The 137,717-nt window shown below is 40.6% G+C and overlaps 1 long non-coding RNA gene and 1 pseudogene across 1 annotated transcript; both read left to right on the plus strand.

Annotated features, from left to right (window-relative positions):
- The first annotated feature begins 788 nt into the window (after nucleotides 1-788).
- Nucleotides 789-73,258, plus strand: LOC131278380 (uncharacterized). The gene is made up of 3 exons (XR_009185697.2): nucleotides 789-1,209; nucleotides 1,324-1,393; nucleotides 73,200-73,258. It is a non-coding gene; the product is annotated as an uncharacterized lncRNA (long non-coding RNA).
- Nucleotides 73,259-121,375: 48,117 nt separating this feature from the next.
- Nucleotides 121,376-122,817, plus strand: LOC101422794 (RNA exonuclease 1 homolog pseudogene; annotated as a pseudogene).
- Nucleotides 122,818-137,717: the final 14,900 nt, after the last annotated feature.

Below are 137,717 nucleotides of genomic sequence, written 5' to 3' on the forward strand. Positions count from 1 at the left end.
GTGTCATGATACCATCAGTGAACAGTCTGGTTCTGAAATCCAGGACCTCTCCTGAATCCAACAATGGCAGGATCACTGTAATGATGTCGGGCTTATAATTTGTCCCTTCATTTCCTTCTCTGCATTTCCTCACCCACATTTCTAAAACAATACTTGCTCTATGATTTAATCATGGGCAAGTGTTCTGAGTTTTCAGGTGACAAGTGAGTGCCAGGAATATTTTATTTCTCTTGGAAAGATACGAATTCCTGGGTCTCTGCAGATTCTACAGGCTCTCAGAGAGCAAGGGCATGCTGCTTTCCTTAAGAAAGGCCACCAATGGGAGTGCTTTCTGGTGATGCAATGCTGATATTTGAGTGCTGTTCTGGAGAAGGGAAGAGGTGGGGTTTCTCTGGAGCCAGATGAACCCATAATTAGTTCTCACCCAGGCTGCTTAAGCAATTACGGTGAAACCAAATCGCATTACTTTTTCTCCTGCTCCCAATAAAAGCTTCAACCCCACTCCTTCTGCCCCATAGGGCACTTGGCTGGCCATTATTCCCAATACCACAGACACCATTCTTCGCTTCTGTTTGCCAGCTACAACTGTCAACTGTGTAATAGAAGAAGTGTGGGGAAATGAAGTACACCTCTCGGTCTCCGTACTTCAGAGGCCCTTAGCAACGCTGTCTCCAGGCAGGCAGCATGCATCTCACCGGCAGTTTACTGCCCACTCACGGCAGAGGCGGCATGCTTTCTGCAAATAGCTTACGTCTTTGCCGGTGCCAGCTTGGCGGTGGGGTGGTGGTGTCATTTGGTGTCCTCGGAGACGTTTGGTTCTTGTTCTGGGAAGACCTAGGGCAAAGCAATGACTGTTTTCCCAAAGATGTTTATGGAATCAGAAATTAGGTCAGGAAGCTGAATTCTGTGCTTGGGATGCATGGTCTAAAATCAAAAAGGTATAGTTGACAACCTTTGTTTTTTCCAGTTTTCGACACATTTGTGAACCTTCCAGAATGTTCTGGAACATTGAAAAGCCTGTTTCCCAGGCATGTCTATGCCACTGGCAACCTTCCTGGCCATTTTGCTCCATTTTGCTCCTCTACCACTTGACAATGTTATGTGTTGGCTATTTGCATGGTTACCACCTTCTACTTCCAAAGTGGCAGTCGAACTGAAAAGAGCCTTACACAGATTTACCAATCAGCCCACACGGACTTTCCATTTCAGGTTAGTGTACCACGGGACATTATGTGAGGATGTTGAGACTCGTCATGTGATTTCTGTACGTAGGAGGTTGTTAGAGATTCTTTGTTTCCTAAGTACTTTTTTTTTTTTTTTTAGGTGTTGGCTTGGGGGTATTAAACCTGGGACCTCCCATGTGGGAAGCTGCAGCCATATCTGCTTCCCTTAGGTACGTGTATTTGATTTACATTTTAAGCCTCTTCCAGAATAAAATCTTTGGAGAATGGAAGTTGCTTCTTTGGGAGGGAAATAGAACTTTTCCTCTGTAGTGAATTATCAAAGAAAGAAAGGACTCAGGTTCTTAGGAATGTAAAGCTTGTTTGGGAAACTGTAAGTGCTGTTGTATACAGTGAGTGATCCCCAGTATAGCAGGAAAGGAAAAGGTGAATTCCAATAGCTTTTCACTCATTCACTGATTCACTCAACACTCAATTACTTCAGTCTTACCATGTGCCAAGCCCTCTGCAAGGAGCAAGGGAGATAAATATGAATGAGAAATTTTATTGACAAGCTTATAGTCTAGGGGATAATCTAGTGAAAGCAACAATTAGGAACAATGTCAGATTTGTTGTAATACAAGTATGAACAAAGTACCTGGTAGCTCAGAGATAGGAGAGCACTCTAGGGAAATGGGGAGGGGGGATGGTTTATCTCATTTAATTTTTACTAAGAGTCATGCTTAACTGGCTCACAAAATTTAACACTTGGCTTTTATGCGCTGATGTGAACTCCTCCAGCACACCATCGGATCAAGGTAAAATTGGGAAGTGTTGGGAGGCCATGTGGAGTTTGGAGTCTCTCCATATGGTAGGATAATTTGAAATATTAATTAGCATTTTTGTTTTTCTTGTTTCTTATATTTTTGTTTTCTCCCACCAATTAAGGTATCTAACTTTTTCCTTGTCTCAGGGGATTTTGTGTTGCTGGGCTGAAATAAAACATTTCTAAAGATCCAGGCTTGGCATTTCCTACCTTCACAGGGTACAGGGGTGTTATCAATGGACTGAGATCGGAGAACCCATTCTTGAATATTCTGTATGAGATCTTTGTAAATTTTGGAAGATGCTTGGTAGGAGGAAGCCTCCAACAAGACAGAAATTAAGTTTCCTACTGGCCTGAAAAGGCAGAGCTCAGCACAGTTAAAGTAGTTTAGAGAAATTAAGATAAGTAATGTTTCTTGTACTCCAGTATTGTAGTTCTCCAGTACTGTAATACTCCAGTATTGTAGAGTAAAATTGATACCATTACAGCTATAGGTCATACGTGTTTTTAAAACAGAAATTTGGGGAAGGGGACTCAACTGATAGAGTGTCTGTCTACCATATGGAGGGTCCCGGGTTTGATCCCCAGGGCCTCCTGACCCATGTGGTAAGCTGGCCCACGCGCAGTGCTGCCACGTGCAAGGAGTTCCCTGCCATGCAGGGGCGCCCCCGTGTAGGAGTGCCCCATGTGCAAGGAGTGCACCTTGCAAGGAGAGCCACCCTGCATGAAAAAAGTGCAGCTTGCACAGGAGTGGTGCCATCCACATGGAGAGCTGACACAGCTCTTGAGAGATGACACAACAAAAAAGAGACACAGTTTCCCAGTGTGCCGCATAATGCAAGTGGACACAAAAGAACATACAGCAAATGGAAATGGAGAGCAGACAATGGGGTGGGGGGTGGGGCAAGGGGGGAGAAATAAAAAAAAAATAAATCTTTAATAAAGATAAACAAACAAAAACAGAAATATGACCTGACTGCCTCTAAAATTTAGAAGGATAACTCTGTCACCTTTGTGGAGGATGACTTGAAAAGGGAAGAACCTCAACGAAAATGAGATGTGATGATTACAAGGGGAAGTTTCTGGGAATAAAGAGGAAGAAGAGATCAATTCTGTAATATTTCAGAGGATAAAGTGCAAAGGATGTAAATACAGGTTTGAGGATTTAAAATATGAGCTGCTATGGTTTGGAGGCAAATGGGAAACCCATGATGCCCAGCACATGACAAATGTTAAATAATAACTATTTTTGAGTTTTAGTTAACCACAATGTACAAATTTTACTAGCAGGTTTGCTTTCAGAGTATGTGTCATCATCTGGGAAGTGGATGTGGGTCAAGCACTTGGGCTCCCATCTACCATATAGGAGGTCCAGGGTTCGATACCCAGGGCCTCCTGGTGAAGGCAAGCTGGCCCATGTGGCGAGGTGGCCCACACAGAGTGCTGCCCCGTGCGGGAGTGCTGCCCTGCGAAGGAGTGCTGCCCCATGTAGGAGTACCAGCCCACTTGGAGAGCTGACGCAGCAAGATGGCACAACAAAAAGAGACACAGAGGAGACACAATAGGAGACGCGGTAGACCAGGGAGCCGAGGTGGTGCAAGAGAATGATTGCCTCTCTCCCAGTCTAGAAGAACCCAGGATTGGTTCCTGGAGTCACCTAATGAGAATACAAGCAGACAAAGGAGAACCCACCACTAATGGACACAGAGAGCAGGCAATGGAGGGAGGAGGAAGAAATTAAAAAAAAAAGTGTCATCGTCTTCTGATTAGACAATACCAGGTGCCTTCCAATTAGACTCACTGATTCTATTCTTGCCCCTCTGGTCTTTTTCTTTTTTTAAAAGATTTATTATTTTTTATTTATTTCTCTCCTTTCCCCTCTCTCCACCCTTGCCCAGTTGTCTGCTCTCTGGGTCCATTTGCTGTATGTTCTTCTGTGTCCACTTGTATTCTTGTCAGTGGCACTGGGAAACTGCATCTCTTTTTTGTTGTGTCATCTTGCTGTGTCAGCTATCCATGTGCGTGGCGCCACTCCTGGGCAGGCTGCACTTTTTCATGCAGGGCAGCTCTCCTTACAGGGCATACTCCTTGTGCATGGGGCTCCCCTATGCAGGGGACACCCCTGCGTGGCAGGGCACTCCTTGCATGCATTGGCACTGCGTGTGAGCCAGCTCACCACATGGGCCGGGAGGCCCTGGGTTTGAACCCTGGACCTCCCATGTGGTAGGTGGGCGCTCTATCCATTGAGTCAAATCCACTTCCCTCTGGTCTTTTCTTAAATCAGATTTTGCCCTCCTTCTACCCAAAACCCTCATTGACTTTCAAGGGTGCAGAGTAAAATCCCAAATCAGCAAGATGCTGCTGAGCTGGCCTGCCTAGGTCACTCCACCTCATTTCTGCTGTTCACCTTGCAGTTCCTCATAAGGGCCCTTGTTTTCCCCACCCAGAGCCCTTTCCCATGCTGTATCTGTTTAAATACCCTTTCCTTACATTGACCTCCCTCACTCTAATCTCTGATCACACCTATAAATATTCTATTGAAGAACCTACTGTAGGGGACTGGATGCAGTTCAAGTGAATGAGTGCCTTCTTCCCATGTTTGTGGTTGTGGGTTTGATCCCCAGTACCTCCTAAAAAAAAAACAAATGAAAAAACCACTCTCATTGGTGAGTAGATGTAGCTCAGTGGTTGACTGCCTGCTTCCCATGTATGAGGTTCTGGGTTCAATCCCTAGTACTTATTATAATCTGTAATGAGGTATATATTTGTATATCCTTTATTTAATGCCTATCTGTTTTTACTAGACCTGCTCTGTATAGTACAGTAGCCACTAGCCACAAGTGACTCCTGAGCACTTGAAATATAGCTAGTCTGGATTGAGATGTGACAAAACATGCATCAAATTTGGGGTGAAACATCTCATTAATAATTTGATCTCATTAATAATTTTATATTGATTACATGTTGAAATAATATTTTGGTTTAAATATTTGGGGGTTTAAAGAAAATAGATTATAAATGTAAAATGTTAATAATAGAATATATTGACATTAATTTCTCTTTTTTAATGGATTATAAGGAAATGTACAGTTCCATTGGCATTTGCATTCTGGTTCTGTTGGACAGCACCGTGAGACCATGAGGCCTGCAAGTCTCAGGCATTGTGCTTCTGTGTGCCTTCTGTGTGCCTGGCACAGTGCCTGACCCTTAGCTGGTGCTCGTTAAATGCACATTAAATGAGTGAAAGAGTGAATAAATGATTAAGACCAATGTACAAGCAATTATGCATGTTTTTCATTACCTGATGAATGGGTCTGGGAGTTAGCGTGAGGATGCTTGACTCAGCACTTAGTTGGCAGTTATGGAAGCCAGGGCTTTTGTAACTGAGGGTTGAGAATTAACAAATAATTATGATTACTAAGTCATTATATAGATACATTTATATTATAAAATAGCAAAAGGTTAATGCTTGAAATTACTGAAACTAGCTAGAGTGCTCTCACCCCTGTTTATGGTTACTCTAGACTTAACCTCACACTTGTGTGTGCTAACCTTTGTAATGTTAATTCTGGATTGAATTTACCCATGTTCTTGAATTAGCCTCATCCTTGTGTATGCTTACTAATAGGATGTAACCACTCCACCTTCCTCTGTTTAATATCCATAATGGATGACCTTGTGACTGACCTCTACTCTGCACTTTCCTGTCCCAGAACCTTGATCTCTGATAATGACTATAACATTGTGACTTCCCCTAGTGTGAGGTCCACCCATCTTATTCAGCCCCTTAGTGTTTATTAATGAAGGAGACTGTGTCCAGCTCCACCCCAATTATCCATGAGCACCCTAATGTTATAAAATATTATAATTTCTGCAGATCAGTGGGGCAGTTTTGGGCCACGAGGCCACTGTACTCTATTGCTGTGCAATGAAATAAACTCTTTCTCTCTTTGAAATTCTGGTATCTCAGGAATTGGCTTTAAAGATTGGGAGGAGAGAAACTGCTTTTGCTTGGTGTAACTTTCCTAAATTACCTGATGATGATATTCTTATCAGTAAGACTTCACTGGTATAAAGATCAATAGGCACATCGATGAAGACAAATGCCCATTGGTGGGAGAAAGTTTAGATACATAGAATCCTTATGGAGTATGAGTTGAAGAATCAAGTAAAAGAATATGAACCATCTGGTGGTAGGTTGAATCATTTAGCCTGTAGCAGTTTAATATAGTTAAGAATTCCAAAAAGAAATATTGGATTATGTTTGTAAACTGATCTTTTCCTCTGGGCATATTAGATTATATTGGATTCAGAGGTTTACTTGATTAAGTAATCAGGTAAACCTCTTGTGCCAGTAGGGCACTGAGTCCCCATACCTTGGTGGGTGTGGACTCACAGATAAAAGGCATGGCAAAGGACAGAGTTGAGGGTTTTTATATTGGAGTTTTGATGTTAGAGTTTGGTGCTGAAGCCTTAAGCTGGAGCCCCAGGAAGTAAGCTCACAGAGGAAGAAGTAAGCCTTGGGAAGAGAGGAACCCTGAACCCAGAAGGAAACAAGACCCTAGAAGGGAGGAACCAAGGAAGCCTGAACCTTTGCAGCCGTTGGCACCCATGTTGCTCCAACACATGAAAATAGACTTTGGTGAGAGAAGCAATTTATACTTTATGGCCTGGTATCTGTAAGCTCCTACCCCAAATAAATACCCATTATAAAAATCAACAAATTTCTGGTATTTTGCATCAGCACCCCTTTGACCGACTAATACATACCCCAACGAAAGACATGTTCTTAATCTTTATTTGAGTCCCTGTGGGTGTGAACTCATTTATAAATGGGACCTTTTGAAGATGTTATTATTAGTTAAGGTGTGGCCAAATTGAAGCAGGGTGGGTCTCAAACCCTATTACTGGAAGCTTATAAAGAGAGGAAATGTAGATATGGTCAGTCAGCAGAAATCAGCCTAAGCCAGAAGACATAGACACTAGAAGTTAGAGAAAGCCACAGGAGGAGATCATGTGATGGAGGTAGAGATTCAAACCAAGAAACTCCATGGAGGTGTAAGCCAGCACCAGAATACTACTGACTCTGAGAGAAAGCATGGCTTGCAGTGACCTTGATTTTGGACTTCTAGCCTTCCAAACAGTGAGCCAATAAATTCTTGTTGTTTAACCCATTTGTCATAGCAGCCCTGGCAAACTAAGACAGCTCAAGACAGTTTACTATTCCACAAATGCCAGGTTAATTTTGGAAACCATCAGAACCCTCTAGTGGTTAGAGAGGGTATGGAGGCTTAATATTTTCAACACCACATTACTACCAGCAAAAGCACATTACAGATCATATCACTCTAAGTATACAAACATTTGCTGACAAAATAATCAACAACCCATGTGTTATGGGATTTTGTTTAGGTTCTTTGACTAAGCTGGAGAAATGAATTTCAAGAGCATGTCAGGTGAGTTAGGCCAGTAATTTATTGAGGTAGGAAGGGAAGAGAAATGGGAGAAAATAACAGAGCAGGGGTCCCAGGTAAAGAGGACAGGGCTGAAAAGTGATAAAGAGGACTGATTTACAGGCTACAATTTCCCATTATAGATTATAAATGCCCGGGTTTTACTTGTGTGGTGATCCAAGTGGGGGAGACGCAGCTGGAGCCCAGGTCCAGAGGCAAGAGAGCATGAGAGAGTGAGCTCAGGCCTGGTGCTGCTTTTTAAACTGCTAATTATTCCACCCCTTTGCTAATGGCAGGGGAGGAGTTCCAGCTGTTCACTGCTTTGATCGTTTATTTCCCCCATCAATCTCCCAGGAGGGCCCAATGATAAAGTCCTTGGGGGAATATCCAGGGCTACTCCTGGTTCTGGAGGAAGTCTCCTTCTGAGTGGCAGAATTTTGGGGGAGGGTCTTCCAATAGCCATCTTGGGGTTGCTGATGTCCACATGGACTTCTTGCTAGTTTCCAGATCCATCAATTGATTCCCTATCTTAATAGACTGCTTCACATGTATGCTTGGAAGTATTTTTACTCTCAACCCTTGACACAATTAGAAGCACCTTCATGAAAGGCTGTCTTCAACATGGAGACAATGGCAGGAGGATCAGGGCTTTCAGTCTGATCAGATGCCAGGATTGTCCATAAAGGGGAGGGATGCAGGGCCAATGGGAACTTGGACCTGGAAGCCTCCGCTTTGGCATGAACTACTGGTCCAGAGAGGTTTTTCCAATTTGCCCCTGCAAAAGTGGGGGTGCTCAACTTCTAACAATCACATGACTTAAAAGCCACTAATTTCTCCAAGTTGACATTCTTTCCAACATGCCAAATGATAAGCCTTCAGATGCTGACTTTGCTAAAAAATACTTTTGAATCCCAGCTGGCCAATTCTTAGGGTGTTAATTCTATTAAGCCACTTCATATACTAATTGATCCATAGGGGATAGATCAGAGTTAATTTGTGCCCAGGAGATCCCAATGTTTACATACCATATTGTGTATATTGCAAAGCAAATTAACACCAGACAATAAAACCAAAAGGAATATCAGGAAAATGATTTTTTAAAAGTTCCACCATCAGAATGAAATGGTAACTCTGCTTCATGTTGTACTAGTGATTATGACCACCTAATAACTGCAAACTCTAATTGTACATGTTATCAATTATTGTGTTGGAGGGATTGAGTGCAAGTGGGACTTTATAGCATTTAAACAAATCAGTTTAATTCAAATTACTGTGTATGGAGAGGATGTATCTCAGTCATTGAGTGCCTGCTTCCCATGTACGAAGTCTTAGGTTCAATCTCTGGTATCTCCTAAAAAAAGTACCATCATCCTATTTTTCTAAGATTCCCCTTTAACAAAATGCAACTTTACTTATGGTTTTATTTTATGGGACTTTTTTTTTTTTTTTTTTTTAAGTAACAAGAAGAGTCATGAGCACTGTGGATGGCTGGGGAGAGGAGAGCAGAAAAATATTCCCAAGGGAAGTTGTTATGTACAATGTGGCAGGAGAGCAGGTGTTCACAGGGTGGAATGTGCCATCCAGAAAAAGAGGAAGGATTTAATCTTGAAGCTGTTCTTTCTGTCAGTGTCGGGAACTAAAGCTCTCATGAATCTCTGCATTGAGATTATTCTCAGTGATAGCAGAGGTAGGTGGTATACTAGGTATACTATATTAGCTGTGGGGCTAATAATATATAGCTCATAGGATTTTTATGGAGATTAAAATAGGTAAAATATAAAAAACACCTACTATATGTTAATATATAAAATATTATATATAAAACCCTGAAAATATTAATAACAACAACAATCTTTACATTTATTTTCTCATATAATCCCCATTAGGGCCCTCTGAGGAAGGTAGAGTAATTACTCTCTTTTTACGGATGAGAAAATGAGGCACAGAGAAGTTGTATTGTTCAAGGTCACACAGTAAGTGGTAGAGCTGGGACTCAAATGCATGGTTGTCTGACTCTAGGGCCCATCCTCTTAACTTCTCTGCTGGCTTGCACTAGTTGGTGATCAATAACTGGTAATAATTGGAAAAGCTAGTCTGATGGTGGAACAGTAATAGGAGTTTCAATTGCCATGAGATACTTATGGCAGAATGTCATTACATTTTTTTTTTTTCATAAATTTATTTTTCCTAAAGCACCCAGAGGAAAGAGTCATCCTATAGAATGTCAACCATTTCATTCCATCTTCCCTCCAGGACTTGTCTCAATGCAGAGCTCCCATCTGTCTCATCCAATACATTGAAACCTATTGGTCATTCCCCATCTAGTCTTAGTCCTCATACAGAGCTCTAAGAAAACCAGGAATCTTTCCTTTTTTCCCTTTTTTCCTTTTTCCTTTTCCTTCCTTTCTTCCTCTCTCTCCCTTCTCTTTCCTGAAAGAGAAACTAATTTGGAGCTTCCTGACAGTGCTATTTTAATTTCCTCATTGTTAAAGCAAATACCATGCAATGGATTGGCTTAAACAATGGGAATTTGTTGGTTCAGAGATTTGAGGCTAGGAAAAATTCAAATTGAGGCGTCATCAGGGTTATGCTTTCTTCACAATGACAGGCGTTCTGGGGCTGGTTGACAATGATCCTGGTCCTGGGCTCACATGGCAATGCGCATGGTGGCCTCACCTGACCTTTCCCTTCTCTTCTGAGTTCCATTGACTTTCAGTTTCTAGCTACTCCCACTGTGGCTTTTTTCTCTGTCTGTGACCTTCCCTATAAGACCTCCAATAATAAGATTAAGACCCATCCTGGGCCACACCTTAACTGAAGTAATTTCACCAAAAGGTCCTATTTACAAGTTCACACTCACAGGAATGGATTGAGCTTAAGGACATGCTTTTCTGGGGTACAGAGCTCCAAACCACCACACATATCTTCCCAAATGTTTTAAGATCATATAGTGGCTGACACACCATTGCTTTATTCAAATCTGTGTCAGCTTTTCCTCTTGACATCTCAGATCATATAGTGGCTGACACACCATTGCTTTATTCAAATCTGTGTCAGCTTTTCCTCTTGACATCTCTGTTCTTGGCATTCTGTGGCTGTGTCTCTTTCACAATAGTTAAGCACCAGGTGTAGAATGAAAACTCATTGTCTAAAATGGCACAGGTCCCCTTTGGAATTGGCTCTGAGGACTAAGTCTCAGGAAATTTAACCCAGATCCTTGCTTTACTTTGTGTTCTGTGCTTGTCTGCCTTTCCCCCATGTTCTGTCTACCATGTGTCTTCCTCGGAGCTTATACAACACTTTGTTCCTATCTAGATGCAAGCTCTTACAAGACTTCATCACTATTAATTTTTTGTATGTCTAGTTACCACCCCCCATCCCCAGTTAAATTATGAATTGACAGGCACTGAGATTATGCTATGAATTACCTCTCTGTACTCTCAGGGTATACCACAATTCCTAGTTCAAGGAAGGCACAGATTCATGTTTGACTTCTTAATGGATATATTTTTAATCTAATTCTTTCTTTACTCTGGTAAAAAGACTTTTGTAAAATAGAATCAAGAGGAATAAATTTTTTTTTTTTAAAGATTTATTTATTTATTTAATTCCCCCCCCTCCCCTGGTTGTCTCTTCTTGGTGTCTATTTGCTGCGTCTTGTTTCTTTGTCCGCTTCTGTTGTCGTCAGCGGCACGGGAAGTGTGGGCGGCGCCATTCCTCAGCAGGCTGCTCTTTCTTTTCACGCTGGGCGGCTTTCCTCACAGGCGTACTCCTTGCGCGTGGGGCTCCCCCACGCGGGGGACACCCTTGCGTGGCATGGCACTCCTTGCGCGCATCAGCACTGCGCATGGCCAGCTCCACACGGGTCAAGGAGGCCCGGGGTTTGAACCGCGGACCTCCCATATGGTAGACGGACGCCCTAACCACTGGGCCAAAGTCCGTTTCCCAAGAGGAATAAATTTTAAGCATATTAAATATGGTATGCTTTGAGCCGTGACCAATATTATTTAAAAGGGATGGATTCATCTTTATTTTAAATGCTCTAATCAGAGATTCTGAAAAGCCTGAATCTCCTCCTACAAAGGGAAATCCAAGCATAGCTGGGGTTGAGTTGTCCAGCAAAAACAGTCATCATGGCCTCAAGGATCTTACTGCTCACTTCATACCCAAGATAGAGCCAGCACCCTGGGAAGGGGGAGAGGACTTCTTTGGGGAGGTGGGGAGAGAAAGGACATTGAAGAGGGAAGGTACTCCCAGGTGCCCACACAAGGCAAACTCTGTAAGGACTGTAGGGCAACTTATTTGAAAACTCATGTCTCGCCTCATCTTCTGGACTCCTTGTGTGTCTGGTCTAATTAATAGTGGGATCACTTCTTTTCATAAAGAACTGTACCTGATTGTCCTTGGATTTTATGGGCAGAACAGAGGAGGATATATTTAGATTGTTATGAAATGTGTCCAGCTGGACATGTTGAGTTGTGGAAAGACTACCTCTCATACCAGGGCAATGGAGGGTGGCTGGTCTATCAGGAAATCTGGTTTGAAACAAAGTACAGTCTTCTGCTCTTCACTTAGCTGCCCCAGAGAGACAGTCCAAGGAAGGTCAATTTGTCCTGAAAGGTTTAGTAAAAAAGCTCAGTTATGTGTGCTTGCTATTTTTAGACAATAGTAGGTGATAGATGAAGCATGATATATAACTATCAACACATACTCTTGCACTGCTTGGAATGCAGTCCTCCTTCTGGAGTTCACTGTTCATAAGACAATTGCCGATACACCATATATTGGTGTCAGCAACACCAAAGAGGCAGAATCAATCGTTTGTGAAGAAGCAGAGCAATCCTCCATTAGACGTGGTATACTGCTGAAAATGAGCAGATGTGAATGTCCCCCTAGGTCTCACATTGTCATTCAGAGAGCAAAGGGGAAAGGAAATGGAGGAAAGTAAGGAAAGAAAAAGGACCATCTGGAGTTCAGGAACACTAAATAGTGACAGAAGTTATTTCTGTCTTTGATGTCAAACATCCACATGGTCACCAAAGTCATTTAACTTAGTGGGATTGGATTCTTTCTGATGCCTAGAATAATATAAGTGCCATCAACTGTTTGATGGCATCTGGATAGTTTGAAGGCTGTTTGTTGTGGGTAGGGAAGTTAATACCACAAAAAGCACTAAAATCCTACATCTTGCCAGCTTAGAATGAGTCACAGCAAACAGTCACAATGGGGGTTAAATGGTGCTTTTCTGCTCTTAAAAAAGGATTACTTAAAAGTGTATACATAAAACACAAGGCATTTGCACTGTTTACCAGCCGGAGGAAGCTAAATAACATTGAGACAGATATTTATTTTAGGATATACTTTGAGAAAAGAAAAAAGAAACACAATTATTTCTGAACACTCCCCTTGCCACCCAATTATTTTGTTAATTTGAACAGTTTTGAAATTTGTCATAAAGGAGAAGAAAGGGCCTTTCATGTGATATTTAAGGAAGGTCTGTTGAAGAAAATTAGCTCTTACAGGAGTTGGATTTATAATGTGACATATACCCACTTTGCTCTAAATTTAACATCTTCCTACATTTTTAGCATGCCAGTGCCGTCTAGTTACTATAGTGATCATACCTTGCAGTTCAACATTTAATTTCTATGTAACAGACAACAATTGTACATACTGGGGTGTGCATAGGTAAAAATCTACTTTATCTCTGGCCCTATTAAATATTATCTGTACTTACCGCTTGAAAAGCCTCTCTTAAGCATATTTTTAGGGTAGGCTACATCTAATAAGGAAACTGAAATACAATTTGTAGAAGAAGAATCAAGAAGCATGTGTAAGTCCTAATTTTGTGTGTAAGAACCTTGATATGATATCACAGCATTGCTAGGGAAACCAGAGTTAAAGCTTCTAAAATAAGTACTATTCAGCTAGAGCTGATATAGAAGTTGCTCTTTTTTAAAATATTTTTTATTATCTCTTTTTTTAAAGATACATAGATCACACACAATGTTATATTAAAAAATATAAGAGGTTCCCATACACCCCACTCCCCACCCCCCATCCCCCACTCCTCCCACATCAACAAGCTCTTTCATCAGTTTGGTACATTCATTGCATTTGATGAATACATTTTGGAGCACTGCTACACAGCACGGATTATAGTTTACATTGTAGTTTACATTCTCTCCCAGTCCATTCAGTGGATTATAGCAGGATATATTGTGCCCTACATCTGTCCCTGCAATGTCATTCAGGACAACTCCAAGTCCCGAAAATGCTCCCATATCATACCTCTTCTTTCTCCCTGCCCTCAACAACTCCCATGGCTACTGTCTTCACATCAGTGATACAATTTCTTCCGTTGCTAGAGTCACAATATTTCTATAGTGGAATACCAGTCTTTTCTTAAACCAGCTTTGTTGAGATATAATTCACGTATCATACAAATCACTCATTTAATGTATACAATTCAGTAGTTTTGGTATATCCACAGATAGGTGCAAACATTGCCACAGTCAAGTTAGAACATCTTCATCACCTCAGAAAGAAACTCTATAATGTCCTCCAGGTTGAGTGAAGCAAGCCAGACACTAAAGGACAAGCCCTGTATGATTGTGCTTTTCTGAACTAAATATATTGTGTAAACTCATGGAGTTAAATGTTAGAATATAGATCACCAGAAAATAAAAGGAGGGCAGAGAATGGAAAGCTGAGGTTTAATCTGTGCAGAATTGGGAAAAAGACTGTACATCTTTGGAAATGAATAGAAATGGTTAAAGCATATCATGGTGTTCGTAACTAGCAGTGCTACTGTATGGGTATGACAGTGGTTGAAAGGGAAAGTCTAAGGTCATTTGTATTACTAGAAGGAAAGCTCAAAACTAACATGGGGGAAGCAGACTTGGCCCAGTGGTTAGGGCGTCCGTCTACCACATGGGAGGTCCGCAGTTCAAACCCCGGGCCTCCTTGACCCGTGTGGAGCTGGCCATGTGCAGTGCTGATGCGTGCAAGGAGTGCCCTGCCATGCTGGGGTGTCCCCCGTGTAGGGGAGCCCCATGAGCAGGGAGTGCGCCCCGTAAAGAGAGCCGCCCAGCACGAAAGAAAGTGCAGCCTGCCCAAGAATGGCACTGCACACATGGAGAGATGACACAACAAAAAGAAACACAGATTCCCAGTGCCACTGATAAGGATAGAAGCGGTCACAGAAGAACATAGAGTGAATGGACAGAGAGCAGACAACTGGGGGTAGGGGGGAAGGGGAGAGAAATAAAAAAATAAATCTTACAAAAAAAATAACATGGTACTGTATGTGACAGTAAAACCTCATATAAAACACAAATATAGGTGATATTGCATTGCATATATGACTGTTTTTACAAAATATAAATACAAATATACTAGCGAGAAGGAAAAAGAATAGCAGCTATGTACAGCAGCGGAAGCATAGAGAGATTGAGAAATTGTTTTATGTTGCATGTTGTATTTTGAATGCATAAATATGTGACTACAGCGAATACCATTGATTGTACACTTTGGATTTATGCTTTATGAATATGTACCAATAAAACTGATTTGTTTTTTTTAAAAAAGAAACTTTATATGGTTTAGTTTAATATACTCCATATGCTCCATTCCCTACTGCCTCCCTGCCCTTAAGCAACCACTACTCTGTTTTCTGTCTTTATGGATTTCTCTTTTCTGGACTTTCATATGAATGAAATCACATAGTATGTGACCTCTTATGACTATTTTCTTTCACTTCACATAATGTTTCCAAGGTTTATCTCCATCCATCTTGTAGCATGTGTCAGTAAGCATCCCATTTTATGGCTAATAGTCCATTGTGTGTATATATATACTAGGTTTTGTTCATCCATTCATCCATTGATGGGTGTTTTGGTTGTTTCTACCTTTTGGCTATTATGAATAATGCTGCTATAAACATCCATGTGTAAGTTTACAGGGACATATGTTTTCATTTTTCTTGGGTACATATCTAGGAGTGAAATTGCTGGGTTGTATGATCACTCTATGTTTAATTGTTTGAGGAACTGCCAGACTCTTTTCCACATGGGTGCACCATTTTACAATCCCACCGACAATGTGTGAGGGTTCTGACTTCTCCACGTTCTTATTAACACTTGTTCTCTGACTTTGTGATTCTAACCATCCTAGTGGCTGTTAAGTGGTTAATCATTGTAGTTTTGATTTTCGTTTCTCTGATGACTAATGATGTTAAGCATCTCTTCATGTGCTTATTGGCAATTTGTATATCTTCTTTGGAGAAATAGCTATTCAGATCCTTTGCCCATTTTTTATTTGGGTTTAGAAAGTCACTCTTGAGGCTTGATGAAGTTGTGGTCAAAGAAATACCCTCAATAGTTGGAATATCTATCCCATCAATAATATCCCGCCCTATCCCGTGCTTATTCTTTTACACAGATAAAATGGACAGATACATCATAGGGGAGTTTTTCCTCAAAGAAACAACTTGCATTAGAAGTGCATTTAGAAACTTCTAGATAAATGCAAATGAATCTCTTAAGCATTGGAAAAAAAGAGCAAGTACCACATAATTATATAAATAATTATATTGCTCTTCATAATTTCTAAGCATCTTTCAGGAGAGCTCTGTTTCAGCTCTGCAGTAAAAAGGATGTTCAAGGAGATACATTTCAATAGCATAAAAATATTCTACTATTTACATTTCTAGGTATTGGCCCCATAATGCAGTCTTCCTGTGTTCGAAATAGCAATACTTCAATTCAGAAGCAGAGTTCTGAAATAAGAACCCACACCTCTAAATTTAGCTTTCCCATTGCCACATAGTAAGCAAAAGCAAAAACAAATAAACAGAAATTTAATGAAACAGACCAAAAATATACTAGAAAAGTAAGGGGTGGAGTAATGAAAGGAAGGAAGGAAAGTTAAGAAGCCACAGTGTTAGACTGTGTTTCAGAAACCTGAAAGTAATACTGATCCTAAAATTTATTAAATTCTTCCTCTGTGCCTGGCCCTATGATAGGCACCTGATCTGCATTATTGAAACTTAGTCTCATGCCAGCTATATGAAGCTGCCATTATTAATATCTCCATTTACAGATAAGGAATTGAAGCTAAGAGCCTTAAATAACTTGCCCAGGGAATCTCAGTTATGTTAATAAGTGGTGGAACCTGTATTTTTCTTTTTAAAGCCCAAGCAGTCTGGACTCCAGAATCTAAACTCTCAGTGTGTAAGTATTCTGGAGAAAGAAGAGAGTTTAAACATAAAAAAGAGAAAACATGCAACAAAAGAGAAATTAAGGTGCTATATCCAGAGGAAATGACATAGTAGTTGATGTCAAAATGCCAAAATATAAGCTAGGGGATCCTTGTGTCTTGCACTATAGCCTAAACCAAAGAATTCACAAACTTCAGTAGCCAGAATAGGTACCCAAAGCTCCCTTTCCAAGGAGGAAACCCAAAACTTGGATATAGATTTGACTTGCACAAAGCCTTTTCATTCTTCCATCTAGAGGAATTTTCATGCCCTTTGAAAAAAGTATTTATGTGAAGGTATATATCCACATCCTCCAATTGGAATACAGAGTCAGAAGAAGGTCTTTCTTAAGATCTGATATGCAAGAATATAATAATTTTAGACCTTAAGTTTTTTTTTTTTCCTACAAAATGTCCTATGGACCAAAAAAAGAGGGTATCCTCCTTTATAACTGTTCTTGGGAATTCAGAGTGGTGTCAAACCTCATAATCTTATTTCATTATAGCCCGTAATTTTAGCAGTTCAATCCACTAGTTCCAGCATGTATTGTGGATTGTTGTTCCATATGAATTAATCACGGATGAAATGTAAGAGAGAGTGGTCTCTTGTAAAGTGAGTGACATAAAATTTAATGGTCTATACCAAACTTCCAAATCAGTAAATGAGCACAGAACTGCAGTAAAGTAGCTGAAACACACCACAAGAGGGCGAGCTGGTACTTTTAAATCTCAATAGCTTGGCAGGGAAAGGGAGCACAATAAAAACAAAGTACATATTTCGTGTAGAAGATAGTTACTTTTATGCAATCACTGAATATCAAATTTGAAAGATTTTCTTTGATAATTTTTGTGGGATTTGACAAAAGCAAATGGGTTTTAAGGAATACTGATTCTTGTTTTAATAGAAAGAATGAAGTTATTCTCTAAGAAGTTATTTTCCTGGGTTAGTATTTATTAGATACATACTGCAATACATACCATCACCAATGATCAAGATGTTTGGGAAAAATTAAAAGAAAAAATGTTTCCCTTTGAAGTCAGTGTTGTAAGGTACAATTTGGTGGAACTGGGATTCCTTTTAGCAGATAGGAGACAGGTTGAGAGAATTTGTTATGAGATTCAAATAATCTTCCCCATACTCTTTTCCCCTCACACATGTGGGTGATAAATTATATATTAAAGAATGGCTTTTATTAACATGACTGTCCATCATTTTTAGGCCCTAATATTGCTTCTATTTAATGAACAGTGAAATCTGAATATTGGGTTCAACAAAGAATGTGTGTCCTAAAGCTAAGGAAAAAAAAAAAAGTAAAGAAAACGAGGTGAATGGAAAAATCATTACAACATATGCAGTTTGGGATAATCCTGGAACTATGTGAGGTATTTCTCTATTGGAGGAAAATTTATAAATATTTTCATTGGAAATGATCTTTTACTCTAGGGATTGGCAAACTAGTAAATATTTCCTGCTCTGTGGGCCCTATAGACTCTTTCTACTTCTGGCTACTCAGTTTTGCCATTGTAATGTGAAAGCAGCCATAGACAAGTAAATGAATAGACGTGGTTGTGTTCCAATAAAACTTTCTTTACAAAAACAAGTGCCAGACTGGATTTAGCCCAAGGGTCAGAATTCACTGAACTTTGCTTTCCATGTATGGCCTCCTTCACATGGGAGGGGTAAGTGAAAAGTAGAAATGCAATTTGGAGATCTGGACATGGAAATACAAAGAACCTCTGTATTATTCAGCCAAAGAGGTGGTATAAAGTACCAGAAATCTGTTGACTTCTATAAAGAGTATTTATTTGGGGTAAATCTTACAGTGACAAGGCCCTAAAGTCCAACTCAAGGTTACTTCCTTACCAAACTTTGTTGCCACATGTTGAAGCAAGATGGCGGGGGATGTCTGCAAGGGTTCAGCCTTCCTTTTCCCTCCTAAGGTTCCATAGGTCCAGCTTCTTCTGGATGTCAGCTGTAGGCTGGCATAAGGCTTGTCTCTCTTCCCTGGCCTTATTTCTTTCTGGGCCCAGCTACTTTGTTCTCTTCACAGAGTCAATTGTAAACCATCAGGCTCCTCTTTCTTCCCCAGGCATCAGGATCCTCTGTGTATCTACTTCTGTGTATCTACTTCTGTGTTCTTGATTGAGTATCTATTTATGTAGCTCACCAAGGGGGTAGGGACTCAACCTTGCATGCCCTAATGAATCAAAGCCCTAATCTTAACATAATTTAATCAAAGGCATCTTAATGAATCTAATACAATCAAAGGGTATCATGTCCAGAGGAACAGACCAGTTTGCAAACATATTATCATTTTGGAATTCATAAATAATATGATAATGACACAACCTATAAATGGAGAGCATATGTATATAAAAAGCTCTACCTCAGACCCCAAGAGATGTTCAACAGAGTCCCAGGCAAGAAGTGAAAATGAAAACTGTCTAAGGAAAAAGCATATTTTAGAAAATTGGTTGAAACACATGTATAGCCTAATGCCTAAAATATTTAAAGCCCTGAAGGAGTGATAAATCTAAAAATGTCTATGAGATGATGAGTTTGTCCTGAGTATAATAGCCCTGGCTATTCTGAGCCACAAAGAAGTGAGAAAAATGTTGAATAGTGCAGCATACTACAGAGTTTTGTAGCAAGACGACTGTGGATGATAAATTAGCCCCAAGAATCCACCCTTGGATGTAATGAAATAGCCCCTAAATCCCAACTCAAGGACATTTTTTAAAAGAATGCTGGAACTTTATATGTATATGTATGTGGCATGGTATTATTATTTTAAAATAATTTTAATTTTTAAGAGCAATTTTAGGTTTACATAAAAATTGTGCAGAAAGTATAGAGTTCCCATATTCCCTTTTGCCACCCAAATTCCCTCTCCCTCCCCACACCCAGTTTCACTAATATTAGCACCTTGCATTAGTGTAGTACATTTCTTACAATTGATAGACCAATATTTGTTTATTATTACTAAAGCCTATAGTTTATATTAGGGCTCACTCTTTGTGTATACAATTCTGTGGGTATGGACAAATGTTATATATAATGTCATATATCCACCATTACTGTATTAAATAGAATATTTTCACTGCCTAAAATTGTCCTGTGCTCCTTATAGTCACCCAACTTTAAATACATTAAAAAATATTTTCTGGTTCACAGAAAGATCAGATGATAGATGCATTATACTTTGATTTGCGAGATGAGCAAAGATTTTCATGAAATCAGTTAACCAATTGTCAAAAAACCTCTTGGAAGAACATATACTGCAATTGTTTCCAAATCTGGCTGCAGAAAAATCTTAAGGAGATTTTTAAAAATGATACTTTTCCAGGTCTCATTCCAGATCCATTAGATTAGATTTTCTGGAGCTTGTAGTCCAGCTTGATTGTGGTAGCATAAATATGCAACATATTATTTCCCATTTTAACCACTTTAAGTACACAATGAAGTGTAATTATTTTCACAGTGTTGTGCTCCCATTACCACAGTCCATTACCAAAACTTTTCCATGACCATAAACAAAAACTCTGTACCCATTAAGCATTACCTCCCCATTCCCTATAGTCCAGGCATTTTTGCACAGCTGCCCAGGTGGGACTTAGCCACTAGCAGTCAGTCTAGTACCAACCCATGGATTGGCGTTTTGGTACCATTGGACAAGTCACAAACCTGGGGTTTTGAAATTTGACAAGGCAGGGTTCAAAGCCCAGGGACTGAAATCAGTTAAAGCGACTCTGCAACAGTTGCTTTTAGCTCTTTCGCATCTCCTCTTCCCTCTCTTCCTGGAAGCATTATTATTGGATTTACTCCACTCATCAGTACACAAAATTTTACTGAAAATGAGAGCATTTTAAAGAAAGATGCTTAAGTTTGGCTTTGCCCTGTAGAAGCATTTCTTCTTGAATTTCCCAAAAAATTCAAGGTTCAGGTCACTTTAGCGGGTCTGGAATGGTGAAGCGTTGGGGCTAACATGCCGCACCATCTCTATTCCTAAACAGGAGTTTGGGAGAAGCCAAAGAAGCAATACTGTCAAGTCCTCAGATGACCCTTCAAGACTTAACACGTGCTAACTTTCTTTGTAACTTGGCTCAAGGCAATTCCAAACCCTTATTGCTTGCAGTTTGGCTTTCAATTCCAAATTCCTATCGTAGTTGAGCTTTGTTTTTACATGTAGGTAGAGGAGGTTTTCTGCTTCTCTGCCAGAAGTTCAGGCTTCAGTGAATTAGACCACACCTGCTACTCTTTTTCATCCCCCTCTTCTTCTGTCTGGTTTATTTAAAAGGATAAACTCCCTCGGAATCCAGAGGGTGAGTGGAAAATCACAGGGCTGTTTAACCAATTGTTATTTGGCAGCGAACGTGATACTGGGTAGGGAGCTGGCAACTTTCTTCCTCAGGCCAGGAGCTTTCTTTTTACTTGTAAGCAATGATTCATCTGCTCTTTGAGACGAGAGGTTGTTCCTCCAAACACACATGTCTGTAGCAAATTCACGAAGGAGGAAGATAATTTCACAATGCATTTTATTAAAGCTCGCTCCACAATAGTTAAGTATTTTGGAACAGAAGAAAAGGGAAGTTTGGCAATCATTCCCATTATTTCATTCAAAGAAGAAAGCCAGGAAGAACAAAATTCCAGTTAAAATGATTTGATTATGGTGGACAGATCCATCTTGGCTTCTCTACTGATTGTGGCTGGCAGGTCTAGAAGCCAAATTCACGTTTCAGGAGGTTATAGACTCAGCATGAGTGTCAAGTTTCTTTACACATAAAACCTGAGAGTTTTGTTAATGCTCTAATTTAGAGTAGGGTTTTAGCCAAACTAGAACTGAAGAATCCTAAATCAGCAGGTTTACTGCTTAATTTCATGATTAGTTCCACTTAGCAACTTGAAGCAGAGTAAAGGAGGCAGCTATAACCTTTCAAGGAATCAAGATGTGACAATTGGATAGCATTTGAATTTCAAAGTGCTTTTTTGGGCAATAGCTCTATAAATTGAATGACAACTCTAAGGTCCAAAAGTAAATCTAAATTTTAAGTGGTTCCTTTAAATCTATGCACAGCTCTCAGAAACCCAGGAAAAATAAACATTCCAAAAACACAACACAACTTTATATTGTTTTTACAAAAAAAAACCCAACCCTCCTTCCAAGCCAAATACTAATTATTAAACAGTGCACATTGGTTCACATTAGTAAGAATTGAAATTGTTAAATAAAACTGAAATACTCATGTGGGAAAAAGGGGCCACAAAAAGATTAGTGGTCTGCCATTAATTAAAAAAAAATTTCAGATTAGCAGTTCTGAATGGAAGAAGAATCTTACCTCTAAGATTAACTCTGAAAGTTTTATTTTTCTAAAATAACATTTCAAGGGATTGCTTTGGAGTCACAATAATAGCATTTCTTTTGGTGGTTGAAAATGATTCCTTTGTACTTTTCTCAGCGCTTTTGATAATTTTGGTGGAGAAAATTGGTTCAAGCCAGGTGAAAGGCTTTCAATGCTGCAATACTTACAGTGCAATTTACAGTTGGGCTGTGACACAAAGTGACATCAGTTAATAATGGTGCAAAGGAAACTTTTAGTAGGATTAAAAATTAGGTAACAAGTGATATAGAAGCAAAATAGTGATCCAGCTAAAATATCGCTTTTTAAAACTAGACTCATTGGCGTCATCTTCGCTTTCTTCTCTCTCCCACAGCACCCTTTGCCTCTCACCTTGGAAAAAAGTTCCCAGTCCCTGCCTCTCCCATTTCTCTGCCACTGGTCTTCCATATGTCTCAGTCTCACTTATCACCCCAGCCCAAACTACTACAACAGCTTTCTCCATCTTTCCTTGCAACTTTTTCTACCTCTTGTAATCCATTCTCCTGAAACATAGGCCTGATTATGTCATTCCCCTGCCAAAAACCATTGCTTGACCCAACTCTGATGATTCTGGTGAGGATCAATAGCTCTGGGATTCCTTCTGCTTTGGAATAAGACTTTTTCTAACAGTCAGGATCCAGCTCCACAGGGAATGGAGTGTCCAGGTTAGGCAGTTGGTCAAGTCCCAAACCAAGTAACTTAGGGTTCTCCCAGAAGCTGCAAGCCTAGGGGGAAACTGGATTGCCGATTAGGACACTGAGACTGGCTATGTGCACTGGGCACATGTGGGAGAAGCCTGGAGACCCAGTGGGCATTTGGGTGCCAACACATTGGAATATGGATTTTAACAGCAAAACTAAATCCACAGGGGTAACCAATCTACTTCCTGCTCTATTCAAGAACTCTCCAAGGCTGAACCTACCAGTTTTAGATATTGATAACCCTGGTGGAGCAAGACTAAAAAAGGTATAGTGTGCTATTCTCGAAGCAGGAGTTCTTAACCTCTTTTGTTCCATGGACTCCTTTGCCAGTCAGGTGAAAACCACACTATACTATGTATTATTTATAAATACATTACACCCGCACCAACACATCCCCACAAAAATAATGTTGTTTTTTTTTTTTTTAATTTCAATTCAGGTTCATCGACCCCTTGCTAAGAATCCCTGCTATACAGCCATGTTTCCCAGTACAGGCTGATTACCTGAATGTCTTGGGAATGTTCCAGGGACCCACTGCAAGTCATTTGAATCAGATTTTCCAGGTGATTCTTTTGCAGCCAGCCAAGCAGAGATGTGTTGAATCAGTAAATGTGAGGGGAAAACCCCCCAGCATTCCTTACCATGACATGCATGGCTCCCTACTATCGGGCTCCTATCATTTTGTAGCCATTTGCTTTTGTGGTCTTTTTCCTTTTTCTCTCCCGTTGTTTTTGCTGATTCCAATCACTTCTGTACACTTGCTTATATTTTTCTTTTTCCTTTAAATGCTATTCCCTATCTTCTCCAGTTGGAAAAATCCTACAGTGACATGAAGATCCAACTGACTCATCTGTTGTGAAGTTTAACCTGATCCTATCAGCACATTTAATTGCTTTTTATTCTCCCAAGGACTTTTGTTGATACAGTTGGTAACACAGTTATGTTACAAAAAAACAAAAAACAAACAAAAAATTTATAGTTACAAGGCCAAGAAATTCTGAACAAACCAGAACACATGATCTAGCAAACCAGATTACTTATGAGACATATGGGTAGGCTTGGCAATTGGAATCATCTCAGATAATCTAAGATATTTGCTTACCACAATTACAGTTGGCATGTGTTTTCCCTGATAAAAATATAATCTCTTGGAGGCCAGAAATAGCCCAGAATTCACCAGTGTAACCCATACAGCCCTTAAAACAGTACAAGACATACAGAAGGTGCCTCAAAAATGTTGAATTATGAACATGTATGAGCATATCATCACTGTTGTTACTGGAGTTTGTCTAGGTTCTTGGCTAAGCTGCAAGAAATGAATTTCAAGAGCAAAACACGTTGATGAGGCCAGTAATTTATTAAGGCAGAGAAGGAAGAGAAATGGGAGAAAATAACAGATCATGGGTCCTGGGTAGAGAGGTAAGGACTGAAAAATGATTTACAGATTATAAATCCCCAGGTTTACTTGCATATTGGTCAGGTGGGGGTGAAGAAGGCCAGAGTAGGGGTTTTTGCTTTTGCACTTACTTTTTAAACCATTAATTATTCCGCTCCTTTGCTAATGGCACAGGAGGAGTCCCAGCTGTTTGCTGATATGATTGATTACCCCACCCCTCAATCCCCCAGGGGGGCCCAATGATAAGGCCCCTGGGAATATCTGGGGCTTCTCCTGGCTTCCAGAGGAAATCTTGTTCTGAATGGGATTTCTTCCAGCAGCCATCTTGGGGGCACTGAAGGACTGTGTTAATGGCAGTTGTTTTTCTGCCTGGCTCCAGATCTGTTTATTGATTCCCTACCTAGTCTGCTTCACTACCGTGAGAAAAATTAGGGTAATGGGTATTGGTGACGGTAGCACAGTATTGTGAATGTAATAAGTGTTTCAGAATTGTATACTGAAAGTAGTTAAAATGGAAAAAAAGAGTTGTATATTTGTTACTACAGTAAAAAGTTTAAAATAGTGGTAAGTACTATGAAGAAAATAAAAACCGTAATGTGTCTGAGCAGGTCTGCTGGTTTGGAATTGTGGGGCAGGATTAGACTGGGTGATTGAGAAGGGCTTTCAAAGATGATTTTGTGGTAAGAGGTTAATATGAAGAAGGAGACAGCCTTGCGAAGAGGTGGCAGGAAGTAGAAACCTCAAGTAGCAAAAATGATGAGATATAAATAAACTTGAGGGTTGGAGGAAAAGAAAGAGGCACCATGTGGCTAGGATCCAGTAAGAGGGGCAGAGCTGATGGAGGGCAGAACGTGTGGGGCTTTAGAATATTCTTTTTATGGCCAAGTGGAGAGCAATTTGAGCATTTTAAGGAGGGAGTGTTGTGATCTCATCATCAGACCCACAATTCAGAGAAATATGTAAGAGGTCTAATTATCATAATTAGGTGATTTAAAAAGTATATTTTTAAGAAAGAGTGCTGAAGGAGTTCAAACTTCAAAGGTGGCTCAGGTTTTTGGCTTAGCTAATTGGGTGAAAGTTGATACTATAGAAGGAGAAAGTTTTGTATGGGAGGTGATGTTTTATTTTTATTTTAGACATGTTGAATATGAAGTTCCCTTGGGGAATCCAGGTGAAAATGTTGAGGAAGAAATTAGATATATGAGCCTGAAGCTTGGCGAAGAAGTCCCAGTGATAGACTAGGAACTCATCATCCTATAGGTAGTTATTATAACCCCTAGAGTGGTTGAAGTTACACAGGGAGCATGCAGTATAAATGGGCTGAGAATGAGCCCAGGAACAACAGTATTTTAAGAGTAGATGAGATAGTACCAGCAGGACTTGGGAAGAAATAAAAGAAACTGTTTTTATAATAAAAACTTAAATGTATTCATTAGATATGATAGTGTATAGGTCATTGATGACACTGGGAAGGCAAGTTGAAATGGAAAGTAAGCTTTGCTCTTTGAGAAACTTAATAGAGAATGGAAGGATTGTAGACAGTGGTACAAAGTCAGCAGTAAACTTTTATGGAGTTAAAGATTTGAGGTTATTCACAAGCAAAAGAGAAGAAACCAATCAGAAGGAAGAAGTGTTGGTGGAATGAAAATTTAGAAGAAAGAATAGAGGGATTTGGAGATGTGAACTTTAAATGAGAAGGACACCTCATTCTCTTAGGATGAAATGATGTAAGTGAAGTGTGGATGTCTACACATTTGCATGTGAGGTGATGGGATTTAAAACTGAGGGAATTTATAGTGGATGGTCCCACTTGTTTTATTTAATATAATCACGCAGTAAGGGGTTGCTAAAACAGGAGCTCTGTTTCTATTTTTGAGACCCAAGTCAGCAGAATAGATTACAGGAACAAGCCTGGAGAGTGGAAGGAAGGAGACTCTAATTCCCCAGTTGGAAGTGAGGAATGGCAGGTTTAGAACAAGGGACTGGGTATCAGCATAATAACCAGTCAGAAACAAGGAAAGGGAATCAGGTAGAAGCCCATACCTGGATCAAAGTATTTGGTAGGAAACAAATCCAAGTCAAGTGTTTATTTAGTAGCAAGACTTGAATCCAAGTCAAGTGTTTATTTAGTAGCAAGGTAATTGTGGGGTTCAGTCATTCTTAGGTGGACACCAGGTCCTGTCCTATGGGTTACAGCTAATTCTGATGGGAGGCTATTGTTATGTAACCTCCTTTATTGACCATGGAAGAGGGTCAGGCAAGAACTTGCAGTGCGAGATCATCATCAGAGAACTTGGCTGCAGGGACCCCAGGGATAGGGGCTCAGAATTAAGCCTTGTTACTTTTCTCCTGCCTTATCTCATCCTTTTCTACCTGCCCCTTCATCCTCCTTCTTTCTCCCCTTTCCTTTCCTCTCTTAGTCTTTGTCACTCTCTCCTCCTTCTTCTGGTATTACCCCTCTTCAGTCTTCATGGGCATTGTATACAGGAAATAAGTGGAGAGTAGCTAGATTATTTTTTTTGTTACAGTCTTGTTATCTCTGCACTCTCAGCTCTCTATAGGACTCCCCAACACAGGGAAGCTGAGTTGAGGAGTTTCAACAAGGTGGAGTTTTCAAGGGCAGCTCTGCTACTTCTGACTACAGAATCCCTGGTCACTTGATCCTCTCCCAAGAAAAGGCCTATATTATCTCTAAGGCAAGTGTGAGCATCAGTGAATTTCTTCCTCTCTTCTCCCTCCCACTTTACATCTAAAGAGACTAGAGAGAGGATGGTCTGCATTGCCCCAGGCACCTATAAAGAGAATGAGAAAGAAGGTAGAAGTGCAGCCCAACTGCCAGGATTGCCTTCCTACTCACCAATTCAACTCAAGAACCTTACCACTTTCTTAATTGACTTGGTGACCTTGAACTCTTCTTATCAGAGCAGGGATCAATGTCTTAAGTTATTACTCCTTTCTGTCCTCTCCAACACACCTGAGAGTCCCACTTTAGTGAGCTCACAGGTGCCATCGCACAGTAGCTTGGATTCAGTGGCAAGTACTAGCAATGGAGATACCACATTCACTTTCCCTATCTAGGAAAAGACCTCATGTGCTGTGGTGTATACTAGCCACCCTGTATGCTAGGCACGCTTGGCGCTAAGTTTCCTGGCTGTTAGCATCAATTCATTCTCCAATTCATGGACCATTTGGGCAGTGGCATGTAAATTGAATATTTATTCATGCATTTGCATGTTCTTCTATTTTACTTTTTTGTTGTTGTTAAAGTTCTTTTTTAGAAATATCCATCTGTCTTTACTTTGACCAGAGGAAGGAGAAGAAGGAGTTTTTGGTTCATGCCTAGCTAGGCCTGCAGAGGGGAACCATGTAGCATAGAAATACAGTTCAGGCAGTTGCTAGTAAGAGGAGCTCAGGCAAGAGGCAAGAATTCAGAGGGAGAGAGAGGTTGTGGCCAGAGACCCCTTAACCAGTTCTCCCTGCTCAGCCAGAGCTGTTTATTCCACAAGTTCTTTTGTGTGTTCCTTAGAGGATTTTTTTTGATTTGGCTTACAGTTGTGAAAATATTTCGTGTTAATTGCATAGCAGGTGGGGTAGGGATTGGACTAGGAGGAGAAGGGAGAGGAGTCTCTGATTTGGTTACCAGGTCTATATATTCCAGGACTCCCAAGAGGGAACACTATATAGAGTTTTATACAGTAATAATCTATCGGTACAGTCCCATTTCATGAATTTGGCTACAATAGGTAGATTACCTTGGAACCACTCAGCACCATCCATGCATTTTTTAAAAAATTTATTGAAATATATCACTCATACATAAACATACATAAACGGTAAGTGTATAATAGTTGTGAACTTACAAACCAAACTTATATAACATCAAAAAACATATATAACATCTCACCCTACCACCAATAACTTGCATTGTTTTTAAACTTTTTTTAACTAATGATTAAAGAGCATTGTCAAAATATTACTACTAGGGAAGTGGATTTGGCCCAATGGATAGGGCGTCTGCTTACCACATGGGAGGTCCAAGGTTCAAACCCAGGGCCTCCTGACCCATGTGATGAGCTGGCCCATGGGCAGTGCTGATGCACGCAAGGAGTGCCCTGCCATGCCGGGGTGTCCCCCGCATAGGGGAACCCCACATGCAAGGAGTGCACCCCGTAAGGGGAGCCGCCCAGCGCAAAAAAAGCACAGCTTGCCCAGGAATGGCGCCGCACACATGGAGAGCTGATGCAGCAAGATGACGCTACAAAAAGAGACACGGATTCCAGGTCCCGCTGACAGGAATACAGGCAGACACAGAAGAACACACAGAGAATGGACACAGAGAGTAGACAACTAGGGAGGGTGAGGGAAGGGGAGAGAAATAAATAAAAAAAGTAAATCTTAAAAAAAAATTACTACTAAAAACTACTAGGGGAAAGTAGTTTTCCCCTAACCAATCTGATTGTTATTATCTTAATATCATTTATATATGAACATACATAAACAATTAAGTGTATAGTAAAAGTTGTGAACTTACAAAGCAAACATGCATAACATCATACAGGGGTCCCATACATCAACCCTTCACCAACACCTTGCATTGTCGTGAGGCATTTGTTACAAACTATGAAAGAACACTGTCAGAATCTTACTACTAATCATAGTTCTTATCTTATATTTGGTGTGTTTTTTCCCCAACCGCCCTATTATTATTTTTAAAATATTTTTTTTATGACAGAAGTTGTAAACTTATAAAACAATCATACACAGGTGCAGAATTCTCAAACAACACCCCTCCATCAACACACCACAATGTGGTGTGTCATTTGCTACAGATAAAATAATATCATCTGATTGTTACCATGTCCATAGTGTACATTTAGCTCACATTTTACCTACTGCCTCAGTATCAACGCAGCACATCTTTTGCATAGATGCAAGAATATTATATTATTACTACTAACCACAGTCCATAGGTCACTCCAGCTGTATTTTTTCCATGCTTCTCCACATTCCCATCACCCTGCAGTAGTGATATACATTTGTTCTAGCTAACAAAGGACACTCTTGCATCTGTACCATCAATCACAATTCTCACCCACCTCTTGGTTTACTGTGCTATCCAGTTCCTAGATTATTCTCAAGCATTCTGTCAACTGGCTTTTACATAACTAGACTACCATTTTCAGTCACATCCCTATTTATAAACTTGCTGTTACTCACTGTGTGTCACCATCCACTCTATACATTTCCACAATTTTACAGTAAAGCTAATTAAAACTTCTACATACATTAAACATCAGTAGTCCATGCAGTCCTTCTCTTATCTCCTTTAAGAATCCACCATCTGGTGGCGGACTTGGCCCAGGGCTAGGGCATCCGTCTACCGCATGGGAGGTCCAAAGTTCAAACCCTGGGCCTCCTTGACCCGTGTGGAGCTGGCCCACGCGCAGTGCTGATGCGCGCAAGGAGTGCCCTGCCAAACAGGGTTGTCCCCGTGTAGGGGAGCCCCACGTACAAGGAGTGTGCCCTGTAAGGAGAGCCACCCAGCACGAAAGAAAGTGCAGCCTGCCCAGGAATGGTGCTGCACACACGGAGAGCTGACACAACAAGTTAACGCAACAAAAAGAAACAGATTCCTGTGCCGCTGACAACAACAGAAGTGGACAAAGATGATGCAGCAAATAGACACAGAGAACAGACAAACTGGGGTGGGGGGAGGGGAGAGAAATAAATAAATAAATAAATCTTAAAAAAAAAAAAGAACCCACCACCTAATACCAGATCTTGAAGATATTTTCCAATAATTTCTTCTGGAAGTTTTATGCTTCTTGCTTTTATTTTTAGTTTTTTTGATCCATTTTGAGTTAATTTTTGGAAAAAGTGTGAGATAGGGGTCCTCTTTCCTTCTTTCAGCTATGGATTCTAAGTTTTTCAGCACCATTTGTTGAATGCATTGTTCTGCCTGAGCTGTGTGAGTTTGACAGGCTAGTCAAAAATCACTTGACCATATCTGTGAGGGTCTGTTTCTGAACCATAAATTTGGTTCCATTAGTCTATTGTGTCTGTCTTTAGGCCAGTACCATGTTGTTTTTACCACTCTAGGTAGGTATTATGATTTAAAGTCTGGAGATGAGGGTTCACTTTTCCTTTTTATGATGTTTGTGGCTATTCAGGACACCTTGCCCTTCCAAATAAATTCAATGATCATGTTTTCAATTTTTTCTTTAATGCTGGTGCTATTTTTATCAGGATTGTATTAAATCTGTATATCAATTTGAGTAGAATTGACATCTTAATGATATGTAGTCTTCCAATCCATGAGCATGGAATGTTCTTCCAGTTATTTAGGACTTTTTAAATTTGTTTTAACTTGGAGTTGCAGTTTTCTGAATACAAGTGCTTTACATCGTTTGTTAAGTTTATTCCTGATTATTTGAGTTTTATCTGTCCTATTTTATTTTCACCACTCTTTTGACACTTTTAGATATTTTTATTGATATAATCTTCATTTCTAGACTCTCTTCCAGGCCTCTCTCTCCTGTCTTTTCTTTTCAGGCTCTAGCACACCCTTTAGTATTTCCTGAAATTCTGGTCTCTTGCTTAGAAATTCTCTCAGTTTCTGTTTATCTGTGAATATTCTAATCTTATCCTCATTTTTGAAAGACAGCCTTGCCAGATATAAGATTCTTGGCTGGACGTTTTTCTCTTGTAGTATCTTAAATATATCATACCGCTGTCTTCTTGCCTCCATGGTTTCTGGTGAGAAATCAGCATTTAAACTTATTGGGTATCCCTTATATGTTATGCATCGCTTTTCTCTTGCTGCTTTCAGAATTCTCTCTTTGTCTTTGGCCTTTGACATTCTGATGAGTATGTGTCTTGGAGTTGGTCTATTTGGATTTTTTTTGGATGGGAGTACATTGTGCTTCTTGGACATGGATATCTATGTCCTTCAATAGGGTTGGGAACTTTTCTACCATTATTTCTTCAAATATTCCTTCTGCCCCTTTTCCCTTCTCTTCTCCTTCTGGGACACCCATGACCTGTATGTTTGCATGTCTTTTGCTGTCATTTAGCTCCCTGAGACCTTGTTCAATTTTTTCCATTCTTTTCTTCATCTGTTCTTTTATATGTTCACTTTCAGAGGTCATTTCTTCAAGCTCACCAACCCTTTCTTCTGCCTCCTCAAATCTGCTTTTATATGATTCCAATGTTTTTAAAATTTCATTTATTGCACCTTTCATTCCCATAAGATCTGCTATTTTTCTATGTATGCTTTCAAATTCTTCTTTGTGCTCATCCAATGTCTTCTTAATATCCTTAATCTCTTCAGCCATCTCATTGACTTTATTAAGGATATTTGTTTGAACATCTATAATTAGTTGTCTCAACTCCTTTATATCATCTGGAGGCTTATCTTGTTCCTTTATCTGGACCATAGCTTCCTGTTTCTTGGTGTGGGTTGTAATTTTTTGTTGGTGTCTTTGCATCTGGCCTACTTGAGTATTTATTCTGGTACAGTTTTTCTCTTTAGTTTAGGGCTTCCTATCATTTCTCCCTTGCTGGTTGTGCAGTAGGAGCCAAGCATGTATTTGGTGCTGTAAACTGTGGAGGCTCAAGCTGCCCTCATTGCACCAGGGACCAATGAAGCTTATTCCAGCTTTCTCCTTTGCCAGGGGTAGGGACAGAGTCACAGCTATATGTAATAACCCAAGTGTAGGCCTAGACTGTAGTTGCCCGGAGAGACTGATGAAGCTTCACATTCCTTTCTCCCCTGCCTGGGGCATGGATGGAGCTGCAGGTGTGGGCAGCAATCTATGCAGTATAGGTCCAAGGTGACCGCAGTTGCCCTGGTAGACTTCTGATTTTAATTCTATGGCAGCCAAAGTTCCCTGCAGTTACCTGTATAGGCTGGTGCAGGGCTCCTCAGCCTTCTCCCTGCCAGAGGTGGGGCCGAAACCTAGGCAGGCTGTAGGCTGATCTGTGTGAAAGAAATTGGTTCCTGCCGACACTGAGAGTTTCAGTCAACCTGGCTTCCCGTCAGGCTGGGGGCAGAGTAAAAATGGTGGCTACTGGCCTCTTTTTGACTTGGGCTGGTTCACACGCCCCTATTCCCAGGGTTATGTGTTAACCAGCCAAGTCTATCAATCAGTAGCCAAAATCACAGCCAACCATTTCCTCCTCCCTTGTTTCTGGGAAATGGAACTTCCAATTCCCATCACAGAACAGCTCCTGGGGTGGCTTGTGCTGCCAGAATAGGATAATCACCAGCCTCCGCAGCTTGGCTGGTAATTTCCCAGAGAGGCTGGCACAGGTCCCCATAGCTTCCTCCCTGCTGGAGGTGGCACTGGGCCTAGCCTAGACCTGCAATATGATCTGGATGGGAAGAAGCTGGTCTCACCAGCACTGGGATTTTCAGTTTGCCCCACTTCCCTCGTGCCAGGCATGGAGTTAAGATGGCAACTCCTGGCCTCTTTCTGACGTGGACAGGCTCAAGCTTTAGCTGTTCTCAGGATATACTGTAGCCCACTGAATTTCCTCATCATAGCTGAAATTGGTGCCCAACTGTCTCTTCCTCGCATTTTGGGGAAGTGGAGCTTTCAATTCCAGCCGCAGAACAGCTCCTGAGGTGGCTTGTGCCTCCAGTGGAGGATGGGCACCGGCCTCCGTGGCATGGAGCACTTTACTTATGAATCTTCTCTGTAGATGGGCAGTCTCCTCCTTCTACTCTTTCAATGATGTTGAAGGATGCTCTTCTGGTCTCCTGGAGCCCCCAAACAGGTGCTTCAGCTAGCTCCAGAGAGCTCTGGTTGTTTGCTAACTGCCCTGTAGCAGGACCTGACTCTAGGAGCTCCTTACTTTGCCGCCACCTTTGCTGGTTGTCCATCCATGCATTTTGTCTAAGAAGATATGGTTTCAAGTACTAGACAATTGAACTAGGTGTGAAATTTTGGAATACCTGTCATTTGAAATGATCTGTATGTTGTTATTGCTTGCCCTACAGTGGATCCTATTAATTAATAGTCTGGCTCAAGGCCGGAAGACTCTTTAGGTCTAGTCCAAGGAAATTCTTCTACACAAGCTTTGGAGGAGGAAAGCTATTGTGGAAGAATCCAAACCCAGAGACATCTAATAAAGACACACAATGCCATCTTCATTCCCAGGCAGACCATCCTAGTCAGTTTTTTACCCCACTGGGCTCAAGGCCCAGTTATACTGAGGCTGACTGACTACAGAACAGCACTGTTGATGAGCCTATTGCACAATTTGATCTTTGATACCTGACTGACCAAAGAGGTAGCCTGGCCCATGATAAATGAGGATGACCTCTAGAATCTTACAGGGAATTGATACTGATGTTTACATCCTAGGAAGTGCTCAGAGAGTTTATCTCACTTCCTTTCTTAAAAAGTGATGACTGAATTAGAGGAATCGTCAGGAGACTTCTGGGCAGATAATCAGGTAACACACACCAATCTCATACATAAAGGAAGCATTCTCTGTCCCTTGAAGAAGTGGTAATACTCCCATACAGCAACTTTCTCAATGCTCTCTATTATATCATTTTGTTTCTTTTGAATCTTTATTTTCTCATCTCTCAGATAGTTAAAGGCATACTTGGGATTTCATAGACTGTTATTGATAACACAGGTAGAAAGCCATATTTCCTAGGGCACAGTGTTTGGGAGGGATAAAATCAAGAGTGTTTATTCTAATAATAGCCAAATCTGGTAATTGCTCAGTTTCTAATCCAAATTTCATACCACTTATTGACATTCCTTCTTGGATGTTGGAAAGACATCCCCAGCAATAATTCCAAAATCAAAACTTTGTTCCTTCCCCTAAAACTATACTTCAAACCTTCCATCTAGTTCAACCATTCATTCATTCAACAGATACTGATTGAGCCCCTCTAGGCATCATTGTTGGTGATGTAAATATAATAGCTTCAAAACCAAAAATGAAAATAAAATAACAACAAAAGACAAAGAAAAAATGAAAAAACCAGCAAAAAAAAAAAAAATTAAAAAACCAGTGACATCACAACATGGTGAGGTAAGACTTCCCCTCAGATAAACCTCCCAGAGACTCAGCAAATAAAATGACAAATCCCACTTGCTTAGAACTTTGGAGGGTGGTAAAGACTTGAGAAGGACTTCACAAATGCTGAATAGAAAAAATAAAATTATCAGGTAGGAAACTTGCACCCAGACCCACTAGTTCACTCCCTTTCCTCCACTCAATTCCATGCAACTTGGGAGGTGCTTGGAGAGAGTGGCCTAGATTCCTCCCACCTTCCACTGGGGACACAGACTATGGAGCCCACAGCAGTAAATTAGAACCCCATGTGTATCCAGGCACAGGTCCTCAAGTCCTTAGAGACCCAGGGTAGAACATAAGCCACTGAGAAGTGCTGCATACAAAAGGTCTCCACCCCAGAAGGAAAGAAAAGAGAGAGACTGCAGTAAAACTATGGCTGGAAATTGCTGTGCTCACCCAGTCCATTTTCTGTTGATGGAAACACTGACATGCAAAATAGACTTTTGTGGAGTGATCCTCTTTTCTGGATTGACCCCGTGTGGCTCTCCAGGATAGGATATCCTAAAAGGGAAGAAACAAAAAAGGGGGTGGGTGGGCTAAACTGAACTTCTGTAAGATAAGAGAGTCCCAGAACTGAAAGGAGTAAGGAGAATGGGACAGTGAGTGAGGGAGAGAATTTGAACCACAGGAGCTGAGGAAAAGATTCTGCACAAACAAAAACAGAACAGATCTCTGTCCCAGAGAAGGAACAGAAGAAAGAAAGCTTTCTCCTAGAGGTGAAACAATTACACACAAAAAATGCCCTCTTAAAAATTGTACTGCATATCTAAAGCAAAAATCATATGAAGAAGAGGTGAAAAGATTTGATGAGTTAAACATGTGCTAAAGATCTAGAATAAGTTGAACCAAACATCAAAGAAGAGTCTTAGCACAAAGACAAAAAACAATAAAACTCTTGGCAAGAGAGAGAAACTGATTTTCAAAGTAAACTCATCAAGATAATCAGATGCCTAGGTATCAGCGAAAACTTACAAATCATATTAAGAAACAAAAAGATATGGCTAAGGGAACAAATCAAAACTTCAGAAGAGACACAGAATTTGGAAAAACTAATCAAAGACTTTCAAACTAAACCTCTAAATCAATTCAAATAGATGAAGGAAAATATGACTGAAGTGATAAAGGATATTAAGAAACTGTGAGCAAAAGAAAAATTCAAAAATATGAAAAGAAACATAACACAAATGATGGGAAGAAAGACACAATAGAAGAGATTAAAAATACACCAGAGGCGGCAGACTTGGCCCAGTGGTTAGGGCATCCATCTACCACATGGGAGGTCCATGGTTCAAACCCCGGGCCTCCTTGACCTGTGTGGAGCTGGCCCATGTGCAGAGCTGATGTGTGCAAGGAGTGCCGTGCCACGCAGGGGTGTCCCTGGCGTAGGAGAGCCCCATGCGCAAGGAGTGTGCCCCGTAAGGAGAGCCATCCAGTGTGAAAGAAAGTGCAGCCTGCCCAGGAATGGCACCACACACACACAGAGCTGACACAACAAGATGATGCAACAAAAGAAACACAGATTCCTGTGCCGCTGACAACAACAGAAGCAGACAAAGAAGAAGATGCAAATAGACACAGAAAACAGACAACTGGGGTGAGGAGAGAGGGGAAATAAATAAATAAATAAATAAATAAATAAATAAGTAAATAAATCTTTAAAAAAAAATACACCAGAGACATACAACAGCATATTTGAGCAGGCAGAAGAAAGAATCAGCAAACTGGAATATAGGACAATTGAAATCATACAGACAGAAGGAGAGATTGATGAAAGAATGGAAGAACAGAGCAGGGTCTCTGGGATTTGAATGATAGCATGAAGCATACAGACATAAAAATCATGGGTGTCCCAGAAGGAAAAGAGAAGGGAAAAGGGACAGAAAACATATTTAAGGAAATAATGGCAGTAAATTTCCCAACTATTATGAAAGACATAAATACTAATGGGCCCACTCAAAGTCACATATAAATCAAAATGTCAAATGCCAAAGATAAAGAGAGAATTCTGAAACCAGTAAGAGAAAAGTGATTCATTGGCATAGAAGGAATCCACAATAAGACTTAATGCCAATTTCTCACCAGAAACCATGAAGGCAATAAGGCAGTGGTATGATATATTTAAGGTACTGTAAGAGAAAAAATGCCCACCCAAAATCTTTATCTGGCAAAAATTTCCTTTAAAAATGAGGGAGAGGTTACAATAATCACAAATAAACAGAAACTGAGAGAATTTATCAACAAAAGATCTGCCCTATAAGAATTACTAAAGGATGTTGTGCAGTGTGAAAGGAAAAGACAGGAGAGAGTGACTTGGAATAGTGTGAAGAAATGAAGATTATCAGTAAGGGTGATAAAAGATTAAATGCAAAACCCAATAGTACTGTTTCCTTAATATACAATTCTTTAATTCCTATAAGACTCAGATATAGTTGAAGAAGAAAAAGACACAATTCCTGGTAATGGACAAGCAAAATATAAAGTGGAAAAGTGGGACAAAAACAACATGAGATATGAGAGCAGATAGATAGTGTAAGCTATTGAGGCTAAGTTGTTATCTTTTTTTTTTTTAAAGATTTATTTATTTATTTAATCCCGTCCCCCCCCCCCCCCCCCCGTTGTCTGTTCTCTGTGTCTGTTTGCTGCGTTTTGTTTCTTTGTCCACTTCTGTTGTCGTCAGCAGCATGGGAAGTGTGGGCGGTGCCATTCCTGGGCAGGCTGCACTTTCTTTCGCGCTGGGCGGCTCTCCTTATGGGTGCACTCCTTGTGCGTGGGGCTCCCCTACGCGGGGGACACCCCTGCGTGGCGTGGCACTCCTTGCGCGCATCAGCACTGTGCATGGGCCAGCTCCGAAGAACAATAAGGAAACAGAGAACTTGAATAATATGTTAAATGAACTAGATCTAACAGACATATACAGAACATTGTACCCCAAAACAGCAAGATATACATTCCTTTCAAGTGCACATGCATCATTCTCCAGGATAGATCACATGTGAGGTCACAATACTATTAATAGTCTCAGTAAATAAAAAAAAGATTGAAATTATACAAAGCGCTTTCTCTGATGGTAATGAAATGAAGGTGGAAATCAATAAAAGTCAGAGAACTGGAAAATCCACAATTATATGGAAGTTAAATAATACATTCTTAAATAATCAGTGGGTCAAAGGAGAAATTGCAAGGGAAATCAGTAAATATCTTGAGAAGAATGAAAACAAGAAAACATATCAAAAACTTATGGGGTGCAGCAAACGCAGTGGTGAGAGGGAAACTTATATCCCTACATGCTTATGTTAAAAAAGAAGAAAGAAGTAAAATCAAAGATCTATTTACATGTGGAGAGGTGCAGGCCCCCATGTGGTGAAGGGACACACCAAAAAAAGAAAAAAAAAAGACGACCCAACCAGATTAAAAATAAATAAATAAAGACCTATTTGCATACATGGAGGAACTAGAAAAAGAACAGCAAACAAATCCCAAAGCAAACAGATGGAAAGGGCTAACAAAGACTAGAGCAGAAATAAATGAAACTGAGAACAACAACAACAAAAATAGAGTGAATTAAAGAACCAAATTTTGTTCACTATCGCCAAAAGTTGGAATCAATCCAAATGCCCATCAACAGATGAATGGATAAACAAAATGTGGTATATACATACAATGGAATACTACTCGGCTTTAAGAACAAATACACTATAAACACACGCGATAACATGGATGAATCTTGAGAACCTTATGTTGAGTGAAGCAACCCAGGCATTGAAGGACAAATACTACATGACCTCAATGATATGAAATAAGAAAACCAAGCTGCCTCAGAGATCTAGAGACTGGATGATAGGCTTACAGAAAATCAGGGGGTAGAAGAAGGACTTAAGCTGACATCTACATGGGTGAAATCTATGATAAGCTGGAGGTAAGAATGTGTACATGGGAGGGATAAAATGGGGGCATAGGGTTACCTTTGGGTGGGGCTTTGTGGGCTTGAGGGGGGCAAGGGATGGGAGGATGGGTAATATTGCCCAAGAAATTGGGGGGAGGGTGGGGCAACATACAAACATAGGAGATTGTTAGGTGTTTGTTGAGAGTATAATGCTGAGAAAACCTTTTCAAAAATACAATAAGGGAAGTTACCTGTTTAAGATACTTAAAGGGGATAATCTGACACAGGACAGACTCCTAGGGAATATGTGAATGCTCATTTTGCCAGAGTGGGTTATATCATTGGGTAGAGACCCATATAATGAGAGTGAAGGTATACCCACATCCTGGGGAGGACTGAGGCCATCAAATAGAGGGAACTGTATCTCTCAAGAGTAATGGTGGCTCCCAGGGCATTAGGGCAGTTCAGCATGTCAAGCCCTCAGCACTGTTGCAAGTATCTCTGAACATGGCTCTTCAAGAAATGAAGATTGACTGTCACTGTGGGCCCTAAGGGGAGGGGGAAATAAGTATTGAATAGATGGAACCAATGTAACTGTGTGGGCAATAGAAGTGTTTCACAAGAGTATGCAAGGATGGATATAAGACATGTAAAATTACACCAAAAATATATAGGGGCCAATAGGCTAAAATGTAAATCATAGTGTAAAACATAAGATAAAAAATTTAGAAAATTGTATAGTCTAAAATATAAACCACAATGTAAACACAAATGTTATGTTGTTTGAAAGCTGTTGTCTCAATATCTATACATCAGTTTCAGTAAATATGGTATGAATATGTTAAAAGATTATTGCTGTGGAAGGGAAAAGGTTTTATGTTGGATATGTGGGAGTACTGTATATTGTATATATGAATTACTGTGATCTAAGACTCTTGTGAAGATAAGCTTAATAATTAGAAAAAAGAAAAGAAAATGATAGGATGTAGAATTTTTCCAAATTAATATGTATTCTATATCTAACCTTTAAACTCATTGCTATATTCCATTTTACTATTAAGGGAACCTGGCAATATATTGGGCTTCATTTTTCAGGAAGTTTTGGATCACAGAGAGATTCAACAAGGGCAGTGGAGGAATACTAGTGTGGGATGTTATTGACAGAGGACACATGGTTGGCAGGGAGTTCTACAGGGCATATATCCAGGGTACATAAAAATGTTTGGATATTTTCATAATGGAAACAATTAAAAACAACAACTGAGGGAGTGCTGAGATTCTAGCCAGGGGATCTCTATCACAGTCCCTAAAGGAACAGCAACAATCCCCCAAGTGCAATGGCAAAGACCAAAGAAGAATAAAGGTCCAACAATGAGCCCCTGATAATAATGGCTATGCTTGTGAGCCTGTGCACCTGAAATAAGAACAAGGCCTAGAGCAGCAGTGTGCCTAAGAGTTACCTCCTGAGAGCCTCCGTGTTGCTCAAATGTGGCCAGTCTCGAAGCCAAACTCAGCATGTAAATTCGTTGCCTTCCCCCCAGCGTGGGACATGACTCCCGGGGATGAGCCTCCCTGGCGCCGAAGGATCAATACCAAGTACCAGCTGATGATGTAACTAGAAAATGACCTTGAATTAAAGGTTCAACTCGGATCAGCAGAATATCTCTGTCTACATATAATAACAGTGGTTAAAAATGCTTTTTGACCTAAATCAAGGGGGAAAGGGAAAGGACAAATGAGTTTATATGGCTATGAGTCTCTAAAAAAGAGCCGGGAGGTTATCAGAGGGGTTGCCCTTATGTACACCTGAGCAGAGTCCCAGAGACAGATAAAGTAGATTCAACCCCGGGTATTGGTTCTTCTGAGGCCTACAGAGACCCACAGGTTCTATGGTCATGGCAGATGGAGTTCACTGCCATGTCAGTTGTCCTTTCTTTGGAGTTGGTGTTTCTGTGTTATGGAGCTGGACTCGGGTGTGATCTCTTTTCACAAGCCTTTCCTGTTACTTTACCAGAATTGTAGTTGTTGCTGGGGTTTAAGATATACCCAGGGGATCTGAATCTCTGGACTGACCATATGATAGCCGGGTCCTGAGCCTCAACAGACTTCAGCTCCTACACTCTGGTTTATTGGACTTACCCCACTCAGCTAACATGGAGTTGAAGAACGTAAACCACCACACCATGGAACCAAGAGTGCCTACAACTGAAAGCAGGAGGATTGCATCCAGCATCCATGTGAAATTTAAGCCCCCTCTTGACATAGATGTGGAATAGACACAACCAATCCAGGGTCCACAGGGTGGAGGAATAGAATATGGATTAGAGTGGACTTACTGATATTCTATTCATGAACTATTGTGGTTAGTAATCAAAGAAAATGTGGCATTGGTGTAGAAAAAGTGGCCATGGTGGCGGCTGGGTGTGGGGAATGGCAGGAAGAGATGAGATGTGGAGGCATTTTTGGGACTTGGAGTTGTCCTGGGCGGTGCTGCAGGGACAATTACCGGACATTGTAGGTCCTCCCATGGCCCGCTGGATGGAACATGGGAGAGTGTGGGCTATGATGTGGACCATTGACCATGAGGTGCAGCGATGCTCAGAGATGTATTCACCAAATGCAATGAATGTGTCATGATGATGGAGGAGAATGTTGCTATGAGGGGAGTAGTGGGGTGAGGGGGGTGGGGGATACATGGGGACCTCATATTTTTTGAATGTGATATTTTTAAAAAATGAATTAAAAAATTTTAAAAAAAGGAACCAAGTTTGGTTCTTTGAAAAGATCAATAAAATTGACCATCCCTTATTGTGATAGTTTGAGGCTTTTATGGACCCCAGAAAAGATCTTGTAGATAATCCATTCCTGTTGGATTATCTACACCACTATTGCAGGTGGGGCATGTTGATTAGATAACTTCAGTTAAGGGCCTTTGATTAGATTACTTCAGGAGGGCATGACTCAGGGTGGATCAAAATCCTCTTACTGGAGTCTTTTATAAATGGGATGAATATAAGGAGAGGGAACCATATAAACAGAGAGAAGTCCTCAGAACCTGAGAGAGAACATTCTAGAAGCCAGAAGCTGGATCAATGGAACTTGGGAGAGGGAGAGCCACATGAGCAGAGAGAAAGATGGAGGAAGCCAGACCTTAAACAATGAGACCCAGAGGAGGAGCAGATGCTGCCACTGTACCATACCTTGTGACAGGAGTCTAGGATTGCTAGCAGTCATGTCTTTGGGGGGAGAGCTTTGCCTGATGCCTTGATTTGGACATTTTTCTCTCCCTCAGAACTGTAAGTTTATAAGTTAATAAATTCCCATTGTAAAAGTCAACCCATTTCTGGTATATTGCTGTGGGAGCCTTTAGCCAACTAAAACACCTGAGCCAGACTAGACAAAAAAAGAGATAAGGTGCAAATAAAATAAAAAATGAGAGAAGGAATATTCTGCTGAGCCCTCAGAAATAAAATAAAAAGGATTATAAGAGGAGACTAATGCCAACAAATTAGACAACAGAGATGAAATGGACAGATTCCTAAAATCACACAAACAACCTACACTGAATCTAGAAGAAATAGAAGACCTCAAAAGACCAATTACAAGTAAAGAGATTGAATCAGTCATCAAAAACCTACTGAAAAAGAAAAGCCTGGGAAGCAGTTGTGGCTCAACTGATAGAGCATCTGCCTACCATATGAAGGGTCCAGGGTTCAATACCCAGGGTCTCCTGGCCCATGCGGTGAGCTGGCCCATGCATAGTGCTGCCACGTGCAAGGAGTGCCATGCCATGCAGGGCTGTCCCCCATGAAGGGGTGCCCCATGCGCAAGGAGTGTATGCTGCAAGGCCAGCTGCCCTGCGCGAAAAAAGTGCAGCCTGCCCAGGAGTGGTGCCGTGCACATGGAGAGCTGACACAGCAAGATGATGCAACAACAACAAAAAGTTGCAGTTTCCCAGTGCCTCTGACAAGAACGCAAGCAGACACAGAAGAACACACAGCGAATGGGCACAGAGCGAAGACAGCTGGGGGGGCGGGGAGAAGAGAGAAATAAATAAAATCTTAAAAAAAAAAAAAGCCCAAGACCAGATGGCTTCAAAGGGGAATTCTACCAATCATTCCAAGAAGCATTAATACCAATCCTGCTCTGGGCGGCGGACTTGGCCCAGTGTAGGGCATCCGTCTACCACATAGGAGGTCCACGTTTCAAACCCCAGGCCTCCTTGAGCCGTGTGGAGCTGGCCCATGTGCAGCGCTGATGCATGCAAGGAGTGCCCTGCCATGCAGGGGTGTCCCCCACATAGGGGAGCCCCACGCGCAAGGAGTGCGCCCCGTAAGGAGAGCCGCCCAGCACGAAAGAAAGTGTGCAGCCTATCCAGGAATGGTGCTACACACACAGAGAGCAGACACAACAAGATGATGCAACAAAAAGAAACATAGTTTCCCGTGCTGCTGACAAGAACAGAAGCAGACAAAGAAGATGCAGCAAATAGACACAGAGAACAGACAACCGGGGTGGGGGGAGGAAGGGGAGAGAAATAAATAAATAAATAAATCTTTGAAAAAAAAAAAAAGAAAATAAACAGCTAAGAAAAAAAAATACCAATCCTGTTCAAACTTTTCCAAAAAATTGAAGAAGAGGGAACACTACTTAACTCATTCTGTGAGGCCAATATTACCCTAATACCAAAGGCAGATAAAGATACTACAAGAAAAAAGTTATAGACAAATTTCTCTTAGGAATACATATGCAAAAGTCTCCACCAAAACACTTGCAAGTTGAATCCAACAGTACATTAAAAGAATTACACACCATGATCAAGTTGGTTTTTTCCCAGGTATGTAAGGGTGGTTCAACATAAGAAAACCAATTACTGTAATACACCATATTAACAACATGAAGGGGAAAAACTACATGACTGTCTCAATGCAGAAAAGGCATTTGACAGAATCCAGCATCCTTTCTTGATAAAAAACACTTCGAAAAATAGGAATAGAAGGAAATTTTCTCTACATGATAAAGGCTGTATGTGGAAAGCCTACAACTAACATCACACTCAATAGTGAAAGACTAAAAGCTTTCCTTCTAAGGTCAGAAACAGAAAAGGATGCCCACTGTCACCACTGTTATTCAACATTCAACACTGAAGTTCTAGCCAGAACAGTTAGTCAAGAAAAGCAAAAGCAAAAACAAAAGGCATCTAGATTGGAAAGGAAGAAATAAAACTTTTACTGTTTCCAGATGACATGATTCTATATATGGCAAGTTCTAAAAAAAATCAACAAACCTAGTAGAGCTAATAATTGAATTCAGCAAAGTGACAGGGTACCAGATCAACACGCAAATATCAGTAGTGTTTCTATACACCAGTAATGAGCAATCTGAGTAGGAAATGAAAACAAAAATTCCATTTATAATAGCAACTAAAAGAATCAGATACCTAGGAATAAATTTAACCAAGAATATAAAGGACTTCTACACAGAAATCTACAAAATTTTGTCAAAAAAAAATCAAAGAAGACCCAAATTATTGGAAGAATGTTCTATGTTCATGGCTTAGAAGACTATATATCATTAAGATGTCAATTCTGGGGAGCAGATGTGGCTCAAGTGATTGAGCTCCTGCCTTCCACATGGGAGGTCCCATGTTCAGGTTCCGGTGCTCCTAGAGAGGACAAGCAAGATGGAGAGCTGATATGACAGACTGGCATGGCAAGCTGATGCAACAAGGTGATGCAACAAGAGATACAAGGTGGAAAACATAATGAGAGACACAACAATGCAGGGAGTGGAGGTGGCTTAAGTAATTAGGTACCTCCCTCCCATATGGGAAGTCCCGGGTTATGTTCCCAGTGCCTACTAAAAGGAAGATGAGCACACAACGAACAGACACAGCAAGTGCAAACAATGAGAGGGTGGGGAGAAATAAATAAACAAAATCCTTTTTTAAAAAAAGTCAATTCTACCCAAACTGATTTACAAATTTAACATAATTCCAATAAAACTCCCAAAAGCTTTCTTTGAAGAAATGGAAAGGCCAATTATAACATTTGTTTGGAAAGATAAGGGCCCCGAGTAGTCAAAAACATCTTGAAAAAGAAGAACAAAGTTGATGAACTCATACTTCCTGACTTTAAAGCATATTACAAAGTTACATTGGTCAAAACAACATGGTATTGGCACAGGAATAGACATATTGACCAATGTAATTAAATTGAAAGTTCAGAAATAAACCCTCATGTCTACTGCCAATTGATTTTTGACAAGGCTGCCAAGGCCACCCAATTGGGAAAGAAGAGTCTTTTCAACAAATGGTGCTAGAAGAATTGGCTATCCAAATACAAAAGAATGAAAGAGGATCCCTGTCTCCCACCATATACAAAACATAACACAAAATAGATCAAAGACCTAAGTATGAGAATCAGGACTATGAAACTCCAAGGGGAAAATGTAGGAAAGCACCTTTGGGATCTTGTGTCAGGCAATGGTTTCTTGGACTTTGTACCCAAAGCACTGAATTATAAAGGTGAATGTGGTTAAAATGGTAAACTTTAGGTCATATATGTTACTAGAACAACAATTAAAGGATAAAACAGAACTGTATAACACAGCAAATCCTATTGCAGATGATAGAGTATAGTTAATAGTATAACTTAAAACTATATATAAGAATATTTTTTCATGAGTTTTAACAAATGTATGACACTAATACAAAGTGTTAATAATAGGTAGGTATATGGAAAAATATACCTAATGTAAACTATCAATGATAGTAAATAGTACTACTCTGATAATTTTTCATCAAATGTAACAAAGGTTAGTACTGTTAAATTAAAAAAAAGAACAATTACAAAAAAGTGCTATCATCAATTGTAACAAATGCTCCACACGAATGCAAGATAGTGGTGGTGGGGTTGTGTATGGAAATCCTATATTTTATGCATGATTGGGCTGTAAACCCACATATCTCTAATAAATTAAAAACAACAACAACAAAGACCCTGGAAATCATTTGTACAAGTCAAAAAGCATTATAAACTTTATCACCTCCCTTCCAAAATTCAACCCATCATCATGTCTTGTTGACTGTCTCCTGAATATTTTTCAGCTCCATCTGTTGCTTTCCAGTTTCATTTCCATCTCCATCTCCAACCCCCAAACTCCCATATTCTCTTGTATGGAACATTGTGATAGCCTTCCAAATTGCAAGTCACATTTAGTTCTTCTCCTGTCCAATAAGTTTTCAAATTGTAGTTAGACTATCCCCCCACCATCTACTTCATTGACTTCTCAACACTTCTAGAATAAAGGTCTGCCCGGCCTCGGATTACACCATGTTCCATGCCTCATTTTCTTAGTTCCAGCCACACTGTTTTGTTAGTTTCTAAAATCTTAAAATGTATACAAATCACTTGGGATTCTTAAAAATGCAGACTCCACTTCTGTAGGTCTGGGATGGGACACGAGATTTTGCATTTCTAACAACCCAGGTAATGCCAATATTGCTGGTCCAGGAATCGGCTTTGAATCCCAAGACTTTCCTGTTTCCCTTTGCATGTGCTTTTGTACATGCTGTTCCAAGCTTTGCTCAATATTCTTTCCTCCTCTTTGCACTTGAACACATTATTCAGAACTCAATTCATTATCACTTCATGGGGAGGAACTCCCAATACCAAAGTAAAGTCTCACAAAACCATGTGCCTTTCCTTCTTAGCATTTAGCAGAGTTGAGTCTATGTTTCCTGTGGACATTATTTGATTAAATATTTGCCTAGTCCACAAGACTCCAGGCTCCATGATGGAAGGAATGTCTGTGTCTGATTACTATTGTTTTTGTTCAGCCCGCACAGTATGTGGCTCTCAGGGTAGACACTCAATATATATTTGTTAAATGAATGAAAGAGTGGTACCCAAATCCCAAAAATCTCATGCACCACTAGCAGGGTAAAGGTAAAAAGCTTAATCATGGTACTGAATGGCTATTTAGGGCCTTAGAAGAAAATGGCTTTGTCCTTCCTTTGTTATCACTGAGATTCTGCTGCTTCTATTCTGCAGTGCTCCTGATGCTGTCAATGACTTTTGCACATGGTCTGGGTTTGTTTCTGCCTTGTGGCTGCTCAGCTTAGATGGTGACCTGGGGTTAATAAGCTCATGTCCTTGCAAGCAATAGAAATTTTCTTGAAATAAGAGGGGCTTGATTGTAAGGATGTATGTGAAAACAAGGAAAATATGGAACTCATCTGGATAGACAGTCCACTCAGCAGAGCCCTACAAGGTTGCCCCAGGTTAAATATAGCTCTCGCAGCCACTATCAGTGATACAGAGAGTTGATTGCTTTCTGCTCTGTGGCTCCACTGCCAAGACAGCTCAGCTACTCTTCCGGTCTCTGTATCACTCACAGTATCTCTCAATTTCTGCTCTTGCCACTGCTTGGTTCCTTCTTACTACCTCATTCATAGTTTCCACCATTTCCTGTGTCTTCTGGTTGCCTTCTTAGCTTTTACTTTGCTGCTCATATTCTCTATGTTGCTTGCATTCAAATTCAGTCAAAGGAGGTTTTGTTTGCTTCATTTAATCACTTTTGTTTTTTTTCCATTTCTGATTCTCAGGCCAGAAAAAGCCTATGACTGACGGGTCTAGATTTTATCTGCTGCTTGCGAGGTTGATAGTCACTCCTAATCAAAGCTGCTTTGAGCAGGATGGTGTGCTCACAGGCAGTGGTATGCTGCATGTGGCTCCTACTGGCTTCCAAGAGCTGCGTATGAAATATTTAGGAATTTTGATGAGCCCGGTGGTTTAAGAGTTTGCAGCTTGAAATCAGCCAAGGTAGGACTATTTACATCACAGTAATCAACAAAGACCATAGAACAAGATGCTTTTTGTTCCAGAGAGATAGTTTGCCAGCACACACTGAATGGAATAACGCACAAAGGCTCTGTACCCTGAGGAAGCATCCAGAGCCATTTTCCTTTTTGCAGAGCTTCTCACCTCAGGTTTCCCTGATGGGGACAGTGTAACCGGCATGACTGGTAAAACCTAACCTGGTTCCTCTCAGGGCTTCTAATGTAGGCACAAACTCTTTTCATCATTGTTGCCACCACCCAATTGCTACTATACCTATAATTTAGGTTGAGTTTCCTGGGAAACAAACTCTGAGATGGAGATTTGTATGCAAAAATTTACGAGGGATTGTCCTTGGTTTTAATACCTGTGTGTGAGAGAAGGCGAGAGGATTGCACAGAAGGAGGAATTGCGTTGTGATGTAGTCATCAAAAAGGTGTCAGCCTAACCCATGGAAAAGACCAATTAGATTGGGACTGCTCATGGCGAGAGGGAATGACGTTGGGCAAAGTGACTCTCTTCAGGATGGGGTTCCTTCCAGAAGGTGCTCAGCTGAGAACCATCAGCCACCAACTCTCTCAGCAGCTGGGGAAAGGAGTAAGTACCTACATCCTAAAGGGGAAGCTGGGTGGCACACACTCTTCTGCTACATGTAGAAGGGAAAAAAGTGTGTAAGAGTTGTTAAAGTGTTCCCAAAGCATTCTTAAATTGTACTGTTAAATTCTCAAGTAGAAAAGCGTTGACCATTTTTTTACATATCTCTGAGGATTGTAACTCTATTACAGTCATTCCATTTTTCAAAGCTCTCATCTCCTGAAAAGAATGTGACTCCAGTTTCCTCAACAGTGTGGTTAGAGAACCATGTGATTGACATTTTATAGTGTCACATTTAAAAATCATGTGTGCTCAGCACTTCTTGTCCTCTTTCCACTCAGAGGGGCTCTTGTTTCCAGCATTGATGTAACAAGCCAAGGATGCGCTGCAACCTTTTTTCTCTTCACGTCCACACACCTCCATCCTGGCATTAGTTTCATTGTTTCCCATCCCTCTTTCTTGGCAGGCCTCTTGTACTCTTTTCTAAGTAGCCTATATTGGCTTGCCTAATTACAGATATGGGCACCTCAGGATAGTGTTACCTTGGGAGAATCTTGCCAGATGTGCCAGATAAAAGATGGCTACAAGTTCTTTGCCTCTCCTCCCATCAGGAAGTTGGGGGACTGCTTTGACTGATAAGAAACAATGGAAATGATATTGTACCATTGCATGGCCCATCTTAAAAAAATGGGGAGGTTTTATCTCCTGGTTTTTTAAAAAACATTTTCTAGGAGCACTGAGCCATATAGGAAGTCCAAAAACTGAGACCACCATGATGGAAAGGCCAGCAAAGGTGCTTTTAGCCCAGTGGTTCCAGTTGAGTCCAGAAACCTTTCTGTCATCCCTGCCTGGGTGCCACATATGTGTGTGAAGTCACATTGGACCCTCCAACAGCCTATCTGCCAGCTGAATACCCTGAGCAATTTTAGTCAGTACCCTGTGGAGCAGAAGAATCATCCAGCCAAGACTTGCCTGAATTCCTTGTACACACAATCTTAAGATAATAAAATGAGGATTACTTTTAGGTGCTTCAGTTTGGGTTGATCTGTTACATAGCAATAATTCACTGCAACATCAGGTATGTGGTATTCTAAGACATTGGCCAGGACAGTGATATTCTTCGTAATTATTTCATATATGTTGCAATTAAATATTCTAAAATATATAAGAAACAAAGTGATTTTCAAGCTTCATAAAATCTGAGTTCAAGACCTCTTTCTTTTATCTGCCTAAATATGTATATGCATGTATGTTTAGAGTTCAAGTCCTTTTTCTATTAGATGAGTAAATATGGGGAGTGCTATGCCTTCGTCTTGTGTTTTCTCCCTTTCCCCTCTTTCCCTGTGGATTAGTAGTTCTTTTGCTTTAACTTATAACCTGGGTAGAAAGGAATTTGAAGATGTCAGACAAAAGAGGGTTAACAGCTGTGATGTTTGGGGCCATCTTTCCCCCTTAAGAATGGAATGGAATCTTAGGATCTATACCGTTTACCATTTGGGGAATGTATCACCACACAACAACAAAGAGGTGGATTCTCAATTCTTGGAACCAATAAATTTATCCATTTGAAGCAAAATTAAAAAGTCTGACCTTGCTGAGAAGATGCTTTTATCTACACTCTTGCCACTGGGGAGAAACTGGTTTTTCATTGAAAAATTTCACTTGGATTAAAAATGAAAGAGAAGAGAATTTTCACTGAACTTTGATGAAATGTGGACCACATGGAAGGAAATATGATTGGGAAAATGTTCCTAAATCAAAGCAGATTATGTAAGAGGAGAATGTAACTTTCATATACTGATTTGTCCCTATGAGTCTTGCTACTGTAAAATCTCATGTGGTCAGAGAAACTCAGATAACTAGAGAAACCTCCTGAGAATTCTTTGTAATTTGATTTATAACTTTGCATTCCCTGCCCTTCCCTGGTGTGTTCTTGGAAAAGTGTAGCAAGAACAGATGAGCAGGCCAAGGAAATAGAAGAGAATCATTAGCTGCTATGTGCACAGGACCAAAAGAATCCTATCTTCTTTGGTGTGTTGCAATTAAAGAGATGAAGAGAGGTATCATGCCAATTCCCTCTGTGGTGGACTGAAGCTGTATGTACCCCAGAAAAACAAGTTTAACTTTTTTTTTAAAAAGAAGCTTTATATTACACAAATATTATATAAAAAATATAGGGCATTCCCACCCTCTGCACTTGCACACTTTCCCACATTAACAACATCTTTCATTAGTATGGTACATTTGTTACAATTGATGAACACATATTGAAGGATGCTACTAACCATGGATCTTAGTTTACATTTTGGTTTCCACTTTGCACTGCACAATTTTATAGGTTTTGACAAAATGCATAATGTCCTGTATCTATCACTGCAATATCATGCAGGATAATTCCAATGTCTCCAAAATGTCCTCACGTTAGACTTATTCTTCCCTCTCCCTCCCCTCAGAACCTCTGGTGGCCACTGCTTGTGTATCAGTGATACATGTTCTTTCATTGGTAGAATGATAATAAGTATACTTTAGTTCAGCATTGCGTTTTCCCCTTTTGTTTGTTCATTCCTCAATCTTGAGGAATTGGGGATGGTGATGCCCACTGTTTTTGACGGAGAGGGGGCTTAGATCCCATGGCGCAGATGGATGGAACTGTGTTGCATGCAGTTGTAGATACTGTTTTTTGGAACAGGCATTGCCCGTCATCATCCTTTTGTTAGTTGTACTGGATGAGTCCAATGAACTGGAGAGCAGGTGCTGCAACTCCACTGAGATACAGGGCCCAACCTGCATATGAACAGACTGAAGATTTAAGTCTCTTGGACATATATTTAATGAGTATAGTGCTAATTATAGGTTCAAATAAAAGTGGCAGAAGAGCCATGCAAAGTCAAATTATAAATGAGTCTAACTCTGTTACATTGGGGAGCATAAATTCCAAAGTAAGACCCACTAACAGGGTTCTCTATTCCTGGGATTGTCTGCCCTGCCTATAGTGTTTAGATGTCTCTAGAGCCCTCAGGAGCCCTGCTATTTGAGGCACTGTTTACTGTGGGAGTCAGTGAGATCCTGCTGAGATGTACATAAACATAACCTCTAGAATGACCTCCTGGCTCATTTTGAAATATCTTAGCCATAAAAACTCATTTGTATATAATAGTTCCCTCTTTTAGTCAGTCTTTTTCCAGATGCATTGCTAGTCAGTACTTGGTAATAATCCCTTGGTGCCAGGAAGGCTCAACCCTGGGAGTCATGTTCCAGGTGGGGTGGAAGGTAGTGTGTTTATATGCTGAGTTTGGCATAGAGAGAGGCCACATTGAGCAACAAGGAGGCTTTCAGGAGGTAACTTTTAGGCAATATATAATCCTAGGCTAAGTTTCAATTTGACAAGGAAAGAGTCATAGTTAAATATGTTCTTCTTCACTAGGCACTGCCCATGTTCTTGGGGGATTCTTACCACTCTATTAGAGAATGTAGTAGGACATCCCAAGATGGGGATTCAATAACTGAATTCTTTCCATTATTGTGTGGGTCTCCACTCACCAAAACAACATCCATGACCACTCGAACATATTCATATGCCATAGAGGCATGCCCTAGGTGCAATCCTCCCCACACATGCCCCCATCACCAGCACCCCAACCAGTGATCCTCCTCTACCACAGTTGTGACCCTTCTGCCATCCAAAACTTTCCCTAAAACAGTCAATAAAATAAACAAATAAAAATAATAACAAAATAACATAATAAATAAAAAATAAAATACAAAAAAATTAAAAATTTTTTCAGTGTGTCTTTTAGCATCATAGTATCTGTTATTTTTTTGTACAGTGACAGTTTCTTCCATTTTTCTCCCAGTGTCTTTTATTTTTATTTTTTTGCTTTATCATCAAAGAAGCTTTAGGTTACAGAAAAGTCACATAGAAAATATAGGGATTCCCATGTAACAACACTCTCCGCCTCTCCCACTTTCCCCAAATAATAACATTTTTTGCATGGTGTGTGATATATTTGTTACAATTGATGTACAAATATTGGTGTATTGCTACTAACCATGGTAAATGGTTTACGTCATACACTTTTTATGCTTTGATGACATTTAAAATAGCCTGCATCCATCACTGCAAGATTATGAAGAACAATTCCAATGTCCTAAAAATGCCCAATATTCCATCTATTCTATTTTCCCCTCCCCCTTCCCTCAGAACCTATGGTAACCACCAGGTTTCAATTTTTGAAGAATAATATATAATAATAGTTACATGCAATAAAATTAAGGGCTTGACATATTTGTCTGTTTTCTTTTATTAGGCACTGCCTATGTTCTTGAGAGATTCTTGTCCCTCTAATTGAGAACATAGCAGGACTCTCCACGATGGGAATTTGATATTTTCTTGTCTATTGTGTGGGATTCCCCCTACTGAAATAACACACTATGATAAGATGAACACTTTCACATTCCATAGGGGCATGCCCCAAGTGTGCCCTATCTCACATATTCCCCCTCCCCAATGCCCTACACCAGTAACTCTCCCTTGCCATTTTGCCCAAAAAACATTCCTGCCATTGTAGTTGAAACTACAGACTTGTAAATCCCCAGAGTTCATCTACTTCTTCCTCCAACCCCACCCTTAGTTCCATGGATAGTCCTACCCAAGCCCCCCATTTACTACCCCTCACATTCTGCACCATTGAATCCAATCATATCATTGTACCACTCTCACCTCCATCCACTGCCCAACCACCCCCTTCCACCTTATCATAGATTTTGCCCATATCGAGCATCAGCTTTCTACCCTCGACTCTCTTTCTGTCTCCTGTGTACCTAGCTTCTAGACTCTAACTCTGTGAGTTTGCTCACTTTGCTTAAGTTGTCTCAGTGAGGTCATGTAATAATTGTCCTTTAGTGACTGGTTTACTTCATTCAACATAAGGTCTTCAAGATTTATCCATGCTATCCCATGTGTTAATACTGCATTCCTTCTTACAGCTGAGTAATAGTCCATTGTATGTATATACCACAATTGCGTATCCATTCATCTGTTAATGGACACTTGGGTTGCTTCCAACTTTTGGCAGTAGTGAATAATGCTGCTATGAACCCTGGTGTGCATTTGCCTGTTCATTTCCTTGCTCTCAGTTCTTCTGGGTACATACCCAGAAGTAGGATTACTGGATCATATGGCAGTTCTATAGTTAGCTTTCTGAGGAACCACCAAACACAATGGCTACACCATTCCACATTCCCACCAGCAGTGGATGAGGGTTCCCATTTCTCCACATCCTCTCCTTGTAGTCCTTTGTTTTTTTAATAGCCACCAGTCTGATAGGTGTAAGATGACATCTCATTGTAGTTTTGATTTGCATTTCCGTAATAGCTAGTGATGTTGAGCATCTTTTCATGTGCTTTTTCGTCATTTGTATTTCTTCTCTGGAAGTGTTTATTCAAATCTCTCACCCACTTTGTTTTTTAAACAAATAAATTTTATTGATACATACTAATAAAGCATACAACTTATCCAAAGTGTACAATCAATGGTATTTGGTATAATCACATAGTTGGACATTCATCACTTTAATCATTATTAAAGGATTTTCATTATTTCAATAATAATAAATAAAAAACAGACACACAAACAAGAAAATTCGTCACCTCTCAACCTTTCTGTTTCCCCTGTTGTGCATAGCAGCTATTTCTGGCTATTCTTACACAATTATGTATTTGTTTATTATTCTTGCCGACTTTTAAAATGGGTTGTTTGCCTTTTAATTTTTGAGATGTAGGATTTCTTTATATATGCCAGATATTAGACCCTTATTGGATAGATGGTTATCAAATGTTTTTTCCTATTGAGTAGGCTGCCTTTTCATTTTCTTGACAAATTGCTTTGAAGGGCAAATGATTTTAATTTTGAGGAGATATTATTTGTCTAATTTTTCTTTCATTGCTCATGCTTTGGATATAAAGTTTATGAAATCATTTTCTACCACAAGATCTTGTACATGCTTCCCTACATTATCTTCTAGGAGCTTTATGATCTTGCCTCTTATGTTTAGGTCTTTGATCCATCTTAAGTTAATTTTTGTATAGGGCATGAGATAGTGTTCCTCTCTCATTCTTTTGGATATTGATATCCAGTTCTCTAAGCACCACTTGTTGAAGAGGCCATTCTGTCCTAGTTTAGTGGGCTTGGTGGCCCTGTTGAATATTAGTTGACCATATATGCGAGGATCTATATCAGAACTCTCAATTCTGTTCCATTGGTCAGTATGTCTATCCTTGTGCCAATACCATGCAGTTTTGACTACTGTAGCTTTGTAGTATGTTTTAAAATCAGGTAGCGTGATTCCTCCAATTTCAGAAAAAACAGTCTTAAAACTAATCCATTCTTGTGGGTGTGAATCCATTGTAAGTAGCACCTTTTGATGTGGTTCCTTAGTTAAGGTGCAGCCCACCTTCATCGGGATGGGTCTTAATCCTTTTACTGGAGTCCTTTATAATAGAATGAAATTTGGACAGACAGGGAGAATGAAAAAGCCACAGAGAGAGCAGCCAGAAGCTGGACAACAACAGAACCTGGAAGAGAAGGGAAAACAGGAGATGCTACCATGTGCTTTGCCATGTGACAAGCTAAGGACAAAGGATTGTCAGCAGCCAGCCCAATAATGCCTGTCTTAGGGAAGAAAACATTGCCTTGATGATGCCTTGATTTGGGCTTTATTTTAGCCTGAAAAATTTTGAGCTAAGGGGAGCAAGTGTAGCTCAGTGGTTGAGCATCTGCTTCCCATGTATGAGTCCTAGGTTCAATTCCCAGTACAGCCTAAAAGAAATCATGAGCTAATAAATTTCCATTGTTTATACCCCATTTCATGGTATTTGCTTGAGCAGAAACCAAAACACCCTTTTACACATGAGGAAAAGGGATCCTGGGACATTTTAATGACTTGTCCAGTATAGGATAGCCTGCTGCTGGCAAGGTGGGACTAGAAAACTAGCCATTGTTGCATTATGACATTAACTCCTGCTTTAATATGTATATTCATTCTTTCCAAAATATTTCTTGGCATCTACTTCATGCCAGCTAAAGAGCCAGGTGCTGGTAAGACAGGTATCAGTAAGACAGGTGGTCTTGGCCTCATGGAACTTACTCAAAGCAATCAGGTGTGGCTGAATAAAAAATGGCACCATTAGAAAAAATATGGCATTAATAGGATGGCAATCAAATTGAACTTTCCTGGCATGCATACTCTTACTTATTGAACCAATATTAGTGTAGTATAGTGTATTAGTCAGCCAAAGGGGGTGCTGATGTGAAGTACAAGAAATCTGTTGGCTTTTACAAAGTGTATTTATTTGGGGTAGAAGCTTATAGTCACAAGTCCACCAAGAGTAAGTTACTTCCCTTACCAAAGTCTGTTGCGGTGTATTGGAGCAAGATGGCTGCTGGTCTCTGTGAGGGTTCAGCCTTCCTCTTCCTCTTAAGTCTCCATCTTCCCATCTTCTTCTGATCTCAGCTGTAGGCTGGCATAAGGCTCATCTCTCTCCCTAGGGCCTCTGTCTATGGAGCTGTCTCTGTTCCTCTGAGTTCTTCTCCGATGTGTCTACTTCCTTGTTAGAGTTTGTTTTTTCCCCACCTATGGGGTGGGGACTCAACCCAGCATGCCCTAATGACATGGCTGAATCAAAGCCCTAATCTTGATTTAATAAAGTACAAGTGAAACCTCTGAATTTAATACAATCAAAGAGGTATCATGCCCAGAGGAAAAGAGCAGTTTACAAACATAATCATTATTTCCTTTTTGGAATTCGTAAGTGGTATCAAACTGCCACAGTTTCCTTAGAATATTTTGATACTCAGAGAACTCAAAGGGGACAAACTTTGTTCTTCTTTTGGCTTATATTAAAGAAGGATTATAGATTAAGTTTGTAAGCTTTGTTTCTGTTATTTTGCTTTCAGGTTTCTGCTTGTTCTTACAGAAACCTGGCAGCTGGCTAATCAATCTCAAGTTCTCCCTGCTAAGATTGATAGATCTGTAAAAGTTTTATTATTCTGTTTTTGTTGTCATGGAGTCATTTATTTACTCCATTTCTCCTAGTTTACATTCTTTATCAAGCAGAACTGATTTCTGGTATGAAACAAATAGAAAGACAGGTAAGTTGAAGTTTCCAGAAGAATATCAAGCCCAGATACAGTTAGACTTTTTGTATAAACATGTGATCAGCAACAATTGAATAAAAACACACCTACAGACAAGATCCGATGAGACTACATTAAGCTGAGCCATATGATTGCCTATATTCAACCATTTTTGACTACAAAAATGACAATGTCCTATTAATTCAACCAAATATTTTGCGATGTCTGTATCAAAACTAGTTTCATTATTTTTGAGCAAATTCCCTAATAAGTGCCTGGGCAATTTTTCCTCTGCATGATGAAATTTCCTTATTTGAGAGGGGATAAGGATAGATTTCATTTATTTTTGTATTTTTTATTTATTTTTTAGCTCCTTGACTTACATAGTCCTTTTTTGCAGAGTCTCTAAGTCACAGATTGAAATTACTCTGTTCAAAGCCTCCTGCATCTCACCTTATTGGTTCCAGCATATTTACATTGAGTTTATTATCTCTGGGCTCTTTCTTTTAGATCAGTGGTTGCACATTCACTGGTAAGCTTTAACAACCTACTACTGCTTGGAAGCTGCTCCTAGAGATTCTGATTTCATTGGTCTGTGGGGATGCCTGGACATCAGTATTTTTTTTTTTTTAAAGGATCCTTGAATTATTCTAATATACAGCCTGGGTTGGGAATCAAAGTACCCTGAAAAATCGCTCCATGCTCACCTGTCTTGATAAGTTTTTCTCTTCTTCCCTCGTGTGATTAAGCTGAGGACTTATACCTTTTGTATAGTTTTTGCATTCTGCTAGACCTTTGCATCTCATTCCCTATCTTTTTGCATCAGTCAATTATTAGTGAAGACAAGGTCCTTTCCACAGGAAAGCCTGGAGAAAGGGTGGGGAGGAGAGGTGCACGGAACAGGGCAGTTAACACTGGAGAAACAAGAGGAGTTGGGGAGGGAGGTATCCAGCTGCTGCTGCTGGGATTCTCCTTTTACCAGCACACTTGTATACAGCAGTTGGGGACCCTGGTCTATATCATCCTTGTACCAACTCCAACTCACTCATCTGGTCTCTGGGTGCAAATTTCAAGTTCTGGAACACAAGCCACATTACTATTATCAATATCTCATTAAAAAAACAACCTCTTGCACTCTGTTTTGCAATGTCTTTTTCAACCAGGGTTTATGGATTCTATTTTGTGTACGAATGACTTTCTGAATTTTATAAGTAAGATAAGTGGTGACAAAAAACTTTCCATGCAATTTAGCATCTCACAGCTTTACCGAATGATTCATGAATCAGGCAGCATCCCATTCAGAAAGTATTAATAGAAGGAAGCTCCACGTACAGTGTGTGTGACAGTTTGAGATTATTTAGGAATCCCAAAAAGAGAAAGATGATGTTTATAAACTAATCTGTTCCTCTGGGTGCAAGACCCTTTGATTGTATTAGATTCATCTGAGATATTTTGATTAAATTACCTGTTAAGATTAAGGCTTTGATTTGACCACATCAGTAAGGTGTGATTCAGGTTGATTTCCCTGCCCCTTTGGTATGCCTATATAAACAGACACTCACTCAAGAAGACACACAAGAAGAGAGGGAGAGATCTGTCATGTTTGATACCAGGGTCTGGGGAGAGATGATCCCTTCCCCTGATAGTTTGCAGCTGAAGAGAGCAGAGCAGTTGAACAGCTAAGAAGGTCCAGAAAGAAATGAGTCCTATGCCAGACACTGATAGAGGAAGTCCTGAGAGACCAGGCAGAGATCAGCAACGATCTTACTTCAACACGTGGCAACTGACTTTCATGAGAAAGCAACTTTGAACTCTACTCTTTAGGGTCTTATAACTCTAAGCTTTTGTCCCAAATAAATACCCTTTATAAAAGCCAAAAGATTTCTGGTACTTTGCATTAGCACCCCTTTGGCAGACTAATACAGGGTGGAACGGAGAAGTCCATCTATAGCAAATTAGGAAGTGAAGAAATGTTCTGATTGGCTGGCAATAGGTTTCCAGCCAATATCAGGCTTAGGCATTGGGAGAGGTCTTACAGAGTGGGGAGTAGGTGGTTGTTTAGGAATGAGGAAGTTAGTTGGCATAGGACTAGAATGTTAGCTGAGGATGTAAAGATCTGGCGGTATTTAAATCTGGTCTTCTGGGCAAGTGGGGCATTTACAGGAAATAGAAACTCGCTCAGTTTTTTTTTTTTTTTTGCTGATGTGGGGCTTAGCATAGATACTTCTACATTGGGCCTATTGAATTTTATTTATAAGAATTGCTATTAGCTAATTTCAGATTTTAATACCTCTTTCAGAAGCAACAGGGGGATTAATGAGAGCATGTTAGCAGGCATATTAAAGCCACTCAATTTTGTTCATATTCATATTTCTGATTCATTCCTTGGTACTAAAAAAGGGTCATGAATTTTTTTTTAACCCACACACAACTGTGCAGGATTAAGATTATAGTGAACACAAATAGATATTTCCCTAAAAGAATGAGCAGATGACAAACAGGACTATTAAGCTTCTATATATAAATCCTTTCCTTTATTTTATTCTATGTTTTGTCCATACGTTAGATAAGAATTTTTTTTTTTTACAGATGCATATGCCAGTCTGTCTGTTTAATTTAAACCACTGAAATAGACTAAAACCTTACATTGTTAGTAGTCATATGCTTTACTGACTACTGAGAGTGATATGCCCAAGCAAACAATAAGCCACAGCTTCTTGTTATCTTATCCCTGGGACAACTCATTCCCTGTAGGAAGAAACCCATGAACCAAAATTCATGGACTAAGGGTAAGAGAGGAGCCATCCATCATCACAAGCCCATCCATCGTGCTCTTGCCCCATGTTGTGCTGGGAGTTTACCTGCCATCAATTTCATCATTGGCTGTATTTCAGAAGTTGAGCCTGGTGATCAGACAGGGTCACCCTGAAATCTCATCTGGAGAGTGAAGCATCACATGGTTGCATGTCTTTCCTAGATTGATAGCATTTCCCAGCATCTGTAGATTTTAAAGACTGTGGAAAGCAGCTTAGAAATGGATAAGGGAACAGCTTGCAGACACGAAAGTAAACACAAATAATGGAAATTGGAGGTGGAATAGGGGAGATGGTCTAGAAGGAAGGAAAAGGAGAGAACAGAAAAAGCAAGGAATAAGGCATGCAAAGAAGGAAAAATATAAGGAATGAGGGGGAAGGAAATGTCAGAATGACATGTAGAATTGAGGACAAAAGGAAAAGAAAGAAAGCATAGAGGAAATCAGAAAGATTTTATACTCACTGAGATGATAGGTTTTAGGACAAACCCTCCATAAAATTCCCATTGTCAAGTCTCTATGTACAAGGGTGGTAGACTTGGCCCAGTGGTTAGGGCATCCATCTACCACATGGGAGGTCCATGGTTCAAACCCCGGGCCTCCTTGACCCGTGTGGAGCTGGCCCACGCGCAGTGCTGTTGTGCACAAGGAGTGCCCTGCCATGCAGGGGTGTCCCCTGAGTAGGGAAGCCCCATGAGTAAGGAATGCGCCCCGTAAGGAGAGCCGCCCAGCGCAAAAGAAAGTGCAGCCTGCCCAGGAATGGTGCCGCACACACGGAGAACTGACACAAGATAACGCGACAAAAAGAAACAGAGATTCCTGTGCCACTGACAACAACAGAAGCGGACAAAGAAGATGCAGCAAATAGACATAGAGAACAGACAACCGGGGTCAGGGGGGAAAGGGAGAGAAATAAATAAATAAATAAATAAATCTTTTTAAAAAAGTCTCTATGTACATACTTTTCTGCCTTTCATTTTAAAAAGTGGTTAAACTTCAGGGCAGAGAGAAGCCCCCCCCCCCCCCCCCACGCACACACTGTGGCTCTGGCAGGGGCTCTGCAATGTGACTACTTAGTCACATGTTTTTGTAAACCTTTTTTGTCTTTATTTATTTTTTTAATGTTACATTAAAAAAATGAGGTCCCCATATAGCCCCCACCCCCCTCACCCCATTCCTCCCACGTCAACAACCTCTTTCATCAATGTGGCACATTCATTGCATTTAGTGAATACACTTTGGAGTACTGCTATACCACATGGATAGTGGTTTACATTGTAGTTTTCACTCTCCCCCAGTCCACCCAGTGGGCCATGGCAGGACATACAATGTCCAGCATCTGTCCCTGCAGTACCATCCAGGACAACTCCAAGTCCTGAAAATGCCCCCACATCATATCTCTTTTTCCCTTTCCCTATCCTCAGCAACTACCATGGCCACTTTCTCCACATCATTGCTACATTTTCTTCCATTACTAATCACAATAGTTCCAGAATAGAATATCAGTAAGTCCACTCTAATCCATACTCTATTCCTCCATCCTGTGGACCCTGGGGTATTTATGACCACTCCACCTCTATATTGAGAGGGGCCTTAGGTTCCACATGGATGATGGAAGCTATTCTCCTGCTTGCAGTTGTAGACACTCTTGGCTCCCTGGTGTGGTGGCTGACCTTGTTCACCTCCCTGTTAGTTGGCTGGAGTAAGTCCAATAAACCAGAGGGTAGGAGTTGCAGGTCTGTTAAGGCTCAGAGTCTGGCTATCACATGGACAGTCTAGAGATTCAGGTCCCCTTAGCATACACCAAACCCCAGTAAAAGTAACAGGAGAGGCTTGTGAACAAAGATCACATCTGAGTTCAACTCCATCACACTCAGGAACACAAACTCCAAAGTAGGGCCAACTGACATGGAACTGAACTCCATCTGCCATGACCATAGAACCTACGGATCTCTGTAGCCCTCAAAAGAACCACTACCTGGGCTTGTATCTACTTTGGCTGTCTCTTGGACCCTGCTGAGGCATGTGTAAAAGTGACCCCTTTGATGACCCCCCAACTCTTTTTTGGAGACTCATAGTCATATAAACTCATTTGTCATTTCCATTTCTCCCTTTTACTCAAGGTCAAAAAGCACTTTTGACACCTGATATTACATGTAGGCTGAGAAAATCTGCTGGTCTGAGTTGACCCTTTTATTCAAGGTCATTTTCTAGTTCCATCATCAGCTGGTACTTGGTAGTAATCCCTTGGTGCCAGAGAGGCTCATTCCTAGGAGTCATGTCCCATGCTGGGAGGAAGATAATGCATTTACATGATTTACATGCTGAGTTTGGCTTTGAGACTGGCCACAAAAATTAACCAAAGGAACCAGTCTTCAGATTGCTGTCTCTTTTCTTTCTGAATACCCTTCCACCAAACTTCACCTCATATTGGGTGACACTGGAGCATTACTGTCACCTGGCTAAAGGGGCAGTTGAGTTGGGGAATGCATTTAGATGGGACCTTGTGGAAGTTATTTAGAGGCTTCTTGGTTACATCACATATCTTAGTCATCCAAATGGGTGCTGATACAAAGTACCAGAAATCTGTTGATTTTTATAAATGGTATTTATTTGGGGTAAATGCTTACAGTTACAAGGCTGCTAAAGAGTCCCACTTAAGGTATCATAAGAGGTATTTTCTCACCAAAGTCTGTTGCTGCCCTACTGATGTGGTCAAATCAAAGCCCTAATCAAGACATAATTTAATCAAAGCCATCTCAGCTGAATCTAATACAATGAAAAGGGGACCACACCAGTTTACTAGCAGACCAGTTTACTAACATAATCTCTCTTTTTAGAATTCATAAGTAATCTCAAACTGCCATATCATGTGTGGTTAAGCTATTGCTGGCTGATCCAGGTTTGTACTAGCCTCTCAGATGTGTCCTATAATATGTGGTTCTATGAGCAGTAGAAAAGAAAGAAGTTTGAAAGAAATGGTGGAAAATGCTTTCATCATTGGATGTGTAAAATTGTAAGTCATGTATTCAGTTGTCATTGAAGCCTAGTCAAAGCAGAGATTCTCTCTTGTCAGGAGTATATTCAATAATGTGGCAGAAATACTTATATGTATATCAAATTTTCTTCTATTTTTATGGAAATTGCACAAAATAGAACTTAGTGTGTTTGTAAGGCAAAAATCATTAGCAGTAATACAGCAAATACATCTGAGTGTGAATTTGCATCTTTCTATAATAGGAAAACAAATTCTAGCTAACCCTGCTAGAAAAAAAGTTAATTTTCTTTTCTCTCTCTTAAGAAAATGACCTACAACATTGTCATCATATGAAGAATTTATCAAAGATTATACAGCCAAAAAATGCAGGGAGAAAAAGGATTATAGAGATAATGTCAGGCAACATGAAAATATCTTATTTTTCAGGATTTTATGATATTTGTGGTATTTTTCAGCTTTTTGAAAATTTTAATTCTTAAGATCTCATTTCTCACAATAAATAAGCATTCATTTTCATACTTAATTTTGGATTAGTAATTGTGTGTTTTTGTCAAAGAGAACCCATAAATGATATAATCTTTAGGTTTACCAAATAAGGATTTTATCCTGGACCTAAAACGAAGGTCAGAAAAATAGTTTTACCAAGGTCACATGGTAATTTGCAAAATAGGCCACAGAACACAGACCAGCTGTGTCCTATTCGGCCTCTATCTGGTACTTCAGTCTTTTTTTCTAGCTTTAAATGTTAGATGGTTCTACTTTGGATACACATTCCAGAAAGCATACACACTTTCAAATTGATGCCACATATAAACATCAGAAGGATGTGCTCCAGAAGGAAATTACTAAAAAGTTAATATTATTTTGCATTAAATTTAGTTTCAAAAAGAATATTAAAAGATAAAACAAAAAATTAACTGGATTATTATTTATATTTTCCTTTTATGTATAGATGAATACAGTATAAGTGTATATTCAGCAGGCAATAGGAATAGCACCAAACTTGAAACCAGTAGAACTTGATTAAAGTCCATTAAACTTCTAAGGAACTTGGTGTTATTTCAGAATTGGTTAATTGTCCCTCAGAATTTCCACATTTTACAGCTTAGCCGATACCCTAATCAATACAGTGAATTATGGGCAAATCACTACATCTCAAACCTTCCTTTTCTTCATGTGTAAAATGGCGACAAAAATACCAAGCCTGCCAACTCATGCAGTTGCTCTGAGTATTAAATTAAATAATGTAGATTGGAGATGAACACATTATGTAATGTAAAATATTGTTTAAATTTTGGTATTACCAGTCTCTTAGTTTCCTAGCTGCTAAAGCAACTAAAATATAGTGGTTAGCTTAAACACCTGGAATTTATTGACTCATGGCTCTGAGGCTAGGAGAAGTCCAAAACTGAGGTGTCAGCAAGGCAGTGCTTTCTCCCTGAAGACTGTGGCAATCTGGGGCCAGTTGCTGCGGACCCTTGGTCACCTTGGCTTTTCTGTTACATGGCGATGCACATGACGATGCCTTCTCTTTTCTCTTCCAGTATCTCTTGACTTCCTGCTTCTTTCTGTGCCTTCCCTTCTGTTCCAATTTCCTTGGCTTATTAGTACTTCAGCCATATTGGATTAAGGTCCACCCTTATTCACTGGGCACCCCTGAACTAACAGCATCTTTAAAAGACCTATTTACAAAACAAGTTTATACCCATAGAACTAGGGGTTGGTACCTGAGCATGCCTTTTGTGGGGGACGTGATTCAATCTCCAACAATCTGTATGAGTGGGGAAAAGATGAAGTTGTTGTTTTTTAAATAACCTTTTAAATTTTGGAATAAGTTTAGATTTACTTTAAAAAAAAAGTTGTGGGGGAGTAGGTGTAGCTCAGTGGTTTGAATGCCTGCTTCTCTGGTACGAGGGCCTGGATTCAATCCCTGGTAATACCTTAAAAAAATCTCCTATTTTGGGGGAGCAGATGTAGCTCAAGTGGTTGAGACCGTGCTTCCTATATACAAGGTCCTGGGCTCAAGCTCTGGTAGCTCCTTAAAAAAAATTGTAAGGTAAATGCAGAGTTCCTGTGTACCCCTCAGCCAGTTTTCCCTAATATTATATTTATTTTTCTTTTTTTTCTCATCAATATTAACAACTTGAATTACTGTGACACATCCATCAAAACTAAGGAACCAACATTTGTACATTGCCAAAAGTCCAGGCTTCACTAATATTTCACTAGTTTTTCCATTAATGTCTCTTCTAGGATCCAATCAAGGAGACCAGATTGCAGTTAGTTGCCAGGGAGCTTGGTTTCTCTCTTTTTTTTTACATTCAAATGTTTATTTAGTTTATCACCTATACAACACAGAAAGTAAAAAGGAAAACGTTTGGAAATTGATCTGAAAGCTCAGGACATATTGATGTAACAGAAGTTTAAACATTAAACCCAAAGAAGACAAAGATGTCAATAAGTAATATTTGAGTACAATTCTCCTAATTGATCTACTTAATTTATGTACATGGCTCATGAAATGTTCCATATTTTTCTTGTGTAACTTTGTGCCATGTACATAACAAGCAGAAAAGATTTTAGCTACGAGGATAAAGTAACTAATTTTCTTTTTTTTTTTTTTAAGATTTACTTATTTCTCCCCCCGCCCCCGCACCCCGTTGTTTGCTCTCTGTGTCCATTCGCTGCGTGTTCTTCTGTGTCTGCTTGTTTTCTCTTTAGGTGGCCTGGAAACTGATCCTGTGACCTTCTGGAGTAGGAGAGAGGTGCTCAACCTCTTGTGCCAACTCAGCTTCCTGGCCTGCTGCATCTCTTATTGTCTCTCCTCTGGGTCTCTTTTTGTTGTGTCATCATGCTGTACCAGCTCTCTGTTTGGGTCAGCACTCTACTTGGGCCAGCTCGCTGCATGGGCCAGCTCTTTATGCAGGCCATCTCGACGTGTGGGCCAGCTCGCCTTCACCAGGAGGCCCTGGGAATCGAACCCTGGACCTCCCATACAGTAGATGGGAGCCCAATTGCTTGAGCCACATCCTCTTCCCTAATTAATTTTCTATAAATAGTTTGTGGTCAAAGGTTTATTTGTCTTACTCAGGGTAATGTGGAGGAGTGGCAGTATCTAGATTCATCACAGGTCAATTCCCAGGAAGCCTTGAACATCATTAACTGTATTTGTAGGAGTGAAAAATGGTCATGGTGACTCTGTAGCAGAAATTGTAGTGAATGTAAAGATATGGGATCTATCTCTAACGTCACAAAAGGAAGTGTTTCCAATATCCACATCCAGGAAAACCCCTACGAGGTGTAACTGAGGGTTCACCAGGAGAGGAGTCAAAGGCATAGTGCTGGCTGAGTACATTTCTCAAACCCGCAGTCCAGAAGCTATGTTCTGAAGACAGTATAATTTCTCTTGCCCATTAACAGATTCTCTGCAAATACCCAGATCCTATTCTTTACTTGTTCCCACATCCACCATTCAGTAATAGCCTAGGACACAAACTGAGTGGAATCTCTCAGCACATTCTTCCCAGTCCTGTTTTAAGTATCCATATTTGATACTCATCAGGTCATTCATAAATGATGAGGTGGTTATTGGCTGTGCCAGCATTCCACTTGGAACTTCAGCATCCTTGGGTTCATATGTAGGATGGGGCTCCAGTTCTTTGGTCTTAGAAACCAGATTGCCCAGCTTTCTCTTGGGCCCGATGTCATTATTCTGAGAAGCCAGAGAACAGACATGGCATAACAAAACTCCCTTGTAGGGTTCCTTCTTAGTGAATTGATGCAGTGCAGGCAGCAGATGTATCTACATTTCAGGGACATGGGTTTTTCAAGATAAGCCAAGCAGTGGGACAGGTACTTGCTTGTTTAAAATGCTCAGCCACCGTCAGTGTCTCTCCTCCTCTAGGCTCTCTCTCCCCTGGCCTCCAGCTGTGTCCACTGACAGCTTAGTTCTGGCATTGAGATCCATTGACAAGGGATTTTGTATACAGGATCCCTCCTCCCACCCCATTCACATCCTGCTTCTCCTCTTTAATTCAATCACATTTTGATTTAATTTGGCAGAAATGAGTATTTTACTAATGACATAGAAAGGTTTGGACAAAGGAGAATATTTTATTCTGAGAATGTTTTTTCCCTTAGTATGGACAAAATCTTATATTATCATTGTAGATGACATCTAAATGTTATATATATCCATGATAACATTTGGGATTAGGACAGCAACTTTTAAACCATTTGGCATCATTATTAATTCTTATGAAATGGATGGAACTAATTTCAAATACTTTTTGCTCACAAAGTAAAACTTCCTCATATTTAGATTAAAAAATAATTAATTCTACTCACAAGAACTATTTCACTTCCTCAAAAAGGCTTTTTTTCCCTTTATTGCCAAGATCCACTTTATGATATTTGGTAAATAAAATCCCAGACTATTTCCCCACAGTCAAACAACCTGTCAAGTTCCTCTTTATGTTAGTCAATTATAGCAGTAGAAATAATTCTTTTTTATATAGTCTTACTATTTACCTTGCATGTTATAAAAATGACACACACTTCTCTGTTTAAACAAATCATTTTTGTTGTCTTCAAAATAAATACTCATGGTTTTAGATGACTTACAGGTGATCAGGGTTTGAGGCATGAGAATGAAAAACTGGGAAATATGGGGAAGGGTGAGTGTGGGAAATTATTAATAGATTACATTTAGAAGATTAAATTAAATTGTCTTTTATTCCCATGGTCATCATTTGCTGGGTTTTGCTGCATACTCTCTTCCTTTCAAATCCAAAGCACAGGCACATCTCAAATAATGTTTTCTCATTAAGGCAAACTGGCAACTGCACTACTCTTCACTGACCACACGTAGTTAGTTGTACTGTGAGCTGCTTGTCCTGAGCTGAGCCTCCTCCAAGTGTGTTCAAGGTCATCCGACACCCTGCTTTGGTCTTCTGCTCAGACATTTTCTCAGTCTTTCTTTGTTTTTCATAGCCTAGACAGTTTTGAGGAATACTGGCCAGGTGTTTTGTAGAAGTCGTCTCAATGTGGGTTTGTTTGATGTTGCTTTCATGATTTTGCTAGGGTTATGGTTTAGGGAATTTCTATTTTTAATGAAAAGAGTAAAGCAGGGTAAAAAGTGATAAGGGGCAGAAAAAGGGTATTTCAATTCAATTGAAACAGAATGCCCCATCAGCTCTGATTGCTATCCTAATCAGTGTGCTACTGTGGAAGAACAGAATTTTTCACTCTAGCTCCATGAAGTACCTATGAGAATAGCAAGAATGCATTCAACCTCCTTTCTTTCTCATTATACTTCTGAATGGGCCTAATTTGCCCTTTAACTGTCCATATTATTCATCCAGAAAAGATGAATGGTATGTCTAAATAACACTAGGTTATGAATCCAGAATTTGAAAAGATAGGCCTGTGTCCAGGAGAGTGTGCATCTAGTCTAGATGAAAAGCTAAAGATCTATATAAAAATGATTAGCTGATCATTGTGCACCATGCCACAACGAATTAATCATACAAGGTTTGCTGAAGGCAAACCTTCAGCGCATTTGAGAAGGCATTTTTGTTTTGTTTTCTGAGAGAGGGAGAGAGAATATCTCCATGTTATTTAAGACAGTAGTAGGGAAACTTTTTCCTGAAAGGAACAGAAAGTAAATAATTTAGTTAGATTTGCAGGTCAAGAGGCAAAATTGAGGATTCTAAATAGGTACTTATGTAACTATTTAAAATGGAATTATTTTAAAAAGTTAAAACTATTCTTAGCTCTGCCACCATAGAAAAACAAGGGTCCGGCTGGATTTGGCCCATGGACCATAGTTTGCAGACCCCTGCTTTAACATATAGGAAAAAAAGGTAACTTAAACAGACTTTAAGATAAATACCCCAATACTTAAAATAAGAATTTCAATTGGTATTTAAATACTGTTGCAAAACTTTAAAAAAGTCAAGGAATGTTCAGTGGAAAGTTCCATGGAATGTAACAAAGGCAAATGCAAATTATAGGTAAGAAAAAAGGTGTTAGTAAATTTAGATGTCCAGAAAAAGTTTTAATGAAGAGGAAAGTTAAATTTTTTCCTTAGATATTGACCTATATTCCAACTTTGCAATCACAATAAGGGGAAAACAATAATCTGATTGGGACAGGAATTAACCTACATATTTCTTCCTGTGTTTACATGTCACATTGAGCAAGTCCTTGGCTAGAACCTGCTAGGCAATTTTGTTTTTATTATTTCCAGTAGAGGTATCTGTCTTGAACATCATTAGAATCATAAAAAATATTTAGTATGTAAATTCTTTTGTGACTATCCAAAGTCTAGATGATATACAATCCCCATGAACACCTCCCCCCACTATATTAAAGAAAAATTCCAAAGAGAGAAAATTCTATGATTGGGAAGAGCCTAACTCTGATTAAATTCCAGGGTTATATTAGGGTCCATTCTTTCAAGAGCTCTTTAAGCTAAGCGGTCAAATCCAACCTACAAATAGCTCTTAGCTGCTGTCTTCCTTCTCAGGTCCAGCCCTGGGAATCTGTCTGTCATAAAGGTAGCATCTCAGAAGCTACTTAGTGGTTACCCTTGATATTTGTCAGCATCCCCTTTCTCTCTGTGTACCTGCCTTCCCTTTGACCATTTCTCTCCTTGTCGACCACAGGTATTCTTGATCTCCATTCCCTCCCCTGCCTAACTCCTCCTCCAACCTTACAACTCAATCTTGACCACATTCTGATGAGTCTGCTTCTCAAACGCATCTCACTTCTATCCATTTTCCATTTTCTACTGTCAGGAGCCTGCTCCAAGCCATTACCATGTTTCTTTGCAGGAGATTCATAGTCTCCACTGCAGTTACAGTGATATGGTTCTCCTCATATTAGTTCCTTACGCTTTAAGCTTTCAGTGACTTCATTTTTTCCTGAGGACAAATTCTAAATTCCTTGAAAATGCTAATTATTGATCTAGTCCTTTTAGATTGGTCCCTGCTTATTTCCCTAGCTGGTCTTCTTTTTGGCATGTCTACCTTGTTGTCCTCCTTATTCACCATTTCTCCTCCTGCTTTTCCTCCTTGTCTCTCCCATCTCTTTCCTCATTGATATATTCAGCCTTTATTTATTTGTTTATTTATTTTCTTCCTTTCTTTCTAAACATTTTATTTTGAAATAACTTCAAACACAGGAAAGTTGCAAAAATAATATAAAACCAATATGTAGAAATCCAATATACCCCCTTACCTAGATACCCAGTTTACCAACTTTTAGCCTTTTGTGGTCTTTCTACCTACCTACATATTATCTAAATATTTGAGAGTAGTTTGCATATGCCATGCTTCTGTAACACTTAATATTTCCAGTACATTTCTTGAAAACAAGGACACTGACTTTGTAACCATTGTAATTATAGCTTTCAAGTTCAAGAAATTTAAAATTGACATAGAGAATATAGTCCGTATTCCATTTTTTCCAGTTATACCAATGTATTAGTCAGCTACAGGGGGTGTTGATGCAAAGTATCAGAAATCTGTTGACTTTTACAAAGGATATTTATTTGGGGTAAAAGCTTGCATTTATAAGACCCTAAAGAGTCCAACTCACAGTACTATAAGAGGTACTTTCTCACCAAAGTCAGCTGCCACATGTTAAAGCAAGATCCTAGGCGATTTCTGTCTGTTCTCTCCTTCCTTCTTCCCCTTAAGGCTCTGTGGTCCCACCTTCTTCCAGTCACAACTGTAGGCTGACATAGGGCTCACTTTCCAGGTCTTTTTAGCTGCTCAGCTGCTCGGTTCTCCTCAACTGCCAATGATGAGGCAAATGGCTTATCTCTCCCTGGGGCAAGATCAAAATGGACAAGTTCTCTCCTCTGGCATCTATGGAGCTCTCTCTCTTCCTGTGTGTCTTCCTGAGTAAGTGTCCATTTATATCAGCCCACCAAGGGGCCAGAAATTCAACCCTGAGTCATGCCCTACTGACATGGTTGAATCACAGCCTTAATCTTTTATTAGGTAAACTTACAACTTTTGAATTTAATACAATCAAAGGGTATTACATCTAGAGGAACAGATCAGTTTACAAACATGCTTTCTCTCTTTTTTGGGTATTCCTAAATAATATCAAACTGCTACAACCAATAATACACTTTCTTTTTTTTTCTTGGTTGGAAGTATTTTTAAAATATTTTAGTAACTTATATAAAACCTGAAATTTCTTCATTTAACCATATTCAGGTATATAATTGTATTCACAATGTTGTGCTACTATCACCACCATCCTTTACCAAAACTTTTCCATCATATCCAACAGAAATTCTGAACCAATTAAGTTGCAACTCCCCATTCCCTACCCCTTGCCCAGCTCATGGTAATCAATATTCTAGTTTCTCTATTTATGAACTTGCTTATTCTAATTATTTCATATCAGTGAGATCATACAATATTTGTCCTTTTGTGTCTGGCTTATTTCACTCAACATGATATCTTTAAGTTTCATCCATGTTGTCTCATGTGTCAAAACTTCATTCATTTCTGTCCATGGCTGCATAATTTTCTGTTGCATGTATTTACCACATTTTACTTATCCATTCATCTGTTGATGGACACTTGAGTTGCTTCTACCCTTTGGCAATTGTGAAAAATGCCACAATGAACATTGGTGTGAAAATATCTGTTTGAACAACCAATCCAATGTCCACATAGAAAAGGTGGCATTGGATTGGGAAAAGTGGACATGGTGACTGATGGGTATGGGGAAAGGCAGGAAGAGATGAGAGGTGGAGGCGTCTTTGGGACATGGAGCTGCCCTGGATGGTGCTTCAGAGGCAATCACCAGACATTGTAAATCCTCACAGGGCCCACTGGATGGAATGGGGGAGAGTATGGGCCATGATGTGGACCATTGACCATGAGGTGCAGAGGTGCCCAAAGATGTACTTACCAAATCCAATGGATGTGTCATGATGATGGGAATGAGTGTTGCTGGGGGGGGGGGGGAGAGGTGAGGTGGGGGTGGTGGGGTTGAATGGGACCTCATATATATATATTTTTAATGTAATATTATTACAAAGTCAATTAAAAAAAAAATCTGTTTGAGTCAATTATTTTGAGTATGTACCCAGAAGTAAGATTGCTAGGTCATATAGTAATTCTATACTTAAGTTTCTAAGGAACCACCAAACTGTTTTCCACAGTGGCTGCATCATGTTACATTCCCACCAACAATGAATGAGTGTTCCTGTTTCTGTACATCTTCTCAAACACTTGTTATTTTTTGTGGTTTCTCATTGTGGTTTTGGTTTGCATTTCCCTAGTGGACAGCCACTTCTTTAGGTCCTTAGAACATGGCCTGCTCTTGCTTTCTCTTCCCTAGGCCTTCACTCAACACAGCACTGGCATCTCCCAGTCATTCTTCAGGTTTCAACTTAAAGGCCATGCTCTACCCCTCTCCCACAAAAATCTCCCTGACCTTCCTCTTCCACTAGTTTAGTTTGGGTGTCTTTACTATGTTTTCAAAGACCCCCTTAATTTCCCTTTAAAGATTCACCCTATTTGAGATTTTTATGAATACATCAAATAAATGTTGGAGGGAAACTGATATTTGGAGTTAATTCTTACCACAGAAATTTTCTTTTACTGTACAAATATTGATAACTAGGCTACACTGCATTCTAAATTAGCCACAACTATGGGAAAATTTAATAATTTTTCCCTGAAAGTTAGCTCAGAATTAAATTTTCCCTAGTCCCTATTCCTATCCCAAGTGTAGGGCCACAGTGTGGGGAACCAAGTGATGCAACCTAATGAGTTAAGCTTTTATGTAGGAAGTTAGGCATGCTTGGGATTACCAAAAAAAAAAAAAATCATTGGTTGTAAAATATAACCTTGGTTTGTTACATGTCTGCATATATAGCTATATTATTAATCTATTATTCGAATACAGTGGGGCATGAGTTGCATGCTTGCAGAAGGTTGGAACATATCATGAAGCAAAGAGTATAATTGTGGATTGTAGGTAGCAATTCCAAAGAGATTCAGAATCACTGATCTATCTCTTCTTTTTTTAGATTATCTTGTAAACACTCCTGAGTTCAAGCTTCCATCATGTCCACACTTAACATTTATACTTTCCCCCTCATTTTTGTGAATGTTGGTATTTTTTTTTTTTAATCATGATTGTCTTCCCTTTCAAAACACTATATACTTTTCTTTGGTTATTTCATAGCGGTCAGTTTTAAGTTATAAAAAAAACTTTAATTTAATCCTGAAAAATTTGTTTTGGTAGCTAGAAATTTAGAAGTTGTTCCCTAGAAGCTATTGAACACAACTCACAAATTTCTGTCATCTATATCTACCCACATTTAGAGATGAAGTGCATTTACATCTATTTATAGTATTATGTCACTGGAGAGCCTATATTTTATTACAACTGAGCATAGTGGATTATGGAAAAACATGTAAGAATGTCTCAGTGTTTTCATTATGACTGTGATTGACTTGCTGTGACATTCCATCTCCCTAATGAATGTAAAAGCATTGCTGAAATATCCTCATTCAGCAGAAATTCATAAACAAGGAAGGGAAGTCATTTAATTTTAGCTTATACTAAACTTTGACTTGGTGGTTCCAGTTTTGGATGGTAGCCACAAAAAGTCAGACAAATCCTATGATGTCAGACCACAGGGCAGTTTCTGGTAACAGCAAGCTATTGTACCTTTCTTCTTGGCAAAACCCCACAGTATGTTTTTCCTAACAAGTATTTAAGGTCAATTAGAAGTCCATTCTGAAGTTTATAACCCTCCACACTAAAAACATGCCTATGTATAGCTCCCCTTCTGTGGCTGTCGTGGAGTTCCCTCCCTGAACTCACATTGGGGAATTCATTGTTTTGTTGATCTGGTTGACTCAAACCTGTGTCTGCACACACGTGGTGCTTCACATGCCTGCCTCCTGCCCCTTTTCAAGCTTCACTGCCAGCATTCACCCTCTTGTCACACCTCTCTTCAAGATTCCAGAACAGAGCTCAATTTCATAACTCTGGGAAATATGCTTGGCACAGTCCAAACTGGAACTCTAAATGTGTTTCTCTTTGGGAATTCATGTGGCAGACAACCTTGTTCACTTTCTTGATTAATTGGGTTTTGTACACTAGCTAGGAACCTAATCATCACATAATAATGGTGGTGTGGAAAGTGTGTTAAACAACTGCTTTTGGGGAGGAGGTGTTTGTAAAACAAACAAACAAAAAATTGGAGTTGCCTGGCTTCAGCACTAGTTAGTCATACTAATTACATACATTTAGTAACAAAATGAATTGTGATTTTAAGAAAGATACCAATTAAAACATATATTTTTTCTATCTTTCTCCCCACCTCTCCCCCCACCTCACTGACTGAGAGGGCTTCCTTGTCTGTTTTCTCATTATTTTTGCTCATTGTTTTTAGCTCGTTTTCTGTTTTGTTTTTTCTTTAGGAAGCACTGGAACCTGAACCCAGGACCTCCCATGTGGGAGGTCGGTGCCCAACAGCTTAAGCCACATCCATTACCTGATGGTCTTGCTTTTTGTTTTGTTTTGTTTTTGCTCACTGTCTGCTCGTTGTTTGCTTGTTGTCTTGCTCATAGTTTTTGCTCAATGTCTGCTCATTATCTGTTCATTGTTTGTCTTCTTTAGGAAGCATCGGAAACTGAACCTGGGACCTCCCATGTGGGAGATAGAACTGCTTGAGCCACATCCATTCCGAAAGGTACCAATTTTGAAGCAATTGAAATAGTCAATTATTTATATGTGTAGTATAGCAAGCAAGTCAAAAGTAAACAAGTCTCAATACACAAGTCTCTGAGGATGGCCTTCATCCATATTTACAAAGTGTTGTAATTCTAAAATGTAGCCAAAGGATAACTATGTGAAATATGTGAAATCAAGATGACTTAGAATAATTTTGAGTTTGACTCTTCTCTTTTACCTCTCCTACCCCTAAGACACTTAAAAGACAAATTTAGTAGTACATGGTGTTTTATTACGTTATTTGGTGAGAAGGAAATGTTATCATTTGAGCCTTAATCATTGTGCCCTTTGGGAATGTATTGAGAAATCATTGGGTGAGAAAGAAAAGAAATGCTTGTATTGGTGAAAAAGAATGTAGAGGTGGAAAGATCTTTGTATCTGCAGGAATGAGGATAGAGTTCATTCATTAAAACAAAAACCTCAGACCGAAAACACATGGGAAATAAATCCTCAGAGGAAAAAAATGGAGAGCAGCTTCTAAGATATGAATTAAATGATTAAGTGGCCAAAAATTATCTGCGGGTTTAATTGTATAACCATATCATATAATCATATGAATGTTTCCTTTGAGGAATGAAAAACAGGTAGTTTGGGGGCAAAAACGAGGTAAGAATGGGGAGAATAAGCTATTTATAGGAAAGATTTTGATTCTGCAGCCAAAGTCTTCCTATTGATAATTTATCCTTTCTAAAGGATGATGGGAATTAGTTTTCTTTAAGAGATGAGGTTTTTAGTTTATGCCCTTAGGCTTTTACTATTCAACTTTACACTGTAAATTTCATGGCCTTCTAAAAGCAACTTTGTGGAAAGATATCTCCAGAAGTATGAGAGTGGAGTTGTGAATAGCAAGAGTAAGGGGAAAACTGAGAAGGGCTAGGAAAGATTGCTGAGCTAGAGGAGCTGAAAGTGCAGAAAAGAAATCTCATCTTGGCTCAGAAACATCTGTTCATGGGGGGAGAAGGGAGGCACTACACTTACAGAAAGGAAAACCAAAGTCAAAATTTCATGCTAAACTAGAGGAGACTAGGACCAGAGCCCAGGAAACTAGGTCTCAATTTAATGTCCAAAGATGCAGGCCCATATCAAGGGCTAAAGAGACCCATGGGAGTTATGGTCATGGCCGATGGGGTTAACTACCAGGGCAGATGGCCCCTCTTTGGAAATGGTGTTTATGTGTGATGAATCTGGACTCAGATGGGATCTCCCTTCATAAGACTTTCATGCTAATGTGCTGGAGGTGCAGTTAAAGTTGGGGTTTAAGATATATTTAGGGGATTTGAATCTCTGGACTGACAATGTGATAGCCAGATCCTGAGCCTCAACAGACTCCAGCACCTACAATCTGATTTATTGGACTTACCACACTCAGCTAAGATGGAGGTGAAGAAGGACAACCACCACACCATGGAGCCTAGAGTGATTACAACTGAAAATGGGAGGATTGCATCCAGCATCCAGGTGGAATCTGAGCCTCCTCTTGACATAAAGGTGCAATGGACACAACCAATCCAGTGTCCACATAGAAGAGGTGGCATTGGATTGGGAAAAGTGGACATAATGGACAAAGGGTATGGGGAAAGGCAGGAAGAGATGAGAGGTGGAGGCGTCTTCGGGACATGGAGCTGCCCTGGATGGTGCTTCAGAGATAATCACCGGACATTGTAAATCCTCACAGGGCCTACATGATGGAATAGAGGAGAGTATGGGCCATGATGTGAACCAATGTATATGAGGTGCAGAGGTGCCCAAAGATGTACTTACCAAATCCAATGGATGTGTCATGATGATGGGAACGAGTGTTGTTGGGGGGGGGAGAGGGGGGGGTGGGGGGGTGGGGTTGAATGGGACCTCACATATATATTTTTAATGTAATATTATTACAAAGTCAATAAAAAATAAAAAAATAAAAAATAAAAAATAAAAAAAATAAAGAAGGAAAAAAAAAAAAAAAGAGACTAGTGGAAGAGAAAGATCAGAATTCCAGGTCAGCAGAACTCAGTTCAAATCATTAAGCACGTGAAAAATCCACCATGTGCCAGGAATATTGCTGGGTGCAGAAGGCACAGTCAGAGATATAAGCCGGGGTTGGTGGGTGTCCAGGGGCTTAAGTGATAGGAAGTACAAACAGGATGAGGACTCTGGGAATGGAAGACTGGAAAAAGTACCTCCCATCCTGCTGTAGATGGGAGTATAGCTAGAAAATGACTCAGGGTAAGTCCCCAGATGTGGGAAGTTAGCCCTTTTCCTTTAGATCAGGGGTTCTTAGCCTTTTTTGTTCCATGGACCGCTTTGCCAGTCAGGTGAAAACCATGGACCCCTTGCTAAGTCCACACTACACTGTGGATTTTTAATAAATATATCACACCCATACCAACATGTCCCCAAGAGAATAATGTTTTTTTTAAAATTTAGATTCAAGCTCATAGATCCCTTGTTAAGAACCCCTGCTTTAGATTAAATCCCCTCCTTGATGTGTGTAGGCAACTGCAGGCAAAGGTATGAATGGACTTCTAAGTTATAATAAAAGAAAGAATAGATCCTGTAAGTATTACACAAAAGCCTGGTAATAAAGAAGGTAAAATTGGGTTTTTCCATCATGTTACTGAGAAATATTTTTGATGATTCCAGGGTACAGAAAACAGGAATCTGAACAAATGTTGTTGAGGTTATCAGATGTGTTCATGAGATCATTGAAGAAAGGGACTTTTCCTAGTCAAAGTTAGATTTTTAAATATAGAATCTGGGACTGTGTTGTGACTCAATAACATGTTGACTTTTTTCATAGGATCCTTTAAAATTCTATGTTAGGAACTTTGGTGGTATAGCTTTTATCTTCCCAGCTACAGATGTGAATAATTTGAAACAGATTCTGGCTATGCTGGGGCTGTAGAGTTGCAAAGTGGCAGCTAAATTCAGCTTACAGCCTCATGATGTATATATATATTTTCTGTTCTAATCACCTCAGAATTGTAAATGTTATTGAATTTGGATGCCTTTGGGAGAGACATACACTCCCCATTTTGCCAGTTACCAGCTTTCCTTCTTACATGACAAGCTAGTTTTTTCCAGCCCCCTACCCGAAGGCCTTTGAGTTTGACCCTTTTACCAATACCTGGGAAATAAAGAACCATAGCCAGCAGAGTGAGCTGATGTAAAAAACAAAAATTAGACAAAATGCACATAGGATGTTTTCAAATTTTTCATCACTGTAGCAAGTGACTTCCAAAACAAGGGGCAGAGGGCCTAATCCTGTTTGTTCATTTGGGCTCTTCAATAACCAATTGAAGTCTAGAACCTTCTTTGTAAGGCACTGCCCAATTGTTCTCTCACTCTGGACTGGTTGGCCATATTCGCAAATACCAGAATTTCCAAACACCGTCAGAGACTGATGGGACAGTTAGCTTATGAAGTGCTCTTGGTGTATACTCGCAGGCTTCGTCCTTCCTTTCCAAAGACAAATCCTGAGGCCAGATTATAGGCCTTGTCAGAACTTCTAACATCAGCTGCACACTGTTCAAGCCAGTGCTAGCCCATCCCTCAAAGACCAGTTGCAGTTCCTTCATAGACCCAGGTCCCCAGCCTACACTGGCCTTCCCCTCCACACTGAGGACTACACTGGCTGATCCTGACTGGGTCCCTAACTTCAAGGCTCTGGGAGCATAGTTGGACTATTGGTACCTTCTCTCTCAGAAGGCTCTGGCGTCTTTATGTAAATAGATTCATTTCCTCCCTAGAAAGAGCTTTGCTTATCTCGTGTTTCCTTGCTGAAATACCAAAAACAGTTTTTTCACCACCTTGAGTCCATTTTTTTAAAAGATTTATTTATTTTATTTATTTATCTCCCCTTCCCCCTGCCCCAGTTGTCTGCTCTGTGTCTATTTGCTGCGTGTTCTTCTTTTTGTCCACTTTCTGCTGTTGTCAGCAGCACGGGAATCTGTGTCTCTTTTTGTTGCATCATCTTGCTGCATCAGCTCTCTCTGTGTGTGGTGCCGGTGCCATTCTTGGGCAGGCTGAACTTCTTTCGCGCTGGGGTGCACTCCTTGCGCATGGGGCTCCCCAACGTAGGGACACCCCTGTGTGGCCGGGCACTCCTTGCGCACATCAGCACTGCACATGGGCCAGCTCCACACGGGTCAAGGAGGCCGGGGGTTTGAACCGCGGACCTCCCATGTGGTAGACGGACACCCTAACCACTGGGCCAAGTCTGCTTCCCCCCTTGAATCCTGTATCTACCCCATGTTGGCCTACTCTCACCCTACATTACTTAACTAAGGGAGATTGCTCAAAAGCTTCTTTTTATAACAGGAGTTTGCTTCTAGTTGACTTTCTCTAATTTCTTTTCATTTGTAGTAAAATATGCATAACATAAACATCATTTTAACCATTTTAAGTGGACATTTCTTTTACTTTAAATGCATCAACAATACTGTGTACCTTTCACCATTATATATTTCTAGACTATTTTCATCATCCTAAACCAAAACTCATACTCATTTAGCAGTTACCTCCCCATTTCCTCCACTTCCCTCTGTAACCACTATAATTGGTGGTAACCACTATTCTGTTGCTTTCTGTCTCCATGACTTTGCTTATTCTAAGTATTTCGTATAAGAGAAATCATACAATTTTTGTCCTTTCGTGTCTGGCTTACTTCATTTGACGTGATATCTTTCACGTTTCATGCATGTTGCAGCATGTACAGCATTTCACTTCTTTTTACTGCTGAATAATATTCCATCATATGCTTATACCACATTTTGTTTATCTATTCATCTGTTGATGGACACTGGGGTTGCTTCCACCTTTTGGCTATTGTGAATAATCCTGCAATGAACATTGGTGTGGGGGTCCAGCCTCCTCCCCATGTCCTAAGCATGTAGCTGCCTGTGTGACCTAGGCATAAGTTAAAGGTTAACGACCCTCCCCAGAGGGAAGAGAATGTATAGATGCTATCATAAACTAAAATCTTCCCAAAGCAGTAAACATTCTTGGTAAATGTCCTTCCTATAAGCATAGTGAAAACATCCCCATATCCCATGTGTCCTCTTCATGTGACCCCACCCTAGCAGGAACTCTGTTCTCACACCCTATGGAATTTATCAGCCCTCATTTTCTCATCTCTTTGTGGAGTGCTATCTTCATTCTCTGAACTGCTTTCTTTAGAGATTTTCTCCTGTCCGTATGTTCCAATAAATCTTATGCCTAACTAAATGCCAGGTGTGTTCTTTGGTCTCACAGCCTCACCACGTCATGCCCTTCAAGAGCTGAGTTGTAACAATTGGTGTACAAGTATCTGTCCAAGTCCCAACTACCAGTTCTGGTAAATACCTAGGAGTGGAATTTTGGGATCATATGGTAATTCCATATTTAACTTTTTGAGGAACGACCAAACTGTTTTTAACAGTGACTGCACCATTTTACAATCCCATCAATAATGTACAAGGGTTCCTACTTCTCCACGTCCTTGCCAAAATTTGTTACTTTCATTAAAAAAAAAAAAATAGCCATCCTAGTGGGTATAAGTGGTATCTCATTGTCATTCTAATTTTCATTTCTCTAATGACTAATGATGCTGAACATCTTTTCATATACTTATTGGCCATTTGAATATCTCTAATTTTTTTCTTGAACTTTTCATTTTGAAGTAATTTCAAACTTGCAGGACAGTTGCAAAAAAATAAATAAATAAACCCTTTACAGAGAACTCCAGAATGCCCTTCCTTCTCCCAGATACCCAGATCTACCAATTTTAGCTTTTTACCACATTTGCTGTATCATTCTATCTACCTATCTTTCTATCAATTTATTAATCTATCATCATCTATCACTTTACAGTATGATTTTTTAATTGTAATTTTTAAAATCAGAGAAGTTGTAGGTTTACATAAAATTTATGTGAAAAATACAACATTCCCACATAACCCCTTACTGTTTGTACTTAGCATTGGTGTGGTACCTTTGTTACAATTGACGAAAGAATATTAAAATATTATTGCTAACTATAGTCCATAGTTATTTTTTCCCATATGAAACCCTATTAAAAGCTAGTAATAGTGACATACATTCATTATAGTTCATGAAAGAACCTTCTGTTTATACTATCTAATTCATTTATTTATTCTTTAAATTTGCCATTTTTACCTTTTTTTTAAAGATTTGTTTTTGTTTACTTATTTCTTCCCTCCCCCCCACCCGCATCGTTTGTGCTTGCTATCTACTCATTGTGTGCTCCTCTTCTTTTTAGGAGGCCCTGGAACTGAACTCAGGACGTCCCATGTGGGAGGGGGGCACCCAATTGCTTGAGTCACATCTGCTCCTTGCTTTTGTTATTGTATTTCTTCATTGTGTGTCCTTGTTGCCTCATCTTTTTGAATCATCTTGTTGAGTCATCTTGTTGCATCAGCTCACTGCGCCGGCCTGTGGTCAGCCTGATGTCTTGCTCATCTTCTTTAGGAGGCAACAGGAACCAAACCTGGGACCTCCCATGTGGTAGGTGGGTGCCCAACTGCTTGGCCACTTCCAGATCTTATTTATTTATTTATTTATTTATTTATTTATTATTTATTTATCTATTTATTTTTAATTCTTTTTAGGTTCTGTTTTATTTTTTATTTTCTTCCCTTCCCCTCCCTGCTGTTTATGCTGTCTGTGTCCATTCGCTGTGTGATCTTTTGTATCTGTTGTTCTTTTTATCTTCTCTTTTTGTTTTTCTCCTCTATGATTCACTGGGATTCAATCCTGGTAACCTCTGATGTGGAGAGAGGTTCCCTGTCAATTGCACCACTTCAGTTCCTGGTCTCAGCTGTGCTTCACCTTGACCTTCCCCTTCATCTCTCTTTTGTTGAGTCATCATCTTGCTGCATAACTCACTTGAGCAGGCACTGGCTCACTGCACGAGCATTCGGCTGTAGCACTGGGCTTGCCATGAGGGCACTGGCTTACCATGCGGGCACTCATGCAGGCACTTGGCTCACCACACAAGTACTGGCTCACTGCGCAGGCACACTTTCTCTTCTTCTTTGTCACCATGAGGCCCCAGGGATCAAACCTGGGTCCTCCCATATGGTAGGTGGAGGCCTTATCATGTGAGCCACATCCACTTCCCTCTAATTTATTTTTAAACTACACCAAGCATCCTGCTTACTCCTTGTTTTGGCATCTTATTATATTAACATTTTTCACTTGAAACTTTGGTGGTTTGCACTCCAGAAAACCATGTTCTTAAAGCTAATCCATTCCTGCGGGTATACACCTATTGATGAGATTACTTCAGTTAAGGTGTGGCCCAGGGTGGGTCTTGATTCTGTTACTGGAGTCCTTTATAAGAGAATGAAATTCAGACAAAGAGAAAGAAAGCCGTGGAAGCAAGAAGCTGAAGACAATGAACCCAGAAGAGAAAGAAGAGACCAGTAGACACTACCATGAGCCTTGTCCATGTAGTAGAGAAACCATTGGCAGCTGGTCTTGGGGAATAAAGCAAAGTCTTTTTTTTTAAAGATTTATTTTTTATTTATTTCTCTCCCTTCCCCTCCCTCTCCCTCCCATTGTCTGCTCTCTGTGTCCATCCACTGTGTGTTCCTCTGTGACTGCTTCTATCCTTATCAGTGGTACTGGGAATCTGTGTTTCACCTTGTTGCATCATCCTGTTGTGTCAGCTCTCCATGTGTGTGGCACCATTCTTCGGCAGGCTATACTTTCTTTTGCACTGGGCAGCTCTCTTTATGGGGCACACTCCTTGCACGTGGGGCTCCCCTACACGGGGGACACCCCTGCACGGCAGGGCACTCCTTGTGCGCATCAGCACTGTGCATGGGCCAGCTCCACATGGGTCAAGGAAGCCTGGGGTTTGAACCGAGGACCACCCATGTGGTAGGCAGATGCTCTATCCATTGGGCCAATGTCTGCTATCCAGCAAAGTCTTAATGATGTCTTGATTTGGGTATTTTTCTCACCCTCAAAACTGTAAGCTAATAGATTCCCATTCTTTTTTTTTAAAGATTTATTTTATTTATTTATTTCTCCCACCCCTTCATTGTTTGTACTTGCTGTGTCTATTTATCTCCCTTGTTTTTTTTTGTTTTTTTTTTCTTTAGGAGACACCAGGAACTGAACCTGGGACCTCTGATGTGGGAGGGAAGTACCTAATTGCTTGAGCCACCTCCATTCCTGGCTTTGTTGTGTTTCTCTCCCTTTTTTAAAAAATTCTTGTGCCTTTTGTTGTGTCATCATGTTGTGTCAGCTTGCCATACCTGCCTGATTTGTCAGCCCGCTGTCTTACTCATCTTCTTTAGGAGGCACTGGGAACCTCTGCTCCCTGCTTTGTTGTGTCTCTCATGTTTTTTTCTCCTTGTCTCTTGTATTGTCTTGTTGCATCAGCTTGCTGTACCTGCCTGTTGTGCCAGCTCACTGTCTTCTTTAGGAGGTACCAAGGACTGAACCAGGGACCTCCCATGTGGTAGATGGGAGCTCAATTGCTTGAGCCACATCAGCTTTCCAGATTCCTATTCTTTAAAGCCAACCCATTTCATTGTATCTGCTTTTTGCAGTCTGGGAAATGAAAACAGGAGCTTGCATCAATTTTTATTGATTGATAGATCATGCAGAAAGAGGATCAGATCTATTAATATAGATAACTATAAAATTATGAATTACAAATTATGTGAAAGAAGTTGTGGGAAATTAGTTTCTGGAAGGCTTCTTTTTTTTTTAACCAGATGTAATAATTTAGGTCAATGGCCAAATTTTGTAGGTGCTGAACTTCTTTCTGACAGACTCTCAGTTACGTTCTTTATTTGAAGCATAACTTTAAAATCTCAAAGAAGTTACACCAGGAAGACTCTAGAGTTGTTCAAGAACTACTCTAAATAGGAGTGTCCAAATCCTTGTCAATTGAAAAGAATTATTTGTTCTACCAATGTGATTCCATCTGGTTAAATTGAGAGTGTAATTTATCACATTTGGTAAAAGTCCAGACCTTTTACTAATTATAGATATTTTAACTAAATGGAAATGCCATCTAAAATATATGCCAGCTCTCTTCCTGATATGCTGCAAGTCTAAGCCTCTCGGAGAAATATTTTCAATAAAAGTACTTTAGTCACAGGACTTCTACTCCAGCCATTTTGAATGATCAGGTCTAGAAATGTTTTTCACCAGGCATTTATGGTTTATATTCATTTTTATTCAGCTTTGACTCCAAAGTTGATTTAATTTTGGGCTAAGTTTCATGTGCTCTGAAGAGACATCTGTTTTTAAAATTTTTAATTGTTAATTTAAAAATAGTATTTGTTTTAGTTTCCTGCTAAAACAAATACCATACAATGGGTTGGCTTAACAACAGTTTACTGACTCACTGTTTCAGAGTCTAGAAGGCTGCCTTCCTCCTGGAGTCAGTATCCTCTGGCTGTCCACAATCTCTGGGGTTTCTTAACTTTTCTGTCTCAAGGTGACACAGATGGTTATGTCTTTTCCTTTCTCCTCTGGGTTGACTTCCAGCTTCTGGCTGCTTCCCATGGCATTTCTCTCTGTCTGATTTCACTGTTTATAGAGAACTCCGGGAATACAGATTAATGCTCAACTTTGTTCACTTGGACCACAACTTAACTGAAGTAGTACCTTGAAGAGATCTCATTTACAATGGGTCCACACCCACCAGAATGCAGCCAAGATCAAGAACATGCCCAAATTGGGACACACAATTCAATCCACCACAGTAATGGATTCACTTGGTTAAAAATAAGTATTAAAAATATATAATGAGATGTCTCCCTCTCATCCCTGTCATGCATTATCCCAGTTGACAACCTCCTTCCAATAAGTTAACTACATTTGTTTCTTAATCTTTTTCTCTTTGTTTAAAACTAGGGGAGTGGATGTGGCTCAAGTGGTTGAGTGCCTGCATCTCATATGGGAGGTCCTGGGTTCAATTCCCAGTGCCTCCTGAAAAAAAAACAACAACCAAAATCAACAAGAAAAACAAACAAAAAACCAATTCAGGGAAGTGATGTGACTCAGTGGTTGAGTGCTGGCTTTCTACATACATGGTCCTGGGTTCAATCCCTGGCCCTGGTACCTCAAAAACAAACAAACAAAAAACACACAAAAAAACTGTATGTGTATATATTGGGAGGGAGAAATAGAATATTAACTTTATTAATATATAAACAAACACCAATATTATTTTTCTGCTCTTTTTACACAGATGACATCATTCTATGCACATGGTCCTACATTTAAAAAAATTTAATAATGTGTTTTGGAGATAATTACATCACCATATCTGGTAGATTGAATTATATACATGTTCTTAATCCAATCCCTATTCCTATGGGTGTGAAACCATTTAAATTTGTTAAGGTAAGTCAAAGTGTACACTTATTTGTGAATAGGGTGTTCTAAGACCCTATGTAGGTTGGGTGAAATCTATGATAAAATGGAGGTAAGTAGTTATACAGGGAAGGTATAAGACGGGGGCCTACGGATACTATTGGGTAGGGCTTTGCAGGCTTGGGGGGAGGGGCTAGAGTTGGGAGGATGAGTCAGATGGTCCGAGGAATTGGGGGGAGGGTTAGGGGGAACAGATGAACATGGGAGATTGTTGGGTATGTGGTTGAAACTATAATGTTGAGAAAACTCTTTAGAAAATATAATAAGAAAGGGTTACTAGTTTAAGGTGCTTAATGGGAGCATCTGCCACAGGGACAGGCTTCTAGGGAGTGTATGGGTGCTCATCCTGTCATAATGTGTTATATCATTGGTTGGAGGCCCATACAATGAGTGTGATGGTGTACCCCCATCCTGGGGAGGCCTGATGTTCTCAAACATAAGGAATTGTATCTCTCAAGAGAATTGGTGGCTCCCAATGGGGGAGAACAGTCTAGTGTGTCAAGCCCTCAGCATTGTTGCAAGTATCTGTGAATCTGGTCTTTCATGCAGTGAAGCTTGGTTGACACTGTGGGTCATGAGGGGAATGGGAGAGAGAAATAGAATAGATGGAAGCAGGGTAACTGGGGGGCAATGGAAGTGTTCCACAAGATCATGCAATGATGGATATAGGACTTGCTGAATTTCACCAAAAATTTATAAAAGTGTGTAGGCTAAAATGTAAACCATAATGTAAACCATAATGTAACTAAAAATTTAGAAAATTTTACAGTCTAAAATATAAACCATAATGTAAACCAAAATGGAACCATGTTTGGTAGCTATGTTTCAATATCTGTATATCAGCTGCAGCAAATATAATATGAACATGTAAAAAGATCCTTGCTGGGAAAAGGGGAAAAGGGTTTGATATTGGATATATGGAAGTCCTTATATTGTATAAGTGACTTTTCTGTGATCTAAAACTTTTTTGAAGACAAAATTAAATATTAAAAAAAAAAAGAATATAGACATTGAGAAAGGAATGAAAGAAATTGCCTTGCCACTGTCCATACAGGGCAACACCTATTACAGTGATGAAAGGCAAAACATCAAAAACAAAGATTTTATGGTATTTTCCATTTTTTAATACCTCAATTTTTTACTTTATTTTAGTTTTTCTAAATTAGTACGTATTCTGTTTCTAATCTTTAAACCTATCATTACTATGACATTTTCCTACTAATTGAATTTGGCAATATATTAGGCTTCATTTTTGAAGAAGTTTTGGACCATAGAGGGGTTCAACTATGGCAGAGGAGGAATGCTGGTGTAGGCTGCTACTGATGGGGGACACACAGTTGGAAGGGAGTTCTCCAGGTCATGTATATAGGGTATATAAAAATGTTCAGATATTCCTTGGGTATTTTCATAGTAGTTATAGTTACAAATGACAACTGAGGGAGTGCTGAGTTCCTAGCCAAGGGAGCTCTGACACATTCCCCAATGGAACAGCAACAATCCCCCAAGTACAAGGGCAAAGACCAGTGAAGAAGGATTGCCCAATGATGAACCCTTGATGCTGATGTCTATGCTTATGAGCCTGTGTGCCTGAAATTTCACTAGGCCTAGAGCTGCAGTGTGCCTAAGAGTTACCTCCTGAGAACCTCCATGTTGCTCAAATGTGGCCACTCTCTAAGCCAAACTCAGCATGTAAATACATTACCTTTCCCCCAGCATGGGACACGACTTCTAGGGATGAACTTCCCTGGCACTGAAGGATTACTACCAATCATTAGCTGGTGATGCAACTAGAAAAAGACCAGCGGTGCTCAGAGATGTGTTCACCAAATGCAATGAATGTCTCATGATGATGGAGGAGATTGTTGTTATGGGGGGAGGAGTGGAGTGAGGGGGGTGGAGGGTATATGGGGACCTCATATTTTTTGAATGTAATATTAAAAAATAAATAAAGACAAAAAAAAAAAAAGAGAAAAATACCTTGAATTAAAGGCAGAAATGGTAAAGACAAATGAGTTTATATGACTAAGAGTCTTCAAAAAAGAGTTGGGAGATCATCAGAGGAGTTGTGCTTATGCACATCTCAGCAGAATCCCAGAGACAGCCAAAGTAGATACAACCCCAGGTACTGATGCTTCTGAGGGCTATGGAGACACACAGGTTCTACGATCATGGCAGATAGCTCTGGAGTTTAGTGCCTTGTGGGTGGGCCCTACTTTGGAATTAGTGTTCCTGAGTGTGATGGAGTTGGAGTCAGCTGTGACCTTTTTACACATGCCTCTTCTATCACTTTTACAGAACCTGTGGTTGGTGCTGGGGTTGATGTAGACTTAGGAGACTTGAATCTCTGGACTAGCCATGTGCCAGGTGGGCCCTGAGCCTCAGTACAGTTGCAACCCCTACTCTCTGGTTTGTTGGACTTACCCAGGTCAGTTAACAGGGAGGAGAAGATGGTTAATCACCACACCAGGGAACCGGGAGTGCCTATAACTGCAAGTTGGAGAATCCCATCCATTAACCTTGTGGAATCTAAGGTCCCTCTCGATTTAGAGGTGAAGTGGACATCACCATCCCAGGGTCCACAGGATGGAGGAATAAAATATGAGTTAGAGTGGACTTACTGGTATTCTACTATAGAACTATTGTGACTAGCAATGGAAGAAATTGTAGCATTGATGTGGAGACAGTGGCCATGGTAGTTGCTGAGGGCAGGGAGAGGGAGGATGGGATGTGATGCCGGGGCATTTTTGGGACTTGGTGTTGTCCTAAATGATATTGCAGGGACAGATGCTGAACATTATATATCCTGCCATAACCTACTGAATGTACTGGGGGAGAGTGTAAACTACAATGTAAACTATAATCCATGCGGTGCATCAGTGCTCCAAAATGTAGTCACCAAATGCAATGAAGGAAAGAGAGAGCTTGTGACAGGATGCAGGCATGCAAGCCAAGGGACTCCAAGGATTGCAACATGCCAACATCAGAACACTACAGCTCTGGAGTTGAAGAACGGCCTTGCAAAGCCTTGATATTTGATTTCTAGCCTTCAAAACCTTGAACCAGTAAATGCTTGTTTAAGCCAACCTACTGTGTGTTGTTTATCATAGCAGTCTGGCAATCTAAGACAAGTATATAAATAGCTTCCTCCTTCTTTTATAGCTTTACAATATTTTTGTTGTGTGACTGTACTGTAAATTATTTAACCAGTTCTGGGCATTTGGTTTGTTTCCAATTTTATACTATTACAAAATGCTTCAGTGAATAATTGTGTATATATACCATTTTACATATGTGCAAGTATTTCTGTAGAATAGAATTTTAAAATGATTTGCTGGTTCTAAGAATATATTATGAATTTTATAATTCTGGTAGGTATTACCCAATGTATACCATTAGAGGTTGTGCCTAGTCACACCCCTACCAGCAATGTGTGAGGGTTCACTTTCTCCACAACTGAATCATAATAGTGTATTAATGAACTTTTGACTTTTATCCATCTAACAGGGAAAAATGGTAATTCAATGTAGTTAGAAAGTTTCCTTTTTAGAATAATTGTAGGTATCATGCAGGGTTTCTCTTTTTTTGGAGTGGTGGTCAGATTCTAGATGACACATATATGTGTGTGTGTTTTATTAGAACAGTTGAAGGTTTATAGAAACATCATGCAGGATGTACAAAAATCACCTCCTCTCACATACACTTTTCCCTATTATTAAGATTTTGCATTTGTGTGGTATCTTTGTTATATTTCATAAAACAATATTATTATAAATATGCTATTATTTTTAGTGCATTGTTTACATTGTGTTGTATAGTTCTATGGGTTTTGTGTGTGGTAACTTATATACAACATAAAATTTCCCCCTTTTTCCTTTTTGAACATATAATTCAGTGGTGTCAATTGCATACACAAAGTTGTACTTCCATCTCCATCATCCATTGCCAAAACTTTCCAACACTCCAAACAAAATTCCATACCAATTAAACATTAGCTCCCCATTCCCCTCCCTCTTCTTAGCCCTGGAAACCTGCATTCTGGTTTCTGACTTCATGAATATGTTCATTTTGCTTATGTCATATAAGTGAGATTATACAATATTCATTCCTTTGTGAATGGCTTATTTCACTCAACATGATGTCTTCAAGGTTCATCCATGTTGTAGTATGCTTCAGAACATCATTCCTTTTTATGGCCTAATAACATTTTATTGTGTGCATTGTGTATGGGTTGTTTCCAGTTTTTGGCAATTGTGAATAATGCCACTATGAACATCAGTGTGTAAATGTCTGTTCAAGTCTCTGCTTTCAATTCTTTTGGTTATTTACCTAAAAGTGGGATTGCTGGGTCATATGGTAATTCTAAACTTCACTTTCTGAATAATCACTATACTGTTTTTCACAGTGGCTATACCATTTTACATTCCCACCAACAATGTACAAGTGACCCTATTTCTCCACATCCTCTCCAGCATGTTTTCCATTATTTATTTATTTATTTATTTATTTATTATTTTTAGATTTTATTTATTTCTCCCCCTTCCCTCCATTTTCTGCTCTCTGTGTCCATTTGCTGTGTGTTCTTCTATGTCTGCTTGTATTCTCATTAGGCAGCTCTGGAAACTGATCCTGGGACCTTCTGGAGTGGGAGGGAGATGGTCATTCTCTTGCATCATCTCAGCTCCCTGGTCTTCTGCATCTCTTATTGTCTCTTCTCTGTGTCTCTCTTTTTTGCGTGTGTGTCATCTTGCTGCTCTAGCTCTCTGTGTGGGCCAGCATTCCTGTGCAGGGCAGCATTCCTGTGTGGGCCAGCACTCCACGCAGGCCAGCACTCCATGTGGGCCAGCTCATCACATGGGCCAGCTTGCCTTCACCAGGAGGCCCTGGATATTGAATCCTGCATCTCCTATATGGTAGACAGGAGCCCAATTGCTTGAGCCACATCCGCTTCCTGCTTTAGCCATATCCACTTCCCTCCATTTTTTAAATAGTAGCCATTCTGGTGGATAGATGATATCTCATTGTAGTTTTGATTTACATTTCCCTGGTAGCTAATGACTTAGTGCATCTTTTCATGAACTTATTGACCATTTGTATATCTTCTTTGGAGAAATGTTTATTCAAGTCTTTCTCCCATTTAAAAAACAAAAAGATTTATTTATTTATTTTTTATTTATTTCTCTCCCCTTCCCCCCCACCCCCAGTTGTCTGTTCTCTGTGTCTATTTGCTGCATGTTCTTCTTTGTCTGCTTCCGTTGTTGTCAGTGGCATGGGAATCTGTGTTTCTTTTTGTTGTGTCATCTAGTTGTGTCAGCTCTCCGTGCGTGCGGTGCCATTCCTGGGCAGGCTACACTTTCTTTCGCCCTGGGCGGCTCTCCTTACAGGACACACTCCTTGCACGTGGGGTTCCCCTACACGGGGACACCCCTGTGTGGCACAGCACTCCTTGCACACATCAGCAATGTGCGTGGACCAGCTCCACACGGGTCAAGGAGGCCCGGGGTTTGAACCGCAGAACTCCCATGTGGTAGATGGATACCCTAGCCACTGGACCAAGTCTGCTTCCCTCTTTCCCCCATTTTTAAATTGAGGTCCTGTGTGTTTTTGTTGTTGAGCTGTAGGAGTTCTTCATAAATTCTGGTTATTAAACCCTTTTCAGATATATGGATTCCAAATATTTTCTCCCATTCTGTAAATTGTCTTTTTACTTTCCATGTAGTTTTAACTTGTATTTAATTGTATAAATATTTAAGAGCTATTTATAGTCCATTTTCTGTGAATTATTCATTCATATCTTTTACCCATTTTTACTGTTTTTTCCCCTTGTTTGTTGAAATTCAAACTTTATTTTATATATTTATATATTATAAATTTCAAATATACTTATTTGTTTGTAATTTGTCTTCTGATTTTGCTTAAATAGTTTTGTGTTCTGTAGTTTGGTTTGGTTTGTTACACAGAAGTTTTGATTTTAAACAGTCTGGTTTTTCCCTGCTGAACTGAGATGCTATCTGTGGCATAATGACTTTGCATTCCCCCTCCAACCCTTCTAGTTCTTTTCCCTTCCAGTCCCAGAAGTTTCTTTTTACATAGTTAAAGGCAAGCCTTGGGGAAATGATTATTTGCTAACTCATGACTAAGTAAATCTTGTAACATTACATTCTTTAGAAGTCCTGTAACCCCTCACATGCCTTTCCCATCTGCACTTAGGCATGCATTATAAAAGACTCTTCTTGTTGACAATGGAACTGGAAAAATGCTGTCTCTCTTCCTGCTGCTGAGGGTGAGGATCACACGTAAGCCCCCTAAATAAATGCTTATAACTCTCCAAGCTGTACTTGTCTAGGTCTTTCTTTGGTCTGAACATATTCACCTCATTTGGTGGGAAGCTGTCATTTTACACAACTCCTTGGCATACTCAGGAAGCTACCCTTAATATATACTAAGTTCTTTTATGTCTCTTGGCCTGTCTCTAGGCTTTATAGTCTGTGCTTTGGTTTGTTTGTTCATTATGTGCCAGACCACACTATTTTAAGTGTTAAAGCTTTGTAATATAGTTTGACACTTAGACAGGCTAATCCTCCTGCATTGCTCTTCATTGTTATAGTTTCCCTGACTTTTTGACTTTTACAAATGAACTTTAGTAAAAAACAAACAAACACCTATTAGTTTGTTCAGATTGTGTTAAAAGGATAAACCAACTGAGGAAAAGTTGTTATTTTTATAGTGTGGAGCTTTTCCCATTCTAGGACAAAATATGTCTTTCCTTTTGTTCAATTTTCCTTTTATATCCTTTAAAGAATTTTTTGTTTTCTACCTTTTGTTATTGTACATTTTTAAAAAGAGTTCCTCTGTATTCTATAATTTTTGTTGCTATTGTAAATGGGATGGTTCCTGGTCACTAATCTGAATAGATGCTGCTCTTTAATAAATAATACAGGGAAGCAGATGTTGATCAATTGATAGAGCATCTGCCTACCATATAGGAGGTCCAGGGTTCGGTACCCAGGGCCTCCTGGCCCATGTGGAGAGCGGGCCCATGTGCAGTGCTGCCGTGCGCAAGAAGTGCCGTGCCATTCAGGGGTGCCCCATGCACAAGGAGTGCACCCCACAGGGAGAGCTACCCAGCACGAAAAACGTAGCCCACCCAGGAGTGGCACTGCACACATGGAGAGCTGATGCAGCAAGATGATGCAACAGAAAAAAGAGACACAGATTTATGGTGCCACCTGACAAGAATGCAAGCGGACACAGAAGAACACACAGCAAAGGGACAGAGAGAGCAGATGGAGAGGAGGGAGAGAAATAAAATAAATAAATAATACAGCAGTGAGAATAACTTTTTCCTGGATCAGATACTATTACAAGTAGAATAAAATAGATAAGTTTTGACAAAACTTTTTCACCCAACATACCTTTTAAACTTTGGTTCTGATGAAGGGATCAATTTTAGATAATTTGGAAATCTCCCATTCTCTATAGAGAATTATGCTAGGGTAAATACTTTTCTTTGTGCAGATGTCATGATTGTATTGTCTTAAATAAGAACATATTAGACAACTAGATCTACTATTTAAATACTGCCAGTGGAAAAAACTTGCTGATGCCTAACAAATAATCACATTTCCTTAGAGATAGAATCCTGCTGTTTTTTTTTCGTTTGTTTGTTTGTTTTGAGGTAGTTGTACATCCAGCTAAAAAGGAATTTTTCTTCTCTTTGTGATGCTAGATGCATCTGTTTGACCAAGTGTGGGTTAATGAGATGTATAGGGAAATATTTATGTGAAGTTTCCAAAAATGGTCACTAAAGGAAATGTCCTCAGTGGGAGTTGCACCCCCTTTCTTCCTTCCTCTTCATACTGGTGACCTTGGATGTGTTGGCAAAAGCTGCAGCCACCATCTGGGATTATGTGGTTGACCTTGAGCATGGAAACAACCCTAGAGTGACCAGGATTGTAAAGAAAAAGATAAGAGGAAGCAGGGTCCCTGATGACTGTGGAGCAGCCACAGCAGCCCTTAATTGCCTAGCATTACACTTTTATGTGTGAGAGAACTAAAATGCTATCTTGTTTCAGCCACTGTTATTTTGAGTTTTTTGTTAAACAAGGCTGAAACTTATCCTGATATGCTGCCAGAAAGAATAACTTAAGAAAAATATAGCCAAATCAGCTTTCTTATTTGAGTATCCTCTAACATTTAACTGTTTTTTTCCCCTTCTTACACACATGTACTGCAAGTTAACTGTTTTAGTGATCAAGGCATAGATTTTTGTAACTCGCTTATTTTGGGACCTTTATCATGAAGTCAGTTGCCTAAATATAAATGTTCTTTGGCTGCTTTTGTAACTTTATAAAATGACTAAGATGGGCTTTTTTTTCCTGTTCATTCTTTTTTTTTAAGAACATATTTTTATTACAGAAGTTGTGGACTTGAAAACAAATCATGCACATGGGTAGAATTCCCACACGACACCCTACATCAACATACCTCACTGTTGTGGAACACTTGTTACAGATTATGAGATAATATCATCAGACTATTACCACTATGGTCCATAGCATACATTTGGCATGTATTTTCCATACCCCCTAAGTACATCTTTGGCATTGATGCAAGACAATTACAGTTTTGCTGTTAACTATAGTCCATAGATTACATTAATTGTATTTTCCCATGCTTCTCCACATTTCTACCACCTTGCAATAGTGACATACATCTGTTCTAGATCAGAGAAGGACATCATTCGTGCATTTATACTATTAAGCACAGTTCTCATCCACCTCTGGGTTCACTGTGTTATTTACTCCCTGTATTATTCTCTGGCTTTCTTTCAGTTGGCATTTACATCCCTAAACTATCTTTGTTAGCCACAATCCCATTTATAAACCAGCTGCTACTCACTATAATTTGTTACCATCAACTCTATCCATTTCTACACTTTTACAGTCAAATTAATTGAAACTTCTACATACATTAAGCATCAGTACTCCTTCACTGTCCTCCTCTAATAACCTATATTTGAGGGTTTATTTTTTTCTTAAAGATTTATTTTATTTATTTCTGCCCCCCCCCCCCAATTGTCTGCTTTCTGAGTCCGTTTGCTGTGTGTTCTTCTGTGTCTGCTTGCATTCTTGCCAGGCAGCACTGGGAATCTGTGTCTCTTTTTGTTGTGTCATCTTGCTACATGAGCTCTCCGTGTGTGCAACTCCACTCCTGGGCAGGCTGCGCTTTTTTCACATGGGTAGCTCTCCTTGCAGGGTGCACTCCTTGCATGTGGGGCACCCCTATGCGGGGGACACCCCTGTGTGGCATGGCACTCCTTGCGTGTGGCAGCACTGCATATGGGCCATCTCACCACACGGGTCAGGAGGCCCTGGGTATTGAACACTTGACCCTCCATATGGTAGACGGATGCTCTATCAGTTGAGCCACGTCCACTTCCCTATACTCTAGGTTTTACCTCCATGCATTTATTCTTGGTATTTAGTTCATATTAGTGAGACCATGAACTATTTTATCCTTTTGTGTCTAGCTTATTTCACTTAGCATAATGTCTTCAAGATTCAACCATGCTATCTGTAGCAGTTTGATATTGTTCATGAATTCCAAAAATGGTTATTGGATTATGTTTGTAAACTGCCTCAGGGCATATTAGACTATATTGGATTCAGAGATTTCACTTTTACTTGATTAATAATAATTGAGACTTTGTGCCACATTGGTAGGATGTTGCATCTTTGTCCCCTTGTGGGTGGGGACACACAGAGAAACCACACCACAGAGAAGGAAGTTTGAAGTTTTTAGCTGCAGCCTGGGATGTCAACATACCAAGGAACAGAACAGGTGAGCCCAGGAAGAGCAGAGCAACTGAGCCCACAGAAAATTGAGCTTTGGGGAAAGAGACAGAGCCAGTCGTCTGATAGTCTACAGCTGGCATTGTGGAGAGAGCAGGGCAGCTAGCCCAGAGAGAATCAAGCCCTGGGAAGAGAGGAACCCAGGAAGCCTGAACTCTTGGTAGCCATCTTGCTCCAACAGACTTTGATCAGGGAAGTAACTTTTGCTTTATGGCCTGGTAACTGTAAGCTTCTACCCCAAATAAATACCCTTTATAAAAGCCAACAGATTTCTGGTATTTTGCATCAGCACCCCTTATCTGACTAATATATTATCATATGTGTTCCAATTTCATTCTTCTTACTGCAGCATAGTACTTCATCCTATGTATATACCACATTTTGTTTATCCATTCGTTGGTTGATGGACACTTGTGTTTGCATCTTTTGGCAATTATGAATAACACCTCTATGAATATCAGTGGGCAAATGTCTGTTCACGTCCCAGTTTTCAGTTCTTCTGGATATATTCTTAGTAGAGGAATTGCTGTATCATATGGCAGTTCTATATTTAGCTTCTTGAGGAACTGCCAAACTGTCTTCCACAGAGGCTGCACCATTTTACAAGCCCACCAACAGCATAGGGGTGTTCCTATTTTTCCACATCCTCTCTAGCATTTATTGTCTTCTGTTTCTCTAATAATGACCATTCTATGCTTTGTGAGATAATAACTCATTGTCATTTTCATTTTCATTTCCCTAATAGAAAGTGATAGCATTTTTTTCATGTGCTTTTTTGGCTATTTGTATTTCCTCTTTGGAGAAATGTCTAAGGCTTTTGCCCATTTTTAAATTGGATTGTGTGCTCTTTTATTGTTTAGTTGTCTGAGCTTTTCATATAGAATGGAAATCAAACCCTTATCAGATATGTGGTTTCCAAATATTTTCTCTCGTTGAGTGGGCTCCTTTTTACCTTCTTCTTTTTTTAAATTAATTAATTAATTAATTGATTTCTCTTCCCTTCCCTCCCATTCCGATTGGCTGTTCTCTGTGTGCTGCGTCTTCCTTGTCCGCTTTTGTTGTCGTCAGCGGCATGGGAATCTGTGTTTCTTTTTGTTGTGTCATCTTGTTGTGTAGGCTCTCTGTGTGTGCGGCACCATTCCTGGGCAGGCTACACTTTCTTTCGCACTGGGCGGCTCTCCTTACAGGGCGCACTCCTTGCACGTGGGGCTCCCCTACGTGGGGGACACCCCTGCTTGGCAGGGCACTCCTTGCGTGCATCAGCACTGCGTGTGGACCAGCTCCACACGGGTCAAGGAGACCCGGGGTTTGAACCGTGGACCTCCCATGTGGTATATGGATGCCTGAACCACTGGACCAAGTCTGCCGCCCCTTTTTACCTTCTCGATGAAGTCCTTTGAATCACAAAAGTGTTTAAGTTTGAGGAGGTCCCATTTATTCATGTTTTCTTTCATTGCCCGTGCTTTTGGTAGAAGGTTAAAAAATCTACCACTAAGAGAAAAAAGAAAACAAACAAAGAAAATACCACCAGAAAACACATTTTAAAGAAATGAAAGAATGAAACAAAGAGACAAACAAAAAAGAATCTACCATTTATCACCAGATCATTAAGATGTTTTCCTACATTTTCTTCTATGAGTTTTGTGGTTCTAGCTTTTATATTTAGGTCTTTGATCCATTTTGAGTTAATTTTTGTATAAGGTGTGAGATCAGGGTCCTCTTTCTTTCTTTCAGATATGGATATCCAGTTCTCCCAACACCATCTGTTGGTCTGCCCCAGGTGGGTGGGTATGACAGGCTTGTCAAAAATCACTTGACCAGTGATGTGAAGGCCTGTTTCTGCACCATCAGTTCAGTTCCATTGGTCTAACTGTATCTGTCTTTATGCTAGTACCATGCTGTTTTTACCACTGTAGCTAGGTAATATGGTTTAAAATCCAAAAGTGAGAGTCCTCCCACTTTGTTTTTCCTTTTTAAATTATTTCTGGCTCTTCAGGGTCCCTTACTTTTCCAAATAAATTTGATAATTGTGTTTTCCACTTATTTAAAAATGCTTTTGGAATTTTTATAGGGATTGCATTGAATCTATCTATCAATTTGATAGAATTGACATCTTAAGTCTATTTAGTCTTCCAATCCATGAGCATAGAATATTCTTCCAATTATTTAGGTCTTTTAAAATTTCTTTTAGCAATGCATAGTAGTTTTCTGAATACAATTATGTTATATCCTTGGTTAAGTTTATTCCTAAATATTGATTCTTTTAGTTGCTATTGTAAATGGAATTTTTCCATGACTTTCTCCTCAGATTGCACATTACTACTGTATAGAAACACCACTGATTTTTGTGTATTGATCTTGGATCCTGACATTCTACTGAAATAGTTTATTAGCTCTTAGCTTTATTGTAGATTTTTTGGATCGTTTTAGGTATAGGATCATAACATCTGCAAATAGTAAAAGTTTTACTTCTTCCTTTCTGATTTGGATGACTTTTATTTCTTTTTCTTGCCTGATTGCTCAAGCTAGAACATCTAGCACTAAATTGAACAATAGTAGTGACAATGGGCATTCTTATTTCGTTCTTTCTTTAATTTAAAAATTTTTAAAATTTGAAATCATTACAAACTTACAGAACAATCAAAAAAACAATACAAAACCCTCCAGATACTCAGATCCATCAATATTAATATTTTGCCACATTTGCCTTATGATTCCAGCTCTTTATCATCTATCTGCTTACTTACATACTAAACATTTGAGAGTAGGTATATACATTATGTTCCTTGAACACTTAATACTTTCATGCATTTCTTGAAAACAAAGCTATTCACTTAAGTAATCACCTTACCATTATCAAGTTCAAGCAGTTTACCATTGATATAAAACTTACAGTCTATATTCCAGTTTTCTCATCTATTTCGATAATATCCTTTTGGGCCTTTTCACCTCCATTTATTAGGAGATCCAATACAAGGTCATGTATTGCATTTAATTGTCATTTTATTGCTCTTTTTAAAATTATGGAAACATATATATAACATTGCCTTTCCCATCCCAACCACTCCCAAGCATCTGTTTTTTTTTTTTTTTTTTTCCTTTTTAAAAATTTTTTAAAAGATACTTTGATTACATAAATATTAAATTTAGGGGTGGGGATGGAACCACATGCATCCAATAGTTTAGCCTATGCAGGCCAAAAGTGAATGCAGGCTGAGAAAACACAGCTCCCCTCCTATCAGATTTGGGGGTGAGGATGGAGTTACAGGTGTCTCAGTATCCAGTCTGTGTGGACTGAAAGCTCCTGCAGTTGCCCAGAAGGGCAGAGGAAATATCAGCTCTCTCCTATCCTATTGGGGGGTGGGGGTGGAGATGGAATCTAAAGTGCTCAACAAACCAGTTCATGAGGGCCAAAAGCACCTGCATTTGCCCAGAGAGGCCGAGGAAACACATAGCTCCTTTTCTATCTTATTGGGGTGTAGTGATGGAGCCCCAGGTATCTGACTATTCATCTGTCCAGGCTTAAGCACCTGCAGTTGCCAGGAAAGGCTGGTGCAGGTCCTACCATCCTCTTCCCTGCCAGAGGTGGGGCTGGATCCTAGGCTAGGAATGTAATCTGATCTGGGTGGAAAGAAGCTGGTCCCTACTGTCACTGCGATTTTCAATCTTTCCCATGTCCCCTCATCCTGGGGGTGGAGTTAAAATGGCAGCTACCAGTCTCTTTTCAACTTGGACACTTTCAAACTTTAGCTGTTCTTAGGGTTATACTTTAGCCATCAGTAGCTGACGTTGGTGGCCAACCATCTCTTCCTCTGCCATTTTTGGGAAATGGAGCTTCCAACTCCAGCCATGGAATAGTGTCTGAGGCAGCTTATGTGCCCAGTGGAGGATGGGCACTGGCCTCCATGGTGTGGAATACTCTGCTTATACAACGTCATGGCAGATGGGCAGTATCCTCCTTCCATTCTTTCAAGGATGTTGCAGGATGCTTTCTGGTCTCCTGGGCTCCCCAAACAGGTGCTTTAGATAGCTCTGTTTAGATTACTAACTGCCCTTTAGGATGAGCTGACACTTGGAGCTCCTTACTCTGCTGCCATCTTGCCTCCATCCACTAAGATGGATTTTTAATAGCACGTTTTTATTTTTTTCAGACAAAAATATTCGACTCTGGTAAAATTTTGAACATCAACCCCCCATTCATGCATATGTCAGAATGGGCCTAAAATGTTCCTAAGGAAGATCTTGAAACTTCCATCAGCTCAATTTCATGTAGAAGTAGCTAGACTTTCTATTTCATCATGGGAAGGAAGGGCTCTCCAGCCTTTGTTAAAAGATGCTAATTCAGTGCTAGCTGTGCTGATGATTAAAACCTATTATTCTGCCTTAGGGCGGCACCTGAGAATATCTCCAGCTACTTGTCAGGAAGTATAACATTGAATTCACAGACATTCAGTATAAAGAAAAAGCCCATGGAGAATAATAATATTTATGAAGAACAGTTTGAAGAATATTCAGTCCTTCCTTCCTCAAATCATCTGAAATCCATTCTTAAAGTAAAAACTGTTTATCTGGATTCTATTGTTTCTGTCCCCCATACAATGGCTTTTACTCAATTGTGCCTTGTTAATATTAAATCCTCTTCCTACATTTAAAGACATTATAACTAACAGTTCTGCGAATTTCTATAATTACTCAGGTTCTTATTGGGTCTGTCGTTTTTATATGATGTGGTGCTTTCTTTATGAGGTCAGATTGTAATGACTTTCTCTTGGTTTTCAGTACAAAAAATATTGTTAATCTATAGAGCAATGTGTTAATTTTTATTGAGCAACTGGTTTATTTTTATGGACATTAAATTTTTCTGTTGTATATAACTAAGCCTCATGACATCTTTTTCTGAAACAAGGGATACTGAAATAAGTAACTCAGCATATAATGTAACTGCCACTTTCACACTTTCACTATTGAGTTCCTTTTTTCTGGTCTCCATTTCAGGGATATTTACCTCTCTGGCTCATGTTTTTGTATTTCTAAAATTTCATTGTATTAACATACACACAGACACACACATATCTAACATAAAATTTGCCATTTTCACCATTGTTAAGTGTACAATTTAGTGGTATTGAATACAGTTACAATGTTGTACTACTATCACTACCATCTACTACTGTGGCATTTTGAAATTATTTATGAACCCCCAAAAAGAGAAGGATTATGTTTGTAAATTGGTCTATTCCTCCAGGTGTGATCACTTTTGATTTTATTAGATTCAACTGAGATGTCTTTGATTAAATTACGTTAAGATTAGGGCTTTGATTTGACCATGCCAATAGGGTGTAACTCAGGGTTGATTCCCTGCCCACTTAGCAGGCTATATAAACAGACACTAACTTAAGAAGACACATGGAAGACACAGAAGAGGCGAGAACTTGGTTATCAGTCCTGCCATATGACAGAAAGGAGAAGGTTCAAACAATTAAAACCCTGGGAAGAGAGCCAAGCCCTATGCCAGCCTACAGCTGAGAGAAAGGACAGTTGAACCCTCACAGAGATGGGCAACCATCTTGCTTCAACACGTGACAATTGCCTTTGGTGGGAAAGGAACCTTGAGTTGGACTCTTTAGGGCCTGTAACTGTAAGCTTTCACCCCAAATAAATACTCTTTATAAAAGTCAGCAGATTTCTGGTACTTTGCATCAGCACCCCTTTGGCTGACTAATACAACTACCAAAACTTTTTCAGCACTCCAAACATAAACACTACTTATTAAGCAGTAATTTCCTATTCTCTATGTCCTCTAGCCCCTAATAACCTCTGATCTACTTTCTATCTCTGTGAATTGGTTTATTCTAGATATTTCAAAGGTGGAATCATACAATATTTTTTCTTTTGTGTCTGGCTTATTTCATTCATTGTGATGTCTTCAAGGTTCAACCATGTTGTAGCATGCATCTGAATTTCATTCCTTTTTATGATGAGTAATACTCCATTGTAAGTGTATGCCATGTATTGCTTATAATTATATCTGTTGTGAACACTTGGGTTGTTTCCACCTTTTGTCTATTGTGAATATCTGGTTCATCTTTTAACCTTGTCTTTTTGTGGTAAAGGTAAAATTGGATCATCTTGTTTTCTTAGTAGGATAGAAAATCTTTTTTAAAAACTTTTGTTGAGCTTTCAGGAAAATGAGTTTCAAAACTGACAGTCTTTCAGAATGATCATTCTAAAAGAAATTAAGATTTCTAGGTTTTTTTTTTTTACTTTTCAGGATAATGCTTCATTAAAAAAAATAAATTTAGAATTCTTATTTTACTTCATTTGCTTTTTTGTGTGTGACCGTGACAGGTCATATGAACCTTTCATTTACTTAAAAAAAATTGATAATACATTTATGTAGCTCTAAATCCAAAAGGTAAAAATAATATGCAATGGAAAGTTTCTGCTACCTGTGTCCAGTCCCTTATTCCATAACTTGGAAGTTGGCAATGTTATGTTTCCTTTGTATCCATGTAGAGATATTTTTTGTATAAACAAATATATGTACTTTTTTTTTTTTTTTAAGAAGTACCCCTGGGACCTTATATGTGGGAAGCCAGTGCTCAACCACTGTGTCACATCAGCTTACCTGAGTATTTTTTTGTTTGTTTGTTCAGTTTTGCTTGCTTTTTAAAAAATTTTTATTTTGTGTTGTTTTTTCAGGAGGCATTCGGAACCAAAACCAGTACTTCCCATGTGGGAGGCAGGTGCTCAACTGCCTTAGCCACATCCACTCCCTATATGTACATTTTTTCCTGAAATTTTTAATGGTAATATGCTGATCACATTTTGCTGATCCTTTCATTTGTCAAAAACAGTATATTATGGTGCTTTCTTCATGTCAGTATATAAAGAGCTTTCTCTTTCTTTGCTCTGGTTGCAGATTATTCTATTGTGTGGCTATAATTTATTAAGCCACTTCTCTATTCATGGTTATTTTAGTTGTTTCCAAAACTCTTTTAAATGTATTAATACAAATGATGCTTTATTAGATAAGCATGTAGAGAGCTAATTTGCTTCTTTGAGTATATCAGTAAGATAAAGTCCTAGAAGTATCACCTTTGGTCCACAATATACATATATTTTAAAGTTTGATGGACATTGCCAACTTACTGTCCATAGAAGTAGAACAAATTTACATTCCCCTAGCTATTTATTAATTGTTTTATAAAGAGGATCTCAAGGCATCAAATTACTTTACATTTTTTGAACATTGGACAGAATTAACAATAGGTGATATTGGCCCTCAAGAACTAACATTCAAAAAAAATTTTTTTTTTCTTCCCAAGCACGTATGTATTTTTGGTCTCATTTTGCTTTTTGGGCTCTATTTTTCAGCATTTTTTCCCCTAGCTTTATGAGAGTGAGATGAGACAGGATGAGACTAGATTAAACAAAGCACAGAAAAGTCAGGACTAGTGAGTGTAATGAAACAGGCAGAAACAGCTGAAAAGGTGGTTAACAAATAATATTTCTCCCTTGCCTCAGGGCCCATCACCTAATCCCTTTTCTGTGGATTTAAAGGGGCCAGTAGCTGCTGATTCATGACACTGCGGGGAGAGGAAATTACCAGGAAGTAAGCTAATCTAAAAGTGAAATTTAAACATAGCTTGCTCAGGAAAATTTCTAAACTGCGAACCACTCTTGACTTAAAAGGGAAAAAACAAACAAAACAAAACTGTCTCTGTGAAGGATTCTGATGTGAAAGAATAAAAAGGTGATTTACAAACAGCATCCTATGCATTGGCTGGCAAGGGCCAAGAAGAAAATTCTAGTCTCTCAAGAGTGGACTGGCAACATGGTTCTATCTCCAAATGGCTCTAAACTGCTTTCTGCTCATCAAAACATCCTACCCGTGAAATGAAAGGACAGGTGTATTTTTCTCTTTGCCAGAATATTGTCACAAAGAGCATAAGTGCTTTGCCCCAAAGCGAACACCCAGATTTGGCAGAGACAGAAGAGGAGCTTGAGGAGACAGTTTCTACCTATGTCCATTATAGAGTGCTGGTGGCCATTCTCATTCCAAGAAGCCCAAACTCATTTGCCTGGCACCTTTGCTCCAAAATTTGACCCAGCGCTATTATTCTGGCTTATTCTCAGAGTAATCCTTTTCACAGGATCTGCTCTTTCCCCATGACTATACCTTAAAATTCCAACTAGAGAGTGCTTTCATTCAGTTTTCCCTAGCCTGTCCCGACAAGTTCTCATATGATTTCTCCCTTGTCCTAACACCCACTACACTTTCTATTATTTCTCCTCCAGCATTCTGGATGGGGCTATCCCTGTTTATGAATTGCCCCTCTCCTTCTTCTGCATTGGATGATATGCTCTCTTATGGCACAAGCTATGATTCTTACATGCACAGCAGTGCCTGACTTCCTTGAGAGGGTAAAAATATATGTGCATATGTGTATGTTTCTGCATGTTCTAGTTTGCTAAACTGCTCAAGCAGATACCATGAAATGCACTGGCTTGTTACAATGGGAGTTTGTGTGCTTACAAGCCTACAGCCCTGAGGCCATGAATATGCCAAAATCAGGCATCATCAAGATAGTACCTTCTTCCTGAAGACCCACTGAGGAAGATCCTGGACTCCTCTGTCACATTAACAAAGCAAGTGGCAGTGCCTGCTGGTCTTTCCCTTATTTTCCAAGTTTTGTTGCTTCCAGCTTCTTGCTTCTGTGGCTCTCTCTCTCTTTTTCTGAATTTCATTCTCTTACAAGGGACTCCAGTAAGAGGATGAAGATGCACCCTAAACGAGGGGGGTCACAGCTTAAGTTAAGATCCTACTTACTGAAAGATCTGTCTTACAATAGTTCCACACACAGGAAAATTTTAAGAATATGGTTTTCTAGGAGTACATATGTTAATAGCTCCAAACCATCACACTGTGTATTTAGAATACAGATAAAAGTAATTATGATTGAAGTATGATTAAATGAATAAATGTGACTTTCCTCCTGGGATTGATTGTTTCCTCCTGGGAGGATATTTATCATGATTGATACTACACGGTTGAAACTGGAGGCTACTGTTTCCTCCATTTCTTATAAGCCAGGCATTCCCAAACATCTGTATGTTATCAGAATTACCCGAAAGCCTGGTAAAACAAAGGTTGCTGGTTTCTACCCTAAGAGTTTCATTCAGTTCATCTAAAATTGTATTTTTCCAATGCCTTTCTAGATTATACTGATGCTGCAAGTTTAGGCATCAGATTTCAAGACCTTATAATAAGCTATAGTAATTGTGTGTGTGTAGCAACAATTATCCCCCAGTCACTTTTGTCTAATTAGCCCTGATTTGTTTACCCAGAAAGATGTTTGACAGATCCCCAAAACTAATTTTGACAGTGCCAGGGTATCAGTGGACTGTGACTGAAGGGAAGACCAACCTTGACGGCTGGCATTGTTTAGAGACTGTTGTTGCCTTGAGCCTGTGATGGAATACAAAGAAGTCCTTTAATTGTGATTCTTACTGCCCAGAGGTAGGACCATGGCACTTGAAGATCAAACTTTATTTTGACTTTTATGCTCTGTTGTGGGGAAGCAGATGTGGCTCTAGTGATTGGGCTCCCGTCTACTATATGGGAGGTTCAGGGTCTGATTCCCAGGGTCTCCTGGTGAAGGCGAGCTGGCCCAAGCAGAGAGCTGGCCCATGCGGAGAGCTGGTGGAAACACAGAGGAAACACAGAGGAGAGACAATAAGAGATGCAGCAGACCAAGGAGCTGAGGTGGTACAAGAGATTGAGCACCTCTCATCCACTCCAAAAGATCCTGGGATTGGTTTCTGGTGCTGCCTAAAGAGAAGACAAGTAGATACAGAAGAACACTCAGTGAATGTACACAGAAAGCAGACAGCAAGCACAAAAACAATGTGTGTGTGGGGGAATAAATTTTAAAAAATACTCTGTTGTGGCAATACCTGGGATGGTGTATATCACATGGGGTGGGGCAGGACAGTCAAGGACTTTTCTGATATGTATATCTGTATAGTCCTAATACCTATGTTTCAAAGATTGGAGTCACAAGAACATAATATTTGGGACCCAATGCAAAATGAAAAGGAGGGGTCTGTTGTTAAAATATTAAGAATTTCAAGACAGTGACAGCAAAGCATTAAACCAAGTGAGGAGATCTCCTGAGAGCAGGGCCCTAGCCCAGGTGGCATGTCCATGAATATGGTCCTGACTTCAGCCACGCTAGGGCTTCCAGCTGTTTCTGGAAGAGAAAGCAGATGCCAGGGAAAAGGAGTGGGTGAGGTGGGAGGACAGGGTATGAATGCACATGTGGATGGTGGAGCAAGAGGCTGGTGGTTGGAAGAGATCACAGTCCTGGCCCTTCCTTCTTGCCACATTGTTAGTATGTTGCTCTCTTTTCTGGAGTGTCTCCCAGGGTTTAAAATGGGTATGATGAGTTAAGAAAGAATGCCCAGGACACTGCTGTTAGTCAGCCAAAGGGGTGCTGATGCAAAATACCACAAATTGGTTGTTTTTTTTTTTTTAAAGATTTATTTTTATTATTTATTTCTCTCCCCTCCCCCCTCCCCGCCCCAGTTGTCTGTTCTCTGTGTCCATCCCCTGCATGTTCTTCTTTTTGTTGCTTCTGTTGTTGTCAGCGGCACGGGAAAATGCGTTTCCTTTTGTTGCGTCATCTTGCTGTGTCAGCTCTCCGTGTGTGTAGTGCTGTTCTTGGGCAGGCTGCACTTTCTTTTGTGCTGGGTGGCTCTCCTTACAGGGTGCATACCTTGTGTGGGGGGCTCCCCTACGCAGGGGACACCCCTGCATGGCAGGGCACTCCTTGCGCGCATCAGCACTGCGCGTGGGCCAGCTCCACACCAATCAAGGAGGCCCGGGGTTTGAACCGAGGACCTCCCATGTGGTAGGCGGACACCATATCCACTGGGCCAAGTCTGCTTCCCAGTTGGTTTTTATAAAGGGTATTTATTTGGGATACGAGCTTACAGATACCAGGCCATAAACCATAAGTTACTTCCCTCACCAAAGTCTATTTGGAGCAAAACGGCTGCTGATGTCTGTGAGGGTTCAGACTTCCTGGGTTCGTAGGTTCCTGGAGCTTGCTTTTCTTTGGGTTCAAGTTTCCTTCCTGGTGTTAGCTTCTCTTTCCTCTGCATGCTAACTTCCCAGGGCTCCAACTTAAGTCTTCAGCATTAAATTCCAACATCTAAACTCCAACATAAGAAAACCCTCAACTCTGTTCTTTGTCATGCCTTTTGTCTGTGAGTCCCCATCCACCAAGGGTGGAGACTCGATGCCCTAATCATAACTCAATCATGCCCAGGTACAGATCAGTTTAAAAACATAATCCAATATTTCTTTTTGGAATTAATAATATCAAACTGCTACAAACACCAACACACCCACCCTCTCCAGAGCAGTGACGAGTTCTGGAAAGCTCCAGGCTGGCTGGGAGCAGCAGTGCCAGGCCAGTAAGGTTACCAGAAGTTAGAGTTGCTGCTATCTTCCTTTAGGGCAATTCTTTCCTCAGGTGCGTCCCCTTCCATATTTTGTTTTATTTTTTAAACTACATGTATTATCTTCCTGCAGAAAACTTTTTGACTTTTTTTTTCTTGTTGAAAATATTATATTTGTTTTAGAAACTAAAGGATCCTCTGGGTTATCCATTCAGTACCTACTGGATGGTTAACTCTTCATGACCCAGGCACGATCTTATTCTTTGTGTCCCCTTTCCCAGAATAGTGCCAGACTCATGGACATGGACAAAGTACAGTGAATTTATGTTGAAAATTCCACCTGTTACCACATTAACAACATCCTTCATTAGTTTGGTACATTTGTTACAATTGATGAGCACATATTGAAGCTTTGCTACTAACCATGGACTACAGTTTACATTATAGTTAACACTCTGTCCTGCACAATTTTGTAAGTTATGACAAAATATACAATGGCCTGTATCCATCACTACAAGTCATGCAGGACAAATCCAGTGTCTTGAAAATGTCCCCATATTACACCTAATCTTCCCTCTCCTATTCCTCAGAACCTCTGGTGTCCACTGCCTTTATATTAATGATAAGAGTTCTTGCATTGCTAGGATAATAATGTCTATAGTAGAATAATTATAAGTCTACTTTAGTCCATGTTCCTTCCCCAATCTTGAGGATTTTGGGATGGTGATGCCCACTCTGCTTCTAAGTGAGAGGGGACTTGGATCCCATGGGGCAGATGGATGGAACTATCTCGCTCAGTTGCAGACACTGTTCCTTGGGATGAGCATTGTCCATCATCATCATCATTTCCTTGTTAGTTGTCTTGGGTGAGTCCAATGAACTGAGAGTAGGTGTTGCAACTCTGCTGAAATTCAGGGTTCAACAGACACATGGATGGACCAAAGATTTAAGTCTCTGGGGTACATAATTATCTAGTATAGTGCCAATTATGGGTTCACATAAAAGAGACAGAAGAGCCATGTGTAGAGAACCTATAAATGAATCTAACTATGCTACTTTGGGGAGCATAAATTCCAAAGGAAAGCCCGCTGACAGGGTGCTGAATTCCTGAGCTGTCCATTCTGCTCATAGTTTCTGGATATCTCTAGACTCCCCAAAACCCCCACTATTTGAGGCAGTGTTCACTGTAGCAGTCAAGGAGATCCTGATGAAACTTGCGTAAGTGTAACCTCTGTAATGATCTCCCGTTCATTTAGAAGGTTCCATATTCGCTCCAAAGTACCCAGAACAGTGTTATTGCTTAAGTATAAAATAGTAAAAGCTAATTTAAGGTATGCATGTGGGTTATGGATTAAGATTTTGCCAGCTTTATGTGCAAGTGTTCTTGTTACAATAAAACCCTTTGCTGGATCATCTGCTGAAAAGGCCTTTTGAGTATATTTAATTTGATGCAAAGCAGATGTGTGATCTGGATTGGCCAATTAACATGTCTGGACCTCATTTCCTCATGCATTAATTTATTGTTTAATTGAGCCATCAATTAATTAACACTCATTTATTGAGACAGGTTTTGCTAAGCAACAAAGATCTCAATACACAAAAACCTACTTCTTATCAGTTGGTGCTCAAGAGCATTTAAAGAAATAATCATGTGACTGTGGTTGGAAGATGTGCTCTATGAAGGGAGGGGAGGGGACTCTGGGGAGTTGAGATGGGTTTTGCAAAGGAAGGTCCACCAGGGAAGTATTTCTAAGAGTGGTGAATTGGTTCCACAGAAATGTCCTCAAAACCCTCCTTCCAAGTGTGCCAGATTTTAAGAATTTCTAAGCTCTTTCCAGAGCTGGCACATTAGGATACTATGATTTAAGAGATGGTCTATGAAATGTTTGGTACAGCACATGTTCCTCTTTCCCCAGATTTTTCTCTCACACCCTCAGCTGCTCTCCCATTCCAAGGCACACTTGTTTGGACTATGTGAGTCTCTCTGTTGTGGTAAGCAGACTGCTTTTTACTTTACTAAGGAGCATGATTTCTTTTTTTTTTTTTTAAAGATTTATTTATTTCTCTCCCCTCCCCCCCGCCCCAGTTGTCTGTCCTCTGTGTCTATTGCTGCATGTTCTTCTTTGTCTGCTTCTGTTGTTGTCAGCAGCATGGGAATCTGTGTTCCTTTTTGTTGCATCATCTTGTTGTGTCAGCTCTCCATGTGTGTGGCGCCGTTCTTGGGTAGGCTGAACTCTGTTTCGTGCTGGGTGGCTCTCCTTATGGGGTGCACTCATTATGGGGTGCACTCCTTGCGCGTGGGGCTCCCCTACGCGGGGATACCCCTGCGTGGCAGGGCACTCCTTGCGCACATCAGCACTGCGCGTGGGCCAGCTCCACTCACACGGGTCAAGGAGGCCCGGGGTTTGAATCGCGGACCTCCCATGTAGTAGAAGGATGCTCTAACCACTGAGCCAAGTCCGCTTTCCTAAGGAGCATAATTTCTTTCCTCACCACCCTCGTACAGTGTTCTTTTTTTTCCTGCTTTCTTTTAAAGATCCTTGAAAAAGTCTTGTTTTACAGATCCTTCTTTTTTGTTTTTCAAAATCTACTCAATTTATTCATTTTTTAAAAAGATATTACATTAAAAAAAATATGAGGTCCCCATTCGCCCCCACCGCCCCCACCCTGCCACTTCCCCCCCAATAGCGCTCTCCCCCATCATCATGTCACATCCATTGCGTCTGGTGAGTCCATCTCTGGGCATCGCTGCACCCCATGTCCCGTGTTCCACACCATAGCCCACACTTTCCCACATTCCATCCAGTGGGCCATGGGAGGACATACAACATCCGGCAACTGTCCCTGGGGCACCACCCAGGACAGCTCCAAGTCCTGAGAATGCCTCCACTACAGATCCTTCTTGAGCAACAGCTACTTCATGTTTATCAGCAAAATTGAAGGTGAACCATCTTTGCGACTCATAGACATTTACGCATTTCTTTTTCTTTTTCAAATTTTTTTTTTTAAAGATTTATTTTTTTTATCTCCCCTCCCTACCCCGGTTGTCTGTTCTCTGTGTCTATTTGCGGCGTCTTTCTTCTTTGTCTGCTTCTGTTGTTGTCAGCGGCACGGGAATCTGTGTTTCTTTTTGTTGCGTCATCTTGTTGTATCAGTTCTCCGTGTGTGTGGCTGTGTGCTGCACCATTCCTGGGCAGGCTGCACTTTCTTTCAAGCTGGGCGGCTCTCCTTATGGGGAGCACTCCTTGCGCATGGGGCTCCCCTAGGCCGGGACACCCCTGCGTGGCACAGCACTTCTTGAGCGCATCAGCACTGTGCATGGGCCAGCTCCACATGGGTCAGGGAGACCCGGGGTTTGAACTGCGGACCTCCCATGTGGTAGACGGACGCCATAACCACTGGGCCATGTCCGCTTCCCTACGCATTTCTGAATTCATAAATTTCTGGTAAGATTCCCTTGTCTTCGGATGAACGATTTTGCTGATAGTGATTTGTAATGCACAACAGTCTCTGTAACCCTCTCTGTAGAGGGTAGAGGGGAATTAGTTTCTAAAGAGACAATGTAATATTTAAAACTGTTATGACTATTTTAATTTTAGGAAGCATTTTAATTTGGCTTTTTTTGGTGCGTGTGTAAGGAATAAAGTTTAATCCTTCCAATTCTTCAGACTCTAAGAGTCATTCCTGCAAATGGATGACCTTATCCTTGAGCATAAGGTCTCTGTTATCAAAATGCTACAACAGGAACTTTGAAGGTTTGCAGGATTGAGAATGGCAGACAACTTCTTAGAAACTCAGTTTCTGTAATTAATTAAAAGATTAATTCTAATCTCATGATGACATTGCTTCAATTTTTCTGTTTCAAAGTTTATTTTGAATAATGTAGAGGTGGAGAATATTGCTGGTGTGAATTCTTTCCTCTCCTCTCTTTCCTTCCTTCCTTCCTTCCTTCCTTCCTTCCTTCCTTCCTTCCTTCCTTCCTTCCTTCCTTCCTTCCTTCCTTCCTTCCTTCCTTCCTCCCTCCCTCCCTCTCTCCCTCCCTCCTTCCCTTGTTCCCTCCCTCTTCCCCGCCTTTCCTTCAACTTTCTTTACTTCTTTCCTTTTTGCTTTTTAGTACCAGGTACCCACTATATGTTTAAAAAGGATCTTTTGGCCATCACTTACATTATCATTAAAGAAAGCAGGGAGATATTGAAGTTTGTGCCTAATTGATATGAAGATGCTGCTGCCTACATCTCTCAAATTCTGTTCCAGCTTTGGGGGTGGGAGTGGGTTGAAAGAGAATATATAAAAAGGCATGCTATCAGGGAAATACTCTCAGTCTCCCAGGGAGTCACATTGGCCACCTCCACAGTCTTTTATTTATTTTTTTAGATGAAATAGACTTTATTATCTTTTTTTAAAAAAAGATACGTAGATCACACAAAATGTTACATTAAAATATATAAGAGGTTCCCATATACACCATTCCTCACACCCCCACTCCTCCTACATCGACAACTTCTTTCATTAGTGTGGTACATTTGTTGCATTTGCAAATTATAATCTACACAGCATGGATTATAGTTTACATTGTAGTTTAAACTCTCTCCCTGTCCATTCAGTGGGTTATGGCAGGATGCATCCGTCCCTGCAATATCATTCGGGACAATTCCAAGTCCCAAAAATGCCCCCATATCACACCTCTTTTTCCCTCTCCCTGCCTTCAGCAACTCCAGTGGTCACTGTTTCCACATCAATGATATAATTTCTTCCATTGCTAGAGTCACAATAATTCTATATTAGAATAGCAGTAAGTCCACTTTAATCCATATTTTATTCCTCCATCCTGAGGATGCTGGGATGGCGAAGTCCACTCCATCTCTAAATTGAGAGGGGGCTTAGATCCCACATGGATGATGGATGGAATTCTCCTGCTTGTAGTAATAGATTCTCTCGATTCCTTGGAGTGGTGGTTGATCATCCTCACCTCTTTGTTAGCTGACCTAGGTAAGTCCAACAAACTGGAGAGTAGGTGTTGCAACTTTCCTGAGGTTCAGGACCCAGCTGGCACATGGACAGTCCAGAGATTCAAGTCTCCTGGGCATACACCAATCCCAGCACCAACCGCAGGTTCAATAGAAGTGACAGAAGAGGCATGTGTAGAGAAGTCACATCTGAGTCCAACTCCATTACACTCAGAAGCACAAATTTCAAAGCAGGGCCCACTGGCAAGGCACTAAACTCCAGAGCTATCTGCCATGACTGTAGGACCTGGGTGTCTCTGTAGCCCTCCAGAGTACCACTACCTGGGGTTGTATCTACTTTGACTGTCTCTGAGTTACTGATGAGATGTGCATGACCCCTCTGTTGACCTCCCAATTCATTTTGAAGTCTCTTAGTCATATAAATTAATTTATCTTTACCATTTCCCCCTTTTATTCAAGGTGTTTTTCTAGTTGCATCACCAGCTGGTGACGGTAGTAATCTGTTGGCACCAGGGATGCTCATCCCCGGGAGTCATGCCCCATGCTAGGGGAAAGGTAATGCATTTATATGCTGAGTTTGGCTTATAGCATGCCCACACTTGAGCAACATGGAGTCTCTCAGGAGGTAACTCTTAGGCACCCTGCAGCTCTAGGCCAAGTTGAAATTTTAAGCGCGTAGGCTCATAACCATAGTCATCAGTATCAAGGGCCCATCATTGGACCATCCTTCTTCACTGGTCTTTGCCCTTGCACTTGCCACTCCCATAGTCTTTATGCCCTTTGGCAAGGATTGGTTTCTTTCTATTTGATGGCTTGCTCTATTTCCCTCCTTCCCCACTACCTCCTGTGGCATGTTTGTCCATACGTTTAAAAAAAGAAAAAAATCTAAGAGTTACTGAAAAAGGGTTTATGTTGTAACTGCCACATCACCTAGGCACCTAGGACACTAGTGTCCTGTCAGTTTTACATTCCCTCATATGGAAACTGTTTCTTTCTAATATTGCTTCTGTTGCTAAATTAACCCAGACAAAATAAGGATGAAGTACGATGACAAATTCCTGAGAAAAGTTTCACTATTTGCTCATTGAGAGTGCGGTGCAGTCACTTACTTAACAAAAGAAAATCACCCAGCTCAGTAGAATTTGCTTTTGTTTTCCTTCCCTATAATTTAGTGCCTGCTATGATTTAATAACACAATATATTCTAGTTCACTGCCCCCATAAAATCTGAAGGCTGAAAAACAGCTACAGTTGGATATGGTCCTGCTCTGGGTAAAGAAATGAAATCCTGAAGTTTAATCTTGGTGGAAGTTCAGCTGTGAAATTGTAAAACAGATTGAGTTGTCCAGGCATTTTTGCTAGATACTCAAGAGCTGCAAGCCTCCTGGGGGCCTGCCTCTTTCAGCACCCTCAACTGCTCTCACTTGGTTTAATTTCTGAAGGTATATTCATGTTGATTTTTAGTGTGACGTGTTACTCTATTGCAAGAGTAATGAGTGAGTTGAATAGTACTTCTAGAGCTTTTTCCCCCAAAATAAAAACACTCTTGGGTACCAGAGGGTTTAATCCTACAGTGATCTCAACATGCTCTTTGTTTGTTTTGTCAGAAACATTTTTCACTTTGGTGATATTGAAAGGAATGTGGATGGTGATGGTGAAAAAGCATTGAATTATGGAATGTGTCTGATAATGTACAGTAAATAAAAATAAAATGGGAGATTTATGACCCAAGGACAGGTCTATGAAAAGGTAATTGGAAAATAGTCTTATTAAATATCATCTTTTTTTTAAAAAGATTTATTTATTTATTTATTTATTTCTCTCCCCTGCCCCCCTGTCCCCATTGTCTGTTTTCTGTGTCTATTTGCTGCATCGTCTTTGGCTGCTTCTGTTGTTGTCAGCGGCATGGGAATCTGTGTTTCTTTTTTTTTGCGTCATCTTGTTGTGTCAGCTCTCCGTATGTGCAGCACCATTCCTGGGCAGGCTGCACTTTCTTTGGTGCTGGGTGGCTCTCCTTATGGGGCGCACTCCTTGCGCGTGGGGCTCCCCTACATGGGGGACACCCCTGCATGGCATGGCACTCCTTGCACGCATCAGCCCTGTGCATGGGCCAGCTCCAAAAGGGTCAAGGAGGCCCACGGATCTCCCATGTGGTAGATGGACGCCCTAACCACTGGGCCAAGTCTGCCGCCTCATCTACTTTTTAAACTAAAAAAATATCTATGATCTGGCCCATTTAATTAATGTCACATGTCTATTTGAATGTGTACTTTTTTTTCCTTTCATATAGATACTCTTTAGCATGAGGACTGCTTGCAGAGCATGTCTGCTGATGCTTGAAAACCCAAATAGTACAAATCATAAGTGGTGATAAGAACTATACGTTTTGTAAATAGATCCTAGAATCACTAAATCTTGGTGCTAGTGGTTAAGAGTTCAGACTCTGTTGATCAGAATGCATGGTCTCAAACCTGGGCTCATCATTTCAAACTGAATGATGTGATCAAACTAATCTTGTTGTGTCTTAGTTTTCCATCTGTAAGGTAATGGTACTCTCATCTTAGTTTTGTTAAGAGGATTAACTTAGTTGATTCGTGTGAAGCATTAGAAACTCCTGGCACATTGTAATTATTGTATAATTTTTTCATAGACTTCAAGGTTTATAGAAAAAATGTGCAAAAGTACTGAATTCCCTTATACCCTATCACCCCTGTCTGCAGCACAGAGTTTTGAGTTTTCCTTATTATTAACATCTTGAGTTAGAGTGACACAGTTGTTACAATTGATAAACCAGTATTGACAGATTATTATCAAATAAAGTCCATTGTTTACATTAGGACTCACTCTTTGTATTGTACAGTTCTGTAGTGTGTGTGTTTAATTTTTATTTTGAAATAATTTCAAACCTAAAAGAGTTGCAAAAATAATACAAACCCAATACAAAGAACTCCAACATACCCCTACCTTCTCAGATACCTACATCCACCAATTTTAACATTTTGCCAAATTTGTAGTATCAGTTCTCTCTCTCTTTCATCTATCTATTTTCTGAACGTTTGAGATCAGGCTGTACACATCATACTTTCAGAACACATACTACTTCCATGTATATTTCCTACAAACAAGTATATTCACTCATGGAACCACCTTATGTATAGTTATCAAATTCAATAAATTTAACATTGACATAAAGCTTACATTCTATATTTCAATTTTAATGTCTTAATAGTGTCTTTTTTAGCTTTTTCTCCTCCATTCCTAGATCCCATACAGTATCATGTATTGCATTTAATTGTCATTATCTTTTTCATGTGGTTTTTATTTTTTATTTTTCTTTTATTTTTAATTATCTTTTTTTAAAGTTAATAGTCACACAAAATGTTATTTATACAACATGAATCTTCCCTTCTAACCCATCCCAAGCAAACTCAGACTCTCATTGTACTAGTAGCAGAGTTACAGAGGAAACTAAAATCTTAGCCCACAGAGTTTCTGCAGTTAAAGTGAAGGAATTGTTTGGAAAAGAGTGGAATCCAGAGATTTGGAATGGAAATATGGAATGGGTAGTGGAAGAAGGTAGTGATAAATATGAACTTCAACCATATGACCAGTTACAGAAACAAGGACTATAATGGTCATGAAGCTTTCTTCCTTGCTTCATTATGGTGATGATTGTATATGTACACAAAATGAATTTCTTTGTCTTCTTCCCCAAACCTCTCCCTTATCATATAACAAGTTTTATCAGTCTCATGACATAATATTTGAGGATGTCAAGTTTGAGAGTGAATAGTACCCAAGAACTTGCACCCTATTCTGTATGGAATTAATGTGTTTCTGGTTGTGCACAGGAGAGCTGAACATTGTTAGGTGGAAATATATATATATATATGCATGTCTGTTATTGTTGTTACTTAGAGACTAAGTATGGTTTAAAGTAATGTGTATGGTTGCTGAGTTGACAAGGGTGTACTGTGATGGTTAGGTTAATGTGTCAACTCAGCTAGGTAACAGTTCCCTGTTGTTTGGTCAAGCAAACCCTGGTCTAACTGTAATACAAGGGCATTATTCGACTTCAGTTCCTGTTGACTTTACTGCAGTGGTAAATTATAGATAGCTGATTACAATTACAGCAATCAGGGAGATTGCCATTAGCAGCGAGTGAGGCTTTATCCAATCAGTTGAATGCCTTGAAAGGGGAAGTGATTCCAGCATTGAGACAGAATTTCCCAGCTCATCTTTGGACAGCCAATGTCTCCCAGAACTCATCAAGAATCTTCACTGGATTTTCATTGGAGACCCTGATTGCAGCCTGCCTGCAGAACCTGGACTTGTGCATCCCCATGGTCACATGAGAGACTCTGATAAAATCTCTTGCTGTGACAGATATGTTTTGTTGATTCTGTTTCCCTAGAGAATCCTGACTAATACAATGTGAAAGTAGTCAATTATCTAGTGTCCTTTCCTTTCAATTTGTAGAATTTCCTTTAGCATTTCTTTTAGGGGTGGTCTTGTGGTAACAAAATCCTTCAGCTTTTGTTTATTTGATAATGTCTTAATTCCTCCCTCATTTTTGAAATACAGTTTTGTCAGATACAGAATTCTTTGTTGATAATTTTTTTTTCTTTCAACACTTTAAATATATCTTCCCACTGCCTTCTTTCCTCTTACGGAGGCTCCTTTGTATGTAACATGTTGCTTCTCTCTTGAGACTTTCAGAACTCTCTCTTTATCATTGACATTCAACAGTTTGATTATAACATGGCATGGGGTGTGTCTATTTGTGCTTATCTGGTTTGGAGTTTGTTGAGCATCTTGGAGGTGTACATTCATTTTTCTCATTAAATTTGGAAAATTTTAGCAATTGTTTCTTTGAATATTCTCTCTGTCCCTTTCTTTCTTCTCCTTCTGGAGCTTCCACATTGCATATATTGATATACTTGATGGTGTACCATAAGTTTCTCAGGCTTTGTTCACTTTTCCTCTGTCTTATCTCTGCTTTTCAGATGGAATGATTTCAATTGTCTTCAAGTTCTCTGATTCTTTCTTCTGCCAGTTCCAACTGCTGTTGAACCCCTCTAGGACATTTAAATTTTTTGTTACTGTGGTCTTCAGGTCTGTTTAATTCCTTTTCATAATTTCCATTATTATATTAATATTCTCTTTGTGTTCATTTATCATTTTCCTGGTTTACTTTAGTTCTTTGCCATGTTTCCCTTTAGCTCTTTGAGCAAATTTAGGACCATTTTAAAAAGTTCTTTATGTAAACTATAAAGTAAACTATAATCCATGCTGTGTGGCAATGCTCCAAAATGTGTTCATCAATTGCAATGCAATGTACCATACTAATGAAAGAAGTTGTTAATGTGGGAAAAGTGGGAGGTGTGGGGAGTGGGGCATATGCGAATCCCCTATATTTTTTTTATGTAGCATTTTATGTAATCCATGTATCTTTTAAAAATAAATAAAAATATATTTAAAAAATTCTTTGTCTGGAATGTCTCAGGTCTAATTTTCCTCATTTGTGATTTCTAATGCCTTAATCTAAAACTTTGCCTGGACCATCATTGCCTATTTCTTTGTTTGTTTTATAATCCTTTGTTGAAACATGAATATTTTGATAGTTTAGTGTGTTATTGCTGGAACCTAGACTCTGAGGTGTCTGTTCCCTAAACCTGTAGTGTTATGACAGAGCTTGCCTTGAATGCTAGGAGCTAACCAAAAAAGAAAAAGTAAGAAGGGAAAAGTCATTGCAGATCCATCTGTGCAAGCACTTTCCTTCAGGGCTTATCCATTCAATGAATTTGGAGAATAGCTCCAGGCCAAAGCATAGTGACCTCTCTGTTCTTTCTGTGCATGCCCTAGAAATCCTCCTTTACAGGGATATGAATGGCCCCTCTCTTCCCCAAGAATCATTTGCCATATGAATGTTCCCTCTTTTCCCTAAGAAACAGTTTCCCCATAGTCTGGAGCACTGTACTATGTGTCCTACAGCCAGCAATCCCTTGCCCAGGCAGCACAACGTGATTGCTCTCCCATAGCATTCGGCAGCTCAGTGGGCCACCTTCTACATGCAGGACAAGTTCTGGGATAGCGAGTCCCTCAGGCCACCACTAGTCAGGCAGATTGGGCCAGACATACGTGCTCCCAATATGTGCATGAGATTTACTTTGCTCTCTCCAGACCGGGACTAGGGATATGCACTGGTAGCACAGGCCAGCTCTGCAGCCAGCTACTGAGGGGATTGGAGAGGAGCATTTTTTTAAACATTTATTTTTTCTTTTTTTGGACCTTCACTAATCTCCCGTGGATAGATAAGTTTTGTGAAGCACTGGCCTTCAGCCGGAACAAGTATGTGGGCAACTTGTAAGATGTTGGTTTGGTTTGTACCCTCTCACTCCCTCACAGAACAGTGGGCACCATAAAAATCTCACCTCAGCAGGAGGCTGCAGTGAGGCCAACTTGATGCTACCTGCCTGTAGGGGTAAAACTGGTACCAGGACAGACTAGCTTAAATTGAGAGAGAGAGAGAGATAATCTTCATCTATATCTGTTAATCTTCATCTATAGCAAAAAGTCTTGATTTTCAAGGCATGGTTATTTCCTTTGACACTTCTCAGTTGTGGGAATTAAAATCTTCTTCCTGAAGGACCCACTGTCAACAGTTTCCAGTAACAAACACTCCATGTTAATGATATTCTTAAAATACATTATTGTTCAACAAATCTGGCAGTGTCATGTGTGGAAAAAAAAATACTGCAGAAGGTTTCATGTCTGATGCATTGATATATCCCAACTGGACTGGACTTTTCTCTATCACCCTTGGTCATGTCTACCACCTGCCAGGCGTATCAATTTGATAGTCACACCTGCTTGCCTTGATGCTGCCTCTGTTTTCATGGATCAATGACTCTCACCACCAGAGTGTATCAATCACCTGGATGTACACTGACAGATGCTTTTAGTAGTCTTCTTGATTTGCTGATCCACCTGTTATTGCAGTCCTTTAACTTTTTCTGGAGATTTAGAGAGATGTTTATGGCAGTTCTTGCTGGTTGTTCAAAGCTTCTGTGGGGTATGGAGCCCTTAAGAATCTCACTCCACCATCTTGATAGGGGCAGGGTGTTGTATAACTTTGTTGTTATTATTTGCTATTATCATTTATTCCAATTTCCTCTAGTCAGATGTCCTGACTTCCATTTTTAAATTTTTTTTTCATTTTCATCTTTATTCATTTATTTACTTTAAAATTTTTACCGTGGTAACTGATATACAACATAAAATTTCCCTTCTTAACCAATTTCAAGTATAGAGTTCAGTGGTATTAATTACATTCACAATGTTGTGCTACCATTACCACCAACCATTACCAAAAGTCTTCCATTGATTGCCCTGAACAGAAATTCTGTATCCATTAAGCCTTACCTCCCTATTCTCCCACCCCTGCTGCTGCTGCTGGTAATTTGTACTCTGCTTCCTATCTCTATGAACTTGCCCATCTTAGTTATTTCATATAAGTGAAATCATGCAGTATTTGTCTTTTGGTGTCTGGCTTATTATTTCACTCAACATGATATCTTCAAGGTTCATCATGTTATAGCAAATACCAGAACTTCAATTCCATTTACAGTTGAATAATATTCCATTGTGTGTATTTACCACATTTTGTTTATTCATCCATTGATAGATGACACTTTGTTGCTTCTACCTTTGGCTACTGGAGATAAAGCTGTTAGGAACATTTGTGCACAAATATGTGCCTGAGTCCTGCTTTTACTATTTTATGTATATACCTAGAAGTGGGATTGCTGGGTCATATGGTAGTTCTATGTTTAACTTTTTGAGGAACCGTCCATCTGTTTTCTACAGTGGCTGCAACATTTTATATTTCCACCAACAATGCAGGATGGTTTCTATTTCTCTGCATCCGCAACAACAATTCTGGTTTTCCATTTTTTGAAAAATAGCCATCCCAGTGGGTATTAAGTGGTATCTTACTGTGGTTTTGATTTGAATGTTCCTAATGACTAATGATGTGTTCTGACTTAGTCCAGTGCTCTTTCTTTTATCTTTTATCTTTTTTCTTTTATTTACCCGGAAAAGAAAGGACCCTAATCCTTAGGTTCAAATATACTGTATTATCCTGGCAAACACAGAGAGTGAAAGTATGTGTGTGTATCTACCATCTATCTATCCATCTATCTGTTTTAGTTTGCTGAAGGCTGCCAATGAAAAATACGAGAAAAGGGTTGGCTTTTATAATGGGAACTTATTAGGGTAAAAGTTTACAGTTCTGAGGCTGTGAAAATGTCCAATTTAAGGCATCCTCAGAGATACTGTCTCACCCAAAGTCAGCTGCTGGCAATCCTGGACTCATGCCCTGTGCAAAGGAAAATGGTAGCAGGTCTTTGCCTTCTCCTCTCGGCTCCCTTCTCCCTGAGCTCAGCTATGGGCAATCAGGCATATGGCTTTTCTCTCCCCTCTCTTCTGGGCCTGATCTCTGTGAGCCTTTCAGGGGCCTCTTTCCATGTGTACTGGTCAGCCAAAGGGGTGCTGATGCAAAATACCAGAAATTGGTTGGTTTGTTTAAAGGGTATTTATTTGGCATAGGAGCTTACAGATACCAGGCCATAAAGCATAAGTTACTTCCCTCACCAAAGTCTATTTTCATGTTTTGGAGCAAGATGGCTGCTGACATCTGCAAGGATTCAGGCTTCCTGGGTTCCTCCCTTCCAGGGTCTTGCTTCTCTCTGGGTTCAGGGTTGCTCTCTTCCTAGGGCTGGCTTCCCTTTCCTCTGTGAGCTTACTTCCTGGGGCTCCAGCTTAAGGCTTCGGCATCAAACTCCAACATTAAAAATCCTCAACTCTGTCCTTTGCCATGTCTTTTATCTGTGAGTCCCCATCCAACACCCTAATGATGTGGCCCAACCAAAGCCCTAATCCAATATCTATTTTTGAAATTCATACCCATATCAAACTGCTTCACCATGTCTCTGTGCTCCTCTGATTCAGCCTCTGGCATCTCTCTCAGCTTCTCATGGTTTCTCTGTGTTTCTACAGCTGCAGGTGTTCCTGGAGTCCTCTCTCACATGGCAAAGTAAAATAGCAGCTCTTGTTCTCTGTGTCTGCATGTTTCTCCTTTTCATAAAAGACTCCAGCAAGAGGGCTGAGTTCCACTCTGGGTCACACCTCACTGAGGTACTCTAATCAAAGACCCTCAACTGAATTCAATCCAATCAAAGTGTCCCATACTCACAGGAATGGACCAATTTAAGAACATAATTTTCTGGGGTCCACATAAAAGACTCAAACCAACACTCTATCTATCTATCTATCATCTATCTGTCTATCTATCTATCTATCTATCTATCTATCTATCTATCTATCTATCATCTATCTTTCATCTAGCAGTCTATACTTCAAAGAATGGTACATTTGTTAACCTCCTAAGTAACCTCTTTTTAGTTATCACTTTTTTTTTTTTTAGCTATCACTCTTACCAAACTGCCCTGAGTGACCTTTTATACAGATTGTATTAGTCAGGGTTCTCTAGGGAAATAGAATCAACAAGGAATATCTGTCGATAGTAAGAGATTTAGCAGAGTCTCTCACACAGCCATGGGGATGCACAAGTCCAGGTTCCACAGGCAGGCTGCAACCAGGAGCTCTGATGAAAGTCCAATGAAGATTCTTGACGAGTTTTGGGAGACACTGGCTGTCCAAAGATGAGCTGGGAAATTCTCTCTCAGTGCTGGAATCACTTCCCCTTTAAGGGATTCAACTATTTGGGTTAAGCGTCATTCATTGCTGATGGCAATCTCCCTGATGTAAATATAACCAGCTATTTATGGTTTACCACTGCAGTAAAGTCAATGGTGACTAAAGTCCATAAATGCCCTTATATTACAGTTAGCCCAGTGCTTGCTTGACCAAACTACTAGGCACAATTACCTGGCCGAGCTGACGTAATAATCTAACCATTACACAGGTTTTGGAGCCTCTTCTACTAGTGGAAGTTTTAAAGTCACCGGCAATACTCGTTAGCAGTTGAAAACCCTCTCAAAAAAAGGTCTTGACAGGATAGCTGTATTTGGACAAGTCACAAATACCAGCCTCAGGACCAAGAACAAACTTTGGAAGCTGTATATTTTTGTAAATAATAGTAGGTCTTCATCAGTGACAACAATCAGCAGTGGATTTATTGTTTTAGTTTTCAAGTATCTGGCTCTGTTCTGAAAACAAAAAGTGCTTTTACCTTATGGCCAAAAATGTAAATGCATGACATGTACTTTTCCCCAGGCAAGTGACTCACTGCAGATGCAATGACAAGCTAATCCTCAGTTTGATAGTTGATCAGTGAACTAGATGTGGAACTGCAGGAAATTTGCAAGGTGAGGAAATTAGATAAGCAAGAATCTCTAAAATAAGTTGCACTTTAAAAAATTATCTAGTACTCTAGCCAAAGTTAATGGCTATCAAAATGTGGAAGCAGTGTATTTATAGATTCACTACTATCATGCAGCATTATTAATATGCACCTATTAACCACCAGCCACTGTGCAAGGCATGAGGAGCCAAAGACAAGGAGATACTGTCCTTGCCTTTAAGGCATTCTCAATCTTTAGGGGAGATTGATCCTCAATAAATGTTTGCTAAAAGGAAACTATTAATAAAAGCAAAGTGTTACAAGAACACAGAAATTTGGGGAAATTTGGAGAAAGCCTTTTCAGAAGATTGGACACTTAAAAAGGGTCTTTATAAATAAAAAAGGAATTTATGGAGAGACAAGATGGCAGGGCATTTCAAAAACAGCATAAAGCAAATAAAGGGGCAGAGAGGAAGGGCTTTATAGGATAGGTTCTAGAGATCTGGAAACCTTCTCAAAGGCAGGAAGGAGCAGTTCATAGAAATGTGTGGTGACACATTTCTATGAACTGGAATAACCCCTGGAATAACCCCTAAAGGTGAAAATCCCTATTCTTAGGAAACAAAAAGCCTTTTTTTTTTTTTTTTTTTTAGATCCATTCCACTTATTTATTTCTCTCCACCCCCTACTTGTTTGCATTTGCTATGTGCTGGTGTTCTTTTCAGGAGGCACCAGGAACAGAACCTGGGACCTCAGATGTGGGAAGGAGGCTGTCTAATTGCCTGAGCCACCTCTACCGCCTGCTTTGTTGTCTCTCTCACTGTGTTTTCCTCTTGTCTCTTGTTGGATCTTGTGTCAGCTACCCATGCCTGTCCAGTTGCATCAGCTCGCTGTCTTGCCCCATCGCTTGGTCTTGGCATCCTCGTGGATCTTCCAGATGATCAAGTACCTGTAGGCTCTAGCATCCTTGCTGGAGCTGCGACCTTCCACGTTGTCCTGGATGATCTGTCTGAGGTAGTCGGCCATGAGATTCCACAGGGAGCGCTTGCAGTGAGGCACAGGTGGTGCGGGAAGAGCAAGGCGGAGAAGCCCACCTGCACTTCTACCTCCACCTCCTGCTCCCACCCACTTCTCTGCCGCCAGCACGGAGAGGAGGATCGCCCACGTCCCCACCACCACCACCCCCCCGTGTGGCCACAGCCCCCATAGGCTTCAAGAGGGCCCTTGCTGCCAGCAGATGCCAGTCTTCTCATGACCCCAAGCCAGAAGGCCAGCCTCTGAGCACCTGGGCCCCGGCAGGAATGGCCTCCAAGTCTACCACCACCGCACCTCCAAGAGCATTGCACATTGCCCATCTTTACCGAGTCCAAAGAAACTCATTATCCCCGAAGAGTTAGGGGCCAAAGTCCCCACCGTCATTCGCCGGCAGTACCTCAGCCTGTTCATCCATGAGTGCCTGAAGTTCTGCTTTTCCAACCTGGAAGCCATCGAGAAGGCTCTGAACAAGGAGAACGTGGCCGCAGCCCCGGCAAGAGCGTCTACCTGAGTGTCGCCATCAATACTCAGAAGAAGCTGCAGGGGTGGGTCCCGAGCTCCGTGCCTGGCCTCCACCAAATTAGTAGTCTGGGGGTCGTGTCCCACGAGGTGGTGCTGGAGGGCAGGTTGGCTGCCAAGACCAGCTTCTCGCTCAGCCTCCCGAGGAGGCACCGGGTGGAAGACCTGAGAGGGGCCGCCCTGTACAGCTGACTCAGCGGGGACCTGCTCACCGGGGACCAGCTTGAGGGGAACGACTCTAGCTCGCCCGGCACCTGGTGCTGCTGCTGCGGTGCCGAGACCCCGCGTGCTCCTCTGGCCGCTGCACCAGCGATGAGGAGCGTGACCGGGAAGCCCAGGACACGAGCTGCTCGGCGGCCCGCGGCTCCGTGGGCTGCCAAGTGGCAAAGCAACCCGTGCAGGATGGCCGGAGGGAGAACCTGAAAGGGTTTGTGAAGACCTTCGAAAAGGAATTCACCGCAGACGCTTACCCAGGCTTGCCCTTGACCGTAAATGGCTCACACCACCCGGCCCGGAGCTGACCCGAGTCACAGTGGTGGACGCCGGCACACGTCGTCTACACCTTCGTGAGGTCGGACGACGAGCTCGTCGGCTGCAAACCAGATTCTCTGGCATGACTGCGGCGGACCTCAGGCCGCCCTGCTCCGCATGCGGAGCCCAGACACCGTCCTCCTCCGGCACAGCCTGGAGAGCCACCTCCGGGCTTGAAGGTCAGCCACTGCACGGTGAACACGTCGTGCTCTTCCGGCGCCGCCCGGGCCTCGGCTACGAGCTCTTCCTGCAGAACCCCGTGGCTGACTACCTCAAATCATCCAGAAAAACCGTGGACAGCACAGCTCCAGGGAGGACGCCAGCGCCTGCGTGCACCTGATGATCTGGAAGATCCGCGAGGACGCCAAGACCAAGCGATGACTCCGCCTGCCTTGCTTGCACCGGGGTCCGCCTTCCCCACCCCTTCCCAACACCGTGCAATAAATTTTGCAAGTTACCCTGTATCTGCTCAAGCTCTTCAATACTTACTAGATCACAAAGATGTTCCAGACTCATCTTGTACTTTCCCTGCCCCAGTGCTGGAATGAGTCATTTCTCCAAAGGGCCCTGATTTATTTTAGTGGAAAACAGAATTTATAAAAGCCAAGCTCTAGGTTCTAGGTGGTACTCATTGCTTTGGTGGGTAGTGGTCATTTCTCCCGACCTCTCTCTCTCTCTCACATATACATCTATATGGATCTATAGTCATTTCTCTATCTGCAATGGTTAATTTCATGTGTCAGCTTGGCTGGGTTATGGTGTCCAGCCGTCTGGTCAAGAAAGCACTGGCTTGATTGTTATTATGAGGGTGTTTAGTGGCTTTAAATCATTAGTCAGTTAGTTGCATCTATAGCTGATTATATCTACAATCAACAAAGGAGATTGTCTTCAGCAACGAGAGGAAACTTCTCATCCACTAAGTTGGAGGCCTTAAAGAAAAACTGGATTTCAGCAGTAAGATTTTCTATCTCTACTTCAGTCAGCCAGCTTCTCCTGGGGAATTCATTGAAATCTTCATCGGAGTTCCTATCTTGTGACTGCTCCTGGAGAATTCAATGTCAACGTCGAGTTCCCACTTTGTGGCCTTCCCTATGGAGTTTGGACTTGCTGATCCCCACAGTTGCATGAGCCAATTCATCTAGTACGTCTCTTACATGGATCTCCTGTTGGTTCTGTTTCTCTGAAGAACCCTGACTAATAATACTCTCTCTCATCTATCTATCTATCTATCTATCTATCTATCTATCTATCTATCTATCTATCTATCTACCTATCTATCTATCTATCTATCTATCTATCTATCTATCTATCTATCTATCTAATCTAACTGTCCATCAAAAATTGAGTTTCTCCTACTTGTTCAATTCCAATAAAATACCACAGGGTTCATTCTGTTTCTCTTTCCATATTTGTAGGTCCTTCAAGAGTGAGAAACCAGACTTCCATCATCCTAATATATATATTTATTTGGTCAATCCTGTATATAACCAATCTTCTGTCACCACCCTTCAGATGCCCTTTTGCCCCTGCAGATGTGCCTTCAGCCCACTGAGGCTCTGACATCCCTTGTCAGGCTCCCTGCTCCTATGGTGGCCTTCCTCACCCACTCATCATTTAATAGCCTACGCCAGACCACCCACCCAGTCCCATGTGATGCCCTTCTTATCCTACTCCAGCTCTTATATCCATCAGCTTTATAGTAGAGGCACCTACCTTCCTTATCATGCTAATAGAAGTGCATTGTTCTAGAAAGAAAGGGGAAGGGACAGCACAAATTTTGAGGGATTTATTAGGGATTTTGCCGGTGCTATTTCTGCCATCTCCAGTAATGAGATTTTTCCCAAGATGGACTGTTCAGAATAAGTCAGCACACCCAAACATGTCGGCTAAACCACAGGCTGCATTCAGACGTGAATTCTTGCTCAGCAGTAGTCTTAATTTCTTGATTCCCTTCCTGTCCATTAGTGCAACAGAAAACCAAGTGGTAGGTAATTGGAAAGGTCTCCATTTACTTCTAATGAACATTAAGTTAGTGGTAATGACTAAGAAGAGGGTTACTTAACTGTTTCAGGTCTTGTTCTATAGTTCTTTGTATCTAACTAGGTTTTCATTTCAAGTTCATTTAGTTGTGAGATCTGTATTTGGCTTCTTAATAAGATTCTTTGCTGCTCTAGCTACCCTAGACTTCTCACTCATTCCAGGGTTTGGTACAAAATATAAGATGTTACTGTATGAGAAATGCAAATATAAAAGCAATAATTGGGGTTTTGTACACCTTGCTGTAATTTCCTTTATTTTTTAAAAGATGTATTTATCTTATTTCTCCTCCCCCCACCCTGTTGTTTGTGCTCATTGTCTACTCTCTGTGTTTGTTTGTGTGTGTTGTGTCTCCTCGTCATCTTTTTAGGAGGCACCAGGAACCAAACCCAGGACCTCACATGTGGGAGCAAGGTGCCCAATTGCTAGAACCACATCTGCTCCCTGCTTGTTGTGTCTCTCATTGTGTCTCCTTGTTGTGTCACCTCATTGCATAAGCTCACTGTGCCAGTCCATCACATCAGCTTGCTGTCTTGCTAACCTTCTATAGGAGGCACTGGGAACTGAACCTTGGATCTCCCATGTGGTAGGTGGGTGCCCATCTGCTTGAGCTACGTCTGCTTCCCTGTGATTTCTTTTTGTTGATACAGGAAATCTCATCCACACCATCCATAGTCCCATCCAAATACAACTGCAATACTATATGACTTTAGCTCTTCTACTTTGAAGAACCAATCAGGAGCAGCAGTAAATTGCTATTACTATTTGGTAATAGCAATGAGCATTTATAAGCCCTGAAATTTCCTAGAAATAAATTCTGTTGAAGCTGGCTTTTTTTTTTTTAATACTCAGTTATGTTTATTAAAGCGAAAGGATATGGATTAAAATTGGCCAAGGAAAGAGGCCCATAGGCAGAATCCAGGAGTGTTCTAAGAATGAAGCTTCCTGTTTTCCTTTCCCAGTGGAGTCTTGGAGAGCACTAACTTCTCCCAATAACTGTATGTGACAGTATACATGAAGTGTTGCCAACAAGAAAAGCTCACCCAAGCCTTGGTGTCCAGAGTTTTTTATTAAGACTCAACCACATATGAAACTGGTTTTTGATGGAAGAAAAACTCCTTATTAAGGTTCTGTGATAGGAATGGTTCCTGTATCCTATTCCTTTGCCTACTAGAACATCTAAAATACCCTCTGGATTCTCTAGCAATCGTCCTGGTTCCAACAAAACCTTGCTTTACTTAGTAGAGAAAACTCACGTTCTCTTTTTCTCTTCCCTATGTTGAACTCTCCTGGCTGTTTCTGTGTTGCATAAGAATGTGGAGAAATAGCTTAGAATTCCACTAGACAGAAAACCTTGTGATAAAAATAAAAGCTAACAACTCCAAGGTGATTTCATAGCATGGAAACAATGGACATGGAATCAAGAGATTTGGGGTTGATTGATCTTTAACTATGTGGCTTCTTAAGTTTCTTAAGTGATTTAATTTCTTAAGTTTCTAGAAGTTTCTTAAGTGAGTCAGGCCATCTGAGGGTGTGAGACTAGATCAGCAGTTACTAACTGCACTTTATATGTACCTAGGGCCCTACAGGATCCTCAGAGCCACTTCAAGTAACAGATTCTGGAAAATGGAGGGAAGAGTCACTGAGAGAAATGTGAGGGGCCTTTTGTTCCACTCTTCATTGTCCTTCTGGTAAAGCAGCAGCAGATATACCCTTAAATGTTTTACATATTAAGATTTCTTACAGGATTTCTTCTGAAGAAGGGGCTTAGCTAAAAAAAGAAAAAGGCTATGACTCTAAGACCCCTCTAGCTCTACATATTTAGTGGTTTACTATGATATTTAAGTATCTCAAATACTAGTTCACTTTGTTTTGAAATTAGATCAGTCTGTGTCAATTTTGGAACAGAAATTCAGTCCATACTTTGGTGAAAAGGAATGTAGCTCTGCAAGAATGTGAAATTTGATTGTCTCATACTTTATCTACACAGGTATGAAGATGAGAAGAGATGGAAGAAGCAAACACAATGGGATTTTGCATGTCACTAGTTCCTCAGCTCCCCCTGCACTCTCTTTTACGTTCAGTGAGGAGAGACATCCCCTTCTTCCCATATCTCTAAGGGCAGTATCAGTGAACAGGGTCCCACTTAAAAAATTTTTTTTAGAGCTTTTGTGAAAAGCAATATGGTGGAACAGCATGAAAAACATAGCAGACAGCCTAGAAATGGTCTTCTCTAGCTCCAGAGCTATCTGCTCAGGACAAAAATGAAGAACTCTACCCACAATGAAATAGCCAACAATTCAGTTGTTTATCCAGGTAGTCTTGGGGAGCTCTAGAGCTCTTTGAACATCTGGACTATGTAAATATGTTTGAAGACCCTTGGGTTGGTAATGGCTGGGACTGAGCAGTATCATTTTCTGAAACAATCTGTTTGGATATGTGTTTTTGGGGTGAGGGTAGGAGACAGCGAAGAGAATAAGAGAATCCTAACAACCTCTAAAATTTTAATATTATTAGGTTTTGAATCTACTAGGAGTCATATGTCTTTTATTTTTTGTTTAAAACTTAGTTTTCATTAAGTAGACTGAATACCAAATTATAAGAAAAAAATGGATAATTTGATAATTGTTTTTCCTATACAAAACATTAATAATAATAATCTGTTCCTCTCACTCCTCTTAGAAAACATATAATTCAGAATAATATAAGAGCTTCTAAAACCCACTTTTTTCCTGCTGGAGATTATGAAGACCCAAGCTGATTGGTTGGAGGAAATACTACTTAGGGACAGCAGACTGGATCAGGTAATGACAGGTTCATGGTTCCAAGACTTATTATGGAATTCATAGAGGAGTAAAATAAAATTGAAAATAGAGACCAACATAGGATTGTGGTTTTAATTTTGTCAGGTAAGGTCTTAAAACTAAACAAAAACACCAACAAATATGAAAACCTACCATCTTCCGTCCTCCTAACTTTCTTAAAGAAAGAACAATTTGCTATCCTCATAACAGAAAAGATGTAATCTCAGAATAAAGGTAAGTCTATTGATGGAGTAAATTTGTCTCACTAAACAGCTCACCACAGTGCCTTTACACATCCCACTTTCCATGCATAGGTGAAAATGTCCTCTGAGCCAGCCTTTAAGGGACTGAGCTTTAGGTGACCAAAACTTCTGATTGTGTGGGAAAACCATTCCACTGTTCCTCCACTTCCCACATATTTGCCCTATATCAGAAAAGGGAAGAGTAATAAAGGATCAAGTTTTATAGGCACTTTTTTGTTTTTACACTCTAGGTGATCTTAAACAGTATGTAGAGAATTGCAGATGTTTCTAATATGAGCTAGCTTGATTCTGCCATCTTCTCTCTTGTCACGGTTGATCTTAAAAATAGCTTGCAGTAAAAGTACCTCACTTTGTCTTCTTAAATGAAACCACACTTCTTTTATGCCTTTTCAGCTCAGTTCTGCTTTTCATGCAGGGGCTGGGAGGATGCTACATTGCAAGTTTCTTAAAATTCATGACACACAATGTTAGGGTTGGACAGTGCCCTAAAGATCATCAAGTTCAATTCCATTTTTTTTTTTAACAGATGAGAAAACTGAGTCTAAGAGAGGTAAAAAGGTGCCCAGTAGTGCCCAGAAGAGGACTAGAACTCAAGTTCATGAATGTCAATTTAGCAATCTCATTGCTCACTGTAACTTCCTCTTCTGCCTTCATCACTTGTCAATTATGTTGCCTCTTTCCTCTAGAATAGCCTTTTACATCGCCTTTTCTCTGCTTTGAAGTTACACATCTGAAACTCTGTGTTTAGCTATGCGTTGGCTTTGTACCACATTCTGTATATTGTCTATTCTCCTTTTATCTAAGTTAGAGAATTCCCAACTTCCCTTTGGTGAAGTGTGATTAACAATTCCTCTATAAGGGCTTGGACATGAAAACAGTATTAGTTCATGTTGCCTATGGAATCAGTTACTCAGAGGGCAAGTGAACATTATTGCTAGGAAAAAAAGAGTTAAAGCTACTCAATTTTTTTTTTCACATGCTATTTTCAAAAGCCATTTGCAATCCTTTTTTTTTTCAAATTGTTTATTTATCCCTATGTATTAGTTTCCTAGGTTCCTTAAAGCAACACCATGAAATGGTTCAACTTAAGCAATAGGAGTTTATTTGCTTACAGTTAGAATCCAGGGAAATGTCCAAATCAAGGTGAAGTCGGGGGATAACGGATTCTTCTAGGTTCTTGGCTATGTTACACAAAAAAAATCTAAGAACATGCTGGTTTAGTTAGGCCAGTAGTTTATTGACAAATGGGAGAAGATAACATGATTATGCACCTGAACCTGCAGATGTGGGCTCTTGTAGGCAGAGAGAGAGTTTTGGGCTTGTGAGTCCATTTTTGTTAAAGATTTATTTATTTTTTAAAAATTTATTTCTCTCCCCTTCCCAGCCCTCCCCCACTCCCCCAGTTGGCTGCTTTCTGTGTCCACTCACTGTGTGTTTTTCTGTGTCCACTTATATTCTTGTCAGTGGCATCAGGAATCTGTGTCTCTATTTGTTGTGTCATCTTGCTGCATCACCTTTCCACATGTGTAGTGCCACTCCTGGGCAGGCTGCACTTTTTTCATGTTGGGTGGCTCTCCTTTTGGGGCACATTCCTTGCGCGTGGGGCTCCTCTATGTGGGCAACACCCCTGTGTGGCACGATACTCCTTGTGTGCATCAGCACTGTGCATGGACTAGCTCATCACATGGGTCAGGAGGCCCTGGGTTTGAACCCTGGACCTCCCATGTGGTAGGCAGATGCTCTATCCATTGAGCTAAGTCTGCTTCCCTGGGTCCATCTTTATTAAGCTACTACTTACTCCTCCCTTTCATGATGTTGGGAGGGCAGCTATTTGCTCTTCTGATTGATTACCCGACCTGTCAGTTCCCCAGGGGGCCAATGGTGAGGCCCCTTGAGAGTATCCAGGGCTTTTCCTCGGCCCTCAATGAGATCTCATTCCAATCTCCTTCTAAATGTGGTTCTTGTGGGGTCCTTCCAGCAGCCTTCTTGGTGGTGGTCTTTCCCACAGGGGTTTTTAGGTGGGGTTCCATGGCCACATGTTTCACAGCCATGCTTTTCTGCCAGGTCTTAGACTCATATTTCCTTTTCCTAAACTAACCTATTTCACTCGCTCTTCAGAGGAGTTTACACCCTTATTCTTCAGGGTGCACTGAAAGGCAATGATCATTCTTCTGTAACTACTTCCTGCTGGTTAGGGGAACTAGACCATAACTGACAATGTGTAAACCCTCTGGCTACTCTATAATGGTTGAGGGAAGATGAGTCCAGCCCTGTGGGAGGAGCTGGATGAAATCTCCATATGACTAATAAGGTATTGATTCTGGAAGAAATAATTAGAATTTTGAAGATACCTAATCCCACTAAAATGATAAAGAAGATGGTGGTAAGTGGACCCAAAAAGGGGCCAGCCATGATATACTGGGCCATGAGAGTGAGAAAGAACAGATGCCTTCAGAGGCTGCTTCCTTCCAAAATTGATGGAAAACAGCATTCTTCCTTGAGTTCTTTTATGCGTTGGTTAACTCTAGGGAAAGTTTGTGGTAGGCCTGTTGGGTTTGGGTATAGACTGCCAACCCCGTTTGGGTATAAACTGCCAACCCCAGTTCCCACAGTGGTGAGTATGCCTGGGATAGTTAGAGTACGAAAAGAGGCATTGCCTTTTTAGTTATTACGTAGGGAGAAATGGGCACAGACAAGATTCTGAAGGAGTGTCTGGCTTGCTCTCCCCTTAGCAACAGGCATTTGGGCTAGTTAGAGGAACTGGCTTTGTCACAAACTACTTAACTTTGTTTCTTGAAGAGGTATTTCAGGCTGTCTAATGGCTGGCACTTGAACATCCTGTCAGGTGCTTCCAGTGAATTGGCACTTTCTTGGGCAGCTGACTTCACTTGGGATAAGTACACCCAGTTGGCAATTCCTATAACTTTAACAGCTGAGGGAATGATTAGAACCACAGCGTAAGGTCCCTTCCATTTTGGCTCTAATTGAAAGTGAGCCCTGTTTCCTGCCAGGTTTTGATCAGAACCTGGTCTCAAGGTCCTGGGTGAGGAAAGGTTGCCCATAAACCAAAGCTAAGCTGAAGTGGGTCCTAGCCACCTCATTTGCTGTTTCCCTTCTAGTGGGTAACTCTTAGCCCCCACAGTCCTCTCCATGGTATGAGTGGGACAGGTTCTGGAATAAGGGCTAGGAGGGAGACCTGGATTTGTGCTATGGTTCATCCTTTAAATCTGGCCTGCTTGAGTAGTTTTGGTTGAGTTTCAAGACAGGAGGGGAAGAAAGGCTTCTCAGGATCTGACCTTGGGCCCTCTGCCAGCAGCAGGGTGGCTGGGTTGAAGGTCTGATACACCTTTAGCTGAACCTCAGGGGTCTCTAGTAATTGAACCTGGTGTTTAATCCACCAGCTACCTGTAAGCCATGGTGGCTCTGGCCTCAAGCACATCTTTCAGCTGGTGTGCGGTGAAGACTGTGAGAGGTTTCCCTCAAGTTAATTTAGTGGCTTGCTCAATTAAAAGGGTTGTTGCCCCCTCTGATCTCAGGCAAGGTGGCCATCCCTATGCTGTTATCAAGAGGTTTGGAGAAATAAACTACTGGTTGAGAAATCTCATAAAGTTTCTGGATTAACACTCCTAGAGCCACTCCTAGAGCCACTCCCTTCTGAGTTACATACAGAAAGAAAGGCTTGTTTAGGTTAGGAATCCCTAAGCCTGGAGGATCAGTTAGAGCGTGTTTTTTTAAAAGATTCCTTCTTTCCTCCCTCCCTCCCTCCCTCCCTCCCTCCCTCCCTCCCTCCCTCCCTCCCTCCCTCCCTCCCTCCCTTCCTCCCTTCCTCCCTTCCTTCCTTCCTTCCTTCCTTCCTTCCTTCCTTCCTTCCTTCCTTCCTCCCTCCCTCCCTCCCTCCCTCCCTCCCTCCCTCCCTCCCTCCCTCCTTCCTTCCTTCCTTCCTTCCTTCCTTCCTTCCTTCCTTCCTTCCTTCCTTCCTCCCTCCCTCCCTCCCTCCCTCCCTCCCTCCTTCCTTCCTTCCTTCCTTCCTTCCTTCCTTCCTTCCTTCCTTCCCTTTTCTTTCTCTCCCCTTCCCCCCACCCCCCACCCCAGTTGTCTGTTCTCTGTGTCTATTTGCTGCGTGTTCTGATTTGTTGTCTGCTTCTGTTGCTGTCAGCGGCACGGGAATCTGTATTTCTTTTTGTTACGTCATCTTGTTGTGTCACCTCTCCATGTGTGCGGTGCCATTCCTGGGCAGCTCTCCTTATGGGGTGCACTCCTTGCATGTGGGGCTCCCCTACGCGGGGGACACCCCTGCGTGGCAGGGCACTCCTTGCGCATGGGCCAGCTCCACACGGGTCAATTGAAGCCTGTTTTAAAGCCCGGAAGGCAGCTTCCTGGTCTGCCCCCCATTCTAAGGCATGGTTATTAGTCCCAGCAATAGCAGGCTATTTCACGAAACCTGGATGTCCACAGTCTACAGTAACCAGCCATTCCTAGGAAAGCCTGTGGTTGTTTCTTTGTTTGAGGTTGGGGAATACTAGTGATAGTTTGAACTATTTTGTGGAGAGACCTTTCCCCAGCAGTGAGAAGAAACCCTAAATAGGAGATTTTCTGCTGAGAGATTTGTGTCTTGGATGATGACATTCTGAAGCCCCTATCCACTAGGAAATTAAGGGCTCAATTGGTGCTGGCCTCAGAAACTTTCTTTGGACCGCAAAGAAATCATTCACATATTGTAGGCAGGAGCTCCAAGGCAAGTGGAGATCAACTACATCCTGAGCTCAGGCATTCCCCAAAATATGGGGGCTGTCTCAGAACTCTTGCAGCAACATGGCCCATGTAAACTACACTGGACATTTAAAGTTGGACTCCTGCGATTCAAAGGCAAAAAGAAACTGGGAGTGTGGGTGGCGTGGAATGCAGAAAAAAATCATCCTTTAAGTCAAGTACAGTGAACCACACTGTGGTTTCTGGGATCTGGGTTAGCCTGGTTGAGTACAACTGGATGAATTGGTTTTACAAAGCTATTGACGGCTCTTATGTCTTGAACTAGCCAGTAGGTGCTGTTGGGCTTTCTTTTTTTTTTTTTAACAGAAAGAATGGGACTGCCATTCTCCAAGAACTTTCTAATCATGAGCCAGAGGCCTTTAACAGTTTCTTTCTTGGGTACTGCTTTCTATGAGGGTAGGGCAGGTTGGTATTATAAGCAATGGAAACTGGGTATTCCAGTTTCCTAGACTATCCTGGAGTACAGCTGTTGACAAGGCACCTAGTTCCTTATCTAGAATCATGGCTAAGCACAAAGTTCCACATCCTTCCCTTGAGCACTGGACTACAGGCACCTTACAGGTTTTATGTATCCCTACTAGTTAGATACATGCCCCCAGAGTATAAAGTGGACCCATCCCAGTAAGGGGGCTCCCTATGGGGTTGTGGTGATTTAGGGCAGCCTTTCTTCCAGTGGCCAAGCTATCCATGGTTGAAGGAGGATCTCAATGACTTGGAGCTCTAGCAGGGGTGACCCCGAGGTGGCAGGCCACTGCTCATGGTGACTGTCACAAAGTAAGCCTTCTCCTTGTCTCTCCTTATCTTCGACACCTCCGTAGCCTTGTTGGTGTTGCTGATGATGGAAAAAGTTGCTTCTAAAAGAGAATTCCTTGGGGTCCTAGTGCTAGTTTTTGTGGCTCACTTTTAACATCTGGGGCTAACTGGTTGATAAAAGAGTCTTTCAACATAATCTGTCCCTCAAGTCTGGATTAAACTGGGTATACTTTGTCTTAGCTTCCACCAGCCTCCCTTGGAAGAGGGCAGGATTTTCTTTTGTTTCCTGGGTTATTGCCTGCAACTTATTTTAGTTAACAGGCTTGATGACATTCTTTCTCTCCCCTCTAATATAAACTTGCTATCATATGGTCCCTTTACCTTAGGTCTGCTTGTCCCCTTTGGTAGTCCCAGTTAGGGTATTTGGGACTGCCACGACCCTTAGAGCGGATTGCTGAGGCTATTGGACCACCATGTTTTTGGCAAGTCCCTGGGCATCCTCCCAAATGCAGTGTTTTTCTTCAGGGGTACAGCACATGGTTAGGATAACATGCATATCTTCCCATGTTAGCTCAAAATTCCTCAGTAAATTTAGCTGGGTCCTCTGAAAATCACCCCAACTGTTTGTTCCAGTGAGCTAAATCTACCAGGGAGAAGGGAACTGGGACTATGGCCGTGAGGTTTTACAGAAGATCAGTTTCTCCTTCCTCAACCCTTTGGTGGGCAAGGTTGTCCAGTTCTTGAGAATACACCCCAGGCGGGAGTCTGCTGGTATGCTAGAGGCCACACCCATTACTCGAGGAAAAATGAAGTTTGTCAGTTCATCTGGTGTCCCAGAGTCTGAGTCTGACTAAACTTTTACCCTCTGAATAGAGGCTCCCAAAATCCTTGTCCCTCTAAGAAGTTAGGGGATGCTGACTGGTCAGGGGTTATGTAGGTTTTGGGGGACATTTGGAGCTGCTGCTTTGGTCTCAGTGTCCTGATAACTCAGAGACGTGCCATTGGGCATCCCCATGGCAGAACTAGGGCTTGGGAGATGTCCAAACCCTGGTTCTGTACCATTGCTGCCAAGCTGGGTTTTGGTAGACATTTGAAGCTGTCACCCTCCAAACCAAAGCCCCCCAAATATGTGATTCTTCCCAGAAAAGAGGCTGGCTTGACTATGAAGTGGCCTCATTTTATAGCCCCTGCCTTGGAGTTTTGCAGTAAACCAGACATTAAAAGTTCATTAAGGACAGAATACAGCAAGATGGCAGCAGAGTAAGGAGCTCCTAGAGATGGCTCCTGCTACATGGCATTAGCAAATACCCAGAGCTCTCTGGAGCTAGCTGAAGCACCGGTTTGGGGACTCCAGGAGACCAGAAAAGCATCCTGCAATGTTTTTGAAGGAGTGGAAGGAGAAGACTGCCCATCTGCCGAGAAGACTTGTAAATAAAGTGCTCCATGCCCCAGAGGCCAGTGCCCATCCTCCGCTGGAGGCACAAGTCACCTCGGGAGCTGTTCTGCGGCTGTAATTGAAAGCACCACTTTCCAAAAATGGGGGAGGAAGAGATATTTGGGCACCAACTTCAGCTACTGGTGAGTAAATTCAGCAGGCTAAAGTATAATCCTGAGAAGAGCTAAAGTTTGAGCCAGTCCAAGTAGAAAGAGGCCAGGAACTGCCATCTTAACTCTGTACCCGGGCACAATGGGAAGTGGGGTGGACTGAAAATCCCAGTGCTGGTGGGGACCAGCTTCTTTCCATCCAGGTCAGATTGCAGCTCTAGCCTAAGACCCAGTGCCACCTCCAACAGGAAGGAAGCTGCAGGGACCTGCATCAGCCTCTCTGGGAAATCACTGGCCAAGCCACGGAGGCCGGTGATTGTCCTACTCTGGTGGTGCAAGCTGCCCCAGGAGCTGTTCTGTGACTCAAATTGGAAGCTCCATTTCCCAAATACGGGAGGAGGAGATGGTTGGCTGCCAATTTCAGCTACTGATTGGTAGACCCAGATGGCTAAGGAATAACCCTAGAAACACCTAGGGTGTGAATTTGTCCAAGTCAGAAAAAGGCTGGTGGCCACCATTTTAACTCCACTGCCAGCCTGACCAAATACCACAGTGATGGTAGGAACCAGTTTCTTTTCACCCAGATAAGCCTGCAGCCCTAGCCTAGGCTTCAGCCCCACCTACGGCAGGGAGGAGGCTGGCGAGCTCAGTACCAGTCTATCCAGGTAACTGAGGGTACCTTTGGCTGGCACAAAGTGAATAATTAAAAGTCTACTGGGGCAACTGCGGTCATCTTGGACCTGCACTGCATAGATTGCTGCCCACACCTGCAGATCTATCCATGCCCAGGCAGGGGAGAAAGGGGTGTGAAGCTTCATCAATCTCTCTGGGCAACTACAGGCTAGACCTGCATGACTTGGATTATTTCACACAACTGTGAATCTGTACCACTACCTCTGGAAAAGGAGAAAGTTGGGAGAAGCTTCATTCATCCCTGGGACAATGAGGGCAGCTTGAGCCTCCACAGTTTATAGCACCAATTACATCCTTGGCTCCTACTGCACAACCAGCAAGGGAGAAAGGGCAGGAAGCCCTAAACTAAAGAGAAAAACTGCACTCAGAATAAATAAATACTCTAGTAATCCAGATGCCAAAACTCCAACAAAAAATTACAATCCACACCAAGAAACAGGAAGCTATGGCCCAGTTAAAGGAACAAGATAAGCCTCCAGATGACATAAAGGAGTTGAGACAACTAATCACAGATGTTCAAACAAATTTCCTTAATAAGTTCAACGAGATGGTGAAAGAGATTAAGGATATTAAGAAGACACTGGATGAGCACAAAGAATTGAAAGCAAGCATAGAAAAATAGCAGATCTTATGGCAATGAAAGGTGCCATAAATGAAATTTAAACAAACATTGGAATCATATAATAGCAGATTGGAGGAGGTAGAAGAAAGGATTTGTGAGCTTGAAAAAGTGGCCTCTGAAAGTGAACATACGAAAGAACAGATGAAGAAAAGAATGGAAAAAATTGAACAAGTTCTCAGGGAACTAAACAACAGTCAGAGATGTGCAAACATACATGTCATGGGTGTCCCAGAAGGAGAAGAGAAGGGAAAAGGGGCAGAAGGAATATTTAAAGAAATAATGGTAGAAAATTTCTCAACCCAACTGAAGGACATAGATATCCATGTCCAAGAAGCACAACATACTCCCCATCTGAAAAAATCCATACTCTGAGACACATACTCATCAGAATGTCAAAGGCCAAAGAGAAAGAGAGAATTCTGAGAACAGCAAGAGAAAGGCAATGCAAAACATATAAGGGATACCCAATAAGATTAAGTGCTGATTTTTCACCAGAACTCATAGAGGCAAGAAGACAGTGGTTCTGATATATTTAAGATACTATGAGAGGAAAACTTCCAGCCAAGAATTTTATATCCAGCAAGACTGTCTTTCAAAAATGAGGGCAAGATTAGAATATTCACAGATAACCAGAAACTGAGAGAATTTCTAAGCAAGAGACCAGATTTTCAGGAAATACTAAAGGGTGGTCTGAAAAGAAAAGACAGGAGAGAGAGGCCTGGAAGAGTGTCTAGAAATGAAGATTATATCAATAAAAGTAACTGAAAGTGAAAAAAAGAGTGGTGAAAGTAAAATAAGACAGATAAAACTCAAGGAGTCAGGAATAAACTTAACCAACAACTGTAAAGCACTTGTATTCAGAAAACTGCAATCCATTGTTAAAAGAAATTTGAAAAGTCCTAAATAACTGAAAGAGCATTCCATGCTCATTGATTGGAAGATTAAATATCATTAAGACGTCAATTCTACTCAAATGGATATACAGATTCAATGAAACCCTGATAAAAATTCCACCAGCATTAAAAAAAAAATTGAAAACACAATTAGCAAATTTATTTGGAAGGGTAAATGGTCCTGAACAGCCAGAAACATAAAAGGAAAAGCGAACCCTCATCTTCAGACTTCAAAGTATATTACCAAGCTATAGTGGTAAAAACAGCATGGTACTGGCATAAAGACAGATACAAAGACTAATGGAACCAAATTGATGGCTCAGAAACAGACCCTCACATGTATGGTCAAGTGATTTTTGACTAGCCTGTCAAGCCCACACAGCTCGGGCGGAACAGTCCATTCAGCAAAATGGTGCTGAAAGAACTGGATAGCTATAGCCAAAAAAGGAAGGAGGACTTCTATCTCATACCTTATCCAAAAATTAACTCAAAATGGATCAAAAACCTAAAAATAAAAGCAAGAACTGTAAAACTTCCAGAAGAAATTGTAGGAAAATATCTTCAAGACCAGGTGGTAGGTGGTGGATTCCTTTTTTTTTTTAAGATTTATTTTTTATTTATTTCTCTCCCCTTCCCTCCCCACCCCCCCACTTGTCTGCTTTCTGTGTCCATTGCTGTGTGTTCTTCTGTCTCTGCTTGTATTCTTGTCAGCAGCACTGGCAATCTGTGTCTCTTTTTGTTGTGTCATCTTGCTGCATCAGCTCTCCATGTACAGCACCACCCTGGGCAGCCTGCACTTTTTTCATGCTGGGTGGCTCTCCTTATGGGGCACACTCCTTGTGGATGGGGCTCCCCTACATGGGGGACACCCTGTGTGGCACGGCACTCCTTGCGTGCATCA

This window comes from Dasypus novemcinctus, chromosome 4, assembly GCF_030445035.2.
Source record: "Dasypus novemcinctus isolate mDasNov1 chromosome 4, mDasNov1.1.hap2, whole genome shotgun sequence".
Lineage (NCBI taxonomy): Eukaryota > Metazoa > Chordata > Mammalia > Cingulata > Dasypodidae > Dasypus > Dasypus novemcinctus.